Source organism: Mesoplodon densirostris, chromosome 3 (assembly GCF_025265405.1).
Source record: "Mesoplodon densirostris isolate mMesDen1 chromosome 3, mMesDen1 primary haplotype, whole genome shotgun sequence".
Classification (NCBI taxonomy): domain Eukaryota; kingdom Metazoa; phylum Chordata; class Mammalia; order Artiodactyla; family Ziphiidae; genus Mesoplodon; species Mesoplodon densirostris.
In genome coordinates, this window is record NC_082663.1 from 144,598,056 (window position 1) to 144,716,325 (window position 118,270).

General features: G+C 52.6%; 5 protein-coding genes across 9 annotated transcripts; 2 read left to right on the top strand and 3 right to left on the bottom strand.

The window, feature by feature from the left end:
- The first annotated feature begins 32,141 nt into the window (after positions 1-32,141).
- On the top strand, positions 32,142-48,127 carry ADGRE5 (adhesion G protein-coupled receptor E5). 3 transcript variants are annotated; one of them, XM_060094053.1, is made up of 21 exons: positions 32,142-32,220; positions 32,356-32,551; positions 35,976-36,026; positions 36,246-36,365; positions 36,917-37,072; positions 40,224-40,355; positions 40,917-41,063; positions 41,538-41,687; positions 41,776-41,822; positions 41,956-42,033; positions 43,517-43,694; positions 43,778-43,885; positions 44,106-44,329; positions 44,915-45,094; positions 45,918-46,109; positions 46,364-46,590; positions 46,716-46,782; positions 46,917-47,008; positions 47,094-47,262; positions 47,339-47,443; positions 47,528-48,127. In XM_060094053.1, the coding sequence occupies exons 2-21, from the start codon at positions 32,512-32,514 to the stop codon at positions 47,555-47,557; spliced, it is 2,493 nt and encodes an 830-aa protein (XP_059950036.1). In that variant the 5' UTR covers positions 32,142-32,220; positions 32,356-32,511; the 3' UTR covers positions 47,558-48,127. The 3 variants fall into 3 exon arrangements, with proteins under 3 accessions (XP_059950036.1, XP_059950034.1, XP_059950035.1); XM_060094051.1 differs by lacking the exons at positions 40,224-40,355; positions 40,917-41,063; XM_060094052.1 differs by lacking the exons at positions 40,224-40,355; positions 40,917-41,063 and having other exon boundaries at positions 44,106-44,305.
- A 95-nt stretch (positions 48,128-48,222) lies between these two features.
- Positions 48,223-56,429, bottom strand: DDX39A (DExD-box helicase 39A). The gene is made up of 11 exons (XM_060094054.1): positions 56,325-56,429; positions 52,246-52,457; positions 51,985-52,112; positions 51,036-51,128; positions 50,491-50,674; positions 49,666-49,784; positions 49,201-49,332; positions 49,003-49,112; positions 48,755-48,899; positions 48,470-48,617; positions 48,223-48,374 (listed from the first exon to the last, which is right to left on the bottom strand). The coding sequence occupies exons 2-11, from the start codon at positions 52,451-52,453 to the stop codon at positions 48,358-48,360; spliced, it is 1,284 nt and encodes a 427-aa protein (XP_059950037.1). The 5' UTR covers positions 52,454-52,457; positions 56,325-56,429; the 3' UTR covers positions 48,223-48,357.
- An 8,619-nt stretch (positions 56,430-65,048) lies between these two features.
- On the top strand, positions 65,049-88,965 carry PKN1 (protein kinase N1). 2 transcript variants are annotated; one of them, XM_060094055.1, is made up of 22 exons: positions 65,049-65,259; positions 70,072-70,375; positions 71,871-72,022; positions 73,622-73,757; positions 76,996-77,141; positions 77,340-77,553; positions 78,368-78,562; positions 80,202-80,311; positions 80,403-80,546; positions 82,969-83,044; positions 83,127-83,268; positions 83,358-83,451; positions 85,161-85,240; positions 85,316-85,391; positions 85,489-85,580; positions 86,811-86,987; positions 87,149-87,211; positions 87,355-87,431; positions 87,633-87,775; positions 88,042-88,149; positions 88,237-88,317; positions 88,696-88,965. In XM_060094055.1, the coding sequence occupies exons 1-22, from the start codon at positions 65,239-65,241 to the stop codon at positions 88,897-88,899; spliced, it is 2,835 nt and encodes a 944-aa protein (XP_059950038.1). In that variant the 5' UTR covers positions 65,049-65,238; the 3' UTR covers positions 88,900-88,965. The 2 variants fall into 2 exon arrangements, with proteins under 2 accessions (XP_059950038.1, XP_059950039.1); XM_060094056.1 differs by lacking the exon at positions 65,049-65,259 and adding an exon at positions 66,288-66,311.
- Positions 88,966-89,643: 678 nt separating this feature from the next.
- On the bottom strand, positions 89,644-91,562 carry PTGER1 (prostaglandin E receptor 1). Its single transcript, XM_060092249.1, has 2 exons — positions 90,505-91,562; positions 89,644-89,910 (listed from the first exon to the last, which is right to left on the bottom strand). Exons 1-2 carry the CDS (start codon positions 91,462-91,464, stop codon positions 89,644-89,646), a joined length of 1,227 nt encoding a protein of 408 aa, XP_059948232.1. The 5' UTR covers positions 91,465-91,562.
- A 3,469-nt stretch (positions 91,563-95,031) lies between these two features.
- GIPC1 (GIPC PDZ domain containing family member 1) lies at positions 95,032-107,355 on the bottom strand. 2 transcript variants are annotated; one of them, XM_060094059.1, is made up of 10 exons: positions 107,228-107,355; positions 105,407-105,461; positions 103,721-103,775; positions 102,146-102,233; positions 98,597-98,917; positions 97,529-97,714; positions 97,252-97,432; positions 96,390-96,502; positions 95,984-96,065; positions 95,032-95,847 (listed from the first exon to the last, which is right to left on the bottom strand). In XM_060094059.1, the coding sequence occupies exons 5-10, from the start codon at positions 98,882-98,884 to the stop codon at positions 95,696-95,698; spliced, it is 1,002 nt and encodes a 333-aa protein (XP_059950042.1). In that variant the 5' UTR covers positions 98,885-98,917; positions 102,146-102,233; positions 103,721-103,775; positions 105,407-105,461; positions 107,228-107,355; the 3' UTR covers positions 95,032-95,695. The 2 variants fall into 2 exon arrangements, with proteins under 2 accessions (XP_059950042.1, XP_059950041.1); XM_060094058.1 differs by lacking the exon at positions 107,228-107,355 and adding an exon at positions 106,029-106,117.
- Positions 107,356-118,270: the final 10,915 nt, after the last annotated feature.

A 118,270-nucleotide genomic window follows, 5' to 3' on the forward strand; every position in this document is an offset into this window, starting at 1 on the left:
GACTGAGTCTGAGTCTGGAAATCAGGGTCAGATCCTGACTGTATTATAATGTGGTGCTTTCAAGGAACGATATTCAATACCTTGTAGTAACCTATAATGGAAAAGAATTTTTTTAAAAAGAATATATATATATATATATATATATATACACACACACACACAACTGAATCACTTTGCTCTACACCTGAAACTAACACAATATTGTAAATCAACTATGCTTCAATAAAAAAAAGGAATATAAAGAAGAAAAAATGTAGTGCTTTAAAAAAATAAAAAATAAAATGCGGTGCTTTGTTCATATGGAATTTTTTATTATTTTGATTTATTTAAATATCACATTAGATGGAATATAATCTATAAGAATATCAAATCTTTATGTTGTACACCTGAAACTAACATAATATCGTAAATCAACTATACTTCAACTAAATGTATATATATATATTGCATTAAAATATTTATCTTGATGACTGAGTTTTTTGACATCCCCTCAAATTTTGCACCTGAGGTCACTGCCTCACTTGTGTCACCTTCGTCCCAGCCCCAGCACACACACACACACACACACACACATGCACATCCACACGTATGCACATACATGCACAAGTGCATACATGCACACACAGGTACACACGTGGTCACACATATATACTGCAACCCAATAGTGGGGGTGAAATCAAACCAGTGCATTGGAGCCATCACTTTCTTCTGTCGCTCCCATTCTTTCTCCAGTCACTATGTAGACCCCGCCTTTTACTGGGGGTCTGGTGACACCAACCAGATGTCAAAAACCAATGTTTTTGAAGACAAAAACATTGTACTTATGAGAAAGGCCTCCTTTCAAATGGAACAAAAGAGAATAGAAAATATCAGAACCTACTGCACAGAGAAAAGATAAATATCACCTCATAAAACTTTTGTTTCAGTTCTGAATCTGGGTAGACTACATTGTAATGTGAAAAATGAATTCCCTGATTCTTGATCAAATTGCTTGAAATCTGTGTCTATATACGACGTTTGAAACCTGTTTTCTTTTTCTTTTTCAATGAATATATCGCAGAGGTCACATGGTGTTAATGAATATAGGTTTGACCATTTTCATTTTCTACTATGTATTTGGGCAACCTGCTAGGCACAGACACTTCCATTGTTTCCCAGTTTTCCTTAAAGGTTTTCACAATGATGATAATTGTGAAAGTATCAAGCACCTGTTATGTGTTTGGCAAAGAGACTCTGAATTTCACACACATTACCTTATGGAGTCCTCATGATAAGCCCATTGCACAGGTGAGAAAATGGAGGCTCTGTGACATCAAATCATTTGCCTGAGGTCACACAGCTTACAGGTAGTGGAGCCAGGATTTGAACCATGGCTGTCTGACTCTGGAGCACTTAACCACCCTGCATTACTCTTTATAGATCTTTGCATATTCCTATAAATGGACTTCCTGGGTCAGAGAGTTTACACACTTAAATGTTTAATACAAATATCTGTACTGCCCTCCAGTGCATTACTTTACACTTCCATGAGAGTACATGGGTGTGTATACTCAAAATTTCACATGTGCTGGTAAGCTTGACAAGTAAAAGGGATTCTTTAGCTGATGAATGATCAGGTGGCACATCTTTACAGAGGTTTGTTGAATTTTTATCATTCCTTTGTAAGCCCTGTGCCAATTTCACACTTGGGATGTTTGTCTTTTTCTTATTGAATCATAAGTGCTCTTTATATGTTAAGGCTCTTAGTGCTTTGTCTGCCATATATGTGGTCAACAATTGAATCTCCCTTGACCTGGGACCACTTTGAAAGGCCAGACAAGTCTGTTTTTATTGCACTTCTGGCCTTGATGAATGTTTCTGTTCTGACAAAACCACACAACAGGCTGCACTTTATTGGTGGTGTCTCCAGAAGCAAAAGTGGGGACTGTGAGGTCTTATAAACCTCAGTCTTATTCAGACCAACATTTGAAAAACCCCTGAGCTTTCCACGGCAAGAAAGTCAGGACCCCCAGCTTTTTGTCCCAGTTCTGCAGCCCAATGCAATGCCTCAGCTTCTGCTCCTTCCAGGTTCAGAGCGATTGGTAAATCCAGCCACACCCACCTCCCCACCAAGCCATGCCCACTGCATACAAAATCTCCCCATTCGGCCATGCCCATCTCCTCTAATGGAGTGGAAGTAGCAGATACAGAGAAATGGTTGCCCCCTCAAATATAGTCAAGGAAACTGTACAAGGGGGAGGCAAGCAGGAAGGGTCCCTTGACCTTGATGGCTGGCAACCACTTGGTGTCCCCAGCAACCACCTGGTTAAGGAAAGAAGGAGGCCCCTGGCTACTTAAACCTACCTTTCTAACCCACTCTTTAATATATTCCTATGAGGGCCCATGGTTTCTCTGTGCTTCCGTTTTATCACCTTTAGAATGGAGATAATTTTAAGGATTCCATGAGTTGGCATCTGTAAAGGGGTTGGAACGGTGCCTGGCGCATAGTAGGTCTTCAATAAACAATATCACTGTTGCGGTTCCACTGTATTATCATTGAGAATAAGATGCAGGCTGGAAAAGCAGGGCCCTGGGGCACCTGGAACCAGCTTCCGGGGGCAGGTGGGGCTCTGCACAGCATCTTTACCCAGTGGAGGACTCTCTGGGGGACAAATGAGGTCCCAACTACACCCCTCCCCAGCCCCTAGTCCCCCTCATCCACGTCCCTGTCTTCAGAAGCCCAGAAGGGACCCCCTGGGGAAGTGGCACCGCGGGGACTGCAGGCTGCCCAGCACAATTACCGTTCTCATCCTCATTAAACCACATTTTCATTCTAATTAGAGTTTCACCGCCTCCCAGAGAGAAGGGCCGATTACTTTTCACATCATTACCAGCCTCTCCCTCCCTCCTTTCCCACCCTGACCAGGTGTCTATTCCACACCAGCTTGTCTCTCTCTCCCCTCTCTCTTCATCTCTCCACGGACTAGACAGAAGCACAGAACATTTATTAGTCGCCTACGGGATGCCGAGCTTGGTGTTAGGAAACTTCACCCACAGTATCATTGCCTTAGCTTTGCCCGGCTCACATTGTCCTTTTTTCTCCAACACTTATCCCTCTGAACATGCCCTGTGATTTACTTATTCTGTTTATTGTTTATCTCTGCGCCCCCAGCATGTCAGCACCCACTTGTATCCCCAAGGGACTCCACTCCTGGGCACACTGACCCTACAGCTTCCAACAGCCAGCCTCTGGCTGCTGGATCATTCCCAGGGTGGGTAGAAAGTTCTGGAGAGCAAACACACTGCTGGAGCAGCCCTTGCCCAATGACTGGGGAAGGGCGAGGGATTAATACCCCAGCTCCCTTGCCCCTGGTGGGAAAACTCTGAGGGGTGCGTCCTACTTGGTGTCTCAGCACTTCCCCAGCAGGACTGAGTCACAGCTGTCCGCAGTGTAGATTCATTCATGAACACACTTTCATCCAATGCCTTCCCTCCCTTACTCCCCCTCTCCCCCATCCTTGCTTCCTGGGGTCACCTCCCAGATCAACCACATCCTGGATCTCCCAACCTCCTTGGGGTCCAGGGAAACCAGATCGCTGAGAGAGTCACTTCAGTACTCAGCACCCAGGGGATGGCTTAAGAAACCTTCTGCAGCTCTCTCTGAAACAGAAGCTCCATTTTAACTAGAACACAGACAGCATCACTGGGCAGCTCTGACCCAGGTTTAAAATAAACTCTCTGGGGAGTTCCCTGGCGGTCCAGTGGTCAGGACTTGGCATTTTCACTGAAATAAACTCTCTGGGTGCTCCCATGTGGAATGGAGGTAAACTGCCCAGCACTTTAGGGGAGCAGCTTGACAGTATGCATTAAAATGTGAAGTGCACAAATCATCATTTGCTTTCTGGGTGGCCAGGAGTCACTGGTATCGAGTACGGAGGTGGAGCCAGCATGTGTTGGGCAGGCTGTTTGTGACCATGCAAACAAGAAATAATCTATGTGCCCATCAATAAAGGATGGAAAAATGAGCTACGGTACTGTGGAATACTACAGAACTGCAAAAAAAGGAGCTGGATGCCTGTATTAGTTTCCTGGGGCTGACAAAACAACGTACTGCAAAGTAGGTGGCTGAAAAAAATAAGAATTTCTTTTCCATGGCTCTGGAGGCTAGACCTCCAAAATCAAAGTGTGGGCAGGGTTGGCTCCTTCTGGAGGCTCTGAGGGGAGAAGCGGTCCATGTCTCCCAGCCTCTGGTGGCTCCCAGCAATCCTTGGCTTGTGGCTGCATCACTCCAATCTCTGCCTCGGTCTGCCATGGCCTCTCTGTGTTTGTGTCTTTGTGTGTTACCTCTTTTTCTAATTGGATACCAGTCCTATTGGACTTAAGGCCCACCCTGACCCAGTGTGACCTCATTTTAACTTAACTCATGTCATCTACATAGACCCCATTTCCAAATAAGGTCATATTCACAGGTACTGGGGGTTGGGACTTATGTATATCTTTTGAAGAGACACAACTCGACCCATAATAATGCCTGAGGGATCAACCCTAAGTGTGGTCTGATTGCCTTTATGTGACCACAGTCAACCTTTATTGGGAGATTAACATTCTCCTCCTGACACCCACGCCTCCAAGCTTTAGCCCAATCACAGCTATTTCTTTTCTCCCTTGATTTAGCCAATATTCATCATGCACTTATAACATGTTCAGCACTGTCGTAAACATTTTAAGGGCATCATTTTATATAATTTTTGCAGCAACCCCATGAAGCCTATATGGTGTTAGCCCCCATTTTACAGATAGGGAAACTGATCCCCAGGTACATTGAATCCCTATTTCCAGGTCACTCAGCTGGTAAGCGACAGAGCTGGCCCAAGCGGCCTTTTGTCACCACTGTGGCTACTGGTTACTGATTTCCCTGGTGACAGTGTGTACCTTCCATGAAATACATGTGGTCGTTTATTTTTTCCAACAACCCTGCGAGGCAGAAATTACTCTCATGTCATAGATGAGAAAATGAGGCACGGAGGGAGAAAGTGACTTGCTTAAGGTCACACAACAGGTGTCAGAGTGGGGATGTGAGCTGAACATGTGAACTTTAGGGGGACCACAGGCTCCATCACCTGGTAAATGGAGTGAGGGTCCCCTCCAGCCCAAATGCAGTTACAGAAAGTCACAGGGCCTGGGTCTTGGCCTCCTGACTTTGGGCTGGGGAGCAGCCCCGACTGACAGAGGCCAACCAGTGGTGCAATCTGTGGGTCCTGCTCTTGAGGCATCTTGGGACTGGTAGCCCTTTCCCACCCCAGGCTCGGAGCACCACACACCAGGGACCCAGGTCAGCTTCTAGGTCTCTCAGAGCTCGGGGATCCACAGGCACCACCCTCACCTCGCAGGGGGTAATTAATTAATGCTAATTAATATCTGTGTTCACAGAGCCAGCCAGGCCCCTGGGCCTGGAGCATCCAAGGAAGGAAAGCCTGAGAAAGCTGGTACGCTGCCAAGCAACAGGGATTATTCAGACTGCCACGGCTGGCTAGCAGGGAAGGGCTCGCGGTAACCAGCTGACCAGTGGGAAAACGGAGGCACAGGTGAGGACCAAGCAGCAATGGACAGCTTCAAAAGTGGTTTGCCACTTGAAAGAACAAGGAGACAAGCCTTGGAGATGCAGCAGCTTCTGGCTTCACATGAGCTCTGGGTCCCACCCCTGAGCTTCAGTTTCCTCATCTGTAAATGGGCCAATAATTGTTTTCTTCTACGTGCGAGGAGACTCGTCAAGCTTTTATGCATGTAAAATGCTTTGCACTCAAACTCCCTTTCCCTGGCTGCCTACGGGAGAGGACTTCTGCAGCCACTTGGATCAGTTTCCCTCTTCCGCATACAATGAGCAGGCAGGGTACCCCCTTTGCTGCTCCTCCCTTTGGAAGGTTCCCAGGGCAGGGCCCGACTTCACAGAAGACTCTGAAAGATCATTTCTGATCGGCCTTGAATTAACGTCGCTGTCGTTAACGTGGTGACGAGACAGTTCCCTGGCCCCCGATTAAAAACAGAAGTTCCCCCCCACGAGACAGAGCAGAAGGGAAAACAAAGACACGCGCACTCGCCGCCAGATAAACACAGACTCAAACACCAGCACGGCACATAAACACACACTGGCACACCAGATATACACACAGCCGGCTGCAGAATTCCGGTGGGCTGGCACAGCCTGGCTCAGACAACCCAGAGACCCCCCGGAATGGCCACACGAAAGGTAAAGAAACCCACCGCACACCCTCAACCCGACCCCTACATGGATGCTGCCAAGCCTGGACCACATCCGGGCCCCTGACCACTGCAGTGCCCCTGGCCAGGAGCCAGACATGAGGGAATGAATGCCCCTGGCAAGCAGTCCTTAGTCCAAGGTGGAAGAGACTTGGTGGATAAATACCTCTGCTTCCTCTCCTGGCAGCTGCATGGGCCAATGGTCTCCCAGAGGCCCCTGGAGCGTCTGCAAGCCCTGTCTCCCCTGCCTTCTCCCCGTATACCTACCCTCATTCCCACCAGGATATCTGGACTGCCAGAAGGGACCTTCACAGTCTGGGAGTAGTCTGTGTGCCAAGCTCTGTTCTAAGAGCTTTTCATTGGAATAACCCATTGGATCCTCACAGCCATCTGGGGAGATAATTCAATGACCATTAAGCCCATTTTACAGATGAGGAAACTGAGGCCCAGAGAGAGGAGTTTATGCCCAGTGACCCAGATAGAAATCCAGGAGCCCCCAGTGGTATGTGTAGACACCTGTGAAGACAGAGAAAGCAGGGTGGACGGGAACCCTCCCCACCACTGTCTGGGGTCTGAGGTGAGGAGGGTCAGGGAAGACTTTGACTTTCCAAATGGATTCCTACATCACTTGGGGTAACTAAGAAATCCATTTTTTAATGGTTCTGTTTTTAAACCTTTTAACCCTGGAGTTGGACACACCTATGGCTCCAACCTCGGCCTCACTATTTTTGGGCTCTGTGAAGCTGGGTCTCCCGGAGCCTCAGTTTCCCCATCTGTAAAATGGGGATTCCCCCATTCACGATTCCACAAGTATGCTCTGAGGGCCCACCGAGGCCAAGCACTGACTCCAGCTCTAGCCCATAAAGGGTTAAGACAGGACATGCACGTAGTAAGCACTTTTTCCCCCACGTCCCCCTCCCCCAGGCATGGGGCTGCTTAACTAGTTTTGTGTGGAATGGGAGCAAACTGTAGGGCAGAGGGGCAGAGGGGCGGAGCCCTCAGCTCCTTCCACCCCTCAGCCCACCATCCCCGTGCCTCTCAGAGCCCCAGAAGTTGGGACCCGAGGAGGCAGATTGGGGCCAGGGGCTGACCCCAGATGGAGGACGTGGGGGGCGGGTAGCTGCAGGTGCCTCCCCAGCCACCACACAAACATTCGGGTTTTCCCACTTCTGCTTCCCGCAGCTAAACGCACGCGGAGCGAGCGCCACCTGTGGGCCACCGGGAGGAGGTGCATGCGACTCCCCGGAAAGTGAGTCGCCCCTCCCATCTCTCCTCACCCAGGACACCCGCGGAGGGGGTGGGGAGGGTTGCTCAGCAATTTTGGATGCGACTCCCCCGCCTACAAAATTCTCCCCACGTTCCGCTTTTCCCAGCCGCTGTCTCCACGTTGTAATCTTGTCGCCCGTGCATTCCCCTCCACCATCACCAGTTACTGAGCACCTGCTTTGTACCAGACTCTGTTCTGGGTTCAGAGGACACAGAAGGAACAGAGTAGGTAAAACTCCCTGGTATTCTGGAGCCTATAGTCTGGGGGGGAAGACAAACGAGGAAAGGGACAACAACCAAGGAGGCCATTGCTGGTTGAGATAAGCGTTCTGAAGGGGAAAGTAAACAGAGGGATGTAACAGGACAGGGAGCCTGCTCTGGATAAGCAGAGTAGAGAGGGCTCTCTGAGGAGGCAATATTTGCACTGAGGTCTGAGAGGGTTAAGTCCCCGGCCATACCAAGACTAGGGCAAGGCATCCTGTGGAGGGCACAGCAAGTACAAAGGCCCTGGGGCAGAAAGGAGCTTGGGGTGTGTTACAAGAAAGGGTCAGGGTGGCCAGAGCTGAGAGGTGGAGGGAGAGGTCGGGTGGGATGTCAAGGCTCCTTTTGGAAACAAACCTGACCCTATACTCCCCCTTGAGGAGTTGTCTCCTAAAAGCCTGAGAGGAAAAGAATAAACCTCAGACTGAACCAAAAGCCCTCTATCACCACTCAGCTCCACACAGATACCATCCTCCCCACCCACCATGAAGACCTGGGAGCAAGTGTCCCCCACAGAGAAAAGCCCCAGACCATGTGTTCTGCCTCCCCTCCCAGGCCTTTGCGTCTGACGATATTGGCTCCAGTGTGCCACCAAAGGGCACATGAAGTGGAGAGAAATGGGACTCGGTGACTGACCTAGGGGCGGGGAGACCTAGAGTTGGCCTCAGAAAGCTCCTTGGAGGATGCCAGGGGCTAGATTGTTGGGAAAGGAACAAAACAAGACGGTCTATGTGGACCTGCATGTGCCAGGGCTCCTTGTGTGCCAGCTGCCCCATGCCAGGCGGGCACTGGGGCAGGGGTTCGTCTCTGCTGGCAAAGCCCCCTCCTTGCTCCCTGGCTGCCTCCCTGGGGAACCCGGGAACCATATAGCCAGTCTGACTCCTGAGACAAATGCCTATTGGCTGTGGTGAGTGCCTCCACCAGAGGGCATCACCTGTCTTCACTGAGAGCCCCCAGGACTGCCCCTATCCTCCCTGTGCCCAGCCCCTGTCCCTGGCGTCCTCACCCCCTTTGAGGCTGGGTTCTCTGCTTCAGCTCCCCTCAACCAGAGGGAAAAACCCTTAAGGGTTGTCACCAGCCCCACACCCCAGACCCCTGCCCAGCCCCATCCCCCTGTCTTCATGTCCCCCAAAAGCAAAGTCCCCTTGTGTGGCCGGAAAACCCCAAAAGGGTTTTGCCCGGGTCCCATGAGCACTGTTCCCGGGGTCCTTGCTTTGAGTGGTGGGCACCCTGAGGGAGGCCGTGGGTCTCCCTTAGCCTCGGGAGGGGAACAGAGCCCTGTCCTGAGTCCCAGCTGGCCTCAGCTTTGGGGACTGCCTGCAGCTTGGGGAGGGGCGGAGCCTCCCGGAGCTTCTAATTACGGTTTCAGAGGCACAGACTTAATTACTGCCTTGTGAAGGGTTAATTACCCCCAATAGGCTGGGAATCAGACAATTCTCCTGCCTTCTGAGAACCAAAATATTTCCCCTCCCAGACCCCCCCACTACTTGGAATCTTCTCAGTTTCCCGGCACGGAGGTGTGTGGTGGGCTAGGGAGAGTGGGGGCAGGGGGCGGGCGTGCGGATCTGAAACCACCCGTCTGTTGGCAGAGAATCCACTTTCTGGGCAGAGAGGAGACCCAGGTGGGCCCAGAGGTGGCTCGCTCAGCGGGAGCTCACTCAGTACCTGGGGCCACGCTGTTCCTCCCAAGAGCCCTCTGCCTGGGCTCCTGGAGACATGAGTATCAGGACCTACCCACCTCCCTGCTCTTCTCCTGACCCCCTCTTTGGGCCCTAGATACACCCACTGCTTCCCACCTCAGGCCCTTTGCCCTTGCAGGTCCCCCTACCTGGCTTACTTTTCCCCCCGCATGGTGCTGTCTCTGGGAAGCTCTGGCCCTAAAATGTCCTCTCCTCCAGGGAGCCCTCCCTGACCATGTCTCCCTAGGCACTCTTCCTGGGAGTTCTCCAGCCTATCATGCTCTAACCCCTCTGAGAAATTGCCTTGTTTATATGTGGACTGGGTGACTGAGGACTCTGTTTCCTCATCTGTAAAGTAGGGGTGATGTCAGCAGTTCCATCAGAGTCCTGGGCCGTGACCCAGGGGTCACCCAGGGGTCAGGGTGAGTTGGGACCTTCTTCTGCAGGGTCCCATGGGATAGACTTGGAGGTTCTGAGCACAGCTCAAGAGCAGTGAGCTGAGGGCAAGTAAGAGTGAGGTTCAGGTGAGCAGTTCATCAGAAGAGGTTAGAAAGGAGGCCGACCTGGGAACAGCGGTCAGGCTGTTTGCCCCTGTTTTACAGATGAGGAACTTGAGGCTCAGAGAGGTGAAGTCACTTACCCAGGGCACAAAGCTGTCTAGTGAGAGAGCTGGTATTCACACCCACAATTGGCAGGTCCCACAGACACTGAATTAAGGAGGGGTGAGCCTGGGGAGACAGTGATGGGAGGAGGTTTGTTTCAGGGAAGGTAAAAAGTGCAGTTTGACTCGGCTGTGTTGGCTGTATTGGGGGTGGGGGTGGGAGGCAAGAATGGTGATTTAGGCCAGGATTGGGTTAGAGATAGAAGGGAAGGAGGGAGGGAGGGAAGGAGAGAGGAGGGAGAAAAGAAAGAAAGAAAGAAACAAACAAACAAACAAAGAAACAAAGAAAGAAATGAAGGAGGAATAAAGAAAGAAAAGGAAGGAAAGAAAGAAAGAAAGAGAAAGAAAGAAAGAAAGAAAGAGGGAAAGAGAGAGGGAGAGGGAGGGAGGGAGGAAAGGAAAGAGGGAGAGAGGAAGGAAGAATTGGTCAGGACTATTTCAGTTTCAAGTAAAAATCCAAACCCAAACTGACTTGAGAATTTAAAAAATAATAATAATTTATTGGTTCACGTAACTGAAAAATCTAGGGTATGTTGACTTCAGGCACAGCTGTATCCAGGGGCTTAAACAAAGTAATCTCTCCCTCTGAACTGAGCTCTCCTGTAGGGAACTTCATTCTCAGGCAGCCATTTCCCATGGGGATGAAATGGCCTCAGCAATCCCTGGCTTATATCTTATCAGCCCAGAAGCACCAGGGAAGATGGCCACTTTGCCAATAGCTCTGGCAAAAATCCTGGAGCTACCTCTCCTTGGACAGACCGAGATCCATGTCATTTAGGAATCAGTCACTGTAGCCAGAAAAAGTGGAATGTGTCCATTGTCCAGGCCTGGTCATGTGATCACTCCTGGTGATGGGGGTGGGCCTGGTCCCATCAGACCGAAGTGGACAAAAGGTGAAAGAGAAGAAGACAACTCATTCAACAAACATTTATTGAGCACCTACTGTGTGCCTGGTTCTGGTTTAGGTGCTGGAAATACAACAGAAACACCCCTGCTCTCTTGGGGCTGGTAAAGACGTGAATTCCAGTGATAATAGGTGTGGTATAGAGAAAATTAAGGCAGGGGAAGAGGATAGAGACTGCTGGGGAAAGGGAGCTGAGATTTTTAAAATAGGAGGTGGTGTGTGAGTAAAGACTTGAGGCAGAAGGAGTGAAAATATCTGGGGAAGGGTATTCCAGCCAGAGGGAAAAGCCCGTGCAAAGGTCCTGAGGCTGGACTGTGTCTGGTGTGTTTGGGGAACAGCAAGGAGGCCTGTGTGGCTGGAGGGAATGAGTGAGGGGGAGAGTGGGAGTTGATGGGGCAAATTGTGCAAGGCCTTGTGGGCCACGGGGAGGACTTTGGACTTTACCCTGAGTGAGGTGGGAGCCACTGAGTGTTCTGAGCAGAAGAGAGACAGGACTTGACCGGACTCAGGTGTTCACAGGAAGAGTAGATGGTCAGACCCACAAAGTAGCCATCATATATACACAGAGAGAGTGGCTGGGTCTCTACCCATCATGATCTACGCTGATCTGCCCACTGCCATCCTCTCCCCTGTGTCTCCCTGAGGTTTGGTGTGCTACCTTTTCCTACGACCCACCGGGAGAGGCACAGGTAGGGTGAAGGGCTGGGAGGACAAGGTACCTCGGGCTTCCCCTTCCCAGGAGAACCCAGCCCCACCCTCATCCAGGATACACTTGGGCAGGACTGCTGGGGGATGTTTGCTTTTTGCCCTCTCCAGGCTTGTGGGAACAGGCGTGGCTAGAGGCACAGAGAGGCATGACCAAGCTTGGCTGGGGCAAGGCTGAGGGGAAGGAAGCTGGGTCACAGAGAGGTCAACCCAGCCCTGGAAACCCTATGGAGACAGGGGCTGCTCCCTCAGAGAAGGCACAGGGGTCCGGAGGTCAGTTTGGGCCTCTCTGGCACCTTGCTCTGTTTGAGTCTCAAGCCCGGGGCTGTAGGAAGGAGCAGGGATGGGATGGCAGGCTCTGTGGTTGGGCTGCTAATGCAAGTGCCGATAAGGACACTTGAGGTTGGATTTCAGCCCTGAGAGGTTGGGCAACATCCTGTTTGGGCAGGCTCCTATGACTTTCTCTCCTGCAGCCCTGCCCTGACCCTGGTGGGAGAATTACAGACAGGGAAACAGGAGCCAAGTACCCACTCAACCAGAAACAGAAATAACCTCCCCTTCGAATTTTCCTAAGAATAGGTTATACACATGTAAAAGGAAGAGGAAGGAGAAGAAGGGTAGGAGAGAAAGTACTTATACACTATTTCACATTCTACACAAAACATCACTCTAAACAGATTGTAGACCTAAATATAAAAGCTAAAACTATAGGGAATTCCGGGGAGTTCCAGTGGGTTAGGACTTGGCGCTTTCACTACCGGGGCCTGGGTTCAATCCCTGGTTGCGGAACTAAGATCCCACAAACTGCACAGCAAGGCCAAAAGAAAACAAAAAACAAAACAAAATAAAACCCCCTAAAACTATAAAACTTCTGGGAGAAAACCTATGAGGCAATTTTTGTGACCTTGGCTTAGGCAAAGATTTCTTAGACATGCCTCCAAAAACATGACCTGTAAAAGAAAACATAGATAACTTGGACTTCATCTAAATGAAATTTTCAGAAAAGGAAAAGACAAGCCACAGACCAGGGGAAAATATGGGCAAATCATATATCTGATAAAGGACTTGGATCCATAATATGTAAAAAGCTTTCAAAACTCAATAAGAAGTCTCAACATCCACTTATGTTTAAAACTCTAAGCAAGGTAGAAATAGACGGGAACTTCTAAACTCTGATGTAAGTTACCTACCAAAAAACCCACAGCAAATATCAAACTTAATTGTGAAATAGTGAAAGACTTCCCTCTGAGAAGAGCAAGAAAAGGATGGCCGCTATCACCACTTGTCTTCAACACTGCCGTAGAGGACCTAGCCAGGGTAACAAAGAAAGAAAAGATAATAGAAGATTTAAAGATTGAAATGCAGTAACTAAAACCTTCGCTATTAGTGAATGACACTATTATGTAAGTAGCATATGTAATAAAATCTACTGCTAAACTAATGGAACTGAGTGAAGTTAGCAAAATCCCTGGATACAAGGTTAATATATATATTTAAATTTATTTATTTATTTGGCTGCACCGGGTCTTAGTTGCAGCATGCAGACTCTTATTTGAGGCATGTATGTGGGATCTAGTTCCCTGACCAGAGATCGAACCTGGGCCCCCTGCATTGGGAATGCAGAGTTTTAGCCACTGGACCACCAAGGAAGTCCCAAGGTCAATATTCTTTTAATAATTAATTCTATTGGAGTACAAAGTCAATAAATTATATTTCTGTATACCAGCAACAAGTTGTTGAAAAATAAGTTTTTAAAAAACTCAGTAATAAGATACTGTACAACCTGGGGAATATAGCCAATATATTTAAATAACTAATTTAACTATGAATGGAGTATAACCTTTAAAAATTGTGAATCACTATATTGTACACCTATAACTTATATAATATTGTACAGAAACTATACTTCAGTAAAAAACAAAAACAGGGAATTTCCCAGTGGTCCAGCGGTTAGGACTCAGCATTTTTATTGCCATGGCCCGGTTCAATCCCTGGTTGGGGAACTAAGATCCCACAAGCCACGTGGTGCAGCCAAACAAATAAACAAAGAAAAAAAACACAAAAGACAAAAACAAAAAAACTCAAAAAAAGAACATTTAAAACCCAATCTAAAAAGGTTTTAAACAGATACTTCAGCAAAGAGGATATTTGAATGGCAAATAAGGATAGGAAAAGATACTCAAGATCATTAGTGGCTAGAGAAATGCAAATTAAAACCACCATGAGATACCACTACACACACCTTTTGGAAGAGGTAAAACAAAAAAGACTGATAATACCTAGTGTTAGGATGTGGAGGTACTGGAACCCTCAACCGCTCCTGGTGGGTATGTAAAATGGTACCATCACTTTGGAAAACAACCTGGCAGTTTCTTAAAAAGTTAAATGTACATGTCCCCTGTGATCCAGAAATGAAAGTAAACTCTAGACAAAAACTTGCACGCCAGTGTTCACAGCAGCCGTATTCATAATAGCCAAAATGTGGCAACAACCCAAATGTCTACCGACAGAGGAATGGATAAACAGAATGTGGTAGATCTATACAATGGAATACTACTCAGCAATGAAAAAGAACAAAGAATTGATGAACACACCAACGTGGATGGACCCCAACAACATTACACCAAGTGAAAGAAGCCAGATACAAAATACTACATCTGGGGCTTCCCTGGTGGCGCTGTGGTTAAGAATCCGCCTGCCAGTGCAGGGGTCATGGGTTCAAGCCCTGGTCCGGGAAGATCCCACATGCCCCGGAGCAACTAAGCCCGTGCGCCACAACTGCTGAGCCTGTGCTCTAGAACCCACGAGCCATAACTACTGAGCCCGCGTGCCACAACTGCTGAAGCCCGCGCGCCTAGAGCCCGTGCTCCGCAACAAGAGAAGCCACCGCAATGAGAAGCCCGCACACCACAACGAAGAGTAGCCCCTGCTCGCTGCAACTAGAGAAAGCCGGCGCGTAGCAGTGAAGACCCAACGCGGCCAAACATAAATAAATAAATCAAAAAAAATACTGCATCTTATGTGATTCCAGTTATGTGAAATTTCTAGAGAAAGCAAAGCTAGAGAGACTGAAAGCAGACCAGTGGTTGCCTGAGCCAGGAGGCAGTGGAGACAGACTACAAAGGGCAACGAGGGAAATTTTGAGCTATTGAAAGTGTTCCCAAACACCAGACTGTTGTGATGGTTGCACAACTCGGTGAATTCACTAAAAATCATCGGACTGTACACACACACCCGGTGAATTAAACGATATGTAAATTATGTCTCAATAAAGCTAAAAAAACCCCACGTTGCCCCAACAATCTTCAGATGGGATTGTCACCATTCAGTTGATTAGATCAATAAGTACCTATTCTTCGCACTGGGAACACCACAGGGAGTAAAACGGATGTGGCCTCGTGGAACTGATGTTCTCATGAGGACACTGACAGGAAGCAAGACGAGAAATGAAAATCTATACAGGTGTCGGATGGTGATTGTTACAAAATATTAAGCAGGGATGGGGAGAGTGCAATTTTAAGTCGGGGGATCAGGGAAGACTCTCTGAGGAGGTGATGTTTGAGGAAAGACCTGAAGCAGGTGAAGAGAGAGGCATGTAGAGATCTAGAGAAGGAGGGTACCAGGAAGAGGAAATGGCAGATGCAAAGGTCCTGTGGTAGGAGCATGCCAGGATCAGTGAGGAAGCCAGCAGGGCAGAGGAAATAGTAAGGGGGGAAATGGGAGGAGGCGAGGGCAGGGAGGGGGCAGGGCAGAGTGTGCAGAGACTTGTGGTCATGGGGAGGACTTTGACTTTTGCTATGAGTGAGGTGGGAGTCAAGGAGGGTGCCTGAGTAGAGGAGGGCATTCAAGGGTGTCCTCTGACCACTGTTGGGGGAACAGCCTGTAGAGGGGGTAAGAGTAGGAGCTGGAAGATCAGGGCAGAGTTGACTGGTCCATCATCTCCCACTGGTCCAAGTGGGAGATGATGGGGATGGTCCAGGGTGGGGGCCAGGAAGGAGATGAAAAGTGGTTGGATTCTGGATAGATTTTGAAAGTAGAGTCCTCAGTGTTTGCTGATGCAGGAGAGAAAGAAAGAGAGAGGACAGAGCCAGGAGAGACACAGATAACTCCAAGTATTTTGACCTGAGCGTCTGGGCCACTAGGAAGGAAACTAAGGCTCAGAGAGGTAGGGGAGGTGCCAGGTTGCACATGGGTCCACAGTGACCCTCATCCCCAGCTGAGGCACTGCCCTGATTTGAGAGTTCTGGGGGCGTGAGTATCCCTAGGGGCAGAGACTGCTCAGAGCCAGGCGCCTCCCAAATCCTCATCCCAGTACCCCCTCTGGCTCTGTTATCATTCATTTTAGTCTTCTTTCCAGAATTTCTCCTCCCTGGGGAATCCAGCCCATGTGCTTCTGATTCCTTTGTCCTGAACTCATATGACAGGAGCACCCCCTGAAAGCCTTATGTGGAAGAGCGTAAAGGCAGAGAAGGAGGAGGGGGGCACATTCCTCCCAGGGGCGCCAGGGCTGTGTCCAGCAGCACAGTGGCATCTCCAGGGCATCCAGCAGCAAGGGAGGCATATTCCCAGGCCGGACCAGACCGGCTGCTACCCAGCATAGGCTTTCTTTGGACCTGGCAGTCATCCACCCACAGTCTGGGCTCCAGCTGTCCTGACCACCCCCCCGACCCAGGCCTCCCACGCATTTTCTCTTAGGAGCCACGACTGTGAGATTTGGTTTCCTCCACCCTCTCCTTCCCTTCCCAGCTCTGTCACTCCCTCAGGCCGCCTCCCTGGTGGCCACAGTGGGCCTGGCTCCCCAGCCAGTCCCAAATAGCCATGGTAGGGCCTGTGTGTGGCCAGAGCCACAAGCTAGGCATCCCACCTTCCCTGGCACCTCCCCATCCTCTGGCCTCTGTGTTCCCTCCTCCTCCCCACCACCTGGGCATCTCTGGTCCCCTCCTACCTCTCCATGTCAAAGGCTTCGGAGGGGTCTCCTTAATTCATCTGCTCTTTGCTGACCACTGACCCACCAGACCATGCTCTCACTATTGGGGAGACAGACTGACCGATGCTTAAAAGCTAATATTGGGTTGGCCAAAAAGTTCATTCAGGTTTTTCCATAAAACGTTCCCGAATGAACTTTCTGGCCACCCCAATACTTCTGGTCATTAATAAATCAGCCCATCTATCTCCTGACGACTCTATGAAGGAGGAATATGGGTTCCTGTTTCCATTTACAGACAGAGAGGAGATGTTGCTTGCCCAGGGTCACAGTACCAGAAAGTGGCTGAGCTGGGACAAACCCTTGACCACTCTACTCACCTGCTTCTCCTGAGAGAGAAGGATGAGGTCTTGACCTTCCAGAGTTCTCGATCCAGGGGAGAGAGATGGGAAATAGCAAATGAAGAAGAATACCATTCAGCGACTAGGGTTTGAGGTCCCCAAGATCACCGTTGGGGTAACTGATTCACTGGGACTCACAGAACTCAGAAAAGCTGTTATACTCACAGCTGCAGTTTATTACAGGAAAAGGATACAGATTAAAATCAGCAAAGGGGCTTCCCTGGTGGCGCAGTGGTTGGGAGTCTGCCTGCCGATGCGGGGGACACGGGTTCGTGCCCCAGTCCGGGAAGATCCCACATGCCGCGGAGCAACTGGGCCTGTGAGCCATGGCCGCTGAGCCTGAGCGTCTGGAGCCTGTGCTCCGCAACGGGAGCGGCCACAACAGTGAGAGGCCCGCGTACTGCAAAAAAAAAAAAAAAAAAAAATCAGCAAAGGATAATGGCACATGGGTCAGAGTCCCAAGAGACCAGGCACAAAGTTCCAATTGTCCCTTCCCAGTCGTGCAGACAGCTTTCAGTTCTCCCAGTAATGATGTATGACAATAAGCATGGAGTATCTGGAGTATTGCCAACCAGGGAAACTCACTCCAACCTTGGTGTCCAGGGTTTTACTGGGAGCCAGTCACTTAGGTACAGCTGACCACCAGGTAGCCAATCTTAGGCACCAGCTCCTCCAGAGGCCAAGCTGATACGGCATGGTGGCCCAAGGACCCCACCATAAATCACATGGTGATTTATCTGGCATGGGTAGGATCCTGGGTATACAGACACTCTTATCTAGCAGGACACTCCAGGGACTTAAAGATGACCTCCAAGAGCAGGGCAAGGGTCAGTGCTGCAGTTTGTCCTTTCTTTGAAATGTGCAGGGTTGGAGCACCTCAAGCCCACCGAGTCTGTCGGTGCGAAGGAGGTGAGAACAGAAGGTCTCATGGACAGAATGACAGAAAGAGGGGAGTCCAGAAGGACTTGGAGCTTTAACAACTGAGTCATACACTAAGAAGGGGAAAGTCAGTGGACAGACTCCAAGACAGCCGCTGTGATCCTCATCTCTTGGTATCCACACCCTGTGTAATCCCTCCTCCTTGAGTGTGGGCAGGACCTTGTGACTTACTTCTAACAGTAGAATAAAACAAAGGTGATGGGATGTCATTTCCAAACTTTGGTTACAAGAGATTGAGACTTCCAAGTCTCTCTCTCTCCCTGCCTCTGATGAAATTGTATTGTGAGCTGCCCCGTAAAGAGGCCCACATGGCAAGGAGCTGGGAGCCACCTCCTCAAAAGCCCGCGAGAAACTGAGTCCTTCCAACAACAGTGAGTGAGCTTGGGAGCAGATCCTTCCCTTATCAAGTCTTCAGATGACACTGCAGCCCCAGCCGACATGTAGATGGCAGCCCATGAAAGACCCTAAATCAGAAAACTCAGTGAAGCCACACCTAATTCCTGGCCCACAAAAACTGTAAGATGTAACTCTTTGCTGTTATTTTAAGCCCCTACATTTGGGATAACAACAAGAAATCACTAATGCAGCAAGTTTGGCCAGAAGTTAGGAGGGGAACCAGATATTATAGTGTATGTCATGTTGAAAAAAATTGTAATAGGCCTCTGCCTTGACTTTACTTCCCCCAGTTGCAGAGCCTGAGACAGGGATTTGAGTGCAGGTGCTTCCTTCAAAGGGGATTCTAGAAAGCATGAGTGGAGAAGAAGGGAATTGAGATAGGAAGGGGCGGGCAGCGAATACTGAGAGTCTGAATGAGTACATTTTTGCTGTGAACATCTGGGACTCAGTCCCTGTGGGGCACCTCTGACAGAGTGTATAGGACACACACCTCAGTTATCCCATATGAGGGGTGAGGGAGCTGGGGTATTGACCCACCAAAAATGAAGGGTTAGTCCCAGGCATGTTAGCTTCCTATCAATTCAGACCTGTGGCCATGTGGTCCATAGAAAGCTCCTAGGCAGAGCATCTTGGGTGTTTACCAGGGCTGGGACTAGACTGAGGTGAGTGAGGTGCACAGACTGATTTTTCCCTCTGCCTCAGGCTCCAATATGTCTTAGTACATCATTTTGACAGATCCCGTCTTCATTTAAAATTTTGCCTTTTTATTCACCCTGGAGGTTTTGCATTCATTTTGATTATTTAATTTTTATTTATTTATTTATTTTTTGGCCATGCCACGCAGCATGTGAGATCCTGACCAGGGATCAAACCTACGCCCCTTGCAGTGGAAGCACAGAGACTTAACCAGTGGACTGTCAGGGAAGTCCCCATTTTGATTATTTAAAACATTGCATTAAAATAATATTCATCTTGACTATTGAGCTCTTTGTTGCCCCCTTACATTTTGCTCTCTGTGATGAGTGCCTCACTTCTCACCCTAGTTCCAGCCCTGGGGTTCATGGTCTGAGGCCAGCAGCACCCACGGGAAAGGACTCAGATGCCAGTTGCCGTATCAGAGTCAAGGCAGCCTCAGTTCTGCTGCAGTAACATGTGAGCCCCACATCTCAGGGGCTTAGAACATCAGAGTTTTACTTCTCACTCAGCCACTGTCTGGCATATTGCAGGTTGCCCACTGCAGAAGGAAAAGGAACACAGCAGGGCCAGCACCACCAGTTCTTAAAGCTTCCACCTGGAAGTGTCATAACTTCTCATTTATTTTTTCTTCTTTTGCGGTACGCGGGCCTCTCACTGTTGTGGCCTCTCCTGTTGCGGAGCACAGGCTCCGGACACGCAGGCTCAGCGGCCATGGCTCACGGGCCCAGCCGCTCCGCGGCATGTGGGATCTTCCCGGACCGGGGCACGAACCTGTGTCCCCTGCATCGGCAGGCGGACTCTCAACCACTGCGCCACCAGGGAAGCCCCACTGCTCACTTTTAATTGGCCAAAGCAAATCACATGGCCACACAAGTAGGCGGGGCAGTGCTGTCCTTCTGCTTGGAAGTAGAGAGGGCTGGGATGGTAGAGACAGAGCCCAGTGACCACTGTAGCAGCCCTGGGTGAGACTGAGGAGGAGCTGGGTGTCTGAAACTAGGTGGGAAGGTCCAGGTGGGGATGGAAACATATGAGGCTTCACGATATAATTGGTATTGACTCCCTGGAGGGCCTGTCCCAGGCTTTGTCATCTGACAGACCCATGGGGCTGGTGGGTTCAGCCTCAGTCCCACCTCCCACCCTGGATTTTTATCCAATGTAATGAAATACACATAACAAAATTTACCATCTTAACCATTTTTGGTGTCCAGTTCAGTGGCATTAAGTGCATTCATAATGTTGTACAACCATCACCACCATCCATCTCCAGAATTCTTTGCATCATCCCAAACTGATTCTGTCCCTGTTAAAGAGTAAGTCCCCATTCCTCCCTCCCCCAGCCCCTGGCAACCACCGTTCTGCTTTCTGTCTCTATGATTCTGTCTACTCTATGTGCCTCATGTATAAGTGGAGTCATATAGTATTTGCCTTTTTGTCACAGGCTTATTTCACTCAGCATAATGTCCTTAAGTTTCATCCAAGTTGTACCATGTGTCAGAATGTCCTTCCTTTTTATTTATTTATTTATTTATTTATTTATTTATTTATTGTGGTACGCGGGCCTCTCACTGTTGTGGCCTCTCCCGTTGCGGAGCACAGGCTCTGGATGCGTAGGCTCAGCGGCCATGGCTCACGGGCCCACCCACTCCGCAGCACGTGGGATCTTCCCGGACTGGGGCACAAACCCTTGTCCCCTGCATCGGCAGGCATACTCTCAACCACTGTGCCACCAGGGAAGCCCTGGCAGGCGGACTCTCAACCACTGCGCCTCCAGGGAAGCACCCCCCCCCCCTTTTTTTAAGTAGTAAAAAAACACATAACATAAAATTTACCATCGTAACCATTTTAAGTGTACAGTTTAGCAGTGTTAAGTATATCCATACTGTGGTGCAATCAGCCTCTAGAACTTATACGTCTTGCAAAAGATGTACTCTATACCCACTAACAACTCCCCTCTCCAGCCCTCCTCTCAGCCCTTGGCAACCACTACTTTCTTCTTCTACTAATTTGACTACTTTAGTTACCTCACGTGAGTGGAATCATGCAATATTTGTCCCTTTGTGACTGGCTTCTTTCACTTAGTGTAATGTCTTCATCCATGTTGTACCATGTGTTATAATTTCCTTCCTTTTAAAGGCTGGATAATATTCCATTTTGTAGATGTACCATGTTTTATTTATTCATTGATCCACTGATGGAAACTGGGTTGCTTCCACTTTGGGGCTATTGTGAATAACGCTGTAATGAACACGGGTGTACAACTATCTCTTTGAGACCTTGCTTTCAAATTTGGGGGAGTGGGGAGTATATACAGCATCCCAGAAGTGGGATGCTAATTCTATGTTTAATTTTTTTAAGGAACTGTCATACTCTTTTCCACAGCATCTGCACTATTTTACATTCCCACTAAAGGTGCACAAGGGTTCCAATTTCCCCACATCCTTGCGAACCCTTGTTATTTTCTGTTTTCTTGATAGTAGCCAACTTAATGGGTGGGAGGTGGTACTTCATTGTGGTTTTGATTCACATTTCCCTGATGATTAGTGATGTTGAGCATCTTCTCATGTGCTTATTGGTCATTTGTTCCACCAGGGATTTTAACAACATGGTTTCAAAGAAAGCCCAGGGCATGGGTGCCAGTCTCTTTGTCAATGCCAGGGCCTCCTGGCCTCATGGGCATCAGGCAGCCTGTGGGGTGCCCAGGGCTGGATCCTTGAGCCAGGCAGAAACTGGGGGCAAGAGGCAGGCATGGTGGTGGCATATTCACAACGAGATTACTGCTGAACTGCGTCACTTGGCACCAAGACCCACGCCAAAGGCCACGGAAAATCCTAGTGACACCCTCATCCCCAGATATGGGAATGCTGACAGGAAATGATCTCAGAAAAGTCATTTCTCCAACCACTCAGAAAAGACAGTGCTGTCTGCCCAGAGGGGCCCTTTCCCCTTCCCTCACCCCGGATCCCAGTAGCTTCACCTACAAGACACTTTTGGCTGAGGCAGCACCACTGCTGCACACAGGACACAGGTCTGCTGCCCCGTCCTCACCTCCTGCAGCATGGAGTTGATTGACAGCTCACAAGCATCATTCATTCCTCTCTCCATCGACCACAGGTTGTTCCTTCAAGCAACTTTTCCTTTTTTTAATTCTTTTTTTAATGATGTTTTTTAAGATTTATTTTTATTTATTTATTATTTTTATTTATTTTAGCTGTGCTGCGTCTTAGTTGTGGCATGTGGGATCTTTGTTGGGGGCATGTGGGATCTTTTTTAGTTGCGGCATATGGGCTTCTTAGTTGTGGCATTTGGACTCCTAGTTGCCCACACAAACTCTTAGTTGCGGCATGCATGTGGGATCTAGTTCCCTGACCAGGGATCGAACCCAGGCCCCCTGCAGTGGGAGCAGGGAGTCTTACTGGACCACCAGGGAAGTCCCCCTTTTTAAAATTCTGAAATGAATTTATTTTGAAAGGAACCTTTTGCTGTACAGCTGAAACTAACACAAGATTGTAAATCAAATATACTTCAATAAAAATTAATTTCAACAAAAAAGGAACTTTGGGCTTCCTTGGTAGCGCAGTGGTTGAGAGTCCGCCTGCCGATGCAGGGGACACGGGTTCGTGCCCCGGTCCGGGAGGATTCCGCATGCCGCAGAGTGGCTGGGCTTGTGAGCCATGGCCACTGAGCCTGCGCTTCTGGAGCCTGTGCTCCGTGACGGGAGAGGCCACAACAGTGAGAGGCCCGCATACCGCAAAAAAAAAAAGGAACTTTTATGTCACTGCCACAAAAGAAAAACAAGACCATTTCCATAAGTGGAGGGCAGCAGAAAAAAGAATTACATTGGCGGGGGCAGTGGGGAGGTGATATTAAAGTCGGTTAATGCTGCTGCCTTCATAAGACTCAGAGCGGGGACTAGGGTGAGGAGAGTGAGGCACTCAGGAGCAAAATTTAGGGGGTTGCTGGCTCTCAGGGCTGGGCCTCACTCCCAGGGGCCTAGAGCCATGGCCTTGCCCTCTAGTCCAGCCATGGATCAAAGACTGCTCCATTCCTTAAAAAAAGAAAAAAAAAAGAAAGACAAAAAGGAAAATACATGAAAATGGAAAGAGATTACTGAGGTGTTGAAAGGTGTCAAAAACAGCTCATGCAGCTCAATATCAAAAAAAAAACCCAACCCAATCCAAAAATGGGTGGAAGATCTAAATAGACATTTCCCCAAAGAAGGCATACAGATGGCCAACACGCACATGAAAATATGCTCAGCATCGCTAATTATTGGAGAAATGCAAATCAAAACTACAGTGAAGTATCACCTTACACCAGTCAGAATGGCCATCACCAAAAAGTCTACAAATAATAAATGCAAGTGAAGAAAAGGGGGCCCTCCCACACTGTTGGTGGGAATGTAAATTGATGCAGCCATTACAGAGAACAGTACGGAGGTTCCTCAAAAAACTAAAAATAGAGTTACCATATGATCCAGCAATCCCACTCCTGGGCATATATCCGGAGAAAACCATAATCCAAAAGGATACATGTATCCCAATATTCACTGCAGCACTATTTACAATAGCCAGGACATGGAAGTAACCCAAATGTCCATCGACAGATGAATGGATAAAGAAGATGTGGTGTGTATATATATATACAATGGACTATTACACAGCCATAAAAAAGAATGAAATAATGCCATGTGCAGCAACATGGACAGACCTAGAGTTGATCATACTAAGAGAAATAGGGCAGACAGAGAAAGGCAAGTATCATATGATATCACTTATATGTAGAATCTAAAAAAATGATAAAAATGAGCTTTTTTACAAAACAGAAATAGACCCACAGACATAGAAAACAAGGTTATGGTTACCAAAGGGGAAAGGGGAGGAGAGAGATAAATTAGGAGTTTGGGATTAACATATACACACTACTATATGTAAAATAGGTAAACAACAGGACCTACTGTATAGCATAGAGAACTATACTCAATATTTTATAATAATCTACAAGGGAAAAGCATCTGAAAAAGAATACACATATATGTATATGTATATATATATATGTATATGTATATATATATATATATATATATATATCTGAACCACTTTGCTGTACAACTGAAACGAACACAACATTGTAAATCAACTATACTTTTAAAAAAAGAAAGAAAAAAAGGAAAGTGTCAAAGATATAACTACAGTAAACTCAGACTTTGACTATCATCCATGCAACCATTATTTTTTTTTTAATTTATTTTTGGCTGCCTTGGGTTTTTGTTGCACTGCATGGGCTTCTCATTGCTGTGGCTTCTCTTGTTGCGGAGCATGGGCCCTAGAAGGCGCAGGCTTCAGTAATTGTGGCTCGCGGGCTCTAGAGCATAGGCTCAGTAGTTGTGGCGCATGGGCTTAGTTGCTCCGCAGCATGGGGATCTTCCCCGACCAGGGATCGAACCCATGTGCCCTGCATTGGCAGACGGATTCTTAACCACTGTGCCACCAAGGAAGTCCCACACAATCATTATTGAGCACAGTTGTGGACCAGGTGCTGTTAAAGGTACAGGGGACACAGCCTTGACTGCAGCAGGTGCACTGGAGTGATGCGGACAATGAACAATGGATAAAACAAGTGGAGGATTCTGGTCCCCGCATGCACTCAGAGGAGGCCCTCAGAGATTAGGGGAATAGGAGAAAACCCACATAGGGCTAACACTTTTCTCGATGGTCAGCTTCCACACCTTGCTAGGTGTTAAAAATATTTTAAATGTCACCTCTGGCTTTATAGTTGCTGCACACAATATCCCCCCATGATCTCCCTGGCCTTCTCTCCTATTTCTCTCCCCACTATTCACTTGGCTTCAGTCACACAGGCCTCCTTGCTCTTCCACACCAGCCTCAGGGCCTTTGCACAGGCTGTTCCCTCTGTTTGGAAGGCTCTTCCCCAGATCTCCATGGCTCCTCCCTCCTCACCTCCTTCAGGTGTTTCCTCAACTATCATCTCCGAGAGGCTTTCCCTGACCACCCTATTTAGTTCAGTAACCCCCCAGCACACCCCCCTTTCATTAACCTGCTTAATGTTCCCATTCTTAACATTCTCCGTAATTTCTTATTTATCATGTTCACAGTCCTCTCCTGTGATGAAACGTCAGCCCCACAAGGCAGAGATTTGGGTTTGGCTTGTTCACACCTGCATGCCCCCAGTACCTAGAACAGTATGCAATAACATAGCCTGGCATGCTATGTTTGTTGAGTGAATGCATGACTATCAGATTTGTAAAAGGAGGAACGTAATGCCTAATTCATCTCAGGGCAGTGGAAAGATGAAATGAGGGGAGACCTATGAGCCACAAAGGAGAAGTTGTGACAGGAGAGATACACATGGTGGGGTTGGGGGAACACTGCCGTGACCGGCTCAGGATTTTTTGAAATTGGGGTGAGATTCACGTGACATAAAATTAACCATTTAAAAGTGAACAGCCCAGTGGCATTTAGTACATTCAACAATGTTGTGCAACTTCCACCTCTATCCATCTTGTAGCATGTATCAGAACTTCATTCTTCTTTATGGCTGAATAATGTTCCATCGTGTGGATGGACCACAATATTTATTTACTTATTTATTTGGTTGTGCCAGGTCTTAGTTGCAGCACGCAGGCTCCTTAGATGTGGCATGTGAACTTTTAGTTGCGGCACGCATGTGGGATCTAGTTCCCTGACCAGGGATCGAACCCCAGCCCCCTGCATTGGGAATGCGGAGTCTTAACCACTGCGCCATCAGGGAAGTCCCTGGACCACATTTTGTTTATCCATTCATCCATCCATGGACCCTTGGGTTGTTTCCGCCCTTTGGCAGTTTCTAAACACACTACTATGAATGTGGGTGTCCAAGTGTGTGTTGGAGTTCCTGTTTTCAATTTTATCAGGTATCGACCTAAAAGCGGAATTGCTAGCTCATAAGGTAACTCTATGTTTGATTTTTTGAGGAATTGCCAGACTGTTTGCCAGAGCTGTTGAAAGCAGACCCCCATCTGATAGAAGACTGGAGATCGGTTTATTCCTCCCAAAGCCCCTGCCCAGAGCACAGCACTTCTTTCCAGGACTGGTCATGACCATCAGCAGCATCTGTGGTCTCATAGTCCATAACCCTGGAAACCCGTGAGGTGGGGGCCCAGATGGGGAAAATGAGTCATGGGGAGAAATTGACGAGGGCACTTAGCCTAAACCCCCTTCCTTCCCCGCCTCACCCCACGTTCCAGGACCCCCTTGCAGTGGCCCTGGGAGGCCGGAGTCCACCCTCACTGGGCATTGTCGGCTCCGAGCCTGCAGCGCCCAGAAGCCCTTGCAGAATGGGGGGGAATAAGCCAAGAGCTGTGAGAAAGAGGTGGAAATGGCAGCGAGACTTGCACACTGTTCCCAGCTCAGGACTGCAGACCTTCCTGTTGGCGGCTGCCAGTTCCCCCCTCTCCCACCCCTACCGCCCACCAGCACCCACCCCCCCTAGCTGCTCCCTTCCCCAGCTGTGCCTCCCCACCTCTGGCCACCTCCGGCTATCTTTCTTTTGTTTCCTCTAAATGCTTCTTGTTAAAGCCTTTAAATATTTTAAAATTTCAAAATATTGTTTGCAGGGCCTGGTTCACAGAGTTGATGAAATGTCATTCTCATGACCATGGGTCTATCCATGACCCACTTTACTTTACTCATTAATTTTTTTTAATTCCATAAGGTATACCCACAAGCCCTCAACAAGAAGTGGGAGATGGCCCTGCCCTCTCCCTCCACCACCCTGAATTCTGTTTCTTATTTTCTCATTCCTTTATTTTTTTTATAATAATCACTTGTATTTTTATTTATTTATTTTTAATATCTATTTATTTGGTTGCACCGGGTCTTAGTTGCGACAGGTGAGATCCTTAGTTGCAGCTCCAGGGCTCCTTAGTTGTGGCTTGCCAGCTTCTTAGTGGTTGCATGTGAACTCTCAGTTGTGGCATGCGTGTGGGATCTAGTTCCCTGACCAGGGATTGAACCCGGGTCCCCTGCATTGGGAGCATGAAGTCTTATCCACTGTGCCTCCAGGGAAGTCCCACTCCTTTATATTTTTAAGTTTTCTTAGACATGTTTGTATGCTGAAAACTTATCTTGTATCAATTTCTCTGTCTGAGCTTTATGACTCGGGTGGCTTTCAGATGGGCTTTGGGGACTTCTTTTTTGCTCAAGATTCGACTATGATCAAATCATCATATCACAGGCTTTAGATATATTACAATTTTATTTGTCAGTTACACCTCAGTAAAGCTGGGGGGTGGTGGATAAAGATTCTACTACGAAACCTGTCCAGCTGCAAATTAAGATTTTTGCACTGCATCCAATTTTTAAAATGAAGAAGGGAGGGCTTCCCTGGTGGCGCAGTCGTTGAGAGTCCGCCTGCTGATGCAGTGGACACAGTTCGTGCCCTGGTCTGGGAAGATCCCACATGCCGCGGAGCGGCTGGGCCCGTGAGCCATGGCCACTGAGCCTGCGTGTCCGGAGCCTGCGAGTCCGGAGCCTGTGCTCCGCAACGGGAGAGGCCACAACAGTGAGAGGCCTGCATACCGCAAAAAAAAAAAAATGAAGAAAGGAGTGTGTTGCCAGGACCCAGTCATCTGGCAGCTGACCCCCGGGGTTCTTTTTCACAGACATGTAATATTCCACTGTTTCTCCAGTTGCTACTGAGGAAACATTAACATTCTGTTAAAGTCTTAACAGCCATCTTGTTAATGTGCTGCCTTTAAAGAATCATTGGTGTTGCTCCTTTTAAGCAACTCGCCTCTCTGTTCCCTCTTACTTCCCCAAATCTTGGGGATCGCTGGGAGGGGGGGTGAAGTTGGGACACTTTGTGGTCTGGTTACCCCTGAGGAGCCCTCTCTGACCTGAGGCCATCGGCTGCCCTGTTGGCCCTGCAGCTGCTTATAAACCAGCTATTTATAGCCCCACCCCACTCCCAGCCCATGTCACTGCCCACTTCCTTGGGGCCACCAGTGAGCTCAATGCTGATGGGGAAGGGGAAGTGGGTTGCTAGGTGCTGGGGTTTGTTTAGGGTTTGAGGGTGCCCCTACCGTTTCCTGAAGGCCTTCATTTCCTAGAAGTTGAGAACACTGAGGTGACAGCTCAACTTACTTTTCTTACCTCAGTCGGTTTGGGGTGAGGGAGGAGGTGGAACAGGGCGCTGGGACCCCGTGCGCCGTCCTTGGCCCTAAACACAGCCCTCTAAGGCATCACAGCTTCTTGCTTCACTTCTCATTGGCTTTGAGCTCCTCCTCCACATCTTCCTCTAGCCCCCATTCAAATGGGGTACAAAGTGCCCCTGAGACCCCCATAGCCCCAGCCCCGGGAGACTGAGAGGCCTGGGCAGTCTTGGGGACCTGGGCTAAATAGGCACTTGTGCAGTGCTCCCTTACTCTGCCCCGGGGCTGTGGCCCCAAAGAGCTCAGCTTCTATATTTAGGAGTTTGCTCAGCAGTGCCAGGGAACTATAACTACGGCCCAGCTCTGCTGCTCCCTCCCAACTCCCCAGGCTGGGCCAGGCCAGGTGGGGGCCAGGGCTTAGGAGGATGCCAGCTGGGCCAGGGCTGAGTCTGCACCAGGAGTCCCTGGTCAGGTGGATTCTGGAGGCCTGGCCTCAAGGGAACCCAGGTGTCCAGCCTGCAGGAGGAGACAATGGGCCCATTGTTGGGCCTTTCCCCAGGTTGAAGGCCATCAGCCTCTGGCCTCCCACCCCCTTCCCTCACTCCATGGGGTTTCCTGGCGCACAGACAGCTGTCTGGCCTCACAATAGCTGTGCCGTCCTCCTGGAGCCAGCAGCTGGGCTCATCCGCATGGGGGCTGGCCCGGCCCCTTCCTCTGCCATTGTCTCCCTTCCAGGGGGCTTCCTGTTATGCCCCTCTACCCGAAGACCCCATCTGACCCCCTCTCTCAGCCTGGGCTTGTGAGGGTGCTGGGCATGGGCTGATGGCACAAGAAGCCAGGGGGCAGGACACTGGGGTCCCCTCATCTCCCTCCCCGCCGCAGAGGACAGCAAAGAAAAGGGTATCATCCTAACAGCCACTGCTGTAGTTCACTGAGTGTCTACTCTCAGCTACATCCCTGCAATCCACTCACTCTCTTATGATCTCACCAGCCCTGCTGCGAGGTTCTGACCATTTCATAGATGGGGCAACTGAGGCCCAGAGAGGCCACATCACCCACCCAAGACCACACGGTCCAAAACATGGGGAATTCCCTGGCAGTCCAGTGGTTAGGACTCCATCCTTCCACTGCACGGGGCATGGGTTTGATCCTTGGTTGAGGAACTAAGGTCCCGTAAGCCATGAGGCACGGCCAAAAAAAAAAAAAGGTACATGATCTCCCACAGCACCACTCTCACTTATTACTAAATAGATTTTAAAAAAATAAAAAGAAGAAGAGACTGGGTTTGCCCAGGACCTCTGATATGAGATGGTGGTGCCCTGTGACTGTGCATGTCATTTTACTACTCTGTGCCTCAGTTTCCCCATCTGCCAAATGGAAATCACAGCACCTGTCTTCTAGGCTACTGGGAAGATAAGTGAGTTTAATCCCCGCAAAATGATCAGAGGGCAGCCAGGCATACAGTAGGTGCCGGATGAATACTGTCATGCACTGTGATGATGTGTTACCATGGCAGCTATAATAATAAAAATAAAAATATAATATAATAAATAATACTATCATTATGATTGGCTGACTAGTCCTGGATCTGCTACTTCCCAGCTGAGGAATCTCAGGCCAGTGGCCCAACCCTCCAGGTGCTGGTTTCCCATCTGAAAAACAGGGATGCATGTCCCTACCTCACAGCGTTGTGGAACAGAGGTCTCGAGATTGTCCAGGGCTTTGGGGCTGGAACTTCAGGGCAGAGGAAAGGGGGAGAAACACTGTGACACCTCAGCAGGGGCAAGATAATGAAGCCTGTAGTGGGCTTCCTTCAGTGGAGGGTAGTATTACTAATTATGCAGCCCTACTGGGTACAGGCTTTGCTCTGGTTCTACAGAGACACAAATGGACCAAAGTCCTGTTCTCCAGGCTGACAGTTTAGGGGTGGGGGTGGGAGGCAGAGAGTAAACAAATCAAGTAGGTAATTTGTGATGGGGGGATGGTGAAGGGCTACAGAGAACTGAGAAAGTAGGGAATATTCGGAGGATTACATTTATGACATGCGGACGGGGGGTTGGTCAGGGAATGTTTGGGCAAAAACATGAAAGAGAGGAGGGAGCGAACCATGAGTTTATCTAGTTTATCTAGTTCTCTGGGTAAGAGTGCTCCAGGCAGAGGCAACAGCCTGTGCAAAGGCCCTGAGGTCACACCATGCCTGGTGTTTTCCATGAGGAAAACTGTAGCCAAGCTACCGAGGAGAGAGTGGGAGGAGGTGAGGGCAGGGAGGTGACATAGCAGAGCAGGCCGGGCCTTACGGGCCGAGGAAGGACTTGGGGTTTTACTCTGAGTGAGGTGGGAGCCATGGAGGGTGCTTGAGCAGAGGAGGGATGAGATCTGACTCAGGTGTTCCCAGGCACCCTTGGGCCACTTGGAGGGGAAAGGAGTGGGGGTGGGGGGGATGTCCCTCTTCGTGCCTTCCCCAATCCTTCTCTCCTATATCACTGGTTCCTTCCTTACCCTGCTCTGTGAGGCCAGTAGGCAGGAATTAGAATCCAATTCACCAGAAAGGAAAACTGAGTCCCAGGATGGTTAGACCTGCTCCAAGGGCCCAAGACACATCCCTGGGGGAGGAGAAGGCATGATTGCAACCCTTGGGCAGCGACTCCCCCAGGCTGGAACCCCTACCCTCCAGCTTTTTCAAGCACCAGCTGTCAGACCTGTGGGCCTCTTGGGGGGAGGTGGGGGCATGTCCAGCCCTGGAATTTCTAGCTTTAAGGGAAAAAAGCCAAAAATCCACCTTGGGCCTGGTCTGGCCCCCTCCCTTTCCAGTCTCCTCCCATGTCCACTCCCCACCCCCTGAGGAAACTGAGGCACAGAGAGGCCTCAGTTACCCTGATGGGACCCCTTTCCATGCTCTGTCCAGGTCAAAGGGACAGGAAGAGCAGGAAGGGGTTAATTTTAGGACTGGGGGTGCTCCACCATCCCTGGGATAATGCTTCTCTGCCTTTGGCCATGAGTGACCTTTTTTTCCCACAATCCTCCCCTTTTAAACTATTATGTACTTAATATTTTATTTAATTTTCTAAGCTGTTGCATCCTTGAATCCATTCATTTAAAAAAGAATCTTTATATTGATGTCCTGATTGGGAAACCCTTCTCATTGCCTCAAATAGTCTGTAAATTTGCAAATAGATAAGAACACAAGGAACATAAAACCATGGATTCTAGCTGGATAAACCTCAGGGCCACCAAGGTGTTAGCACCCAATAGAGACTTTCTCCTGGACCTTGGGCTCATTGCAGGGACGTGGGAACTGAGCTGCCTACCTGTGGATCTCTGCTTAGCCACTTGTTACCTGCACCTCAGTTTCCCCCTTCTGCAAAATGGGAATCATAGCGACACCTGCCTCGAAGGTATTTCGAGGAGTAAATGAGTTAAAACAGATAAAGAGATAACTCTAGGCAAATCAGTGCTTTCTAAATAATAGTGTTTTTTTAAAAAAAAAATGATCAGAAGGCTCAAGATAAACCAGTCATATGACTTATTTGAAAAGGAAACAACTCTCCTATCATGTGATTCTCTGTTGACTAGTGCAGTGCCCAGGAATGCCCAAAATATAAGTTTCCTACCAGGTGAAACGCTGACCCAGAAAGGACAGCTCCAGGAGCATGGTGGCCCCGAGGTCCCGCAGTTTCTCTTCTTGGCATCAGCCTGGCATCCATGAGGGTCCCTTTGTGCCCCTCCCCCAGCTCTTCTTTGGACTCTGGCCTCTCTGTGCCTCAGTTTCTTCATCTGGAAAACAGAGGAGGAAGGTCCTGTTAGCTCAGAGGCTGGCCCTGGAGACTCAGCACGAGAGGCAGCGAGCACAGGGTGGTCCCCCAACGTGGGTGCCCTGAGCTATTATTTCTGACGTGGCTCCTCCCCAACCTCAGTGCCAGACAAGGCAAGACTTCCTCCTTGCCCCTGGGATCAGCCAACCCGAGTGCGCAGGGGCCAGAGAGTTCAGACACTCAACGGGCAGGTTGTGCCTCTATGCCACGTTTTAGTGTGTGTGTGTGGGGGGGGGTGGGTGTGGGTGTGGGTATGTGTGGGTGCCCCCCCGCCCCACAGCGCCCCTGGGTCTGTGTTTTCACCGCACTTTCCTGTTGGCTTTCAGCTGCCCCGCCAGTTCCAGGGAGGGCCCTGGGCCAGTGGCTGCCCCCCCCCTTTATAAAGGGCTGGCGGGCCTTGAGGAAGCCTGCACAGCTGCCCGGCCTGGAGACACAGAGAAGCCCTGCCCTATCTTCTTCTTCTCCTGCGGGCAGCTTAGACCATGGGAGGCCCCCACAGTGTTGCTTTGTTCGTCTTTCACGGTGAGAATTTTGGGGCCCCGTGGGGTGGGGGCAGGCAGCAAGGGAGCCCCTGACAGCACCATGTGGTGCTCCGGCCCCCTCTTCCCCGGGGAGAAACGCGAAGTGTGGTTGGCAGCTCTGGGGCCAGGCTCGGAGGAAGCCACATGGTCAGGCAGGGGCTGAGGGCACATGGGGAGAGGGGCTGGTAGGGCCCAGCACCCCCAAGCCGCGGCAGGATCCCTCAGGGTGCTCTAAGAGCCTGCCCCCTCTCCCAGAAAAATCTCTGAGCTCTCTACTGGAGCCACTCTGGGGGCTGCTCCCAAAGCGGGGAAACAGGTTTGGGGAAGGAGAGGGGCAAAAAGCGAGTGCTGGGACTCCTGAAGACAGCGGGGCATAGGGGAGCGCTGCGGGGCTGGAGGGCTGGGGGGTTGGGGGTGGGACCTCCCCATTGAGGGGGTACCCCCAACCTGTCCCCCACTGTCTCAGTGGCAAGGGGCAGCCCCAGAGACCCTCATTCTGGCTCCCCTGAGCCCAGCTTGGACTCAGCTGTGGGTGGAAAGGACTTTGCCAGTGGAAGGTTTGAACTTGACTGTTGCTGCGACTTCCCCAGGGCCTCCCTTCCCGCCCCACCCAGGGTGGCTCTACCGGTTATCCTGGGCAGCTGGTTGCCAGAGCAACCAAGCAACAAAGAGAATGAAGAAATGGCATTTGGGGTACCAACCAGAGCTTCCCCAGGCCACAGGAACGGGCTTCCCTGTGCTGGCCTGGGATGGCAGGCGTGAGCCCAGTGGCTCCCAGACTGGGAAGCAAGAAACTGGAATCAGTGTGGGGCACACCTGATGCGGGCCGGTGTGTCACCGGGGCCAGCTCTCGCAGCCCCTGAGTCTCACTTTCCACATCTGTAAAATGGGGCAAGACTGGTCTTCACTTTATAGGGCTGTGTTAAAGGTGAACTGAGTTCGTATGCAAACTATTCCTGGTTCACAGAATTAAGTAAATGGTATTTATTATTATTATTATTATTTCACTGGCTGGTCTGGGGGGTAGACTGGAGGGTCCTTAGCAGGAGGAGCAAGGAGAGGATGACTGCCCTGTCCCCACCCCAGGAATCTTACGGCTCAGGCCTCGGCAGGGGGAATGCAAACCAGATGGGACTGGGGGCAGATGACCAGCCGCTCCACTCCCAGCTCCTGTTTGGGCGACTTCCAAGGACCCAGATGGAGAAGTCCTGGCCCAAGAGCCTCCGTAGCTGGGGAGCAGTGCCCAGCCGAGGCAGAGGTCACAGGGCACAAAACAACCTTCCCATCCCCCTGCAGCATCTGGGGACCTTGACCCCATCAATTCCACCTTTTCCAAGCTCCTCTGTTCACCAGATTCTTCCTGAATCTTTTTCTGGGCTCCAAGCCTCAGTCTGTCCATCTGAAGAATGGACACAAACAGGGCAGTTGTGAACGTGAAAGTTGCTACTGGGGACTTTGGGAGCTGGGGACAAATCATCCCACGTCCCATCCTACCAGGGAAGGCCATTTTGTGGTGTGTCATGCAAAGAGGAACTGAGCCCCAGCCGAGGGGGAAACCGGAGAGGAGGACGAGAGAAATCCTCACACGAGGGAGGGAAGGACATTCCAGCCTCAGTTTACCCTGGCTGGGAGTGCTTCTGGGAGGGACTCTTGCCCACTGCCAGCCTGAGGGGTATCAAGTTTGGACCTAGGGGCTGAGTGGTCACGGGACCCTCCAGCCTGCACCCTTGACAGCCCCGCAAGCTTTGCTCATTATGATGGACCCCAGAATTCCCCTGGGAGCTCCCTCCAACGGCAACAAGCTATGAGTCATCCCTTCCCTTGGCCCAGGAAGTGACTCATGCCTGCCCTTCCTCCCGGCCCCCATTCCTCCGCCCACCGCCCCTTTTGGGTCTCCCTGGATTGTTGGGGTCTGCGCTGCCTCCCTGGCATTCCCACGTGGGCAGGGACTGGACGCCTCCCCCAAGCCCTCCCCATGCCTCCACCTGTTGCTGAGCTGCCCTCCCCCCATCGCTCCCTTTCCCTCTGTTTCCATCCCACCCCCTTTCTAATTGTTTTTCTCTATCTCGCTCTCAATCTCCATAGCTGTGTCTCTCTGTCCAATCTCTGCCATTTCTGTCTCTGAGTGTCCTGTTTCTCTGTCCCTCTCTATCACTGTCTTAACTTCTGTTTCTCTCCATCTGTCTCTCCTCATCTCTCTGTCTCTGTTTCTTTCTCCCTGTCTCTCATCTCTGTTTTATCTCCATCTCTGTCTTCTCTCCATCTCTGTCTTCTTGTCTGTCTCTCTCTGGTGAACCGTGAGGAGATCCCCATCTCTAAAGCCCCTGATGACTTGAGGAGGCCCCAAGAGTGGGGTGCCCCTGAGCAGCAGGTACAGCCTGGGAGGAGGTGCTCCTCCAGCACCACCCCCAATGTGAGCCCACAGCATCTTCCTGTGCACAGGGGAGGCTGGGGTGAAATGTCACCACTGGGTCTCAAGACAGCCATCAGGGCTGACAGATGTTGTGGGCGTGGTGTGCATGCACCTGTGTCCCTCAGGCTGGAGGATCTTAGATTCGAGGGTGGGGAGGATCTGAGAAAACACCCAGTCCTTTTCCTCCAACCCCCTCATTCTTACACAGAGAAACGTTGCACGGGGAACTCTACTCAATATTCTGTGATAATCTCTATGAGAAAAGAATCTGAAAAAGAACGAATACACGTGGGACTTCCCGGGGGGTCCAGTGGTTAAGATTCTGAACTTCCACAACAAGGGGCATGGGTTTGATCCCTGGTCGCGGGACTAAGCTTCCACATTCTTCGCGGTGCGGCCAAAAAAAAAAAAAAGAATGAATATATGTATATGTATAACTGAATCACTTGGCTCTACACCTGAAATTAACACAACATTGTAAATCAACTATAATCCCAGATAATTTTTTTTTTTAAAAAGAAAAGAAACGTTGATGACAGTAAACACTTTGACACACCAGTTGATATTCGCAGGCTTACTTCTCACACTACTCTAGGGAATGGGTCCCGTCACCATCCCCATTCTACAGAAGGGGAAGCTGAGGCTCTGAGAGATGAGGTAACCTGACCACAGTCCAGAATTTGAACTGCGGCTGCCAGGCTCCAGTCTGTTTACTGAACTGCTGCCCACAGAGCCCACAGATCCGCGGGAGCCAGGACCCCCTCGGTGCTTGGGCCCCTTCTCCATCCCTCAGTTTCTGAAACCCACCTCCAGGCGACAGGCGGCAGACCCTCTGGCCATGGGTGTCCAATCTCTGGGAGGTGCCACGTACTCACTCTCTCCTTGAGCAACGGACAGAACCCAAGCCTGGGAGGGGCCAACAGCCTCCTTTCCACAGTTGCTTCTCTCCTAGCATTGCATCTGCCCTTCCCTGCTCTGGTGACCCCCTTGACCCTCCCCTTCTCTGTTCCAGTGCTGTGTGTCTTGCTGACTCTGTCGGAAGTTGGGTCCCGGAGCACCACAGGTGAGTCTGCTGGGAGCAACTCAGTCCACAGCTGGAGCCTGGGGAAGGGGCCCTAGACCCTCACCCACCCCCCTCAGCCCAAACAGGAGAGAGGCCTGTTGCAAGGGGGAAGGCCAGGGTCATGCCTCCCCAACACCCCTTCTTATGGAGATGATCCTGCCCCCCTCCCCAGCCCCTGACTCAGCCCTCACGTTCTGACCAAGGTCTCCATCCCTACAGCCTGTGGGCGGTGCCCTGCAAACTCCTCATGTGTCAATGGCACCACCTGCCGCTGCGCTCCCGGATTCAGTTCTTCATCTGGGGAGATCTTCACCTTCAGCTCATTGGAGAGCTGTGATGGTACAGAGGCTTGGGGGTGATGGAGGGACATGCAGAGATTGTGGGGTACAGTCCAATGCCCGTGGGGGGACATGGGTGTTGGTTGGGGGCTTCAGCCTTTCTCCTCAGGACCATCATCAAGGACAGAAAAAAGAGAAAGGAAAAGCTATGTGAGAGGTGGAGAGATGAGACATGAATAAACATGGATTCCTGGAGAGAGAGGAGCTGGGTCTCCAGGAGTCTGGAGTCTGTGCCTCAGTTTGCCCTTTCAGGACTGACGAGGGGGATGCAGAGCTTCCACCCACCCCCTACTTCAGCACTTCCCACTGTGTCCCAATCTGGGGTGCCAGCCAGAGGGCCAAGAAGAGCAGAGCTGATTGTGCAAGCTTCAGGAATGGCTTGCTCCAGCCGCAGCCCAGCCTCAGCAGTATTGCCTGAGAGTCTAATTCTTTCTAAAAAGACACTGATTAGCCATCAGGACCAGTGCTGGGGAGCCAGGTAGGGGATGGGGATCTCTGCCCTGACCAAACTCACACCTTTAGGAGGTGACCCTGTGCCCTGCTGTGTTCCAGACATCAACGAGTGCGGACCACCCTTGACAGTGTCCTGTGGAAAATTAGCAGACTGCCAGAACACGGAAGGGGGCTATCACTGCATGTGCAGCCCAGGATATGAGCTTATTTCTCGGGCACCAATGTTCAAGAATGAGAGTGAGAACACGTGTCGAGGTAAGAATGATCCTGCATCTTCCACTTCTCCATCCATGAGGTTTGGGGTCACTCAAATACTGAGTCATTCCTGTAGCATCCAGGGGTCAGGGCTTTGGTTACAGGTGTAGCACCCAGGTCTGAGTTGGGACAGTTGTACCTGTGCCTTTCCCACCCGCACAGAGAGGCAGGGCGGCATGAGCCAGGGACCCAACTCCTGGCTTTGCCACCTGAGAGCTGTGTGTGTGACACTGGCCAGGATACTTATTCAGAAATCACTGTTAACATGTGAGATGTGATAATACTATTGTGAGTGTATGTTTTTGTTTTGTTTTTTTAGAGTCTCTATCTTTTACAGATAAAAACAAAAGGAGCTTTGCCTTTTATTAACTGTGTGATTTTGGACAAGTTACTTCACCTCTCTGTGCCTCAGTTTACCCATCTGTAAAAAGGGGGTGACCAATGGCGCTTATTACCTCATAGAATTCCAGGAAGGTATAGGAGATCACAAAACACAAAACAGTGATGGCTGTTGGGTTTTTAAATTATAATGATTATGATTTAATGCACCCTTTCCAGGATGGGCATCCCTGTGGTTCATGCCCCACGGTGGGTGCTCAGGAGCAGCTGTCCCAGTCCATCCCCTTACCAGGGACCCCGGAGGAGCCTGGTCTCCACACATCACCAGGTTTTGCGCCCTTTCCAGAGGGGGAAGGCAGGCAGGCAGGGAAAGGGGCAGATGGGGCCAGCAGTGGACAGACAGGAGCCACGACTCCAGAGAGGGGTCCAGAGAGGGGATTAGACACGAATACTGAGGAGGGGAGGGGAAAGTGGGAGGTGAGGAGATGGCTGAGCCCAGGGTCCAGAGGACTCTGAGTAGGGTCCATAGGCCCACCCTGCCGCTACCTTGGTCCCAGCGCCTTTCCTCCTGCCCTGCAGAGGGAGGGCAGCAGAGCCTCCCTGCTGGGAGGGAAGAGAGGACCTCATCTATGTGGAGGTGCTGCTGGTCCACAGGGGCCTCTGTGGGGGTATGCTGTGCTTGAAACACGTGGCCTGGCCAGAGCCTTCATGTGAATTGGAAAAATGTCCCTTATCTCCAAGGTGAACACTGGGTTTAGGGAATGGAGAGTGAGTTGGTTTTCCTCTCCCACTTGCCTCCTTGGCTGGACACCCTTGTGCAGTCAGCAACCTGCACAACTGTACATGGTGGTCATGGAGCCCACTCAGTGTGCCTTGACTGGGGGTGCCACCCACCCACTGTTGTGAGTCCCTGCAGAGACACGGATGAACAAGAGTGAGGTGTGAGAGGGACCTCTACGGACCTCAAGGAGGGTGACTGCGAGGGCAGCCTGCTGGTTTGGACCAGAGCTTGCTGCCTGAAGACCTAGCTCTGTGACTGGCTCAGCTGGACTGTCTGTGCACCCCTTCCTTGGCATTCCTACCTTTGCCGCACCTGAGGATGTGTCCACCCATGTCCTGGCCATGGGGTCTGCTATGGGCAGGAGACACGGGCTGACCCCTGGGTTCCTCATCCCACTTTCTCCAGGCATCAGACGGCCATCCTGTGCACCTACCTCATCTCCCAACCCTCTCTGAACCCCAAGGCTCAGGACCCTTTGCAGAGGGTCATTTCCAGATGTTTGGAACATCCCCTCGGCCACCTGGCATCTTATTTGCATGAAACAAAAGAGGGGCTGGCATTCAAGATACTCAATGAGGTCAAAGCACCGTGTGTTCCAGCACAATATCTGCCCTCTTCGCCGCTGTTAGTGACTGCTGGGAGGAGACCTGCCCCTCTGGGGCCCTCTCAGACCCCCCTGGGCCATGGTGGACCCTGGGACCCTGTCCAGAAATGCGGGAGGAGGGAGATTCAAGGACAGGTCCACCGTCCCTGGCCAGCCCTGCCCTGGCTCAGCAACCTGCCTGGAAAAGATGCCTCCTGGCACCCTGACCCCAATTCTCAGCCGCTCAGCTTCCATCTATTTCCCCACACAAGGCTCCACCCTGAGCCTCCCCAGTAATTCCAGTTCACGGACCTGAGGCAGCTCTGATGACTGGGGCCTGGGAGGACGTTGTGTCAGGGGTGGGCAGGGTGACATCGAGCCCCCAACACACTGGAAGAATCAGATGAACAAAGAGGCTCCCATCTGGACCAGATGACAGAAGAGGTTGTCATCAGGGACCATTGCCCCTGGCCTGACCCTCTACTGAAGAGATCAACCCAGGCCCCACGATGACCCAGACCACTTGGGGACAGAAGATGGAGGCTGAGCCCCACTCGGCAGGGTCCACGGGTCTACGTCCCAGGTGAGAGGCCAAGGGCCAAGACAACAGAAACACCTGCCACCCTTCATGCATGAGCACCTGCTCCCTGCTACAGCACCCAGCCATTGCCCACTGCAGGCCTTGCTCAGATGTGGATTCTCACCACTTCCTGCCAATCTAGGCGATGCCTTCGTGGGAATCAGAAAAAGGCACCTTCACAGGCCCAAGGCTGCCTGGCCAGACATCAGCCCCACTGTCCAGCACAGCCTGGTGCCCACTGTCCAGGTAGCCCTGGCCTTTCCGGCATCACCCTCATTTTCTGTGCCACTGCCCAAAAGCCTCGTCCTTGAGGGGCGTGGCTCAGGGGTGGGTCTTGGTCCATCTCCATGGAGCTGGAGTCTCAGAGTTAGCGTGGACAGGAGAGTGCTGTCCCACCAGGGTCACCAGGATCCAAGGAGAACTCAGCTGGCAACACTCACTCTGGGGGAGTCAGGACAAAGGCCACCACCGGTAGCCAAGATGGGGCCTCCGTGCTCAGGGAACACAGCATTTCTCCTGCACTCGGTTCCCAGGAAGACACACCCAGGCCTTTGTCCAAATCCTTAGGCTGGGACACAAGCAGCTGTGATGTCCCCACCACAGCTGGGAGCTTCCCAGGGAGGCTGAGAGAGCCAGAGCCGGCAGACGGGAGGACTTGGGTCACTCCTGGCCACATCTGGACAACAGAACATCTGGGCCGCCATGCTGACCCATAGGATGCCTCCATGTGAATTAGAAAAGACCCACTCACCGGGGAAGAGAGAGCGGGCCCTTCTGGATGTTTCTATGCCAGGAAATGTGGCCAACCCCCAGCCCAGAAGGCTGTCCACAGCTGCAGGCATCCATCATCCTCTCCCTCCCCTTGCAGATGTAGATGAATATCAGCAGAAACCCAAAGTCTGTAAAGGCCACAGCATCTGCATCAACACCCAGGGCAACTACATCTGCCAGTGCCCACCCGGCTTGGAGCTCAACCTGGAGGACCCAAAACTATGCACAGGTAGAGGCCCTTGGAAGACAGTGTGAGGCTGGCCTGGAGCTGGAGAAGGAGTCGAGGCGGTCCCTGAAGCCTGAGGAGAAGGGAGAAGAGCCTCAGGTTCCTGCAATGCTAAGGGCCTGCCGGGGCCCTGCCCAAGGACTTGCCTCCCCGAAAGGTCCCACCACAGGCCAGGGAGGCGGCAGAGCCTTCTGGGCCTGGGGTTCCCTTGTGGAGTTCCCTGCCCCCGTGAACATCCCCCAGACCTCGCCCCTTCCTCATCTGTCACATTCGAGCAGAGGAAGCTGTCACTTCCTGTTCCCAGAAGGGGAACCTCAGTCCAGGGCTGGACTTCCAGACCCCATGGCTCAGTCTCCCTCCTGGTTTTACTATAAAGTGGGGACCATGGCCCCTGCCACGCCCATCTTGCAGAGAGGCTACCTTAAGGTGCTTTGAGGGTGAAGTTGAAGGTCACCAGGTGGTGGCACGTGCAATCACAGTGGGGTCCTTGGTGCTGGGCAGTGATAAGCGGGTACAGTGAGAAGTGGAAGTGGGGGGCGCCTGACCCTCTGGCTTTGTCCTCAGATGTGAATGAATGTACCTCGGGAAGAAACCCATGCCACAACTCCAGCCACTGCTTCAACCTCGTGGGCACCTATAAGTGCCACTGCCGTCCAGGCTGGAAGCCAATTCCTGGGGCCCCCAGCGGCCCAAACAACACTGTCTGCGAAGGTTCAGAGCTCAGATGCTATGTTCTTGGAGGCCCACACTTAAAACATCTGATCATATATTCAGTGGCACCTACACAAACCAAACAGAAAGAATGCTGGGGGAGCCCTGCTGTGCCAGGCATTCATTCTTTTGAGGCTAAATGTCAAAACATCTGGGGGTCCTGGAGAAGGAGCTGTGGCGCCAAGAGGAAAGCTCCCAGGGACTCCAGGCAGCAGCTAATTACTAACTGAGACGAAGATACTTCAGTGTTTTCACAACCTGCCTATGTGTATGGGGCTCACCTGCTATGTGTCAGAACTCTGCACACTTCCCATAAATAACCTCAGCGTCCACCGTTCAAGGATGTGCAGTCACCAGGTGGCATCACCTCCAGGGGTGGGAGGGGGCACTAATATGGGAAAAAGAGGGGCACAGAGAGGAGAGGGGCCTCCTCAGGGCTGGGACAGAGCCAGACCCCCTTCTTCGTGTCCCCAGATATGGATGAGTGCAGATCCGGGCAGCATGAATGTCACAACTCCACCACCTGCGTCAACACCGTGGGTTCCTACACATGTCAGTGCCGCCAAGGCTGGGTGCCCAAACCCGGATTCCAGGATAAGCAAATGGGCACCATCTCCTGCGAAGGTACCTGTCCTGACCTGACCCCAGACCCCCTCCTACAACAAGCACAGACACTCTCACACCTAATGAACTGCTGTCCTGTCCCCTGCAGAGATCTCCTTCCCCACCTGGACCGCACCCCCTGAAATCAAGAGCCAGGTGAGTGGCCCCAGCAGGGAACAGGAGGCAGGAAATCCCTCCACTCAGCTCACCCTGTCCACCCATTTTCCCCAAGCTCCCCCATCCAGGATGAGGTTCTCTGACCCAGCCCCCTTCTCTCCCCTCTCTCCAGAGCCTCTCTGGCTTCTTTGAAAGAGTCCAGAAAATGAGCATAGACTTCAACTCATCCCTGACCCAGGAAACCATCCAGGTAAGGGCAGGCCCTGGGGGGAACCCCAGGACAGTGTGGGGTGGCTGGAGGATGCTTCAGTGTGAGTGGAGATGCCCAAGCAGGGGCCTCTGTGTCTGTATGCACAATATACACACACACCATATATATACATTGTACAAACACAGACATACATACACACCCCAAAATGTACACACACACACACATTTGAGAGGGATATAATGGCAATAGAATGAAGCAGTTGAGAATTTCACCTCTGGAGCCAGGCCTCAAGGTTCAAATACACCCCATCCTACCCGCTGCCACTTCCTGCTGTGTGACCTCGGGCAAGTGACTCCCCCTCTCTGGGCCTGTCTCTTCACTTCATAAATGGTGCCTGCTTCATACAGTTGGTGAAAAGGTTTAAATGAACTAATAGAAGTAAGGCTCAAAGAATAGTGCCTGGCACACAGTATAAGCAGTATACGTAAGTTTTGGCATATGTCCTTAGCCTGGTAGAAATATTGAGCCCCTAAAAAATAATAATAATAACTTTTAAAAAGAGAAATATGCGAGGAACTTCCCTGGTGGTCCAGTGGGTAACACTCCACACTCTCAGTGCAGGGGGCCTGGGTTCCCTGGTTGGGGAACTAGATCCCGCATGCATGCCGCAACTAGTAAGAGTCCTCATGCCCAACTAAAGATGCCGCATGCCGTACAAAGATCTCACGTGCTGCAACCAAGACCCAGCGCAGCCAAAATAAATAAATAAATATTTAAAAAAGAGAGAGAGAGAAACATGTGAGCCCCTTGTGTCATTTAAAATTTTCCAGTAGCTACATTTTTAAAATATAAAAGTAGGGCTTCCCTGGTGGCGCAGTGGTTGAGAATCTGCCTGCCGATGCAGGGGACACGGGTTCGCGCCCCAGTCCAGGAAGATCCCACATGCTGCGGAGCGGCTGGGCCCGTGAGCCATGGCTGCTAAGCCTGCACGTCCGGAGCCTGTGCTCCGCAACGGGAGAGGCCACAACAGTGAGAGGCCTGCGTACCGCAAAAAAAAAAAAAATAATAATAAAAATAATAAAATAAAATATAAAAGTAAAGAATAAATTTAAGAGCAAAAGTAAACAAGTGAAATTAATGTAAAAATTGCATATAACCCAGTAGATTCAAACTATTACCATTTCAACGTGGAGCCATATTTCAAGCAACACCTGTGGCTCGTGGCAACTGTTCTGGGGCAGTGCAGACTTAGAAAAGGGCCTGACATAAAGCCCGTGCCTGATACACGTTAAGTGCTGTCGTTGTTACAATACGTGCACACAGGCATATACTCAGTCCCCTTACTTGTCTTCTGGCTACTGCCGTGTCTTGAAGATTCCCCTGTGTCTGTCCCCCAGGCAACCCAGGTGGTTCTCCAGTGTGTACCCCAGTTGTGGGGGTGGGGTGAGGGGAGGTGAGATCAGGGTCCTTCAGGCAGCCCCTGTGGTGCAATGACCCAGCAGCTGTCACCCAACACCCACAGTACCTCATCATGTCAGTGGATGACCTGTTGAAAACCCCAGGGGACCTGGAGGCCTTGGACCTGTCTTCCAGGCACCACACAGCCACCTACCTGTTCTCAGGCCTCGAACAAATCCTGAGGACCCTGGCCAAAGCCATGTCTGGAGGCTCCTTCATCTACCATTCTCCTGAGGACACAGGTGAGACCCTGTCCTGCCCCGCCCCAGCCCCGGGCCCCCCTCATACACCCAGAGCCCCTGATCACTGTCCCCTGTCCCCTCAGAGCTGTCCCTGATGGTCCAGGAGCAGGGGAATGGAAACGTCACCGTGGGCCAGAGCCATGCACGGATGCTGCTGGACTGGGCCGTGGCAGCTGGAGCCGAGAAGTCCGGTAATGGCAGGATCCGGAGCGGGCACCTGAGGGAGAGGGATGGAGAAGCTGGGATATGGCTAGGGGTGAGATTCAGAATATGCAGCAACTGAAAACTGACCCATGGGGAGGGACTCCAGGCATCACAGTGGACTGGTGAGCCCAAATTAGACATCTTAGGAGGGAGGATGGGGCACAGAAGGAAGCAGAGCAGAAGGTAACCAGCGTGTCCGTCCCCCAGGCCCCACCGTGGTAGGAATCCTCTCCAGCCCGAACATGCAGAAATTGCTGGCCAACGCCTCTTTGGAGCTGGACTTGGAGAAGCAAACCGAGCTGGAAGAGATCTACGAAAGTCCCGTCCGCGGTGCCCAGCTCAGGCTTCTTTCAGCCGTCAACTTGGTCTTTCTGAGCAACACGAACACAGATAAACTCAACTCCAAGGTCACCTTTGCCTTCTCCCACCCTGTGAGTCCTTGGGTGGGGAGGGGGGTTCAGCCCTACTGCTCACCCCACGGCCAAGGTCACTGTGGTCCCTCTGCAGCTTTTGTTTCCCCACCTCCACCCACTCTGCTCCTTCCTTACAGGTGTCTCAGGGCCTTTGCACTTGCTGTGCCCTCTGCCTGGGACACCTTTCCTCCACATGACTCAGTCCTTTACCTGTCTCCAGTCTTTGTTCAAATGTCACCTCCTTTTCTAGGTCTTCCCTGCTTATTTTAAATTACAATCTGTAATCACGCCCCACCTTTCCCCTTTGCTCTTTTCCTTCTTTATTTTGCACTCAGCACCTTCTAACACACTATCTAGTTTACTTATTGAATATTTATTAGGTTTATTATTTTCTGTCTGTCTCCCCCACTAGTATGTCAGCCCCAGAAGGCCAGGGACTTGTGTCTGCCCTGTTTACTCCCGTGTCCCCTGGCCTGACACACACAGTAGGTGCTCAGTAGACAAATGCCAAATGAAAAACAGCCCTCTTTGGGTTCAACCCAAGCCCAGTACCCAAGGGTGGGTTCTAGGCTAACCTCTACCACCGCCCCTACCTGCTCACAGTGGGAGACGCCCGGGACACGGCAGGAGCTGATCTGTGCCTTCTGGAAGAGTGACAGCAACAGCAGAGGGTACTGGGCCACCTCGGGCTGCCAGACGCTGGGCAGCGGGAATGGCAGCACCACCTGCCAATGCAATCACCTGAGCAGCTTTGCTATTCTCATGGCCCACTACGATGTGGAGGTGAGCAGACCAGGGGCCATCCTCAAAAACCCACAAGTGGCACGGTTGGCTTCGGTGAGACAGGCAGCTGGTTCTTGGGGGTACTGTCCACCCGGTTCTATATGGTTGCACAGCCCAGGTGGCCCTACACCACACCCCCCGGTCCTTTTCCTGGGACCCCCCCAGACCTCCACATGACCCAGCAACTAAACAGAGTGGCCTGGCACTGCAGGCCCTGCTCCGGCCGGTGCCCCTCTGACCGCTCACCCCCTAACAAGTTGTTAAATATCCCTAAAAGCTCCTGAGGGAGCACAACTTTCTGTATGTGGCCTCAGAGGGATCCATAGATACGCTGGGCCATGTGAATACCTGGAATGGGCCAGGCAGAGTAGGGGAGGCTGGTGGTCCAGGCCCAAGGCCCAGGAAGGACAAAAATGTGGGTTTTGAGGAGCTCATAGGTGTGGCTAGGTGTAGGAGGGGCAAGAGATGAGATAGAGATGAGGGTCAGAGAGGTGGGCTCATCAGTGTTGGGAAAGAAGGTTGCAGCCATTGAGGCCTCATTGGGGACCTTCTCAGGAGAGCTGTCTGGGTGAGTAGTGGGGAAGCCCACCCGGAAGAACTAGGGATCCCTGCTGCACCCATGGGGGTGGCGGTGGCGGTATTTAGGATGAGACACAGCAGGTTTACTCAGATGTTGATGGCAGAGGAGGTGGTGAGGAGATGAGCCACCTGATCAGAGTCCTACAGGCCAGGTCCCAGGTGCCTGTTGGTGGTGGGGCCCACAAGGAGCGCAGGAAGGCCTCAGAGTGCTAATCGAGTCCCTCCCACCCCGTCCTGCATCCAGGACTGGAAGCTGGCCCTGATCACCAAGGTGGGACTGTCTTTGTCGCTGGTCTGCCTGCTGCTGTGCATTCTCACCTTCCTGCTGGTGCGGGCCATCCAGGGCTCGCGCACCACGGTGCACCTGCACCTGTGCATCTGCCTCTTCGTGGGTTCTACCATCTTCCTGGCGGGCATCGAGAACGAAGGCGGCCAGGTGAGGCCCCGCCCCGTGGAAGGCCCCACTCTCGCCTGAGCGCTAGACCTACCTGCGAGGGCCTAGAGTGGAATAGCCCCGCCCACTCCCAGCTGGGTCCGGTGGTCGGGCCCGGGAAGCCCAGGGCCCTGCCCATTCGCCCGCTTTAACCCCCGCATGGCCACGCCCTGACTCCGCCTGCCATCCGGCCTCGGGCCCGCCCATCGCTGACGTCACCCGTCCCTCTGTCCCTCCGCCCCGCCCCCGCCCCGCAGATTGGGCTGCGCTGCCGCCTGGTGGCCGGGCTGCTGCACTACTGCTTCCTGGCCGCCTTCTGCTGGATGAGCCTCGAGGGCGTGGAGCTCTACTTCCTCGTGGTGAGCGTGTTCCAAGGCCAAGGCCTGAGAAAGCGCTGGCTGTGCCTGATCGGCTACGGCGTGCCGCTGTTCATCGTGGCCGTCTCGGCAGCCATCAGGAGCCAGGGCTACGGCCGCCCCCAGTAGTGAGTGCGAGGTGGTGGGAGGGGGCCAGGGCGTGGAGGCTGCACCCAAAAACAGTGCCCCTGCTCCCCTGTGGCTCCCCTCTGGGCTTACTGGGTGCTGACCAGACCCCTCCCTTCTCGCCCAGCTGCTGGTTGGACCATGCCAACGGCTTCCTCTGGAGCTTCCTGGGACCTGTGACCTTCATCGTTTTGGTAACTGCCTCACTCCCCACCCCACACCTGTGGAAACCTGAGGTGCTTGGCTCCACGCTGAGCCAGCTACACCGGCTTTGTCCCTGTCAATTCCAAGGACACCCCCTAATCCGAATTCTGTGCTCCCCACCCAGTGCAACGCTGTCATCTTCGTGATTACTGTCTGGAAGCTCACTCAGAAGTTTTCTGAAATCAACCCAGACATGAAGAAACTCAAGAAGGCCAGGTGAGAGCAGGGGCAGGGAGGGGGCCTGGCAGGAGTGGGTGTGTGAGGCGAGGACCTTACGTGGCAACTGCCCACATCCCCACAGGGTGCTGACCATCACCGCCATCGCCCAGCTCTTTGTGTTGGGCTGCACCTGGGTCTTCGGCCTGTTCCTCTTCGACCAACCTAACTGGGTGCTGTGCTACACCTTCAGCATCCTCAACTGCCTGCAGGGCCTCTTCCTCTTTGTGCTGTACTGCCTCCTCAACAAGAAGGTGGGCTGCAGGCCGGGGCTGGGACCCGAGTCCTGGGGCCCCCTCCTCCCCTGACCTGGCACCCTGTGCCCCACAGGTGAGGGAGGAGTACCGGAGGTGGGCCTGCATGGTCACCAGGAACAAGTACTCCGAGTTCGCCACATCCACCTCTGGGTCTGGCTCCAGCCAGAGTCAGACTCAGGTAAGGGCTGAGCCTGGAGCGGGGGTGCAGGCCATAAGGCACCTGGGCCTGGGATCAATTCTCACGGGGCTCCTTTCTCTCCAGGCCCTCAGGCCCTCAGAGTCTGGCATGTGAAGGCGCCGTTCTGGCCGGGCCCCGTGGCCTCCACAGCTCCTGCACACGCTGAAGACCTCCTCTCCTCTCCCACTGCTCCGCTCCCTCCTGCCTTGGTCCCCATACGCACCACGGAGAGGAGGGTGACAACTGCCATCTGGCACCATACTCCAGAATACCCAGCCAGGGTGGAGAGTCGGACCTACTGGGCCTGCTTCTGGCTGCCTCTCAGCTCCACCCCAGCCAGGATCCAGGTAGGGGCAGAAGCTGGCCCAGGACTGCAGCCCCTTGCCCTGGCACACAAGGCCCAGACAGACTGAGGGCTCCTGTGCCCAGCCTGGCCCTCCCCCCTCATCTGTCTTTGCTACAGAACAAGAGGCCAGGGTGCTGGGACTCAGCACCGGTTAAGCTAAGACTGAGGTCAGGGGTGGGAGAAGGGCAGGGCCGAAGGCTCATGGTACAGAGGCCCATCTGCCTCCAGGGCAGAGGGTTCTCACTGATGTGAAGGCTGTGGATACTGTGTAATGTTTTTTATCTGTATAAACCTTTCAGTGTTGACACTTAAAATTAAATATCACGTTGACATAGAAAGTGGCATTTCTTCCCGGCTAAGGGCTCGGAGACCAGGCCCATGGTGTCCATGAAGTGCCGAGAGCTGACAGAAACAGACAGGGTGGGAGCCAGGCTTCCATGATAAAAATTTATTCTTACACAAATCTACAGCTTTTAAACAGTAAAAAGAAAGGCCCACTGTCACCTAGGAAGACGACTTGAAGCAACACGTGGGAAGCAGGGAGGCTCCGGGACATCCGGGCATGTGGTTACCGGCTCTGCTCAACTGTAGGACAAATACAGGGAAGGCCAGTGAGGAGGGGACGGGGGGAAGAAAGGGCCCCACCACCGTGGCCCCCCAACCCTGTCTGAGCCACTTACTGTATGTGGAGATGTCTATTTCTTCTGGAAGCTCTGCCACATTCACTTCAAACCGGTCCTGGACATCATTGAGGATTTTGGCATCATTCTCATCAGACACAAAGGTAATGGCCAGGCCTTTGGTACCAAAGCGACCCGCACGGGCCACCTGCAGGGAGACAGGAGCAGGGGTCAGGCCACAAGACACAAGCTGGGGATCTGAGAACAAGCAGGGAGAGGTCCTCATCCAACACCAATCCTGGGGAGGGGGCACCAGGGAGGGGGCACCTCTGGGGGGCCACTCACGCGGTGGAGGTAGGTGTCTGAGTCCTCGGGCATGTCATAATTGAAGACAATGTTGACACGCTCAATGTCCATTCCTCGGCCAAACAGATTGGTGGCCACCAGGATCCGCCGCTGGAAGTCCTTAAACTGCTGATAACGTGACAGGCTGGGCGCAGGAGGAACAAGGAGCGGCCATCAGATACAGGGATCCTGGGCGGCGTTCCCCTCCAAGGGGCCTGCAAGGGGCTCTGAGGGCGGCGTGCACTCACCGCTCCTCCTGGGCCATGCCCCTGTGGATGGCAATGGCTGGGAAGTTCTGCTCCACGAGGAGCTGGGCCAAGGCCATGCAGCGCTGCACTGACTTCACAAATATCACCACCTGTGAGGGAGGGGGTGGCAGTCAGGGCCAGAATCCCTCCCAAAAGCTTAGAGCCCCAGGACAGGCCACAGGAGTGCGGAAGCATTACCTGGTTAAACTCCAACACATCCAGGAGGTCAAAGAGCTTGCGGTTCTTCTCACTGTCCTTAAGTTTGACATAGTACTGCTGCAGCCCATGCAGCGTGAGCTTGGTCTCGTCGTCCACAAACACCTCCATGGGCTGTGCCGGAAGGAGAGGAGGAAGGGGCAGGCAGGGCTTACTTCTGGGCATCCTGCCTGCCGAGAACCTTCCAGGAGCGACTCCTTCGCTGCAATGCTTCCAGAGAGCCTGCTGTACCCCAGTAAATACTTCTCTCTCAGCAGCTGCGTCTAAGGTCTGGTCTGGCTCTAGTGTAGACCAAGCTCTCAGCTCCCAGTGTGACAAGCGAGGAAGAGAGCTCTGCTGGCCTCCAGCATTCGTGTGCCATGAGGGCAGTGTGGGAGTGGGGGAGCAGCAAGGGCCTGGACTCTAGGAGGCCACAGCTACTGCACCGAGGTCTCGGCCTCTACTCACGTCTTGCATGAACTTCCTGCAGACAGGCCGGATCTCTTTGCTCAGGGTGGCGCTGAACATCATGCACTGCTTCTCGTGGGGTGTCAGGCGGAAGATCTCCTGCACGTCCCGCCGCATGTCTGGGTGGGGAGGGCGAGAAACAGGTGGGCGTGAGCGCCTGCCAGACCACGACCCCCACCCGAGACCAGATCCAGCCCCTCCCAACCTGTGCCAGGGAGCCGTTGGCACCATGACGAGGGCGGTGTGAGCGAGGACTGGGTGGAGGGGAGAGTCCCAGGTGCCTGAAGGCCCGGACTCGGGGTGAGCACAGGCGCGGGAGGAGCGGCAATCCACTTACACGCTGCCAGAGCGGAGCAGCCGTGCCAGCGCGCCTCGAGCCATGCTTCAGGGAGGGGAGCCTGAGGCAGAGACAGCCGCTGGGGTGAGAGCTGCAGCCGCCTCCCAGGACATGAGCCCCATCTCCCACCGGCCCTGTCAGGGCTCACTGAGGGCAGGCAGGGGCCTAGAACTAACCCAACAGGCAGCGAGGCCACGGTACTCTGAGGGCTAACGTGGACAGGTGCTTGGATACGGCTCATGTGGGGTGCCATGGTCCCACTCAAGCTTAAGCTCAGAAGCAGCAGGTCACTCTGCCAACACCAGAACTCTCCCTAAAATCGCTTACAGGAGACCTGAGTGCTGGCCACCCACGGGATCCCACTTCGGGGAAACCTCCGGCCTGCCCTGTCAGGACCCGCCTAGCTCTGATGTCTGGGGGGCTGCGAGGGCGAGGAGGGTGCAGTTGCGTGGGCCTCCACAGCCCCCAGACCCAGCGAGGACACTCACCCAATTGCTCCAGCATCTTGTCACACTCGTCCAACACGAAGTGCTTCACATTCTTCAGGTTGAGGCTCCTGTTCCGCACAAGTGCCAGGATCCGGCCCGGCGTCCCCACCACGACATGGGGACAGTTCTTCTTCAACACCTCTTCATCCTTCTTGATGGAGAGGCCCCCGAAGAACACAGACACCTATGCAGGCGGAAAGCTTTCAACCATCTGGTGGCCGAAAGCCCACACCCCACTCTGTGCCTACGGTCGCTCAGCTAACGGACCCGCCAGCAGCCCCCCAGCACCCCAGGCCTGGTGCCTGGAGACAATGGGGGCCTGAGAGTCTGGCCCCAGCTTCACCGAAAAGCAGCCCCAGGGCTGGGACCGGCATAGGCCTCTGGGGGCCATGCATAATTCATCAAGCTTTTAAGGAGCATAAACCACCACAAACCTCAAAGGCAGCCGCTGCAGCCAAGCTTGGTTAATGCTGGCTGCGCTAGAGCTGAGGCCAGCAAGGCTGCAGAGGACCACGTGGCACCCAACCTGGCCTGAGGGGGCTCACCTTGACGCTGGGCATGTATTTGGAGAAGCGCTCATACTCCTTGCTGATCTGGAAGGCCAGCTCTCGAGTGTGGCACATAACCAGGACCGTCACCTGTGGGGCCGGTCGGGGAGAGACACTCAAGACAGTCCCCTAAGTCCTCCCCCAGCCAGAGCCCACGCCGGTGCTCATCCCTTGGCCGCCCCCAGCCCTTGGGCCATTGGAAGGCCCAGTCCAGATGCCTCCATCTTCTCACAGCCCGTCACCTGGTGCTCATTCTCTGTGTCTTCTCACAGCTACTCAGCTGTGTCTCCCTATGCCAGGTCCCGCACTGAGGCCTCAGTAAGAGTTAGACCCAGCCTAGCTGGTGATGCACCCCATGCTAACAGCTTCCTGAGCCTGCCCTCGGGCTGGCCTGTGACCACCAAGGGGAAGGCTGCCCCTGCCTGTTGGCCCACAACACCAAGCGCTGAGACCACACCGTGGTCTCGAACAAAATCCTCCTCTCCTTGATCATCCACCCTAAGGTCGGTAACAAAGGGCTCACACACCCATACACAGCCCAAGGATGTGTGCCCCAGCACGTCAAGAATGAACACCAGCATGCACCTCAATTATCCCCCCAAACAGGGGACTACAATGTTCATGACACGAGAAGTACAGCTATGGCCTGTCAGCAATAACAACAGGAACAAAACCGTGTTCAGTGTAATCCCACCTTCGTAAGTGTGTACAATCTAGAAAAGCACATATGGAAATAACAGCCATCTTGCTGGATGGTCAAATTGTGGGCACTTTTCAGTTTTTTCTCTTGGCTTGTCATTTTTGGGGCGATTTTGTTACAACTAAGTACTGTGTTTAATTTTAAAAGTCCAGAAAGAGAATGCGGGAACAGGGATTTTTAAAAAGAGGAGCCATGACTCCTGCTGCCTCAGGTAGCTTGGGCCTAGGAAGGAGGGTGCCCACCCACCTGTCCGTTGACGGGCTCAATCTGCTGCAGGGTGGCCAACACAAAAACCGCTGTCTTGCCCATCCCTGACTTGGCCTGGCACAGGATGTCCATGCCCAGGATGGCTTGTGGAATACACTCGTGCTGGACTGAGGGGGAGAGAGCATATGAGCTATCAGAAACCGGATGTTCCCTCTGTGCAGGCCCCTCACCGGGTGGCTGAGGGGATCACACTGAGGCGGTCAGAGGCGGGCCTCGGCGGGAAGGACCAGGGAGGCATACCCTCGGATGGATGCTCGAAGCCACAGTCCACTATGGCCCTCAGGAGCTCAGGCTTCAGCAGAAAGTCCCGGAAGCCAGAGCTGTGGATGGAAACGTAGGAACCCTTGACATCTTTCTTGGGGGCAGCTGGAGCGCTCTCTGGAGGAGCCTGGGGCTCTTCATCTTCCTCGTAATCCAGAAGCTCGTTTTCCACATCCTGTTCCGCCATGGTGCTGAGAACAGAGGAGGGAGGGAAGGGCTGAGGGAAGCAACTAAGGTGACTGATGCATGCAGGTAAACCCACCCAGCATGGGAGAAGAGGGACATGGCTGCACAGAAGCTGCAGGCTGTTGACACAGGTCCGAGAGGGGCGAGGTGCTGGCGTCAGCTCTTCCGAGCTGGCACAGAAAGCCACCCAGCCACTGAAGTCAAGACCGGACATCGTTCTCCGATCCCTCTTTAGTTCACACCCGACATGACAACAACAGCAGGTCCCACCACTCCATCTGTGCAGCACCTCCCAGCTTCTGCCTGTTGTGGCCACATCTCCACCACGCCCCGCCAAGCCACCTCACCTCTCCCTGCACCCTGCCAGCCACGCCCACATGTGCACCCACACCCTCCACCTCCAGGGGCTTCCCACTGCTCTAAGCGAAACCCCAATTCCTCTCCACTCGCAACCCTCCCCACTGGCCCCTGCCCACCTCATTCCACGCCACCCCTTTCAAACCACCCCCAGCCTTATTTGGCTGCTGACACTCATCGAGCCCCTACTCCAGCTCCGGCCGCCCACCCCTGGGAACGCACTGCTGCACTGCTTCCAGGTCTCTGCACAAATGCCTCCTTCTCAGCATCAAGGTCAAGGTCTCAGCTCTAATGAATGGCCCCAGACCAGCTAGCTTCAAGGAGTCCCCTCCCCTTCACTCCCCAAGGACCCCACCCAGACTACACGGGGCAGGACGCCCCCACACACCGCTTTCCCACTCCCGACCTGGATATGTGGCTGCCAGGATGCTGGAGAGACAGGAGTTTGTGAGGAAGCAGTGTCTGCCCAGGCCCAGCTACTCCTGCTATTTGTGGTCTGCACAGGGGAACAATTAAGTGCTCTCATGAAAAGACCTCCCATTGGGCCCAGAGCCAATAAGAATACAGCTGAGATGGTAAATGGAATTAATACAAAGTACGCTCACCTCCTGGCTTCGTTTAATCCAATACATACAGAGCGCCTACTGGGTGCAGGCTGCAAGGGACCCAAACATGAGAATACTGTCTTTTGTCCTCCCTGCTGCAACCCAGCCTCCAGACTAGGGGGTGGAAGTACTAAAGCAGTCCCTCTTCTTCCTGAGCTGGATGCTGAGGGTCCTGGGCCCAATTTCTGGCCTTTCTTCCACTCATTCTCTGTGACCATCAGCCCCAGCGCTTTCATCACCTCTGTGCAGCCTCCCAAACTGTGTCTCTATGGAGACACAGAGTCCATACTCAGTTACCTAGCTGCCTCTTTCACCTCTCCCCCTGGAAACTGAGGCCTGTTTCCCCCATCTCAAAAAAGGCAATTCCATTCTCTAAACTGTTGTCTTTTCTCTCTCTTTCCCTGTTCTATCAGCCAACAAATCCCTCCAGGTCAATCAGGCCACTTCTCACCCCTGCTACCTTGCCAGTCTCAGGCTGCCATCTTTCTTTTTAGATTAGAATAGCTTTGTGGAGATATTCACATGCCATACAAGGCACCAATTAAAAGGTACAATTCAATGGTTTCTTGTACAGTCATATATATGCGCAATCACTGCCACTGTCAGCTTTAGCACACATTTCCTCAAAAAAGACTACATCCTTTAGCTACCATCCTATGCCACCAACTCCCTTTGGCAACCACTAATCTATTTTCTTTTTATGAATTTGCCTATTTGGGACATTTCATATAATGGAATTATACAACGTGACGGTTTGACTTCTTTCACTCACATGTTTTCAAGGTTCGTCTACATTGTAGCCGTGTATCAGTACATAATTCCTTTTCATGGTTGGATAACATTCCTTTATACTGCGATACCAGTTATTTTATCCACTGTCAGCTGATGGACATTTGGGCACCATCATCTCTTGCCTGGATTATGCCAAAAGCCTCCTTGTTGGTCTCCCTGTTTTCCATCCCCGACTCCCCCTTCCATGCCCCTCAGCAGCTGGAGGGAGCCTATAAAAGCTAAGTCAGGGGCTTCCCTGGTGGCGCAGTGGTTGAGAGTCCGCCTGCCGATGCAGGGGACACGGGTTCGTTCCCCGGTGCGGGAAGATCCCACATGCCGCAGAGCGGCTGGGGCCGTGAGCCATGGCCGCTGAGCCTGCGCGTCCGGAGGCTGTGCTCCGCAACGGGAGAGGCCACAACAGTGAGAGGCCCGCGTACCGGAAACAAACAAACAAAAAACAAAACAAAACAAAAAAAAGCTAAGTCAGAAAATGTCACTCCTCTGCTCAAAACCCTCTACAGGTTCACGCTATGTTCAAAATAAAACAGCCCTCACCACAGTCTATCAAGCCCCACACAACCTGACTCCCTTTACACTCAGACCTTATCTCCCCCATCACCCTCACTCACTGGCCTTGCTGCTGAGCCTCAAACATGCCTCAGCGCCTTTGCACTTGCTGTTCCCACTTCTTTCAGACCTCTGTTGCTCCAAAAAGGCATTTCCCGTTGGCCCAACTAAAAAAGAACCCCCTCCAGTCATGTCAGCCCAGCACCTAGTACAGGGCCTGACATACATTGCGTAAGCACTCAACAGCAATGGCTGCATGAATGGAATTAGAATCAGGGCCTCAAAGCAGAGTTTAGGGGCTAAAGTTAAGCATGTATCCTTGTCTGATTCTTGAAAGAAGCAATCTGATACCAACACTGGCAAAGACAGGAAGGAGTCAGTCCCCAGGCATCAGAGAGAAGAACAGGAGCCAGCAAAGGCCAGTCCAGAAACCACCAGACCCTTTCAGGGAATGGAAAGGACTGGCTGCTTGAAGTAGAGGCAGAAGACAGAGCTGGAAGAGCTGGTCAAGCCCAGGGCATTCATACTTAATTTGCTAAGCAATAAAGAATCGCTGATTAAGTTTTTGAGTTGTGGCTCAATCAGGATTTGCCCAAGAACAAGTTACTCCAGAGAAGATGGAGTGGGGTAAGAGACCAGCAGCAAGGAAAACCAAACACCAAATTAACTTCAGTGGGGGCATTGTTAAGTAGGGAAAAAGATGGTGGAACACCCTACAGGGTGGGACCACCCCCTGGGAGAACCTCGGACAGAAAAGAGCCAGAGTCATCTACTCTGGGCTTCAAATCTGGGAGTAGATGGTGTATTAAAAAAAAAAAAAAATTAGGAATTCAAACAAAGTCTTTTTGTTTTGATGGGGAGACAAATTTGGGGACAGACTAAGTTTGATATATAAAATTTTCTAGACTAAGTGACTAGACAGGATCTAAAGCTCGAAACAAATTAGATCAGGAAAGGATTTGGCGGTGTTTGTTCCACCCTGAGAGGGTGGCCGAGACAGCTGAGGCCCCAAGAGCTGATGAACTTGAAAGCTGACACCAGAATAAGTAACAACTCTGACTCGCACGCGTACCCTTTCACCCTGAAGTGCCCCCAGAGAGAATTTCTACCTAAGAGTTTGTTCCTTACTGAACATCTTTTTTGCCCGAAATCTCTGGAACCACGAATCCACCCCCTAAACGCGAGAGTGGGGGAGGGGAGAGTCTCTCGAACTCGGAGAAGACCGTCAGGTCTACAAGCTCCGGCTTCTCCCACCGCGGCCCGACGCCCTCCCCGAATCGTCTCGGGCCTCCTCGAACAGGCAGACCTCCCCCAGAATCGGGTTCAGCCCGGACAGCCCCTGCCAGAAGCGGTCTCTATACCCAGCGCGCCAAAGGCCGGCCCGCCCCTTGCGCGTGCGTCCCAGAGCCCAACGGCCGCCAACGCGCGCGCCGGACACCACAGCCGCTCCACCTCCCCTCGTCTCGCGCCCAGTCTTCGTCCTTCCCTCAACCCCTGGCGTCTCCCATCGCCCGCTCGCCCGCAGGTTCGACGTCTTCACACCGCGGCCCCACGCCTGGGCCCGCCGCTCACCTGATTCCTCGCTCGCCTCCGCGCGCCACCCGACTCCTGTTCCCGGTCGCGGGCCCTGACACGAGCTACCGCGCTTCCTGTCTCGTGTGTCCGACTGCGCCTCGGCTCACTGGACCGCTCGCTTTTCATTCAAAAGAGGCGGAAACGATGATTGGATTCTGCGGGAGGCGTCTGGAAGCTATTGGTGGAGAGTGGAAAGAGGGCGTGCCTCATGCCTCGGATTCATTGGTCAACCTAAAAGTTGGCGCCCGAGTGGGCTGACTGAGGTGGGCGTCTGCCAGCGCGCTGGCTTGTAATCGGGGTTGTGACCTCGGTAGGTGCCGCCATATTTGGTATGGGCAACTGAAGCCTGGATGTGGGCCCGGGGTGAGTGTCTAGCCCTTATGAAATATGGCCTCTACGCTGCGCTCAGAGCTCAGCGTTCGAAGTGGATGTGCATCCGCGAACTCCTGGTCCTGCAGAGTGGTGGCTCTGACAGCGTTCTGAGAAAGCTTGGGAGCTTGGAATGACTCCAGCTTGGAGAGGACATTTAGCACCAGCAGTGGGAAAGGGGCCCCTCAGGGCGTGGGAGTGAGAGAAATGGTCCTAGGCCACAATTCCCGTTTGCAGAGTCATTTCCTGGGTCAGACACTGTGCCAGTGACCATGCAGGTTCAGGCCAAAAAACCAAAACCAGATGTTTGCGTCATAAAACTTTGTTGTTGTTGTTAATTTTACTTTTCCTTGTATTAAATTTCCCCAACCTTTTTCCCCACCCCCCCAAGTACTTTACTGAGTTGAGCTAAAGTGTATAGTAAAAGGAACAGGTCCATGAGTTTTGACGATTGATACCCGAGTGACAATTGCCTGGTAAAAATATGGAACACTTCCATCACCCCAGAAAGTTCTGTTGTGTCCCTCTGAAGTCAACCACACCCCTTTCCTCCTGCCCCCACCAGGCAACCAGTATGTGGATTTCTCCCCCACCAGGAGCCAGTATGTGGATTTCTATCACTATAGTTTTGTCTGTTCTTGAATTTCATATAAATGGAATCATGCAGTAGATTGTCTTTTGTGTCTGGCTTCTTTTGCTCAACAAAATGTTTTGGGATTTTCCACATCGCTGCACATAGCAATATTCCTTCTTTTTCATTCCGGAGTAGTATTCCACTGTGTGGCTATACCAATATAGCCAGTATAGTTTCTCCACTCACCTATAGATGGACATTTGGTTTTTTCCCAGTGTTTGGCCATTATTAATAAAGCTTGTACAAGTATTTTTGTGAACACAAATTTACTTCTCTAGGGGAAATACCTAGGAGTGGAATTGTGGGTGGAAGATCATGTGGGTGTTCAGCTTTAGTAGATCCTGACAGTTTTCCTGAGTGGTTGTTCCACTTTACACTCTCACTAGCACCCTGTGAAACTTCCAGTTACTCCCAGTTCTTGCCCATACCTCAGTCTTTTCTCAGCTATGTTAGGATTGGGGGATTTGTGGGGGGGGCAAGGAGGGAAAGTAAGTAGGACAAACTCAATAAGCCTGCTCCAGCATTCCAGTCTCCCTAAGCCCCTGACACAATTAAATCTTCCTCCACAGTTTTCCAAAGAGGTTCGAGCATTTCATTTTCATTTAGTATAAGCTATCTCAGGGTCCATGTTCTAGACAAATTCAGAGCTAAAGTCATCAGAAGTATGTAACTTCAGCCAAAAAGCCCAATGAAGAGAAACCAGTCAATCCAGAGGGAGACTTTACATAATATAAGGTAAATATTGTATGTACAATAATAATTACATCCTAACACTTATAGAGCACTTCCTGTGTACCCAACAGGGCCAGGATGAGGGTGACACATGCAAAATTTAAAGGGGCACCAGGAACTTCCCGGGTGGCACAGTGGTTAAGAATCCATCTGCCAGTGCAGGGGACACGGGTTCAAGCCCTGGTCCAGGAAGATCCCACATGCCGTGGATCAATTAAGCCCGTGTGCCACAACTACTGAGCCCACGTGCCACAACTACTGAAGCCCCTGCGCCTAGAGCATGTGCTCCACAGCAAGAGAAACCACCGCAATGAGAAGCCCACGCACCGCAACCAAGAGTAGCCCCTGCTCGCCGCAACTAGAAAAAGCCTGCGTGCAGCAACAAAGACTCAACGCAGCCAAAAATAAAATAAATAAATAAATTTTTAAAAGGGGGGGGCACCAAACACCAAACCAAACAAAAAAACCCAAAAACCCTCAGTCATCAAGATAAATTATATTTGAATGCACTATTTTAAAATCAAAATTAATTTTAAAAATAAATAAATAAAATAAATAAAATAAAAATTAATTTTTAAAATCTATGATGAACAAAATATCAAAATTTTAAATAAACAGAGTCAGTAACAGTGCTGCGTGAAGCCGAGCCATATTGGCACCTGCAGCAAAAGGAAACGATCGGGTCTACTGATCCTGTCTTTCTTTGGATTTTCTGCATTATTCTGATTTTTTTTAAATTGTGCTAGGACTTCCCTGGTAGCGCAGTGGTTAAGAATCCTCCTGCCAATGCAAGGGACGTGGGTTCGAGCCCTGGTCCAGGAAGATCCCACATGCTGTGGAGCAACTAAGCCTCTGTGCCACAACTACTGAGCCTGTGCTCTAGAGCCCGCGAGCCACAACTACTGAGCCCACGCACATAGAGCCTGTGCTCCGCAGCAAGAGAAGCCACCGCAATGAGAAGACCACGCACCGCAACCAAGAGTAGCCCCTGCTTGCTGCAACCAGAGAATGCCCGTGTGCAGCAACGAAGACCCAACACAACCAAAAATAAATAAATACATTAAAAAAAAATTGTGCTAAAACATGTGTATCTTGAATTTGGGGGTGCCCCCTGTGTCTGAGGCAAGTGCTTCCCCTCCTCACCCCAGTCCCTGTCCTGGTTGTTCAGCCTTGTTCTGAGAAATCTAAATATATGAACAGACTAATCACCACCTGGAGCAGATGAGGTGAGTGTGTTAGCACATCCATTGTCCATATCCACTGTTGGGTGGTTAACAGGAGCTCCAGAGAGGATTAATCTCAGTCCCAAAGTCACACAGCTGGCAGGGATTCAAGCCCAGGCCATCTCTCATCATTAGACATGGCCAAAACCTCTACAGGAGGAGATAGAGGCCAAAGCCAGGTAAGTTGGAAGCCTGGGGAAAACCAGTCCCCAGGAACAGAGGAGGTGCTCCAGGAAAGCAGGTGGGAGGTGAGCTTGGAGTAATTAGATCATCCGAGATGATGCAGGAGGAGGAGGAGACCGAAGCTAGTTGAGTCCAGTAAAGAAGTCTAAAAAAAAAAAAAAAAAAAAAAGAAGTCTGGGAAAACAGGAAAAAAAAAAAAAGCCCAGCCCACCCACCATTCATGCAGTCGTGGGCAGGGCAGGGGGTCGGGTTTCTATGCTTCAAAACAAACAAACAAACAAACAAACAATAACAAAAAACACAAGAAACAAAAAACCCACTAACTTTAAATACAGAAAAGATCAGAACCTGCTAAAGTACCTCCACCACCCAAGATGAACAAATAGTAACATTTGTCACGTTGGCTTGATTCACTTCAGAATTATTTTAAGATATAGAAAATTTGAAAACACCCACCCAAATGGCTAAAAAGGAAAAGACTCACAGTACTGAGGCTGGAGGAGAGGCTGTGGAGAAACCAGAATTCTCACTGCTAGCAGGCTTGTAAAATGAGAAAACCACTTTGGAAAACGATTTGGCAGTTTGTAATAAGTTTAAGCAGGGTATCTCAACCCCAGCACTCTTGACATTTGGGCTGGATCCTTCTTTGTGGTGGGAGCCATCCTGTGCATTATGGGATGTTCAGCAGCATCTTTGGCCTCTCAATGCCAGTAGCACCCATGCCTCAGTGTCTTCAAACCAAAAATGCCTCCTGATGTTGGTAATGTCCCCGCCCCTGTGGGGGGGGAGGGGATCATCCCAGATCAGACCCATTGGATTGAACAGGCACCTATGTCATGACTAAGCAGTCCTCCTAGGTATAGACTTAACAATCAATGAAACACTTTTTGTCCACAAAAAGATACGAACAGTGAACATTGTCTATGCATAAGAGCTCCAAACTGGAAACAACCGAAATGTCCATCAACAAATGAATGGATAAAGAAATTGTGCTCCATCCACACCATGGAATAACACTAGAAATAAAAAGGAATAAACTATTGATATACACAACATTGTGGATGAATACCAAAAACATCGTATTCTTTGCAAACATACTAAAAATCACTGGACTGTACACTTAAAAAGTGTGAATTTTATGGCGTGTGAATTTTATTCTCATAGAAAACAAAACAAATATATTGAATGAAAGAATCTAGACATTTTACAAAATCATAACATGATTCCATTAGGTATGAAGTTCGAGAACAGGCAAAATGAGTCTATGGTGATAGAATCTACATGGGGAAGTTGCCTGGGAAAGAACACAAGTAAAACTTATGCAGCAGGCGAGTGGCCTGGGTGGTGCCACAGGGGTGTGTATGTATATACAAATTCACGGAGCTGCACACCAAAAGATTTGTGTACTTTACCATATGTAAGTTATACCTTGATCAAAATAAAATAAAAGACATAACACCTTATCGTTAAAGTGGAAGTCACTTCTGTTCACTTCCCCCACTCCATTCCCCTCCCCCACTACAGAAACGTCCTCAATAAAAATAACGACACTGAACAATTACTACACGCCTATTCTGTGCTTTACAAGAATTAATTCGTTTAAGCTTCCCAGCAACCTATGAGGTAGGCTCCACTATTATCATCCCCTTTTACAGATGAAGAAACTGAGGCACAGAGCAGTGAAGTAACTTGCTCAGGGTCTCACTGTTCATAGGCAGTGGTGTCAGGAATTGAACCCAGAGAGCCTGGCGGGCCTCAGCCAGGATGCCAGGCATACTACAAGCCCGCTACTCTGAACATTCCACAAACTTAATACACAGTTTCACTTTTTTTTTTAGTAATTGATATAAACAATATCAAACTGTATCATTTTTTTTTATTGCGGTATGCAGTCCTCTCACTGTTGTGGCCTCTCCCGTCGCGGAGCACAGGCTCCAGACGCGCAGGCTCAGTGGCCATGGCTCACGGGCCCAGTTGCTCGCGGCATGTGGGAACTTCCCGGACCGGGGCACGAACCAGTGTCCCCTGCATCGGCAGGCGGACTCTCAACCACTGCGCCACCAGGGAAGCCCTGTATCATTTTTTTAACTTGCTTTTTTATCCCCCCCTCCCCACCCCCCCACACACACATGGTGTTTTTGAGTTTAGCCTTGTTGATACATTTAGTTCTTCTGGTGTCAGATGAATCTACTCCCGTTTCTTTTCTCTGGCCTTGACTGGTGGAGACTTGATTTGCAAAGAACCTTACCTTTTGAGAGATAACCCTCACTCAGTTCCTCCCCTGCTAAGAATCCACCAGTGGTTCCCACAGTCCTCAGGGTCAAGTCTGAATTCCACTCCCACCATCTGCAACATCTGGAGCCTTCCCTCTACTCCAGGTTCATCCACAGTAAAAAAAAAAAAAAAAAAAAAAATCCAGCCATACTTTATGATACCTGGTTTGTTCATCCATCTATTCATCCAGGAGCTATTTTTTGAGTACCTTCTGTGTGCTAGACCCTGTTCTAGGAGCCAGGGACCCAACAGTGAACAAGACAATGATCCCTGCCCTCTGGGAGCTGACATCTTCCTGGTGAAGTCAGACAAGAAAGAAAACAGTAAAGTCAAATTTATTAAAATTTGCAAGGAGGAAAAATCAAACTGTGTGAGGAATAGAGTTTGGTAGGGATGGGGTGGGCCTTGTTTTAGGTGGAGATGCAGTCAGGGAAAACTTCTCTAAGAAGGTGACATTTAAGTAAAGATGGAAATAAAGTGAGAAAGATAGAATGCCAAGATGAGAAGGAAAAGCACTGCAGGCAGTGAGAACAGCTAGAGCAAAGGCCCTGAGGTAGGAATCAGCATGTGTGAGGAGAGTGTGAGTGAGGGGATTGGGGTGGGAGATGAAGGCAGAGGAACTAGGACATGCCGAGTTCTACCTCACCCACCTCTAGGCCTTTGCCCTGACTGTTCCTTCCACCAGACACCCTTTTCCTCTTTATCTATTTTGTAATTTCCTAATTTGCCCCTTAGTGCCAGCCGTTCTGCCTCCTCTATAGTGGGGCACCTATGTCCTCCAGGCATTCACTGGGCTGGGATACCTTTCTCCTGACAGCTCACAGTGTATGCATTCACTCATTCCACAAAGACTGAGGGAGCTTAGGCCAGTTACTGGGAAATTTCAGAGAGGAGTGATATTTAAAATAAATAAAACAGAGCCATGGGCCAGAGATGACAGGGCATGGAGGTGCTCTGGGAAGGTCTCCCAGAGGAGGTGACATTTAAACAGAGATCTAAATGATCAGAAGAGGCCAGCCTTGGGGAGATGTGAGGGAAGGGCATTGCAGACCAGGGGACAGCCAGTGCAAAGGCCCTGTGGTTGGAAATAAGGTGAGAATATTTGAGGAACAGAGAGAAGGCCAGTTTTGTTAGATGGGGATGAGGAGAGTGGAGGGGGATGTGGCTGGACAGGTGGGCAGAGGCCTGACAGGACCACCCTGTAGGCCAGGTGAGGAGTGGTGTTTTTCCTAAGAGCTCCAGAGAGCCAGAAACAGGTTTTCCAGCAGGCAGAGGTGTGGGGGTGGGTGTGATTTAGGGTTTCCAAGGCCCCAGAGAGGATTGGAGAGAGGCCAGAGGAGCTACAGGGAGGTGCTGGTGCAGTTATCATATTTGGCTGAGATTATACAATAAGTCCTTGGTCTCCCTGTTTCAAGCCTAGAGTGCGACTCTGTTTCCAATGCTAACAAAGTCCCCAGTGGGTGCTGATAAATATTCACTGAGTAAATGAATGCCGGAAGCTTGGAGAGAGAATTTGGCAGGGCTGCCCAGCTCCATCCGGGGAGGCAGCCTGGAAACCTGGCAGGCAGCAGAGGGCCCATCCCTGGATAAGTTGACCCAGTTCCTGGGCTGGCTCTCAGCCTTGCTTTGCCCCCTCATCCCCATCTGTAAAATGGGTGGGCTGGAGAATTAGAGGAAGACAGGGCAAGGACTATAAACATCCTGACTGTATAATTGGGGTGAGGGGCTTCTCTCTGAGCCTCAGTTTCCTCATATTTAAATCAAGAGAAAAAGAACCGGCTCAAAGGTTTCTTTAATTCAATGGATGAATATTCGAGGAACTGCCAGGAAGCAGGTGTAGCTGGAGGGAGTGAGCAAGGGAAAGAGGTGGGAGAAGAGGAGAGAGGGAAGGTGAAGGGGGCAGATCGTGCAGGGCCTTGTGGGCTGCGGGTAAGACTTTGGCCTTTACTCGAGGAAAGTGGGAGCCAAAGAGGGATCTAGGCAGAGGAGGGACATGACCTGACTCAGGTGTTCCTAGGAGTCCTTGGGGTGTTGTGGGGAAAAGAGACTATGAGGTCGAGGGAAGAGCCGAAAGACCTGGGAGGAGGAGACTGCACTGGTCCAGGCGAACGATGATGAAGACTGGACCCGGTGGAGATAGTGGAAGGGTGAGAAGTGGGTGGATTCTGGATTGGTATAAGTTCTCCTCCTCCTCCTTCTCTTTCTTTCTCTGTTAACCACCACCACCACCAACCAGCCCCAAAGAGTCGCCCAAAGGAAAAAGGGAGAAAGAAAACATCCCGCCCCGGTCTCTGGGACGGTGCAAACCACTCACAGCTGCGGGTAACCAAGGTACCCGCAGCCCTCCACGCTCCGGCGGGTCCCAGGAGGGCGCCAATGAGGCGGCGCCGCCAGGGAACGCTCCCCTCCCCGCGCCCCAAGACTGCGGCTTGGCCCAGTCACCGGATTTGAAAGGGAGTTTGGGGTCGGTCACGAGCCCGGCTGCATGCTCCAGAGACTCCGGAGACCCTGAGAAACTCCTCAAAGATCTCCACCTTCTGCCTCCGATAGGGCAGGAGTCTGCATTGTGGAGCGCCACCTGCATGCAGCAGCCCCGAAGAAGAGGCGGGCCCCCATTTTACAGCAGGGAAAACTGAGGGCTCAGCGGCCACAGGGCCCGCAGCGAGTCCATGACGGATTTAGGGTTCAAATCCCTTTCCATAACAACGGCAAAAACACTAAAAATCACAGGAGCTAACCTTTATTGAGCTGTGTGTTCACAGCACTTGGCATGTACTGTCTCATTTAATTTTGCCAACACCTAAGGGGTGGGTACGTAAATCCTTCCCGTTTTACAGATGAGGGGCTTTTAGGGTTTGAGGACTCCCCCAAGGCATGGAGCGCTGGAATTTGAACACAAGTCTGCTCAGAGCTTGTCTCCAGCCTATGGGGAAGCTCCGGTGCCCTAGAATGACGGACCGTTCCAAGAGGCCTGAAATTGCAAACACAGGCGGGGATGAATTGGTTTTGTTTTTTGAGAGATCCCGGGAGGCCCAGAGGCCTCCACAGCTCCCCGCTTTAACGTGGCTCACTCTTTTATTCGGGTTCCTGCGCGCTCAAATGGGGCACCCGCGGTTAGAGGGAGGATTCAGAAAGAGGAAAAGGCTGGGGAAGAGGACGAGGCGCTTTCGGCCGCGGAGGGGGGCGTCCGGCAGGCAGACCCCGCAGCCCCGGGGGCCGCCGGGAGCCGCGCCCCCTCGGCCCCGCCCCCTCCTCGGGCGCCGACCTAGGCGGTCACGTGACCGAGCCAGGCGGCAGCTGGGGCCGGAGGGCGAGGCGCGCGGACACGGCGGCCAGGCCAGGCGGGGCTAGAGCCGAGCAGGCCGGAGAGGGCCGTGCGCCCGGGGCGGGGGGGTCGCGCCGCGCCCGCCCCCTCCCCGCCCCGCGTGGGGCGTACGCACGCTCCTCTCACCGCCCCTCTCTCCGCGCGGGGACCCCTGGCGGACGGCGCGTGGACATGGCCAGCGATGCTTTGCAGGTAGGCGCACCTGCGTCCTCAGCCCCCTGGCGGCCAGCCGGCGCCGGGACCCCCGCCCGCGCGCTGTCGGAGCCCCCGGGATCGGGGCGGCCAGGGCGGGTCCCCCCCTCCCCGGAGCACTGGGCGCCCCCTCCCTGGGCCGGCACCGTGGAGCCAGCACAGTCCCCTTCTCGGCAGGTGGAGGTTCGCACAAGGGGGGAGCGGGGAGGTCCTGCAGCACCCCAAGCTCCGCCCTTCCCCGAGAAATTAGAGGGGGCGCGGCAGAGGCTAGAATTCAGGTGTCTGGCTGGCTGTGCATCCCGGTGCCTGTCGCCCCTGCCACTCGTTCTCCCTCCCAGCGTTCGGTTCCGGGCAGGTGCAGCTCCACCTGAGCAGGTGCCTGGCGCTGTGCCCCGGGGAGGGAGGAGGCCGCCCGGCCCGTTCCTCTCCCCCGCACAATAAAGCTCCAGCCGCCCCCACCTCCGGACTGAGCTTTACGATGGTCCCGACGCCACCCAGATTGTTACCTGTTGCCGGAAGTGCCAGAGTCACCTCATTAGGTCGGGGGACCGGGGACCCACACGGCCACCCGGCTGCCAGGTGGAACCTTATCCCAGGTGGGGAGTGTCCATGTCAACAGACTGGGGATTCTCTTATACCTGGAATCCCACCTGGGCATGGGCTGGGTCACCCCACCCCACCCCCACCCCCACACACACACCTGACCAACCTGCCGTCCAGCCAGGTTCTTCCTGTGCCACCTTGTGGACATCACAGCCCTGGACTCACCTTCCCTATTTGTGGCTAGCAGGGCCAGGGTGACTTGTGACACTTCTTTCGTTCAGTGACCCAAATCTGAGACATGTCCTGTATCTCTGGTGCCCCCATTAGCGCCTCATCATCCCTCCGTCGTCCTGTGGTTGCTGTGTAACTGGGTTCTCGTCTCCTTCTGCACCTGCCCCCACATCCCCTTTGTGTCTGTCCCATGATCCCCATCCCCCATCCCAGTCCTGCTGATGGCCTGCCAGCCTTGCCGAGGAGCTGGGCGTATCTGGTGTTGCCGATCACACAAGGTCAGACCTTGGGGGCTGGGGAGGGCTGGGGTCTCTGCCTCTACACCTCAGCCCTGGGAGGGCTGTGTAGGAATCCTCTGGCGCATGCATGCGCTTGGCGTGTAGCAAACATGACCCGGACGGAGGCTGTGATTCCTGGAACGAGGATGGACCTGTGCCCTGGTCCCCTTTCCCATATCCTTCCTGCTCTCTTCCCCTGTCCTGGTCATTCCTTTCTCGTGGCTGCTTGGGTCTGCTAACCTGTCCCTCTGTCTGTCCCAGTGTGTGCCTGTCTGTTCTGTGTCCAGCAAACGGATGTCCTGTCCAGATTCCGGAAACGCCCAAAGCATTGAAATCTCCGGACATGGGGTCTAGGTCCCTGGCCACTCTGGGAAGAGGGGAATTCTGGAAGATGGACCCTCTGGACCTGGGGTCTCCTGCTTCACGGTGGGAGTTGGGGGAGCAGGGATTCTCCAAGGCCAGGCCAGGCTCCTGATTCATGAGTTCATCATGCTGGCCCTCAGGTGGCCCCTGCCCTAGGCAGGAGTGAGTCACCCAAGAGAGGAGAACCCAGGAGGGCGGGCCTGCCTCCCTCCCTGCCCTGCATATTCTCAGGCCTCAGCTGCTGGAGGAGGTGGGGCTGAGGGAGCCTGCTCCTCCTCTCTGCCTGGACTTCCCTCATTTGACCTGGCCCTGCTCCTGGCTGTACCCCTGCTCTGCCTGCTGGGGATAGGGTGGGGCTGGGTGGCAGGTGGGACCTGGTTGGTAGCAGGTGGTATTAGGTGAGCCTGGGTTTAAATTCCAGAGCTGTCACTTCCTAACGGTGTGTCCTGGGCCCAGTGCCTTTCCCTCTCTGAACCTCGGTGCTGCCGTCAAAAAAATGTAGCTGGAGGGTTTTCATGGTGGGGAAAGATGTAGACCAGGCCAGCACCTTGCAGGTGGGGCTGCTGTGAAATCCTTCCTGGGTCATGGTCAGCAGCTCAGCATGTGCATCTGCGTCCTTTAATCCAGGGTTTCTAAGCCTCAGCACTATTGACATTTGGGGCTGAATCATTCTTTGAGATGGAGGCTGTCCTGTGTACTGTAGAACGTTGAGCAGCATCCATGGACTCCACCCAGTAGATGCCAGTCGCACCCCCAGTTGTGACGACCAACCAAAAATGTCTCTGGATATTGCCAAATGCCCCCAGAAGTGGGGTGGTAGTGGAGGCGATCCCCTCCCCCATGGAGAACTGCTGCTGCCATCTCTCTGAGCCTCAGTTTCCTCACCTGTAAAGTGGGGGAGAATTATGGCAGTTGCTCAGGATAAATGTGAGGGGTCAGTAGGATCATGGGAGTGACGCTTTTGTTTTTTTGTTTTTTTTCTTTTTGCGGTATGCGGGCCTCTCACTGTTGTGGCCTCTCCCGCCGCGGAGCACAGGCTCCGGATGCGCAGGCCCAGCGGCCACGGCTCACGGGCCCAGCCGCTCCGCGGCACACGGGATCCTCCCAGACCGGGGCACGAACCTGCATCCCCTGCATCGGCAGGCGGACTCCCAACCACTGCGCCACCAGGGAGGCCCTGGGAGTGACGCTTTTGGCCTGAAGTAAATCCTCCCTGGGGGCAGCTGCCCTTGAGGTTGGTCGGGAGCCAACCATGACTTTCTGCATCTCTGAAATGGGTTCTCATGGCGGCGGCAGATAATGTATGTGGGGCTCTTCATGCCACGCCGACACCTAGCTCAGATTCTGGGCATTCCTGTTTGAGATCCTAGTTCTGCCTTCTGCTGGCTGTAAGACTTTGGGCAAGTTATGTCACCGCTCCAGGCCTCAGTTTCCTCATCTTGAAAATAGGGTGATAATAGGGACTTCCCTGGCGGCCCAGTGGTTAAGACTCTGCGCTTCCACTGCAGGGGGCACGGGTTTGATCCCTGGTCAGGGAACTAAGATCCAGCATGCCATGCGGCATGACCAGAAAAAGAAGAAAGAAAATGGGGTGATGATAGCACCTTCTGGGGTTGCATTAGTTGACCTGGGTGCAGTTTGTAGTAACTGCTATCATACTTGAGCTTTAATGGAGACACTCTCACCCCAACCCTCCAGCGTTGCCTCCTCACAATGTGGGCCCCAAGGAGGTGCCGCTGGGCTGGCCAGGCCCCTTTGGCCTCCAAGCTGTGGTCAGCAACAGCGAGAGACCGAGCTGAGAAGAATCCGGAAGCTGGGACAGGCTGCATCTGCAAGAAGGGGGCTGGGCCACCCATATAAGCACTCATGGGCGTTTGCATATAAGTGTGCACAGGGGTAGATGCAGGGGGTGTGCACACACTTGCTAGCCTGCGATGCGTGCACATGCCTATAGGTGTATGAGAGTGTGTGCACACCCAAGCCAGCCCCTGGAGCCTGTATACACGGGGGAGGCTGCTCTTCATGTCCACACTAGTGGGCCTGTGAATGTGTGCACGCTGTGTACACCTTGGGCACCCTCTTGGGATAGGGAGCAGGGGCCATCCCTGGGGTGCCTCCAGAGAAGCCGGTTCAGGCCTGGAGTGGGGGCTGAGAGGAAGGCCCTCTAGATGCCCCGGAGGCCCAGAGCTGGCCTTTTGCAGGGGTTGCTGGGAGCTAGCAGGAAAGAGGAAGTAGCAGGCGAGAGGCCCTGGCAAGGCTGAGGTTCAGGAAGAGGGCGGGGCCCTCAGCCGGGACCCAGGATGGCGGAGGCCAATCCCCCTTTGGACCGGGAGCTGGAGGTGCGGGCTGGGGTCCTTGTGGGGGGCCAGCAGAAGAGGACCCCAAGTGGCACAGGCCAGAGGCCCTGCCCTCGGTACCTCTCGGTTTTGGACTGAAGGGAGGAGATGAGGTGTTGGACTTGGAGTTTTCTGTTTGAGAGATGAAACTGTTTGGGGCCCTTTGGGCTTCCAGGCTGGGGAGATAGAGGAGGAAAGGGAGAGGGCTCTGCTCTTTAGGGTGCCGGTTGTAGAGGATGAAAAGAGGGGAGATGGAGCCTGTCCCCGGGATCTAGTTTGGGGGTACAGCAGGGGATAGATGAGGCCTCGCCCCGTGTCCTCCTCGTTTGGGGGTATAGCAGAGGGAAGGTGAGGCCTGCCCTCAGTACCTCCTAGTTTGAGGGCACAGCAGTGAGGAGAAGGGGCCTGGGACCCCAACCTTATGGTTTGGTGGGGCATCAGAGGCCTGCCCTTGATACTTCCTTGTTTGGGGAGCAGCAGAGGGAAGATGAAAACCCGCCCTCAGGACCTCATAATTTGGGGGATAGGGGAGTGGAGATGGGGCCTACCCTTGGGACCTCCTAGTTTAGGGGGGCAGCAGAGGAGAGAAAGGGATCTGCCCTCAGGGCCTTGTCATTTGGGGGGCAACAGAAGGGAGACAGGGCCTGTTCTTGGGACCCCCTAATTTGGGAGGACAATGGAAGGAAGATAGGGCCCGTCCTTGGGGACCCCCTAGCTTGTGGGGCACAGTGGTGGGGTGATGGGATCTGACCTGAAGAATCCCACTGCATAAGGACAGATGAAGGGAGATTGAACTGTATTTGTGGTCCCCTAGTCTGAGGGGACAGGGAAGGAAGAAGCCCCTGCCCTCGGGACTTTGCGGTTTGGGGATGTCTGAAAGCAGGGACAGGGCCTTGCCTCACCTCCCACTTTTGGCGGCGGGGGGCGGTGCCGATCAGAGGACATGGAGCAGGCCCTGTGTCAGGAGTTACAGTCTGGGAAGGGGCCAGGCCAGGTCGGCTGAGCACAGTCTGCACCCCATGGTCCTCCTGGCCCCGCTGACCGTGCTCCGTCCTCTGCAGAGCGAGCCACGCAGCTGGTCCCTGCTGGAGCAGCTGGGCCTGGCAGGTGCCGACCTGGCAGCCCCCGGGGTGCAGCAGCAGCTGGAGCTGGAACGGGAGCGGCTGCGGCGGGAGATCCGCAAGGAGCTGAAGCTGAAGGAGGGCGCCGAGAACCTGCGGCGGGCCACCACCGACCTGGGCCGCAACCTCGGCCCCGTGGAGCTGGTGCTGCGCGGCTCCTCGCGCAGACTCGACCTGCTGCACCAGCAGCTGCAGGAGCTGCACGCCCACGTGGTGCTGCCCGACCCCGCGGCTGGCGTGCACGGTAAGCCAGGCTTCCCCGGGGATGCGGGACAGCAGGGGGTTCCACTGCCCAGGGCTCACCCGTTGTGTCCTAGAGCGAGGCCAGCCCATCGCCTCTGACCTCCAGGGGGACACACTCGGTCACCACAGCACCGTGCCTCAAAATACAGGCAGACCAGAGGCCAAAAGCAACACCCAGAGAAAGGTACACACAGTCTCACCCACACCTGGACAACACCAAAGGGCTTACACGGGATCACACGAATATCCAGACTCACAGAGTCATACCACCACCCGGACAACACCCAAAGACTCTTTCCAAAATATCTTTAATTTTTATTGATTAAAAAAATTTTCACTTGTGATCAAAAAACACATAACAAAATTCATCATTTTTAAGTGTACAGTTCAGTGGTGCTGAGTAGATTCACATGATCATGCAAGGGACCTGCAGAACTTTTTCATCTTGCAACCGAAGACAAAGATATAACACACATCACATCAGTAGCCAGAGACATTCACACACGGTCACACCAGCACCCAGACAACTCCTAAGGGCATACACACTATCATATGAATACCCAGAGACTTCCATACTGGCACCCAGCACCCAGAGAAATGCACACACAGTCACACCGACCCACAGACAATACCCAGAGACTCGCACATGCTCGCGCCAACCCCCAGAGATTCACACACACGCAGAGCTGCCCAACCCCTACAGACATCCACCGACCTATCAACAGCCTGAAACTTATACACACAATCGGACAAGGCCTGAAGACTCAACACCACTTAGCCCAACACCCATATACCACTTAGGTGTGTCAACAGCTAGAGACCAACATTGTCATGTCAACACTCAGAGATACAGTTCAGCCGACACCCAAAACCTCATCCGGTCACAGCTGCACCCAGAGTGACCTGGACAGTCACACTACTCGCTAGAGACTCACAGAGCCATGCCAGCATCCAGAGACACACATGTCCAGCTATACCAGCACCCAGACACATGGACACAGTTGTACCAGTGCCAGGAGATCAGAAAGCACAGTTGTGCCAATAGTCGGAAGCATATGCCTAGAGTCACCCCCAGCACCCAGAATCTCAAACAGTCATTCTAACACTTCGAATCTCACAGTTACACTAGCACCCGGGGAGACACATACTCAGTTATGCCAACACCCTGTGGGTCACAGACCTAATCACCTCCACACCTATGGGTGCCCACACAGCTGTGTAAGTAGTTGGGGACTTCCGTACAAAGGTAGATACAGTCACACCAGCACCAAGGACTCAGCGCACACCGGGACACTTGCCTGTGCTCATTCATGCTGGTCCTGCCCCAGTCCTGAAGGGGTTTCCCTATGAGGGCTGGGGTGGTTGGGCCCTCTGGACCCTGGTCCTCAGCTCTTCCTCTCCCTGGCCCCAGGGGTGGATCCTCTCAGCTGGGGCAAAACCACCTGGGCAGATGGAGGTGAGGGCCATGGTGACTCTGCCCCATCTACTCCCTCCAGATGCCCCCCAGTCCCCCTGTGAGGGCGGCCCAGCCTGCTCAGCCACCAACCTGAGCCGCGTGGCCGGCCTGGAGAAGCAGCTGGCCATCGAGCTGAAGGTGAAGCAGGGGGCGGAAAACATGATCCAGATGTACAGCAACGGCAGCACTAAGGTGGGGGCAGCGTGAGTGCACAACCCCCTGTGTGCATGTACACCCGCAAGCACATACAGTCTGGGGGGGGCAGGCTGGCACCTACATCTGCTCCCTTGGGAGTCTGGGGTCCTCTGGGTTGGGGACAGAGGGGCTGATGGGTGGCTTTGCAGCAGGACTGGGGTGCGGGCAGCTCATGGGGGCATATGGGAAACAGGGTAACTGTGGGTGATGTCAGACAGACACATGGCAGAGGCTGTCCCCCCGCCACTCAGTTACCCCCAGAGATGGTCAGGGCAACACGCAGCCTCCCACTGCTGGTGGTCTCTCTCTGACACCTGTACACACAGATCAACACCTAGGTGCACACATACCATCATCCTAACATCTAGAGACACAGCCATGGTCATGACAGCACCTAGAGACACACAGACACACATACACTGTCATAAGATCTAGAGTCACATCAGTAACAACGCTCATAAACACGTGGAGGATAACCACCACAGCAACCTCTAGATACAGAGAGACACACACCATCGTATAACGCCCGGACACAGCACAGGCCAACAGACCACCTAGACACACAGACACGCACATCATTAAATTCACACTCAGAGACCAGAATTGTCACACAGGTGCTCCCCCAGTTGTACCAACACTGAGTACACAGTCACAGGTTTGCACCAACACTCAGAGATACACCCACGGCACAGTCAGACCTACAGCTAGAGACCCGGAGAGCACCCATGCCTGTGTGCACACACAAATGCCAATATTATGTGGGAGGGCACAAGCCATGCAGAATTTTTTTTTTTTTTACCTTTTATTGATGTGTAACAAATGGACGTAAAGTGCAGAAAACTTAAGTGTACAGACCAATGGATTTTTATCTGGGTACACATCACCCACATCGAAATACAGAACACTTCCTGTCACCCAGAAAGGGTTCCCTCCTGCCCACTTCAGTCAATACACAGGCTTCTTTCACCACAGGTTAGCAGTGCCTGGTTTTGAAACACAGCACCAGATAGATGGAAAAATCCACAACCAGTGTCTGGTGCTTGTACACAGCACGGGGTCCTTGGCTATGCGCAGTCATCGCTGTGCCTGCACCTGCACACGCACATCGGGACTCCACTTACTGCGACTATCTCACATCCAGTCACCCTTGGATTTACCCACGTGGCTACAGTCAAGGCTGCACCCACCACGGGGAACACTTACACACGTACGCCATTCTGACAGCTGCCACAAATACAGTGCCTGCTGGTGCAAGGCACGGCTCTGAGCCCTGCACACATGTTAGCTCCTTTAATCCTCAGCCCAGTGTTGGTTGGTGCTATTAGTACTCCCCTTCCTGCAGATGAGCGAACAGGCCCAGAGTAGTTGAGTGGCTTGCCCAAAGTCACACAGCTGTAGGCGGCACAGCCAGGATTCAAATGCCATGGGCTACATCTCCCATCAACACCCAGGAACACACGGAGGCACATGTTATCACACCCACACGTGAATGCTCTGTCACAGGGTCACCCAGGGCCTGCACGATGTGGACAGCAGGACTGGTGGTCAGACCCTCATCTGCCCAGCCTTTCCCTCATGGCCCACCTCTGCCTCCAGGACCGGAAGCTGCTGCTGACGGCCCAGCAGATGCTGCAGGACAGTAAGACCAAGATTGACATCATCCGCATGCAGCTCCGCCGGGCGCTGCAGGCCTGCCAGCTGGAGAGCCAGGCGGCCGCAGACGAGGCCCAAGGTGAGTCCCTTGCCCTGAAAAAGCCTCACCTGCATTCCGCCTTGGAGAGTTCAGTTCCCAGCCCCACGAGGGGTCCCTTTCTGAGGCAAGGAGGTGGGTGCTGTGACTCACCATGTGACTGGAGCCCATTCCTGACCCTTGCCAGGCCTCAGTTTCCCATTTTGTCTTATTTCAGGTTTGCATGTGATCATGTATTGGCAAACTATGGTTCTTGGACCAAATCTGCTAGTGCCGCCTTTTATTTTTTTTTCAAATAAAACTTTATCGGCACCCAGCCATGCCCATTCATTTACTATCACTTCAGGCTGCTTTTGCACCGTGACAGCAGGGCCAAGTAGTGGCAACAGAGCCTGTGTGGTCTACAAAGCCCAAAATATTTACCCTTTGGCTCTTTACGGAAATAATGTGCGGACCCCTGGACTAGGTGGTTGCCTTGTCACGGTGGCCCCTGTGGTGTAGAACTGTGGGTGTCCACGGTGTGTGTGTGTTTCTTTGTGTGTCTCAGTGTATGAATGCCTGGGGGTGTCTCAACCCCATTGTTAGCCTGAATTTGTGACAGGGTCTTGATGTATTGTGTGCAGAGAAGATTATCTGTGCTACTGATGTGTGTCAGTGTATCAGCTACTGATGTGTGTCCGTGATGCTGACCGTGGGGACCAGAGGTTGTATGCATGCCCTGTAACTATGGTAGTTTCTGTGTCACCATGAGAGGTAAGTGTCAGCTCTTGGTGGGTGTTAGTGCATTTGGGCTGCTGTACCGCAATACCACAGGCTGGGGGTGGGGGCATGTAAACAACAGACATTTATTTCTCACTGTTCTGGGGGCTGGCAAGTCCAAGATCAAGGCGCCGGCAGATCCAGCGTCTGGTGAGAGCCCTCTTCCAGATTCATAGACAGCAGCTTTCTTACTGCATCCTCACTGGTAGAAGAGGCAAGGGAGCTCTCTGGGGTCCCTTTTATAAGGACACTGATCCCATGCATGAGGGCTCTGCCCTTAGGACCTAATCACCTCCCCACCAACTAATACCATCGTATTGGCGGTTGGGTTTCAACGTATGAATTTTGCAGGGACACAAACATGTAGTCCATAGCAATAGGGCTTGGAACTCGGATGGCAATGTGTGTGTCTTTGTAGCGGGGAGCTGTCAGCCTGACTGGGTGGTGGTTCATCTGTACTCTGAATGCCTACGTGGGCTTCTCAGTGACAGTGTGTGATGGTATGATCACGTCCCTGTGCTTTTGGGTGACACTGTAACTTTTGGTGACAGCCTGATTTTGTCCCCATAAGTGTAAAAACCTTGATGACTGTTCGGGCACATGTGACAGCAGTCCAGGTGGGTGCCACACAGCTGTGGGTGACTGTGACTGTCTGAGTGCCCAAGTCTGAGTCTAGGTCGTTGTGCGGGACAGCGAGACCGTCCTTGGAATCTACAGCCTTGGATAAGGGTGACCGTGACCTTGTTTCTCTGAGTGACAAGTTTCCTGCACCTGGGTGACAGTGTATCCTTGTGCCTGTCCCTGTGCCATTGGGTCTCTGTGTCTATGGGTGTCAGTGATGCTGCCCTGCCTATGTGACAGTATGACGGCATTTCTTTACCCGTCCCTGTGCCTTATCCATGTGGCAGTGTGATTGTGTTCCTCTGATTCTCCCTGGGCTGGACATAGAGCCCTGGGAGTTTTGCCACTCTGTGACTGTGTCCTATGAGGGTATTTATGTTTTGTGACCATTTCCCTCTGCCACTGTGACTGTGTCCTTTTGCTGGGGATTGACAAGGCATATATCTATGTAATAGCCTCACCACTGTGACAGAGTCCCTGTGTGGCAGTGTGATGGCATCTTTGTGAGAGTGTGTGTTCCTCAGCGTGTGGATGTGTGTGTTCCAGTGCCTACACTGGTGACAAAGTGATAATGCCACTGTCACCCTGTGAGTGACAGTGTGATGATGTTTGTGTTTGTTCTCCCAACTACATTGTATTTCATGGGGTGGGTGGTCACTACGCATTTATCCAGACCCCAGCTGGAGGAAATGAGGTTGTTTCCAATCTTTTGCTCTTAGAAGGAAGGCAAAAGAGGTGTGTTTTTTTTTTTAAATAAATTTATTTATTTATTTATTGTTGCCTGCATTGGGTCTTCGTTGCTGTGCACGGGCTTTCTCTAGTTGCGGTGAGCGGGGGCTGCTCTCCATTGCGGTGCGCGGGCTTCTCATTGCGGTGGCTTCTCTTTTTGCAGAGCACGGGCTCCAGGCACGCAGGCTTTAGTAGTTGTAGCACGTGAGCTCAGTAGTTGTGGCTCGTGAGCTCTAGAGTGCAGGCTCAGTAGTTGTGGAGCACGGGCTTAGTTGCTCCGCAGCATGTGGGATCTTCCCGGACCAGGGCTCGAACCGTGCCTCCTGCATCGGCAGGCAGATTCTTAACCACTGCGCCAACAGGGAAGTTCCTGCAGAGGTGTTTTTTATGGGATAAAGTCCCTGAACTGGGATTGCTGAATCAAAGGGTAAATACATTTGTGATTCTGATAGAAATGGACAAACTGCCTCCATTGGCAAGCCACTTGTATTCCCATTAGCAATGAATAAAAGTTACTAATTTTTTTTTTTTTTTTTTTTTTTTTTGCGGTATGCGGGCCTCTCACTGTTGTGGCCTCTCCCGTCGCGGAGCACAGGCTCTGGACGTGCAGGCTCAGCGGCCATAGCTCACGGGCCCAGCCACTCCGCGGCACGCGGGATCCCCCTGGCCCGGGGCACGAACCCATGTCCCCTGCATCGGCAGGCGGAGTGTCAACCACTGCGCCACCAGGGAAGCCCTACTACTTTTTTTTTAAGTGTCCCTGTGTCTGTGTGACTATATCCTGTCCAGTTGCCATGGTATCCCTGCGACAGTCCCTGGGGATGTAGTGGGACCCTGACAATGTGTCTGTCCCTAAGACTTTGTTAATGGTGTGCCTGTATATATGACTGTCCCCGGGTGACAGCTTAACTACATCCCTGGGACCGTCCATGTGTGTGTGAGAGTGTCTGGGTAAAAGAGGGACAGCAGCTGGGTGGAAGGGTGGCCGTCTGCCTGTGGGTGACAGTGTGACTGTGTCACCATGACCCCCCACCTTGGGAGAAAGTGATGCATATTGATGGCCACCTGTCTGTGGCCAGTGTTTGTTCCAGCAGATGGCCGCGGGTCTGGGACTGGGCTGGTTGGACCTGGGCCCAGGCTAGCCTCACTGCCTTGTGTCCCACACCCACAGGGAGTCCAGACCTGGGGGCCGTGGAGCTGCGCATCGAGGAGCTGCGGCACCACTTCCGAGTCGAGCACGCGGTGGTGGAGGGCGCCAAGAACGTGCTGCGCCTGCTCAGCGCTGCCAAAGCCCCAGACCGCAAGGCTGTCAGCGAGGTGAGGGATGCGGTGTCGACCCAGAGGGGTGGGACCTCATTTTCAGGGAGCCCAGGGGTAGGACCCAAATGGCTGAGGGCTTGGGCTTGTAGGGAGGAGATCCAGGTAGGACTTAGCCAGTCTGGGGGAGGGGCCTGGGTCTGCACTTGGGGAGGGGCGTGCTGGATCCCCGCCCCAGCCCGGCTCCTCCCACCACAGGCGCAGGAGAAGCTGACCGAGTCCAACCAGAAGCTGGGGTTGCTTCGGGAGGCGCTGGAGCGGCGGCTCGGGGAACTGCCCGCTGACCACCCGAAGGGGCAGCTGCTGCGCGAGGAGCTTGCTGCGGCCTCGTCCTCAGCCTTCAGTGCCCGCCTGGCCGGGCCCTTCCCCGCCATGCATTATAGCACCCTGTGCAAGCCCGCGCCGCTCACAGGTGGGTCCCGATGCCCCCCCACCAATCCGGACCCTACCTCCCGCAGCTCTGGACTCCTGACCCTTCCGAGTCCCCCAGCCCCGAGACCCCCAACTGGGATCTCCACTCTCCCCAACCCTGGGCTCCCATCCCACTGTTCCGTCCCTTCTCCATTCACCCCAATCCTCTAGACCTGGGCCCCACTTCCCATGCCAGACAGCCGCATGTACCTGGACTTCCCACCCCACGTTACCCTCTGAGGGACTCTTGCCCCCATCCCCATCCTCACTTTCGCCACCCCTCCCCAAATGGCCCTGCCTTTTTTTTCCAGCCAGAGTCCCTCAGCCCAGTCTTACAGTCCCTTGCTCTCAGAACCCTCAGCCCTGAACCTCTGTTCCCCAACCCCCAGGCTAGCCAGCCCCTCCCTCCTTAGATCCCTCAGCCACTACCTCCCAGACTAGCCCTACCATAGACCCCAGCCCCAGTGTCAGACCTCAGATCAGCCTGCCGAATCTAAGCCCGGACTCCTGGTCCTACCTGGCTCACCACTGCCTGGACCTTCAGCCTACACCCTGAACCTCTCTTCTGTCACTAAACCCCAGCATCCAGCCCCCCTCCCCAGATTGACCCACCCCTCCCCTTGTCCCATGTTTCTCACTTCCGGACACAGCCATCCCTGCATCAGACCCCCTGCCTCACCCTGATAGTCCCTCACCACCTCCCACTTGCATGCTGGCCACTTCTGCACGTGCCTACTTTACCTGCAGGCCCTCCCCCTCGTCCTGCCCCAGGTATGACCCCCCGCTCCCCCGTCATGATCCTGCCCCTCTCTCAGGGACCCTGGAGGTGCGTGTAGTGGGCTGCAAAGACCTTCCAGAGACCATCCCTTGGAACCCGTCACCTTCAGTGGGGGTGCCTGGGACCCCTGAGAGCCGCACCCCCTTCCTGAGCCGCCCAGCCCGGGGCCTTTACAGCCGAAGTGGAAGCCTCAGTGGCCGGAGCAGTCTCAAAGCGGAATCCGAGAACACCAGTGAGTGGGCATTGAGGGTCTGGAGGGATGAGGTGGGGTGGGGGGTCCTGGATTTCCCACATTTGTAACATTCTTAAAAATTAGTACATCACACCTGTTAGGATGGATATCGCAAAACAAAACAAAACAAACAACAGCTTTTAAGGAGGATGTGGAGAAATTGGAACCCTTCTGCACTGTTGGTGGAAATGTAAAATGGTGCAGCCACTGTGGAAAACAGTCTGGCAGGTCCTCAGATGATTAAACATGGAATTACAGTATGATCCAGCAATCCTGCTTCTGAGTAAATACACAAAAGAGTTGAAAGCAGGGTCTCGAAGATATATTGGTATACCCATGTTCATAGCAGCATTATTCACAATGGTCACAGGTAGAAGCAACCCAGTGTCTGTTGACGGATGCATGGGTAAACAAAATGTGGTCCATCCATGCAATGGAATATTTTTCTGCCTTGAAAAGGAAGGACATTCTGAAACATACTGCAACATGGATGAACTTGAGGACATTACGCTAAGTGAAATAAGCCAGTTATAAAAGAAAAAGTAGTATATGATTCCACTTATATGATCTAGAGTGGTCAGATTCATAGAGATAATGGTTGAGGGTGAGGGGGAAACGGAGAGTTATTGTTTAGTGGGGACAGAGTTTCAGTCTGGGAAGATGAAAAGAGTTCTGGAGAGGGATGGTGGTGATGGTTGCACAGCAGTGTGGACGCACTTGATACCACTGAGCTGTACACTTAAAAATGATTATGATGGTAAATTTTATGTCATGTGAGTTTTACCAGAATGTGAAAAAAGCTAATACGTACATGTTTAAAAGTATGAATAAAAGAAGAATAACAATAGAGTAACCATCTGTGTTACCGCCACCCAGGTCAAGAAGTAGAATTCTCTGAGCCCCCACATGCCCCATCCTCAATTCCAGCCCCTTCCTCTGTCTTAGAGGTAGCTACTCTCCTGACTCTCATGGTTATCATTTCCTTGTTTTGCTTTGTAGTTTTAGCACCCATGTACCATCTCAAAACAATGTAGTTCCATTTGCCTGTGTTTGAACTTCATGTATGTGGAATCATACAGAATGTATTTCACGGTAGTGACTTCTTTTAGTCAACATTGTTTAGGAGACTTATCCCTATCGTCACATGAAACTATAGTTCATTCATTTTACCCCTGTTTAATTGTCTTAGACTGAGGCATGTCAAATTGCTGTCTTTTTTTAGGTAAAAAAATAGTTGAATATCAGCCATTTCATGGTTTAGCTAATAAGACTATATTACAATTTATATATTAATTCATGGACAGTGAGATGGTTCTAATTTAGGGCTGTTATATAAGTATTATATTTATGCATCTCCCAATGTATACTTGCTTGCATTTTTCTAGGGTAACTACTTAGGAATATATTGCTGGAACTTGTACACAGCATAAAAGCAAATTTGGATCCCCGCCTCTCACCATGCGCAAAACTCAACTGGAGATGGATTAAAGGCCTTAATGTGAAAGGCAGAACTGTAAAGCTTTGTCAGATAGCACAGCAGAATATTGTGGGGGGAGGAGAAGATTTCTTTAATAAGATACAAGAGATTACCCTCCCCCTGCAAGAATCTCCTGACACCCTACCCCAACCCCTGTTCCAGGTGAGGTGAGCACTGTGCTCAAGCTGGATAACGCAGTGGTGGGGCAGACGTCCTGGAAGCCGTGTGGTCCCAACGCCTGGGACCAGAGCTTCACCTTGGAGCTGGAGAGGGTGAGTTCGGTTAGAGGATGACGGGGCTTGGAGGAGGAGGAGTTTGAGGCCTCGGGCACCCCAAATGACGGCCCTCTTTCTCTCCCTTGAGGCACGGGAGCTGGAGTTGGCTGTGTTCTGGCGGGACCAGCGGGGCCTGTGTGCCCTCAAATTCCTGAAGTTGGAGGATTTCTTGGACAACGAGAGGCATGAAGTGCAGCTGGACATGGAACCTCAGGGCTGCCTGGTGGCTGAGGTACAGCCTGACCCCGACCCTGAGAAAATGCTTTGGCATCTCCTGCTCTGGAAGGGGAAGATGTGTTTTCCATTGGTCTCCGAATCTCGATAGAAAAGTACATATAATTAGTCACATCAGTGCATGACTTAAGCTGGGATTGGTTTTGTTCTGAAACAAGATATTAAAAAAAGAAAAAACAAAATTTTATCAAGCTAGAAAAGAAAAGCAAAACCTAGCAACATATTACAGAGATTGCTACCAGAGCCACAGCTGAGCAGAGAGATTCCTTCCGCAGTGATGTCAGGGTTAGGGTCCAAATCAGGGTAGCCCACCCTTGGCATTATGGACATTTGGGCTGGATCATTCTTGGTTGCAGGGGCCGTCCTGTGCACTGTAGGGTGCTGAGCAACATCCCCTGCCTCCACCCACAGGATGCCAGCAGCAACCCCCTGCTCCAAGTTGTGACAACCAAAAATGTCTCCAGATATGGCCAGGGTCCCCTGATTAAGAGCTCATAGTCTAAATAACATTCCTAGCTGACCCCTTGTAGTATGGCTGGGCCCTGTTCAAAGTGCTATGCTGGCATTGACTTGTTAATCCTCACAATAACCCAATGCAAACAGGACCATTATTAGTCACATCTGATAGAGGAGGAAATGAGGCACAGAGAAAGAAAGTCACTGGCGCCCTCATTTAACCAGAATTATCCTCAAAAATTCTTTAAATTTGCCCCTAACATATACTTGTGTCCTGTTTTTTGTATATATGTATACGTGTGTGTGTATGTGTGTGTCTCCCCATGTCCTTAAACCCAGGAGGAAATTTGTTTTTCTTTTTGCTACTTGCTTAGATTTTTAAATGCCACTTCTCTTTGCAAGAAGATCAAACCATGTGAAAGAGATCAGAAATGTGAAAGAGCAACAGTTCACAGTGCACAGTATAAAATACAGCTGTACAATTAACTCTGTTTTCGGGAGTGGGATAAATATCAAGTGAGTCATTGGGTTCAAGTGAGTTTAAAGATTAACCTGAAAGGGCTTCCCTGGTGGCGCAGTGGTTGAGAGTACGCCTGCCGATGCAGGGGACACGGGTTCGTGCCCCCGTCCGGGAAGATCCCCCACGTGCCGCGGAGCGGCTAGGCCCGTGAGCCATGGCTCCTGAGCCTGTGCGTCCGGAGCCTGTGCCCCGCAACGGGAGAGGCCACAACAGTAAGAGGCCCGCATACCGCAAAAAAAAAAAAAAGATTAACCTGAAAGAAGCTTTTCCTGGGTTGCCAGAGACCAAATATATATTACTCTAAGTTTTCACTAAAAAGTGCTTTCAAAATTAAAAAACATTAGTAAATTTTCACTAATCCCCAACACGTTTTTTCTTGAAAAAGTATCTAGAAAAATTCTTAAAATATTCAAGGGCTGTTTTACCATCCAGGTGGAAATTCTTATGTGATCTCATAATCGAGGACCCCTGAAGGGAAGGAGCAGAGAAGGGCAGACTTCAGATGGTAGGGCCACGAAATTCTTCTTCTATTAGGAAGGCTGTCCAAAACCCAAGTGGACGATAGAGGTGGGTGACCTGGGGGACAAGTTCTGAGGCAGTCCTTCTTGCCGTCAGGGTTTACTTATACCATTCTATTTTGTTCTCCCCAAAGCACCCGGCTGTAGGACTTTCTGCAGTTCTGTTGTCAGTGAGCCCACAATAGTTGAGTTCCGTTGTAGGTAGAAATGTTCTATATGTGTCCTCCGGTACAGTAGCCGCTAGTCAGTAGAAGCGTGGCTAGTGTGACTGGGGAACTGACGTTTTCATTTTACTTAATTGAAATAGCCACATGTGGCTAGAGGTGACCAGATTGGACACCCATAAAGTCACACAGTTCTGTGACTTCAGCACCTTCTAGAAGATGCGTTGGAGTCGGGAGAATTCAACTAGACCAGTGGTTTCCCCACATGGGTGGGTGCCAGCATCACCTGGAGGGCTTGTTGAAACACAGACTTCTGGGCTCCACCGCCAGGGTTTCTGATTCAGTGGGTCCAGGTTGGGGTGGCGGTGCTGAGAATCTGCATTTCCAGCAGGTTCCCAGGTGATGCTGATGCTGCTGGTCTGGGACCACACTTGGGCAATCGGGACCCTAGGTGAAGTGTAGGACCCGTTTGCTGGAGTTGTATGTACATCTCGTTGGATCAGACCCACTCCCCACCCCTGGAGGAGGGCCTGCTTGCCTACTTCTTGCCTTTCCAAGATGGTACTTCAGGAGGTGGTCCTGTTGAAGGATGGATTGGCTTTATGACCCCTTAATACGATGCATAGTACCCTGTGGTTGGATGCAATGCCACAGCGATCAGAACCCCCGAAACATATGGGCGTGCACACCTATGATCCTAAGGGCTTCCCCACCAAGCTGCCAGGGGGTGGGCGAGGGTCCTCACGCTAGCCCCTCCCTCAGGTCACCTTCCGCAACCCTGTCATTGAGAGGATACCGCGGCTCCGACGGCAGAAGAAGATCTTCTCCAAGCAGCAAGGTGAGGGGATGGGCTGGGGCAGGGGAGAGACCAGGGGTCCTGGGAGTGTCACAGAGGGTGACACCTGCCCCCGTCTCCCCAGGGAAGGCATTTCAGCGCGCTAGGCAGATGAACATCGACGTCGCCACCTGGGTGCGGCTGCTTCGCAGGCTGATCCCCAATGCCACTGCCACAGGCACCTTCAGCCCTGGGGCTTCTCCAGGACCCGAGGCTCGGTCCACAGGGTAAGGAGGGAGGGCCCCGGAGTTCCGGCTGCCTCTGGTTGCTTCCCGGAATGCTAGGTCTTAGATACACCCTCTTCCCTTTGCTGCAGCGACGTATCTGTGGAGAAGCTGAACCTCGGGGTTGAGTTGGACAGCTCACCCCAGAAGAGCCCTCTGGGTCCTCCTTCCAGCCCATCAAGTCTGGTGAGCTTTCCCCTTGGCTCGGGCAGTGTTAGGGGACCTCCACTGCCACTCAAGGCCCAGAGATCGCCAGGAAGTTCCCTGGTCACACAGCACACGTCTGCCAGAACCGGGGTCCTGTTCTCTATCCCGGATAAAAACATGAGCTTGGGAGCCAGGCCACCTGGGTCCCATCCCTGCTCTGCTGCCTCCTAGCTGTGTGACTCACGCCAAGCAGCTTCACCTCTCTGTGTTTAGTACACTGCCCTGTAAAACGATCACATTTAAAACTCATGTCGATGACAGAAGTCCAGTTAGTGGTTTTCTCTGGGCGGGGGTTTATTGATAGGAGCGGGGACATGAGAGAGCCTGGCAAAGATGATAAAAATGTTCTGCATCTTGATCTAGGTCGGAGGTCAGCACGCTTTTTCTGGAAAGGGCCATATAGTCAGTATTTTCAGCTTTGTGGGCCAGAAGGTCACAGTGATGACTAGTCAATACCGCTCTCGTAGAAAGCAGCCACACCTGATACAGGCAGACATGAAGGGGTGTTGCTGTGCGCCAGGAAGCCTTACTGAATGTCTCACTTTCATGGATCATGAACTATCCTTCTTCTTTTGATTTTTTCCCCCAACCCTTTAAAAACGTAAAAATCATTCTTAGTTTACAGACTGTACAAAACATGGAGTTTACCAACCCTTGGTCTAGGTGACGGGCATCTGGGTAGATACGTATGTAAGAGCTCTTTCCATTCCCCACCTCACTGAGTGCGTCTTATCCCTCATTTTCTAAAAACATGGAAACAATAATATATGCTTCATGGCATTAAATTAAAACGAGATGCCTCATTAAATTAGATGAGTTTGTCAAAAAAAAATACAAAAGTTGAATAACAATGAATGCTGGGGAGGATGCAGGAAGACAGCACGTGAATCACTACATCTCCTTCGGAGGGCACAGCTGGCTGAGCTAAAAAAAAATGGGCATTATCTTGACCTAGAAGTTCCACTCCTGGACATCTATGATGGACATTCACACACGTCCACCAAAATGCTTGAATGGTATAAAATACATCTAGAAAGGTACCCACGAAATCATTAACAGCACCTGGCTCTGGGGAGGGCAACTGGGGCAGGAGAGGACTGTGTTTCCTACTGTACACCTGTTTGCACTGATTGACTCTTTAGAACTGTCTCTATAGTGGAGAATGATGGACTGGTAGGTAAATTTTTCCCACTTAAATTATTAATTTTGATTCTTCTGAAAGTCATATATGCATATGATGTAAAGAATTAGGTCACTCCATGGTATTCCCTAATACCAATAAAGGGAATAAGTAAATAAATGATCAAATACAGCATAGAATGTGCTGGGAAGAAAAATAAAGCAGAGAAAGGGGACAGGGAGTGTTGGAGCTTCTGTTAGTTATTTAATATGGCGGTCAGCTGGCCACCTTCAAAGGTGACATTTGAATAAAGGCCTGAAGCAGGTGAGGGAGGAACAGTGCAGGTGCTGGGAAAAGAGTTCCTGGTGGAGAGAACAGCCCCATGCAAAGGTCCTGGGGTGGAAACTTGCCTGGTGTGCTCAGGGCACAGTGAATGGAACAGTGTGGCTGAAGGGGGATTGAGTGAGGAGGGGAGGGGGAGGAGAGGTGAGGTCAAATTGGTGACGGGAGCCTTGGTGGCTATTGTGGTTATGGGTTATTGTACTCTGACCTCCTCTGTCTGCCACAGACTTCTCTGATCCAGGAAACTACCACCACTCCTGAGCTGCCTTCAGAGACCCAGGAGATCCCAGGCCCCACCCTGTGCAGGTGACACCCCTCCCCTGGCCACCACCCACCACCCCTGCCCCCTGTCCCTTCCCCACCAGCCTCCTCTTTCCACAGCCCTCTGAGGAAGTCACCCCTGACCCTCGAGGATTTCCAGTTCCTGGCGGTGCTGGGCCGGGGTCACTTTGGGAAGGTGAGGCGGGGAGCAAGGAGTTGGGGGTCTTGGGGGGTCCAGACCTCCAGGTCCTTGGACTGGCCACTAAGGCCACCCCTGCCCACTGTGGTTCCAGGTGCTGCTCTCCGAATTCCGGCCCAGCGGGGAGCTGTTTGCCATCAAGGCTTTGAAGAAAGGGGACATTGTGGCCCGAGACGAGGTGGAGAGGTGGGGACCCTGCTCAGGCCCTCTGAGAACTTTGGTCTTCTGGGAAATGGGAGACAGAGCAGTCCCCTCCTTGGAGCTGCTGTGAGAGTGATTCATAACAGTCACTTGTACTTATTAAGCTAGTATTGGGTCGGCCAAAAAGTTGGTTCGGATTTTTCTGTATTACAGAAAAGCCCGAACGAACTTTTTGGCCATCCCAATACTTAAAATAACGACTCCTAGAAAGCACCCACCGTGTGCTTTACATTTAGTAACGAATTCCTCACAACAGCTCTAAGAGGTAAGTACTGTTCTTGTCCCCATTCTGCTGATGGCACAGAGTTTGAGCAAATTGCCCAAGGTCACATAGCCAGTAAGCAGCAGGTCTGGGATTTGAACTCAGGGGCTCGAGTTCTGAAGCCTGTGCTGTTAATGGTGCCATTGTACTGCCTCTGCTTTGGGGTCAGGACCCTGAGTTCAGATCCTCCCTCTGCTACAGATGTGCTTAGAAACCTTAGGGAGTTCATTTCACCCTTCTGAACCTCAGGCTCCCCTTCTAGAAAAGGGGAGTCATAATGCCTTTCTTGCAGGGTTGCCGGGTGGAATGAATGAGAGGATGACTCTAGAGCATTCTGCACGGTGCCTTGCCCCCTGTAGATACCTGAGATCATCCCCAGTCTTCTTGACATCCTTTTATTAACCAGGAACCCAATTTAAGGCTTAAGCAAATACAGGAATTTATTGCTCTGCATCAGGAAAGTCCAGGGGTGGACTACCTTCAGGCATGGCTGTAAGCAGGTGCTCAGTTGATATCTCTCACTTCTGCTTTTGTCTGTGTAGGCTTTGCTTGCAGTCACCTCACAGGGACAGAGATGCCCCCCACCCTGGCAGTTTAAGGCTCATCTGCAAACTTTAGCTCTTCTTCCTTAATAATTCCAGCAGAAATCCTGAGATTGAGCCCCATTGGCTTGGCTTGCCCTTTTGTGAGCCAATTCCTGGCCAGGGAGATGGGGTGCTCCAAAGGGAAATAACAGTCCCTCTGGTGGTTTCCCAAAGGGAAGTTACTAGGACAATGGATGGATTCTGGGTGCCTGGTTAGCACGTTCAGAAGCCTTAAGCAACTTGCCCAAGTGTGCACAGCCATGCAAGGCCCTTGACAAACATCTGATGACAGGACTCTAGGGGGTGGGCGAGTTGGTGGTAGGGAGCTGCCGTGGTCTCTGACCCCTGCCCCACCCCCATCCTGACCAGCCTGATGTGTGAGAAGCGGATCTTGGCGGCTGTGACCAGCGCGGGACACCCCTTTCTGGTGAACCTGTTTGGCTGTTTCCAGACACCAGAGCACGTGTGCTTCGTGATGGAGTACTCGGCTGGCGGGGACCTGATGCTGCACATCCACAGTGATGTGTTCTCAGAGCCCCGTGCTGTGTGAGCCTAGTCCCCCTCCCCACACCTCCACCCACAGGCCCTGCCTCCCCCCAGCTCCTGGAGTTATGGGGTAATGGGGGGCTTTTGAGGTTGTGGGAGCCTTACGTGACCCTCTCCCTTCCCTGGAAGCCCAGCTCCCTCACACCGGCCTCTCTCTGCAGCTTTTATTCGGCCTGTGTGGTGCTGGGGCTGCAGTTTCTCCATGAACACAAGATTGTCTACAGGTGTGTGTGTGTGTGTGTGTGTGTGTGCACACGCGCATGTACCCGTGCATGCATGCTCTGCCCACTGGGGGACCCTGAGGCTTCAGGCAGGACCCAGATTCCCCCTCATCCCTCTTTACATCCTCCCCTCCCCTCCCCCACAGGGACCTGAAGTTGGACAATTTGCTCCTGGACACCGAGGGCTATGTCAAGATTGCAGACTTTGGCCTCTGCAAGGAGGGTGATGAGGGGCGGGACTGGGATCTGAGGGGCTGGCCTCTGGGGTTTAGACAGAGAGGGGAGGGAGTGGAGTCCCCAGCCCTACCTGGGTTATCCCCTACCCTGGTCCTGGGACAGGGCTGGCTGTCTGGACCACCCCATGCTGGGCTGGGCTAGAGCTGTGACCTTTCCCCATAACCTCACATGGCCCTGCTGCCCCCAGGGATGGGCTATGGGGACCGGACCAGCACTTTCTGCGGGACCCCGGAGTTCCTGGCACCTGAAGTGCTGACAGACACATCGTACACTCGGGCGGTGGACTGGTGGGGGCTGGGCGTGCTGCTGTATGAGATGCTGGTTGGTGAGGTGAGGCCCCAGGTCGCTCTGCCCTGCCTGCCCCTGGTAACCTGTATATGCCCGGTGGGGGAGAGGCCGGTCAGAATTGGCCTCCACTATGTGCTGTCTGATTGAGGACAGGTGGCTTTGCCTCCCTAGCCTCCGTTTCTGCATCTGTAAATTGGGGTACTTACCCTCCCAAGTGAGCCTTGTAAAAGTGCAACGGGAGCCCAGGGTGGAGCTGGGTGTGGTGTGGCCAGAGGGGCCTAATTCACCCTGGCTCTTCCTGTCCCCAGTCCCCGTTCCCAGGGGACGATGAGGAGGAGGTATTTGACAGCATCGTCAACGATGAGGTTCGCTACCCCCGCTTCCTGTCAGCCGAAGCCATCGGCATCATGCGCAGGGTGAGGACCCCCCCAACTTAGGGTGGGCCAGGGGAGTGGCTCTGGGACTAGGAAGGGGAACACTGACACAGAACTCCCTCCCCCCAGCTGCTGCGGAGGAATCCAGAGCGGAGGCTGGGATCCAGCGAGAGGGATGCAGAGGATGTGAAAAAACAGCCTTTCTTCAGGGTGAAGTCCCCCACTCCCAGGACCCAGTCATCCCCCCCACCCAAGACCTCGTGGCTTCACCTCCAACACTGTCACCTCCCCTTGACACCTGCCTGCTTTTCCTTCCCCCTCCCTTAGCCTCACTGGCCCTCCTACACCCACATCCACTCCAGGCTGGCCTGGGTGGGGGCACTGCCCTGTGTATGAGCCCAGGGCCCTCCCCCGACTCATACAGTGATCCTTCCTGAGCCCCCAGGCCCGACACTTTCCCTCCCTCTGTCTTGTGACTTCCTGTGTTGATCCCCACAGATCCAAGGCCAGACAGGGTGCAAGGAGCAAACCCCTCCTGCGCTCTGCTCTGAGCCTCCCCTGCTGACCTCTCCCCTCTCTGCCCTGCAGACACTGGGCTGGGATGCCCTGCTGGCCCGGCGCCTGCCGCCGCCTTTCGTACCCACGCTGGCCGGCCGCACTGATGTCAGCAACTTCGACGAGGAATTCACAGGGGAGGCCCCCACGCTGAGCCCACCCCGCGACGCTCGGCCCCTCACGGCCACAGAGCAGGCAGCCTTCCGGGACTTCGACTTCGTGGCCGGGGGCTGCTAGCCCCCTCCCCCACTCCTGCCCCCACCGAGCTGTCAGTTTTTAAAAAGGCCTTTGGGATTTGCTCTATCCATGTATCTCCGTGTCCGTTCTTGTGCAGTAATGGGGGTGGGGGGCGTGCTTGGAGGTGGGGAGAGTTGGGAGGGGGTGTGATGGGTGGCCGGCAGCGTAGGGAGTGATGGGGAGAGGCCCTGGATTATGGTGGGGGATCGTTTGAAGGGGGCCAAGGGATGGTGGAGACTCGGGGCTGTTGTTATGGTGGGAGCATGGGCAGGCCGCCATGGGAGGGGGCTCGGAGCTGTGCTGAGGGACTTCCGGGGTTAGAGGCCAGTGATGGGGCGTAGTTTGGGGGGTAGGGACTTGGGGTTGTGTGGGGGAGCTCAGGGCCACAATGAGCGAATCGTTGCGGGAGTCACTCATGACGGCAGCAGGGGCGAAAAGCGGCCCCCAACCTTCCCACTCTGCTCCCAGCCGAGCCTCCGCCCCAAGACTGCGGCCACGGCGTTGTGCGTATGCTCCTGCGACTCCGGCTCTGCGTCTCTACGCCCCCGCGTGGCTAGTCCCGGAACTGCATACCCCGGAGGCATACAGAGTACCTCTGCCGCCCCCGCGCGGCCGCGAGCGTGCTTCAGCCCCGACGGGACGCACCGCCCTGGGCTTGTCCGCAAAAAGGTTTTATTCCCCGAAGTCTCCGAGCTGCGGACCAGAGGCCGGCCCCGGGTGGTCTGGCTTAGCCACCGGGCGCGCCTAGAAGTGACTGAGGCCACTGTGCCGGGAGCTGCGCAGCGAGTTGGCCTCCCAAGCGCTCCTCATTAGGCCCAGCCCCCTGGGGCTGCCCTTGGCACTTGCCCTTGAAGGCAGGAGGAGAAGCAGTTGGCGAAGCACAGCCCGGCGCAGCAAGATATACACCCAGGGGTCCAGAATCTGGTTCCACGAGGCGAGGCGCACGGCCAAAAACAGCGGCTGCTGCAGGGAGCTGGGGCCCCAGCCCGCGATAGCCAGCACCACCAACACCTGTGGGAGAAGACAGTGTGAGCGGTGGGTGGTGTAAGAAAAGGGCACCGGCGAAGGGCTGAGATGGATGAGAGAGTGTCTGGAAGGTAAGGAGGCTGTGAGGATGGACAGAACGTCACGGGGAGGGTAAATGGGAATCTAATTGGGAAGGAGCTGTGGAGAGAGGGGAGAAGTGGGGGCCTTAGAGAGCGTGGCAGAAGCAAAGGCCTTCAGTGGGTGTGTGCTTGGGCAAGAAAGAAGTCCCAGGTATCCCAAAGGACAGGGGATTGAAGGGGAGAAGAGAAAAGGGGTGGTGATGGTGGAAGGAAGCTAGGGAATGAAAGCACTTAGGTGGGTGGGGTTGGAGGGGAACCTTGCCTGGGTCGGGTGAACTACAAAGACCCCAGGAAGGAGTAAGATACGGGGACTGGGAGGAGGAGTGGGACGTCAGAGGGAGAGGGCAAAGGGTGGACTCTGGCAGGTGGGGCCTTGAGGGGGCAGTGCCCTGGCTGGGTCAGGGAGAGAGGACCCAGGTATCCCAGGATGGAAAAGGGTGGGAGAGGTCACGGAGGGCGTGGGAAGGAGCAGGGTTGGAGGGGCCTGTGCGCCCCTCACCAGCAGGGGGCTCCAGCAGATGCACGACACCACCATGATGCCTATGAGCTGGCCCACCATCTCCACATCGTGGGCACGGGCTCGCCGCGCTGAGCCACGGCCCAGGGAGCCGCCGGGGGCGGCGGAGGCCGAAGCGACGGACGAGGCGGACGAGGCGGACGAGGCGGAGGCCGGGCGGGGTCCGTGCCCTCCCCAGTGACGGCGGCTGTCGGGGCCTCCAGACGGGAAGTGCTGTCGAGAGCGGCGGCACCAGCGGGCGCGCAGCAGGGCAAGGCCGCTGAGCGTGTTGCACACGAGCGCGGCGAGCAGCGAGGCCAAGCCGAGGCCGGCGAAAAGGCCGGCGAGCAACGACTGGCGCCAGCCTCCCGCCGGGCCCAGACCGATGAAGCACCACGTACCCGGGTACTGCAGCTCGTAGCGGCCCACGCGCGCCAATGGCAGCAGCGCCACGGCCAAGGCCACGGCGGCCAGCGCGGCCAAAGTCAACCGCGCGCGGGCCACAGAGACGCCGGCTGCGTGCAGCAGCGGCCGCGTGACGCCCACGCAGCGCTCCACGGCCATGCCGCAGCCCAGTAACAGCGGGCACAGGCCGAAAAAGACCATGCATCCGCCCAGGAAGTGGCAGGCGCCGCCGGCCGGCGAGCGCCCCGCCGCGTACAGGCGCAGCACCAGCGCACCCGGGATCACGTGGCCCGCCAGGTCGGTGGCCAGGAGGCTGGCGACGAACAGCAGGAAGGTGGCTGCCGAGCGGCGGCGCCGCAGACGGCTCGCGGCCTGCGCCAGCAGCGCCAGCGCCAGCACGTTGGACACGGCGCCCAGCGTCATGGAGAAGATGGGCAGCGCGGGTGACGCGCCCGCCAGGTCCGACAGCGGTCCGGCGGAGGTGTTGGAGGCCCTGGGTGCTGTACACGTGGTCACCTCGCCCGCCAGGCTTAGGTTGAGGGGCCCGCAAGGGCTCATGTCAGGTGCCGGGGGTGGGGCTGGGGAGAGGAGAGGAGGGGAAGGTGAGGTTCCACCATTGGCCTGGGACCAGCTGGTGGTCCCATCTCAGATCATCAGGACCCATTTGATCCCATGGAGTTCTTCTATGGACCCTCTGTCCATGGCAACTCCAAATGACTCTGGCTGCCCCATTCCTGACCCACTCTTTCTCCTCTTCCTCTTACCAGCCCACCTCTTGCTCCAGGCCTCAGTCTGCCCTCATTGCCCTGTCCACCAGGGTCACCTGGCTTCAGCCTCACCTGTCTCTGACCCCACCTCTGGGCCTTACCCACCCACTTCTGACACCCACCTCCCATTCTGACAGCCAATTCCTGGCCCCCGGCCCCATCTGATACCCACTGACCCATTTCTTTTTTTCTTTTTCTTTTTTTTTTGCGGTATGCGGGCCTCTCACTGTTGTGGCCTCTCCCGTTGCGGAGCACAGGCTCCGGACGCGCAGGCCCAGCAGCCATGGCTCACGGGCCCAGCCGCTCCGCGGCACGCGGGATCGTCCCGGACCGGGGCACGAACCCGCGTCCCCTGCATCGGCAGGCGGACTCCCAACCACTGCGCCACCAGGGAAGCCCCCCACTGACCCAGTTCTGATCCCAGGGCACCATCTGACCCCACTGCCCCATCTTTGACCATCACTATGTCACCTTTACTCCAGTCCCATCCTAGATGCTCACAGCCCCACCTCTGCCACCTTGGGCACATCTCTCTCCACCACACTGTCTCTTTCCCCAGGACCACATCCCTGTCCCCACAGCTCCATCCCTGTTCCCATAAGCCCGTCTCTGTCCCCTTGGCCACATCTCTGTCCACACAGCCCTGCCCCTGTCCCCAGAGCCCCATCCTTGTCCCCCACATTCCCATCTCTGAGCCCCATCGCTGTCTCTCACCCAGGCCCTACCTCTGCCCACTGCTGCCTCACCCTGGGTGCCCACAGTTCCGCTCCTGCCAGCTCCATGTCCCTGCCCCAGAGGCCTCAAGGCTAACCCGTCACCACCCATTCCTTGATAGCCCCTGGTGAGGGCTGAGAGGTCAGAACTGCCTGCTGGGTCATATGTGAAGGGAGGCTGGACAGACAGTAAGATCAACAGGGACAGAGAGATGGGCTGAGAGTCAAGGAACACAGGAAGGACAGGCTGGGGGAGCCATGGTCCCATCCTTTCATGCCTTCCTCCCCCACTGGAGATCCTCGTGCCCCAGCCTTCTTACCCGGAGCTGCCTGGGACGCAGGGTCCCCATCGCCTGCCGCTTGGTCCCTGCTGCCCTGCTGCGCCCTAGCCTGCTGCGCCCGAGCTTTCCGACAGGCCGCTCCCTCCCTCCCTCCCTCCCTCCCCGGGCGGCTCCCCGCTCCCAGCCTCCTCCCGCTGCCCGCTCCAGCCTCCAGGGGCCGTTCCACCCAGCGCACGCCTTCAGGGAACCTGGGGTGACAGACACCCCCTTTTCGTACTCCTGGCAATGGTCATGGGCCGCTCCAGGCCCCAGCTCCCCTCATGAGTAAGGGGGGCTCTGGGAAGTTGGCCTGGCCCCCGTGACCCGCTCCCCCTGGTGGGGCGGGAGCAGCCCCATTCCCTCCCAGGCGTGGGCCTCTCGCCTGCCTCATTAATAAAGCGGATAAAATCTAAACACTGGAAAACGCGAATGTCGCCCAGGGCAGGCTGGGGCGGCTCAGTGGTGCTACTACCCCCACCGGGGCTGCAAGGTTGGAGGGCTAGCCCTGCGTGGGGAGAGCAGCACCCCCCTTCCCCTGCCAGAGCCTTCACGCGTGTTGGGTGGGTGGTGGTGGGCAGTGCCCTGGGTGGACCAGCTTGGGTCATGCCTCGCCTGACCAGGAGATCCGCCCATTATTTACACAGGGGCTTAAAGCCTAGGCAAGGGCTGCAGCGAGTCAAACTCTGGGAGGGAAGAGGGAGGAGGCTGAAGGGGGGCAGGGGAACCAGGAAGATCGGTGACCAGTGGACTGTCTCCTAGATACTGCTTTAGGATGCGATGAGCACACACACGTCCCAAGCCACAGACAGCCGCACCTGTGGCCACACAGCTGCACCCTCACCTCCTGCCCTGAGAAGTAGGATCGCATCCCTGAGCGGCACACACACGGTCACACACTCGAAGATACACAATCATATCCCTTAACACCCTGAGACCCCCCACCGTCATGGCCTGTTCCCAGCTCAGCAGCAGCCACTTGGGGTCAGCCATCGTCACACTGAGAGTCTCACCTCTAGCACCAGAGATGGGCCCACAGTTACCGACGCTAACACCCTGAAATAGAGCCCCCTGTGAAAGAGACCATCACACCCCTTAGTGCTGGCAAATGTAGTCTCACTCAGCACCTTGAGCGGTGCACACAACTGTTACCACTGACACAGCCCCCAGCCACACCCCAATATCACTCAGAGACGCCCTCTAACAGTCCAAGACAGGCCCCACAGGTACATGCCACATACACCCAAGACACAAGGAGTGGCACCCCCTGGGGCCTGGACACCCCGAGATCTAGCCGGTCACCCCCCACCCTAGCAAAAGCAACACCCAGAGGCACACATGCTGTCACACGGCCACACTCCCCACAGAAGCCCTGCCAGTGATATCCACAAACACCCTGGAATGCGAAGACAGTCATCACACCCTGTTCCCTCAACACAGTCACAAACCACCAACACTCTGAGACACAGTCCTACCTGCTCAACACCCAGACTCACACAGCCTCACCCCTTCACAACCGGAACTGTATATTAGCACAGACACACAAAGTGCCCACAGGTGCCCAGCGATGCCCAGAGTAACCCGTCCCCACCCCCGTCCAGGTGGTCCTCCCCACTGCCCCCTCCCAGGGCCCACTGCCTGCATGTTGGAAATGGGGAGCGGGCGGGCTTAGACCTCCCCTCTCAACTTGCCCACAAACATTCCTGCGGGGACCTCTGGCCTGGTTCCCCCCACTTCAATCCTCGCTCTTCCCTCCAGGTCTGGCCAGGACGCCACCCCCCGCCCTTCCCTGATCCCCGCCTCAATCCTTAAGGATGAAGTGGGTTGTCAAAACAAGCACATCCGGCACAAAGTATGGTGCTCCATGGACGCTGGCAGACCCCACATGTAGAGTCAGCTGAGGTCGGGGTGCATCATGACTCCTCCCCCCCAGCCTTGGGGTGGGGTTCCTCTCCATCAGCACACAGCAGGGCAGGCCTGAGACTCCATCTTAAGCCCACCCCATCTTTCTTTCTCCATGGCCCTGGGTTGGAGCAGGCAAGGACCCACAGCCTCCTGCCCACCGTTCGCATCAGGCCAGGGGTGGCAAGAGCCTTGTTCGAGAGGGAGCAAGATTTGCACCCTCAGCAGGCCGAGAAGCTCCGGCCTTGCCTGGAAGCCTGGTGGCTTGCAGCCAAGAGCTTCCTCAGGCGGAACGGGTGGGAGGGGGTGGGCGGCTGGGGCCAGCTCCTAATTCGATTTGGAGCCCAAAGAGGATGGATTTCAGCTGCTGCATTCTTTCCCAGCCCCGGCCCACCCTCCTCTCCCACCCCGAAGCCGCCACACAGGTCCAACAGCAGATTCTTTATCTTCCAGACAGCAAATTCAGATATGAAAGCCCACCACCATCATCCCTCCTGCCCCTTCTGTCTGGGGCTGAGCTGAGGGAGACACAGGGGGGCAGGAGAGGGAGGGCGTCTGGGGGCCTCACAGCAGACTCATGTTTCAAATGCAGAGGTAACAGACTCCACAGTGGGGGCTCCTCTGGGGGGACGGAGGTGGCGCAGGGGGAGGGTATTATTGCGTTTGCTGAGGGGGACACCCCCCCTTCTGCATGCCCTGCGTCAGGAAACTAGGGAGGTCACGACCCCCAAACAGAACCCAAGGCCCCAGGGAGATAAGAGGGACCAGTTTGGCAGCTGAGGCGGAAAGTACTGGGGGCGGGGGTGGCCGCCCAATCTGGCTGGTCCCTCCCCGCGCCTGACCCGGCTGAGGTAGGTGGGGAACAGGGCGGGGGTGGGGTGGGGGGCTGGAGACCCCAGCCAGGCTGGGAACTGTTGAGGGGGTGGTACCGATTGGAGGGGGGCAGAGGTCGGGCCCCACTTCCGCTCCGCATCATCTTCGGGCTACTGAGCTGGGCCCGAGCTGGACGCTGGGGTCCAGCCCATGGTGTCTCCACTCCAGAGGCTCCCACCAGGCCTGGCCCAAGTCATCTCAAGGTCCAGCGGGAGGCCTAGTAGCGGCCAACCTTGGCATCCCCAATGGCTCCCCAGACGTCAAAGACAAACTCATCCGGGAAGGCGAAGTCACCAAGCCGTTCATCCAGGGCCTCAGCCAGCTCGTCCGGGTTCCTTTTGTCTTTTCCAAGCTCTACCATGGTGGCCGCTGCGGGGGCGGGTGTGTGTGGCAGAATGGAGGCACAGATGACAGAGGTGCTCAGGGCAGACCCAGCCCCACAGGACCTAGAAGCTCCTTCCCCTAAACTCCCACCCATTCCCAGACCCAGGCGCCCCCCACTTACCCAGCTCTGTGTCCCTGATGCCCATGTAGCTCTCCAGCAGGTCATCCACCTTCTCAATGGCCTTCTCCTCAAAGGCTGAAGGCTGGGGGGCAGGAAGAGGGACAACAACATCATAATAATGTGAATATAATTGTAATTGTACTTACTAAGTGCCGCGTACAATTTTTACCACTTTCGGTATAGAAACACACAGTTCATCCTCGTGACAACTGTGCAAGTGTCAGTATCACTATCCCCATTTTACAGATTAGGAAACTGAGGTCCACTTGCCCAAGAAAGGTCCCAGAGCTGGGAGGTGGCAGAGGTGGGTTTGCATCCAGTGCCCAGAGCCCCTCAACTAAGAGGTGATGCTGCTGCCTATGAATTTCACAGGGAAGGGGGGCTGGGGCCCAGCTGGAACACTCACCAGATCCTCTACTGTGGCAGGACCCCGGGATCGGAGCCGGAGGGTCCCTCGGCCAGTGCCCAGCTGGGGACCGGAGCCTGGGCGGCCACCCCCTGAACGCACATTGATCATGTCTGTGGGAGACAGGGAAGGGGTGAGGGCTGGAGAAGCCCAATTCCAGCACGTTCTGGGCAGGAACCCAGGCATCTCGGCCTCAGACAACCCTCCACCTTCTCCAAGCTTCTGTAGGCTTTGGGGGAATTGGAGGCTGAGGTGACCCCAGGAGGGCAGGACTCCTGACTCAGGCTTGGCACGGGTGTAGGAGGTGCAGCCAGGGGCTAGGAATGGAAAAGGCTGGAGGGGAGACTGGAGGGGGCCACTTCTGTCCCCAGGGCCTGAGGGACAGGAACGGTGTGGGTCCTGGGTCCCCAGCTGCTTTCCCCAAGGCCAAGGGGGTATAGCTGCTGGGCCACAGACCAGCCCTATCTGCCTGGGGAAGTGTGTCAGAGTCCCCCACCACCACCCCAGGGGCCTTGGGCCCATTCCTGAGAGTTAATGAAGCCAGACAAAAAAGTGGGGGGGGCTGGCACTGGGCAGCCAAGCCTGGCTTCTTGGGGGGTGGGGAATTGGCCAGGGTTGGGGGCGCTTGGCTAGGCTAATGGCTCCTGGAAGCTGGGTGTGGGGGCAGCTTCCTCCTTGCCTCCATCCTCCTCCCAGGCTGGGCGGAGAGCCAGCAGCCCCTCCCCAGGGCAGGGTGGAGCTGCCCCCACCCCCTTTCCACTGTGACCTGCTGGGCTTGGGCACCACCTGCTGGTGGCCCTTGGCACTGCAGCCAGGGCCCAAGTGAAGGGGACCACCCAGGCTGTAGGAGGCAGCCCCTCACCGAAGGCCTTTCGGGGCTCTGTGAGCTTCAGCGTGAAGGTGCGGCCTCGGGGCAGCTCCTTGAGCAGCCGGGCCACCTCGTAGTGCCGGCAGCCCAGCAGGCTCTGTCCGTTGATGGCCTCGATCATGTCACCCACGCTGATGAGCTGGATGTGGTCAATCACGCTGCCCTCCTTAATGCGCTGTGGGGAAAGGAGCTGTCAGCCCCTGTGGCTCTGCCGTTCGGTCCTATGGGTAGGCCTTACCCTCAGGACTCTGGGTGCCCCACCCCCAGGCACCTTGATGAAGGCATAGCCAGCCCCGTTGTCTGTGATGGTGAGCCCCAACGCTTCTTCCGACTTGAACACCTCCACTTCCTTGCGCTGCCCCTTGACGTGGGCGAAGATGAAGTCCTCCAGCCCGATCTGGCCCCCCAGGAGCTTGTCCATGTCCACTTTGTGGGTGTTGAGGGTGCAGAACATCACCTACAGGGGTGGGAGATATTCAACCCTCACCTCCTTCCTGTGCCCTTTGCTAATCGCCACCTGTTGGGAAAGGCCTGGGGGTCCCCATCACAGTGCCTGACCACCCCCCGAGCCAGGGCAGGGCCCCACTAGGGCTGGGTTTCTGTCCTAGCAAAAACCCCCTGCTGTTTCCGGGGTACAGAGACTGGCACACAGTGGATGCTCAGAAAATGCTTGTGGAATGAATGAAGGGGCACAGATACCCATCCTGCCTACTGAGACCCCTGCATTTACTTCCTGCTCAGTCCCACTGTCACCTTCCTTGCTTCCCTTCCTTTGGCCCCCAAAGTCCTTGGGGTGGGACCTCCCAGTGAATCATGGAGAAGTGAATGTTGCATCTGACCTCCAATCCCCACAGTCCGCTGGGCTGCAAACCTCTCAATGTATGATGGGAATGTAGCATCCAGCCCTGGCCATCCATTCCCACAATCCACTGGGGCAGAGGCCTCCCAGTGCCTGATGGGGATTCAGCATCCAGTCCTGATCTCCAGTTCCCCACAATACATTGGGCTGCAGGTCTCCTAATGCCTGATAGGAACTCAGCATCCAGCTGTGGCCACCTTCCCCCACAATCCCCTGCGGCACAGGCCTCTCAATGCCTGATGGGAATGCCGCCTCCGCCTGTGGCCTCCAGTTCGCCACAAACCAATGGGGTGCAGGCCTCCCAATGCCGGATGAAATTCAGCATCCAGCCCTGGCCTCCAGTTCCCCATAATTCACTGGGGTAAGGCCTCAGTATCTGCAGCTTCACCACCTGAGCCACAGCTCACAAACAGGATGCACGCTCAGGCCTCTCTCTAGCTCACCATCAGGGACCCTGGTGCCTGGCTCCCCAGTGGGTACCTCAGCAGCTGGCAGCCGGAAGGCCTCAGCAATCTTGCCGTACAGCTCCTTGACGTTGGTGAAGCCCTCGATGCGGCCAGTGGGACTGCCATGGGCCAGCTGGGTGTGGAACACAAGGCGGGGCCGCAGGGCAGGGGGAGGGGGGGGCAAGCCCATTTGGGGGGCCCCTGCCCCACCTCCGCCCAGGGGCCCCGGCTCCCCCACACCTAGCCCACCACGGCCTGGCTCCGCCTCCTCATTTTCCACCAGAGGCGGCGCCTTTTTCCGCCGCCCCAGTCCCAGCGGCATGAGCAGCGAGAAGAGGGGGCACGCCCAGGAGATCTGCAGGACAGGAAAAGGGGCTCAGGGCCTGGGCAGTGGCCTCCGGCCGCCTCGCCCCTACAGGTCCAATGAAATATTTAGAGAACAGACTGGCCTCAGTTCGAAATCCGGTCCCAGCTCAGAGCCAGGCAAAGCAAGATGATTGGCCAAAGGAAACCCAGAAGAAATGCCCCATATAAGCAATTCAAACCATTACGAAAGGGCTTCCCTGGTGGTGCAGTGGTTGAGAGTCCACCTGCCGATGCAGGGGACATGGGTTCATGCCCCGGTCCGGGAGGATCCCACGTGCCGTGGGGTGGCTAGGCCCGCGAGCCATGGCTATTGAGCTTGCAGGTCCGGAGCCTGTGCTCCGCAACGGGAGAAGCCACAACAGTGAGAGGCCCGCGTACCACAAAAAAACAAAAAAAACCCCAAACTACTACGAAGGCACGACTCTCTCTGAGTCCGCCCGTGTGCCTATTCACACGTACTTTTTCCTCCTAATAAACACTTTACTTGTTTCACTTAAAAAAAAAAAAATCTGGTCCCAGCACTTACACACTTGCACAGAAGTAATAATATCAGCTAATATCTATCATAACCCCAAGCTAACTGCTCTGTATCTTAACCCTCACACCACATCATGGGGACCATATTATCACCCCCACGATGTGATTATGTGATATACCATAATATGTGATTATGCCCATTTAACAGATGAAAAAATGGAAACTCACAGCCTACATTTTCTCTTTTTTTTTCTACTGGTCACAGTCATTAATGCTGTGTGCTAAAAATTTCTGACTCCCCCCTTCAAAGCATGTAGGCAGATGGCACTTACTGGCCTCCTTGTGACTGGACAGGCATGTGACCAGTACTGGCCAGTGAGTTGTGAGAGGAAATGACACATGACATTTCTGGGCTGAAGCATTTAATTACTGGAGCAAGAGCCTCCAGAAGTCCCTTTCTCCTGGTAGGGTGACCAGCCTCATTTGATGTGGTGGTGGCCCCAGCAGGCCAGGCTCTGAGTGATGACAATGAATGGAATCCCCCACTGAGCTGCAATGGACATGTAGCAGGAACAAAAAATAAACCTTTGTTGAGTTTGGCCACTATGATTTTGGAGGTGTTTGTTATTGCAGCAAAACCTGTCCTGACTGACACACTTTTCTCTTTCCTCTCCCTCTATTCTCTCTTTCTTTCTCTCTTTCTCCCTCCCTCCCTTCAAACAAATGTTTGGGGCACTTACTATATTCCATGCACCAATATGGATATTGCCTTCAATAAGACAAGCAAGGTTCCACATTTCCTTACCCGGAGTAAATAAGGAGCCTTTGATGAATGGTTAATGGATGAAGAAAACAGCCCTATACGGATAAATCCTGAGAGTTTACAAATACACATACATATGTATGTATATATATATATATATAATATGTGTATGTGTTTAAGGAGATACATACACGTGTGTGTATATGTTTTAAAAAGCTTTAATTAGGGAATTCCCTGGCAGTCCAGTGGTTAGGACTCAGTCCTTTCACTGCTGGGCCTGGGTTTAATCCCTGGTTGGGGAACTAAGATCCTGCAAGCTGCATGGCACAGCCAACAAACAAACAAACAAACAAACAAACAAAAAACATCTTTAATTAATTATAATTCAGACTTCCTTGGTGGCACATTGGTTAAGAATCTGCCTGCCAATGCAGGGGACATGGATTCGAGCCCTGGGCTGGGAAGATCCCACATCCCGTGGAGCAGCTAAGCCCGTGCACCACAACTACTGAGCCTGAGCTCTAGAGCCCATGAGCTACAACTACTGAAGCCTGCGCGCCTAGAGCCCGTGCTCCACAAAAAGAGAAGCCACCACAATGAGAAGCCTGCACACTGTAACGAAGAGTAGGCCCTGCTCGCCACAACTAGAGAAAGCCCACGTGCAGCAACGAAGACCCAACACAGCCAAAAATAAATAAATTAATCAGTTAATTTAAAAAATTATTATTCAAAGCTGTATTTAATAATTTCATAAGTTTGCTACCAAATGTACCCATGAAGGTGAGAAAAAAATCTCTGTGAATAACGCAAGCTCATTATTGAAACACTGCACAAAATGTATGCTGGCAATATTAAAAAAAACTTCTATTATTAAAAAAAAGACACACACAAAAAAAAGACAAGCAACAGGTCCCTGACTAGGGCCACCATGAGCAGTTACACTGATTGTTCACTGTGCAAAAGCACCAGACCCTGGTCTGGTGATGTGTCTGATGGGAGGAGGCGTTGCATTTTTCTAATTCATGCCTAAGGTGCTGCAGAAGGATAGCTAGCTGGGGCTCTGTCCATGCTGTCCAGAAGCATAGTCCAGAGGAGAAGATATATAGTGAGCAAGCAAACGTGTAAATATCTAATATAATTTCTAAGAATGCTATGAAGACAATAAAACAAGACAAGTTCTACAGACAAGGTCAGGGAGGGCCTCTCTGAGAAGGTGAGGCTGAATCTGAGACTTGAAAGACAGGAAGAAATATCCATAGGAGGATATGAGTCAAGAACATTCGGGCAGAGAGAACAGCCAGTGCAAAGGCCCTGAGGTGGGGATGTGCTTGGCATGTTTGAGGAACAGCAAGGAGGCATATGTAGTTGGGTCAGAGTAAGGGGGACAACAGGAAAAGGTGAGGGCAGAGAAGTAACAGGCAGATTGTGCAGGGCCCTGTAGGCCAGAGGGAGAACTTGGGCTTTTGGTCTGAGTGCGGTGGCAGTCAGCGGGGGTTCTGAGCAGACTCACAGATCAGCTGGGGACCAGTGTGGTTGATGGTAGTGAAGTGAGCAATGGGAGAACATGAAGACGGCAGGTAAAAGAGGTGACTGGGAGGGGCCTTGTAGGCCGGGAAAGAGTCCAGATTTAATTTTTAAGTCACATGTCCAAAGTCACAGAAGCTGGCTGCACCCTCAGGTCTGATTCCCAAGCCCAAGTTCGTCACTGTGACACTGTCCCCTAAGTGACTCAATCTCTCTGAACCTCAGATGCCTGGTCTGCAAATGGGGACATTCCATCCGCCTGGTTGTGATGAGGATCAAATTATGCCAAGTTATATTTTTCTGTGTAAAGGGGACTTTCTGCTCCTCTTCCAGGGGGCCGTCCTGGATTCAGATGAGCCCCTGGGCTGCACCATCCTCATTCATTTATTCATTCATTCATCTGTTCTCCAACACCTCCTCTAATATCACTAGTCCAGCCCCATCAGCACTCACCTAGATCAGTGCAGTTGCCTTCTCTGTGTCTCCCAGCTTCCACCTTTGCCCCCAACAGTCTCTTGTCAATCCAGCAGCCAGAATGATACTGTAGAACATAACTCATATCACATCTGTCCTCTGCTCCAACCCCTCCCAGGGCCGCTACCTCACCTGGAGTAAAAGTCAATGTCCTCCCCTTGGCCCACCGGCCCCAAATGATCTGCCCACATTACCTGCGTGCCCTCATCTCCTCCCAGTTTCCCCCTAGCTCATTCCCTCCAGCCACATGGGTCTCCTCCCTGTTCCTTCACACTAGGCGAAGTTCAGCCTCAGGGCCTTTGCACTGGCTGTGCCCTCTGGTATCCACACAACTCACTCTCTCACCTCTTTCAGGTGGAAAACATATTTCATTCATTTAGCTTGTTCATTGTCTGTTTTCTGAAAGGGCAGGGAACTTTGCCTGTCTTATTCATTCCTCTCTTCTTAGTGCAGAGAACAGTGCTTGGCATATAGCAGCTGCTTAATAAATATTTGTGGAATAAATGAATGGATGAACGAATGATCCTAATATTCACCAGCCCACCAGTCTCTGCGCCCAGCTTCTCTGCAGCTCTGGGAAGCCAGAGAAGCACAGGCTGTAGCATCTGCCCTCAGTAGGGTCTTGTCTCCCTGGCAAAAGTATGAGTCCTACCTCTGTAGTCCCTCATCCCTTGCTTCCCAGCATAATTCTGGACAGAATAAGTGCTTCATGTAGCAACGAAGATACTGTCATTTTGTTTTTCACTCCCCTCCTAATCAACGATGCTAAATGACTTTTAATACATTTATTAGCCATTTGAATTTGCCCTTTTGTGAACTGCCTGTTTAAGTCTTTACCCATTTTTTTAAACTGCGGGGAATTTTTTGGGTTGTTTTTTTTTTGCCACGCTGCATGGCTTGTGGAATCTTAGTTCTCCGAGCAGGGACTGAATCTGTTTTTAATTGCAATGCAATCTATATGTTCTAGATACTAGAAATGAAATAAATTCTGAAATAATAAACCAGTACTGCTCTGTCAAGTTATTTTACTACACTCAATGATGCTACTAAAACAAAACCAAAAACACCCAAAAAAACTCTCCCACATCAGCACCTCCCCTGGTTCCCCTCCAACCACCCCCCATACACCTTAGCAGAATGCTAAGAACATAAATCTGAAACCTGGATTCGCCACTTACTAGCTGTGTGACTTTGGGCAAGTGTCTTAACCTCTCTGAGTTCCAAGGAAATCATACATGTGCTTGGAACAGTTCCTGGCACACAATAGGAGTTCCATAAATGCTGGTGACAATTACTACCATTTCCATCTGTATCATCTTTCAGTCAGTTGCCAAGATTCAAACTCCCTCCTTTTCCCAGGGTCCCTACATCCTGATTACCAATTCCCAACATCCTTACTCTGCCTACACTTGACGCCCTGGTTCAGGCTGGCTTCGTGTCCTCACCCGGGAGAGGGTAATAATGGTGGTGAGGAAAGTGGGTGATTAATGAATTTGCTTCCCAGGCCAGAAGAAGCGCAGTGGTGTGGGTTCAACTCCCACCCCTGTTACTTACCAGCTGTGTGGCTGTGGGGAAGTCACTTCACTTGATGGGGCCTCAGTTTCCTCATCTGAAAAACGGGCAGAATTCCTGTCTCTCAGAGTGCTTATGGGAATCCAAAGAGATTATGCAAGTAACTCAATTATCACTTTGCCTGACATCAATCTAAGGAAGTTGTTATTATTATTGTCATTATTGCTTCTTCCCTTGCCCTGCCCAGGAACATCCCAGTCCTCTCTGCCTGCCAAGGCCTACTCCAGGCCACCTCATCCAGGAAGCCTCCCCAGCTTGCCCCAGCCTGTTGGAACCGGCCCTGTGGTCCAAACTACTCAGGCCCACGAACATAATTACATGTTGCCCTGGCAGAACTCTTGTCTTCCAGTCTTAGGTTGTTATTTAACTTCATGTCTCTATTTTAAAACATAAACCAGACAGCGTCACTCCCCAGCCTCAAATCTTACAACGGTTTCCCACCTGATGGAGGAAAAGCTCTAAACTCCTTAATGTGACCCCCAGACCCCTGCAGAATCACTGCTTTGGGTCCTCTCCTGCCCCAGGCACACCATGCCAAGATTGGTCCTTCCTCAGAGCCTTTGCCCTGGCTGTGCCCCCTGCCTGATCTTTACAAGGCTGGCTTCTTTTTGTCATTCAGACCTTGGCTACAAAGTTACCTTCTCTGAGATTCCCCCTTTGCCCACAGATTCTACCATGCCACTCCCTCATATTTTATTCATAACATTTATCACCCTCTGCAAGTATTTTCTTTATTTACTTGTTAACTTGTTTGTTGCCTGTTTCCCCCAATTAGAATGGCAGCTCCCCAAGAGCAGGGATTTTTGTTGTGTTCACTATTGTATCCTCTGTGCCAAGAACAGTACCTGACACATAGTTGGTGCTTAATAAATATGTGTAGAATAAATGAATGTGTCTTATGCCCTCATTCTGACTACTCTCTGAGTTCCCCTATCCTCAGAACATGCCCACTGTAGACCTGCTAACTGCCACCTCTCCACCACATTCCCAGTCTCCCCTCAAACCTGAACACAGGTACGGAGAAAAGGAGTTTCAGCCCTGGGCATCAAGCAGGTTGGCTGCAATCCCAGCATCCCCACCCTCTATTCCCTGGGAAGGGCCTGAAACTCAACAAGCTCACAGCCACACAGAGTTGCAGTGAGGGGAGCAAGAAGTGGGGAAGGGGGTTCCTGGGAGCTCACAAAAGCTGGGCGGGGGGGGACACCACATCCAGGCTCCCCTTTTCAGCAGAGTATTGCTTGAGAGAGGAGGGCGGGAGGGCCTCTGAATCAGTCTTGAAAAACCGGCTCCTGGGTGTTTCCAGGGAGAACGCCTACCGTCCTGGGCCCAGGCTTACCAGGGGGGCCCAAGAGGCACAGAACCCCAGCGGTGCTGGACCCCTGCCTATCTCTCCCGCAGATGTCACTCTCTTCTCAGGACCCAGGTATTCTGGCCTTGCCTTTCCAGCTCAGAGGAAAAGGGCTATGGGGACAGCTTCCTGTTTGAGCAGCTGGTGAAAGCAAAGACCAGCAGGTGTGCCCCAGATGGCGTGTCTGGCTGGAGGGAATGGAATGGAAGGAGCTGGTCAGAAACACCTGAGCTTTGGAGCCACCGGGCATCTTGTATAGTGGTGGAGACTACAGTTCTGGACTCTGAGGCATGGATTTGAGTCCCAGATCTGCCACTTACCCGCTGTGGGACCTTGGGCAAGTCACTCCACCTCTCTGGGTCTGCTGCTTCAGCTCTGAAAGAAGTAACAGCACCTTCCATGAGGTATTGAGAATCAATGATAAATAAATATGTGGTAAATACCGGACACGGAAGTGTTCAATAAATGCTAGCCGGGGTGATTTTTTTCATTATTATCTTCGGAACCTCGGTCCTCCCAAGGTCCCCCTAGGCCCTGGAGGATTGGGACTGGGCCAGCTTCGGGGAGCTGCCCGGGCAGGGCTCAGAAATACCGATCCTGCGCCTGTCCCCGCCGGGATGGGAACTGTCCAGAGGTGCAAGGGGCTGGGGTGCGGCTGGAGACCCCATCCCGGCAGCGGGGAGCTGGGAGCTGGGGTGCGGCTGGAGACCCTATCCCGGTGGCGGGAGGCGTTTACCCCTGCCCCCAGCTGGAAGGCAGGCGGCCGGCCCTCTGGGAAGGGGCCTCGGGCATCCCCCCGCTCAGCCTAGACGTCCAGCCGCGTCCATGGGGCCGGCCCCATACCGCAGAATCGGCCGGATCCCCATGGGTCCGCGATCCCGCGGGTCCGCGCCGGGATCCCGCAAGCGGCCGCGATGCGCTCCGCCCGCGGGTGACACTCACCTGCGGCGCCGCCGATGCCGCCCTGTGCGCGCCGGGTTCGGCCCTCCGCAAACTCAGGCCGGGGCCTCTCCCTCAGCCACGACCAGGGGGGCGGGGCCAGGGCCCGCGTCCGGTCAATCAGGAGCGGCCGCCCGGCGCTCGCGGCCAATCCGCTCCAAGCCGCGCCGCCCCGCCCCGGGGGACCCGAAGGAAACATTCCAGAGGGATCCCTGCTCTTCGCGACACCTCCCCCGCGCCGCGAGGCGTTGGACCTTCCCGCCCCTCCTAAGCCGCGGCGGGCTGTACCACCGCAAGGCTGCGGAGGGGGGAGCTGCGGCTGGGGCCGGACCAATCTCGGGGAAGGAAGGAGGCCAGCGGCCAATGGGAAGCTGGTGCCCCTTGACCACGTGCTGTTGGCTGAGTGTCCGTGTGGGGTGCCCTGGGTGGTAAGAGGGCGGGAGGCTGGTCGTGGGAGTCAGTTGACCGAGGCTGAGTTTCGGGGAGGGGATGCAAACTCCCAAAGTCCAGAAAAACGGACACTTTAGGAGACCCTGGAGGGGGCCAAGGGCAGCCCCCAATCCAGTCCTCTGCCTGGCCTGCACATGCCCCACCCCGGCCGTCCTCGGGGCGGGTCAAAAGATGCATTCATTCTGGGCGGGCGGGGGACTGAGATGAATAGGGAGGGTCCCGAGTGTCCCTGCGTCTTGGATGGACAATGGACAAGGGCATTCATTCATTCATTCGCTCATCAAATATTTAATGTGCCCTGCTCCGTGCCAGGCTCTGTCCTATCTCTACAGACACATCGACGAATAAGCTGATTGAATGTGTTGCTGGTAAAAGGAACAGGGCGTTTAAAGGCTTGGAGGTCGGACAGTCTAGAGATACAGCACACTTTAGGAGATTACAATATCGTAGGAACTAGCAAAGCAGCTAGCAAAGCACCTTTCGGGTGCAATGGAACGGAAAACAAGGGCAAGATAGCCTGTTCGCTTGCTGGCTGACCAGCGAATATTTATTGAGCACATACTAAGTGCTAGATTACAAAGGGTACCCAGCCAACCCAAGCCTCTGCCCTCAGGGAGCTGACTTTCATGAGCCTGTCTATTACATCTCTGTTCCCGCTCCCCGCAACCTCCCTGCTCCCGTCCCACTTCCGAGACTGGCACAGAGCAGGGTCTCAGTACACATGTGTGAATGAAAGAACTAGGTAATCTCACCATCTCCAGGTTTGGCTTGAAACGGGATTTCTCCGGCAGGAGCAGGTCCAAGAAACAAAGACCCAAACGCACCTTGCCCAGGCGGGGAGGCTCAGTTCCTAGGACAGGTGAGATTTCCTTGTTCTAGGAACAAGCCAGCCACTCAGACAGCTGGGGCCGTACCAGGAGTTCGCTGTGCGTTCTGGGAATTGTAGTTCTTGGAGACCTCTAACTGTTCAAACCTCAACGAACGATTGGGTCTTTGCAGTTCCCTGGGTGAGCTGCTGCGTTTTCCAGGCCTCGCTAGGGCTTGCAGAGGGACAAATTGAGAGGGGAGAGTGGGCCCTGGGCTTAGTTCCTGCAGGCTGCCCGGCCGGCCCCACCCAGCTGGCAAATACTGAAACTGCTGTGGCAACAGGCACAGCTATTGTCCATCTCTTCCTGTTCTGCTGACCTCTGCCACCCCCACTGAGTGATCGGTTGCCTCTGGCTAGGCCAGTGCCCTCTGTGGGACTGTGTCCACTGCCCTGCTTGTGCATGGTGTCTGAGCTGCCTCCTACACACCTGGAGAGGACAGTATGTGGGACATGGGGACAGCGGAGTCCTGAGCAGAATCCACCTGAATCCACCTGTTGACTGATGAGGAAGTGCCCAGGGAGGGGGGAGGGGTTGCCCAAAGGCACAGAGCAACACCGGACGTCTCCTTCCTACTTGATTTTATAGCTCAAGAGGCTGGAAGCCTCAGCTGGTGAGGAGCTCAGATTTTAGTGCTATCTCTGTCCCTTTTGGGGGATGGAGGGAGAGAGTTCTGGAATGCCAACTAATACATACAGAAGGAAAGTTTGAGTTAGAAAAGCACCATTGTGCAGCCACCAGATGAATGATTGATTCAGGCAGTGCTTTGTCAATGGGGAAGTGGATATTCAGTCTCAAAGAACCAGCCCACAGATTACTTGTTAATTTCAATGGCGGAAAGGTACCTTGGAAAAGGCACAGCAGAGAAAGCTGGCAGTCACCACCTCAACCAAGTGATCAAAAAACTTCACCACTGCTGGAACAGGCTGTCCTCACTGTGTTCCCTGCTGTGATGTATTACTGAGAAGGGCACAATATCACTTTCAAAGAATTTGGTCCTGCCCAAAGTGTGTAACCTGAATCTAATAACTAGGAAAAACCCAGACACATCCTGATGGAGGGACATTCTTTAAAAAACAAAAACACAAACAAAAACAAAATGGTCTGGACTCTTCAAACAGATCTATGTCATGAAAGGCAAAATCAATCCATTAATTAAACAAATGAATGACTGGGAAACAGTTCTAGATTGAAGGAGACAAAAGAGAGAAGACAGGGACTTCCCTGGTGGTCCAGTGGTTAAGAATCTGCCTTCCAATGCAGGGGACATGGGTTTGATCCCTGGTCGGGGAATTAAGATCCCGCATGCTGTGGGACACCTAAGCCTGAGTGCCGCAACTACTGAGCCCATGTGCTCTAGAGCCCGCGTGCCACAACTAGAGAGAGAAGCCTGTGTGCTGCAGTGAAAGATCCTCCATGCTGCACCTAAGATCCCACGTGCCGCAACTAAGACCCAATGCAGCCAAATAAATAAATATTAAAAAAAAAAGTCAGAGAGAGAGAGAAGACAACCAAAATCAATGTTTGATCCTTGATTGGGTCCTTGATAAAAATTTCAAAAAAAAAGGTAAAACAGCAATGAAGGATATTCTAGGGATAACCTAGGATATTTGAATGTTAACTGGACATTATTGGGTTGGCTAAAAAGTTCCTTCGGCTTTTAAGTTGAAAATAGAGACACATTTTTCATTTTCACCAAGAACTTTATTGAACAGTGTATTCACAGTTTTGTTCCACTACCTTCTGCCATTTTTCAGGCAACTTCATAATTCCATCTTCCCCAAACTTTTTATCCTTTTGAGCAAAGAACTGTTACGGGTGCCTTTTACAGTCTTCAAGGGAATGGAAATTTTCTCACTAAGAAAATTTTCTCTCTTCGCTTTTGTAAAGACCAAAATAAATGGAAATCTGAAGGTGCCATGTCTGGTGAATACAGCAGATGAATCAGAACTTCCCAGCCAAGGTGTAACAGTTTTTGCCTGGTCATCAAAGAAACATGCCGTCTTGCATTATCCTGATGGAAGATTATGTGTTTTCTGTTGACTAATTCCAGACGCTCTTTGTCGAGTGCTGCTTTCAGTTGGTCTACTTGGGAGTGGTACTTGTTGGAATTAATCATTTGGTTTTCCGGAAGGAGCTCATAATAGAGGACTCCCTTCCAATCCCACCATATACACAACATCACCTTCTTTGGCTGAAGACCGGCCTTTCGTGTGGCTGGTGGTGGTTCATTTTGCTTGCCCCAGGATCTCTTCTGTTCCACATTAATGTACAGTATCCACTTTTCATCGCCCGTCACAATTTGTTTTAAAAATGGAATGTTTTTGTTACTTTTCAGTAGAGAATCACATGCAGAAATAGGGTCAAGAAGGTTTTTTTCACTTAACTTACATGGAACCCAAACATCAAGCTGGTGCAAATGATTTTCAGTGCTTGATTTGAATATTTTGTGTATGCCTGCTATCTGGTATAACATTGATTGTTCCCAATTAATGCCTCGATTTGACCTCTGTCAACTTCAACTGGCCTACCCAACCGTGGAACAACATCCAGTGAGAAATCTCTTGCACAAAACTTAGCAAACCACTTTTGACACATTCGATCAGTCACAGCATCTTCTCCATACACAGCACAAATCTTTTTTGTGTGTGTTTCAGTTGCGTTTTTACCTTTCTTGAAATAATAAAACATAATATGCCCAAAATGTTGCTTTTTTCATTCCATCTTCAAGATTAAAATGGCTACTACACAAAAATTCACCAATTTTGATGTTTTTTTTTTAATGCACACTGATATGACAGCTGTCACAATACAATCTGAAAAAATTGTTTCGAATGAAGTTAAAGACAACTAAGTGCTACTAGAGCCATCTTACGGAAAAAACCGAACGAAATTTTTGGCAAACCCAATAGATAATATCATATCCATGTTAAATTTCCTGAGTGTGAGTGTTGTACTGTGGTTAGACAAGAGAATGTTCTCATTCTTAGGACATACTCACTGAATTATTTAGTGTTAAATTCATGATGCCTGCAATTGTCACATGTTTCAGAAAAAAATTATATATATATATATATATACAATATTATAAGATGGTATACATTCCTATTAACATATAGGGAGATAGAGAAAGCAAATATGGCAAAATAGTAACAACTGCCACTGAATCTAGGAGAGTGGAATATGGGTATTCATTTTACTATTCTTTTTTTTTAAAAATATTTATTTATTTATTTTGTTTGCACCTGGTCTTAGTTGCAGCATGTGGGATCTTCACTGCAGCCTGTGGGAATCTTTAGTTGCAATGTGAGGACTTCTTAGTTGTGGCATGCATGTGGGGATCTAGTTCCCTGACCAGGGATCGAACCCTGGGCCCCTGCATTGGGAGCTCAGAGTCTTACCCACTGGACCACCAGGGAAGTCTCTCATTTTACTATTCTTGTAAGTTTTCTATAGCTTTGAAATTTTAAAAATAAACACCTGAAAAAAATACCCTTCTTCCCCTCCCATCCCCAGTGGCAACCCTCCAGTAGGTTTAATAGGCACCCTTGCTTGTGTCTTTCCTTGAAAATGTGCATTGTTTTATATGAGTGTTCTCTTATATTTGGTTTTTTACTTTTTTCTCCCACTCAGTACTGTACTGCTTGTTTGTTTGTTTTGCATTCTGCCTTGAAGATCCATCTGTATGGCTAATCTCTTGAATCTCTTTTCTTCTAACTTCTGCTTGGTGTCTCAGGGGGTGCACCCCTCACATCTTACTCCTCTGTCCCCCAAGGATGGAAACCAGGCAGCCTCCATCTCTCCACACCACAATGAACAGCCTTGGACACGCTCCCTTAGGGACCTGGTGAGACTCTCCCTAGGGGAGAGTACTGGATGCAGAGATACTGAGTCTCCGGACATACTCAGTTTTGCTATGTGGCATTCCGGACTAGGTAGCCCCATCACATCCACTGGCTTTGCAGGAGGGTCCCATGTCCCCACATCTCCACCAGCCGTTGGCATTACCCAACTTCTAATTCTTGCCACTCTGACTCACTGTCAAGTGACATCACCATTGCTTTATTTTACATTTCTCTGATTTCTAATTGTTTTGAGCATCTTATTTGCATGATGGCCTTCAGGTTCTCCTTTTCTGTAAATTGCCCATTCATACTCTTTGCCCATTTTGCACTTTGGGTTGCTATCTTTTTCTTGTTGATTTGCACGTGTTCCCCACAGAGTCTAGATCTGCACTGTCCAATATGATGTGTCTAATGTGACACTCCGCTCTCCACATGTGGTTATTGAGCACTTGAAATATGGTTAATACGAATTGAGATGTGCTGTAAGTGTAAAATACATTCTGGATTTCTAAGACTTAGTAGAATGAAAAGAGGATGTAAAATAGCGCATCTCGTTAATTAGTTTCTATATTGATTACATGTCAAGATGACAATAACTTGGGTATACTGGGCTAAATAAAAAGTGTTAATAAAATTATTTTTACCTGTTTCTTTTTACTATGTTAATGTGGCTACTAGAAAGTTTAAAGTCACATATGGGCTTGCATAGTTCTATTAGATAGCACTGGGTCATTGAACCCTTGTCAGTTTCAATAATGATAGATAATGTTTAGGCAGAGGTTCCTATGTGCCAGGCACTGATCTAAGAACTTTATATTTATTAGACCATTTAACTCTCCTAACAACCATGTGAGGTGGATACAGTGTTAGACATTGCAGATGTAGTCTACCACTGTGTCATGTGACGATTCACTTTGTCCATGTTATCCTTCTTTGGAAAGAAATTTTTTTTTTTTTTTTTTTTTTTTTTTTTTTTTTGCGGTACGCGGGCCTCTCACTGTTGTAGCCTCTCCCGTTGCGGAGCACAGGCTCTGGACGTGCAGGCTCAGCGGCCATGGCTCACGGGCCCAGCCGCTCCACGGCATGTGGGATCTTCCGGGACCAGGGCACGAATCTGTGTCCCCTGCATCGGCAGGCGGACTCTCAACCACTGCGCCACCAGGGAAGCCCCGGAAAGAAATTTAAAAAAAAATATTCATCTGTTCATTTGGCTGTGCTGAGTCTTAGTTGCGGCACGCGGGATTTTCGTTGCCGCAACTGGGATCTTCGTTGCCGCATCTGGGATCTTCGTTGCGGCATGCGGGATCTTCAGTAGTGGCATGAGGGATCTTTTAGCTGCAGCATGTGGGATCTAGTTCCCTGACCAGGGATCGAACCCAGGCCCCCTGCTTTGGGAGCGGGGAGTCTTAGCCACTGGACCACCAGGGAAGTCCCGTTGGAAAGAAATTTTAAATTTCACTGTAATAAAACATACACTTTGTGGTTTGTGCCTGCGACATTTCATTAAGGAGGCTCTTTGTACCCTTAAATCACAAAGTTTTTTTTTTAACCCATTCTATGGTTTTTCTTTTCCTTTGTCTTTTTTCCACCTCCAGTTCATCTCACGTGTGGGGTAGGATACAATCATATTCCTCCATAACCTGCACTGCTCACCAGCTGTGTGACCCAGGGTGAGCCCCTTCCCCCCCATACCCAGTCGCCTCATCTGTAAAATGGTGATCAGGACAGGAGCCCCTTCCTAAAGTCATGATGATTATACTAGGATAAATGAACTATTCTGTGCCAAATGCCTACAATGGTGCTGGGCAGATAGTAAGTGCTCAGTGAACATCAGCTGCTATTATTAAACTGTTGTGGTGAATAACACAGTATTCATAACAGAAACATGATAGAAATAGATACATTTATTATCCCTTACTGTGTTCCAGGCCATGTGCTGGCTGCTTTTCAGGAGTAATTCCACTGGATATCTCCCCCATTCTACAGAGGAGGTGACTGAGGCTCACAGAAGGGGAGCCACTGGGTTCAAAGTTGCACAGCAACTCATGGGTGTGATGCTTTAGCTCCTCCCCCAGCACTTATGACATCCCTCTGGAGGTGTAGGTTGCATGTGAGGCCTGCTCCTGAGATGTGCGGGACAGGTTAGACCCAGGAGAGACATTGCTGAGGGACATTGCCTTGGCCAGAGTGATCTCAGAGTTTGATTGCCTGGCTCTTTGTGGCCTGTGGTTTGACTCCCCCTATTAGCTCGGCAGGACTGGACTGACTCAGCGGGATGGGCCTTGAGGGGAAGCAGAGGAGGTGGGCTTGACTGGGCTAGGTCCTGTGGCCCCAAGTCTCAGCCCCAGTGCCAGCAGCTGCCTTTGGCTGCTGGATTTCAGGAAGTCACCATAAAACCCAACAGTAGTGCTGCTTTCTGGAGGGCCAAGGGGTAGATCTCCTTTCAAAATACATCTCCAGTCATTCCTACCTCCTCCTTGGTCACCACCTGGTCCAGCCCCATCACCTCCCACAGCCAATTTCTCCCTGACCTCCCAGCTCCACCCTGGATCATCCCCAGGTCTATTCTCCCTCCCTCCAGCCCTACAACACCCAGAAGTCACCTGTGAGCACCTAAGTCAGTTCCCACCCTTCCTCTGCTGATGACCCCCACAAAAAAGCCATGTGCTTTTAAAATACTTTGATGAACTATTTCATCTGGAGTCAGGCCTGGCCACATTGATGCCCAGCCTAATCTTCCCAAGGAAACTTGAGCCCCCACTGAGACAAACCAGCCAGACGTCAACTCCAACTTCTAGGCAAAAGCAACTCATGCCGTGTCCCTCCTGACTCAAGCTCTTTCAACTGGCTTCTCCTCTGCCTCAAGCATGGGGGCCAGTCTCAGAAGGGCCCTGACTCTGGGCCTGTCTCATTCCTGGGCACGCCCCACTTTCCTCTCTCCTGCTCTCCCTGTTTCGCCCACACCAGGCCTCAAGGGCCTCATGCTCCATGCCCCTGGTCTGTCTAGGAGCCTCATCCACAGAGGCGCAGCTCCAATGGCCCCTCTCTGCACCCTGACAAGCTCCTATCCCTTGGCCTGTGCGCCTGGGGCCCACCATGCATCATCTCTCCAAGCTCTCCGGTCACGGGAAGTATTTACTTTGCCTGCTATCATAAGCTGAATGGTGGACCCCCAGAAGATATATGCCCATGTGCCTGAACCCGTGAATGTGACCTTATTTGGCATGAGGGTCTTGCAGAAGTAATTAAATTAAGGATCTCAAGGTGAGATCATCCTGGATTTAAATGAATCCAACGTGTCCTTATAAGAGACAGAAAAGAAGACACAGAGACAGGAAGGGGAGATGGCCTCGTGAAGACAGAGGCAGGGATTGGAGTGGTAGCCACAATCCAAGGAATGCCAAGGATCGTTGGCAACCACCAGAAGCCAGGAGAGGTGCATGGAACAGATTCTCCTTCGGAGCCTCCAGAAGGAACCAACCCTGTTGAAATCTTAGTTTTGGCCTTCTGGCTGCCTGAACTGCAAGAGAATAAATTCCTGTTGTTTCAGGCCACCCAGTTTGTTGTACTTTGTTATAGCAGCCGCAGGAAACTAAAACAGAGGTCTGTGTTTCCTGGAAGACTGTGAGCTCCACGAGTTCCCCCCACGTCATTCCCCCTTCCCCGCCTCCCCGATGGCTTTGTTTGCCTCTCACTGGGTCCCCTGGGGCCTAGTGTTGAGCTGGCCTTCAGGAACTGTGCCCAATGACTAATACATGAATCCTGAAGTAGAAACAGGATCCTAGGAAATAGGGGCTTTCCTGGAGCCAGACAGAATATCCACTTCTTCCAGGTGGGAACTGGAAGCAGTAGGGTATGGGGGACCCCTTGCTGGGGGTACCCACCAGCAGACCTCAGGGCTGGGTGTGTTCCTCCGCACACTCCCTGACATGAGCAGTGATACAGCAAGTGTTACAGGTCCTCTTGTCTGAATCGCTTTGTCACCCGATTACTCATTCAACAAACACTCAGAGTGTCTGTTCTGGGCCAAGGGCAGCCCTGGGTGCCTGTGATGCAAAGATTATTAGGGCATGGTTGGTGACCTCAAGGAAACTCAGGTTGCTCAGAAGGAGGACCTTCTGGAGGGTTCCCAAGGCTATCGCTCCTCTCTTCATGACAAAGAGGGAAGTTGTCTCACTGAATAATCATAGAGCTTGAGAGCTCAGAAGAAATCAGACACCGTCACGTCCCCCTCTGCCACCAAGCATGGAATCAGCAGGCCGTGAAAGCATTCTCAGGTTTGTGGGAGGGAACATGAATTTCTGTACTTTTAAGGACTAGATTTTAATAGAAAATAGATGCTTATTGTTTGCTTTGTGCTATTTGGAAATGGAAGGTTGGTGTGTTGAAATTTCAAGAGACTGATGATATAGCTCAGGTACTTGAAGTTATACAATCAAATGACAGTCTCCCCCTTCCCCACCCACCCCCTAAACAAAGGAAAATTAAGACAAAGCAAAAACCAAAACCTTTGCAAGCTCCTGCCTCACTCAGGAAAACCCGAAGTTCTCCAGTGGCCCACCAGGCCGTGCACCATCTGCCCTGCCTTCACCTCCCACTCACCCCTTGCTGTCCTGGCTGTTCCTTAAACTCAGGCACGCTCCTGCTTCAGGGCCTTTTCACAGGCTGTTCCTTCTGCCTGGAAGGTCCTTCCCTCAGTATTCACATGGCTCTCCCCTTACCTCCTTCAACTCTTTGTTCAAATGTCACCTTCCCTGTGAGGCATTCACTGACCATGTTACTTAAAACTGCACCCAACACTCTCTACCCACTTGTTTTATATTTCTCCATCACTCTCATCACAATCTAGCATATTAGATGATTTATTTATTCTTAATTTTCTTCTTTCTCACTCCACTCACTAGACTGTCAGCTCTGCAAAGGCAGGAGTTTTTGCCAGTTTTGTTCACTGCTGTGTCCCCAGCATCAAGAACAGGACTGGGCACACTGTAGGTATTCAATAAATATTTACTGAATGGACAATGCTTATTATGTGTTAGGCAGTATGCTGGGTCCTTCAATGATTAACAACTAATGAGAATAACTAATATTTAAGGAGATCTGAGGCAGGTTTACCCCAACTGCCTTAGAATATGTGTCTGTGTTAATTGCACACTGGCTCCATGCCAGGCCTGTGTGAAGTTCTTCTCAGGGGTTAGCTGTCTGAGTTCTGGCTCTGGGGCAGTGAGAAAGTTGGGAGTGGCTATGATTAGTCCTGTTTCACATGGGAGGAAACTGAGGCTCTGAGAGGTTTGTTATTTGTCCAGGGGAATGCAGTGATCAGAATTCGAACTCAGCACAGGCACTCTCCAGAAGCCAAGTTCTTAATACCACGTTCTTTTGCCTCCCCAATGCCCTACCTTGCCCAGTTTTCACACCTCTCTGAAGTCTGTACCTTCATTAGCCCTGTTTTTAAAGGAGGCCACTGAGACTCAGAGGAGTGAAGTCACTTGCCCAAGAACACACAGCTGCAGAGCGGCAGAGCTGGGAATCAAACCCAGGGCTGCTCAGTCCTAGAGCCTGATGCTCCGCTGCTGCCGTCGAGTGAGCAGGTGGTGACAAGACAGCATGGGAGTGAGCCTGCTTTAGGTACAGTTTCCTCAAGTTGGGTGAGGGCTGGGGTGGAGCTGTGGGTCTCAGGGGCTTGCCTGGGCATTTGGTTCCTGGACCTGAGCCGAGAGCACTGACCCAGAAGACCTTGGACTCACCTCAGTCTTTGGAGTTACCAGCTGTGGGCTGAGAAACTTTCACATTGGGATACAAAGATAACTGACACACAGTGCTTGTTCTGTGCCAGGCCCCGTTGTGTGCTTATATATCTATACCTGAAAATCCTTACAACCCTAGAAGTACTATTATTATGCCTATTTTACACTTGAAGAAACTGAGGCACAGAGAGGTTAAGTCACTTGCTCAAGGTCACACAGCTAGAAAGTGATTGAGCTGAGATTCAAACCTAGAAGCAGGAGCAACGATAGAGGAGAGGTAAGGGCCATCAAACATTGAACTAGATCTTCACACCCACCTGAGCAGGCCTGGCAGAATCAATGTGTAGAAAAACAGGAGTGAGGAAGCTATTTCCATGACATGTGAGGAAGAAAAAAAAAACATAGCATACAGTATGTACCACTTGTATAAAAAAAGAAAAATATATTCGTGCAGCATCTCAGAAGGAAATGCACAGGAGACACTGGGAACATTCACTGGGGGTGGACTCAAAAGCGGGGTGGGAGGGAGAATTTTTAACTCTATGTGCCCTTGTAAATTTGGTACTGCGATTACACAGCCAAAAATTGAAACTGAGAATTTAGAAATTATGCTTATGCTTATATAAGCAGACTCTCTCTGGGAGGATGCACAAAAAACATTTTTGAAAAAAGGAAAAATTTTCTAATGCCGTGGCTTGTCTACAGCGGTCCTGAGGAGGGAGGGGACTCGACTTTTCACCACAGGCCGAATGTAAATTTTGAGTTTTCTACTGTTTGAATCAATGCGACACTCCTGGTGCAATGGATAAAGATGAAGTGGGCCCCAAAAAAGAGGCAGCTCCACATGCACCAATATGGAAGGAACTCTGAAACGGGGTCAGATAGGCAGCATATGGGAAAGTAAAATAAATCTGTTAACGGGAAGCTGAGGAGGAGGAGAGGTCCACTTGCAGACAACCAGACACTTGACACACACAATCGTGTCCAGCGTGGGCAAAAGCTGTACATCTGAGGGGCAGGCTTTCCGTCCACTAGGGTCCTTTCTGTCTTTTTCACTGTGAACATTTTCCTAGACTCACACTGCCCCATCCACCGCCCTGGTTAGGTTATTGCTCTAAGTTACCAGAACTGTGACACATTGAGGCTTTGTGCACATTTGTGCTGGTGGCCCTTGGATATGAATTTCACAGGGACCTGCTATGTAATGAGGGAGACGGGGGCGGGGGGATTGGCAGCGCTGGGGGTCTGTGACCCCAACCGAGGCCAGGGCCAGTTCTGCAGTAAATGTCATCTTGGTCCCTGGTTCAGTAAACAAACCTTGTGATAAGGTCCCTTTT

Excerpts from the sequence above, each read along its gene's own strand:
- ADGRE5 (XM_060094053.1), top strand. The coding sequence starts at position 32,512 with ATGGGAGGCCCCCACAGTGTTGCTTTGTTCGTCTTTCACG. Across the intron at positions 41,064-41,537 it reads AAACAACACTGTCTGCGAAG|ATATGGATGAGTGCAGATCC; the intron begins GTTCAGAGCTCA and ends TCGTGTCCCCAG. Across the intron at positions 47,263-47,338 it reads ACTGCCTCCTCAACAAGAAG|GTGAGGGAGGAGTACCGGAG; the intron begins GTGGGCTGCAGG and ends TGTGCCCCACAG.
- DDX39A (XM_060094054.1), bottom strand. The coding sequence starts at position 52,453 with ATGGCGGAACAGGATGTGGAAAACGAGCTTCTGGATTACGAGGAAGAT. Across the intron at positions 52,113-52,245 it reads CTTCGAGCATCCATCCGAGG|TCCAGCACGAGTGTATTCCA; the intron begins GTATGCCTCCCT and ends TCTCCCCCTCAG. Across the intron at positions 48,618-48,754 it reads CAGACACCTACCTCCACCGC|GTGGCCCGTGCGGGTCGCTT; the intron begins GTGAGTGGCCCC and ends GTCTCCCTGCAG.
- PKN1 (XM_060094055.1), top strand. The coding sequence starts at position 65,239 with ATGGCCAGCGATGCTTTGCAG. Across the intron at positions 77,142-77,339 it reads ACCGCAAGGCTGTCAGCGAG|GCGCAGGAGAAGCTGACCGA; the intron begins GTGAGGGATGCG and ends CTCCCACCACAG. Across the intron at positions 86,988-87,148 it reads TTCTCAGAGCCCCGTGCTGT|CTTTTATTCGGCCTGTGTGG; the intron begins GTGAGCCTAGTC and ends CTCTCTCTGCAG.
- PTGER1 (XM_060092249.1), bottom strand. The coding sequence starts at position 91,464 with ATGAGCCCTTGCGGGCCCCTCAACCTAAGCCTGGCGGGCGAGGTGACC. Across the intron at positions 89,911-90,504 it reads TCTGCTGGAGCCCCCTGCTG|GTGTTGGTGGTGCTGGCTAT; the intron begins GTGAGGGGCGCA and ends CTTCTCCCACAG.
- GIPC1 (XM_060094059.1), bottom strand. The coding sequence starts at position 98,884 with ATGCCGCTGGGACTGGGGCGGCGGAAAAAGGCGCCGCCTCTGGTGGAA. Across the intron at positions 96,503-97,251 it reads AGAGCCCCGAAAGGCCTTCG|ACATGATCAATGTGCGTTCA; the intron begins GTGAGGGGCTGC and ends TGTCTCCCACAG. Across the intron at positions 95,848-95,983 it reads CATCAGGGACACAGAGCTGG|CGGCCACCATGGTAGAGCTT; the intron begins GTAAGTGGGGGG and ends CCGCCCCCGCAG.